Below are 144,179 nucleotides of genomic sequence, written 5' to 3'. Positions count from 1 at the left end.
ACAGGGTTGCTGTCAGGATTAATGAGATAACGTATGTTGCAAGGGGCCGTCGGGAAGAGGCAGCGAGAGCAGGACGCAGCTGGCTGGTCCTCGGCAGCCACCCCTGCCGTCTGTCGGCATTCCTCTGCTGCAGGGGCTCACCAGTAACGCTGCAGCCCCCAGACACCTCTGTTGCCAGAGTTCTGGATGCAAATTAAACTCCACCAATGTGATGCACTGTGAAATTCCGATGCCTGAGTGAGTCAGAGATGATCCTCCTGCTGCTGCCTGTGCTGGAGGCATGGAGTCCTTCCAAAGGCGGCGTGCCTGCGGAGAGGCGGTGTCCATGTCACACCGGGCAGATCCCGGATCTCGGCCCGCAGCTCTGACTGTGTGTCATGAACCGGTGTTCCAGTCCTGATCCTCCCCATCCTAGCTTTTTCCCCATTTCATGAGCACCTCATCTTGTGTTAGACTCCTTTCTGTCTGAAAAGCCTAGTGTGGTTCCTGGATCCTGTACTGAAATCTAATTGATATACGTTTAATCATAACCACAAAAAGGAATACTCACGGAGAGCGTCTATGTTCCATCTTTGGGTACACAAACTCGTTTAATTCTCTCACAACCCTGTGATCTGGATCCTATTATTATCCTGGTTTTTTTAAGTAAAGAAACTGAAGAACGAAGAGTTAAAAACAATTTTCCCCCAAATTGAATAGCTACTAAGTGGCAGAGGAGCAGTCAAACACAGGCAAGTTTGGTTCCAATGGCAACGCTCTTAACCATTTCTCACAATTTATAATCCAACTATTAACTACAGAAAAATAAAATCACATAGAGGTGACTCTGCAAAGAACCCTGGACACCATTTAGTCCAATCTCCTCGCTGTGGATGTGGAGAAAGTGAGGCTCTGGGCAGTTACGAGCCCCACCTCGGCTTACATCGCTGGAAAGTAAAACCCAGGGAGCGAGTACGAGTACTTTAACAAACGACACAGGATATCACAATGCCAATACTTTTTTTTCTGATTTTTAACAACTCTAGGTATCCAAAAAATTTGATTATTGCTGATATGTACCTGGAGAGGTATGAGGCTTCAGAAGTCAGCACGACTCTGGGAAATTACTATTGAGCCCTTTTTTTTTCAAATACAATTAATAAAGGGAAAGAGGGACTGTCTACAGAACAAAAATGAAAAAAGATTCTAATTAGAATTTTAAAACTCAATGTTTACCAGTATTTTAAACTGCATAAAGAAAGTCTGACCTGGAGCTATTACAAGTAACACGTAACTTTCATAAGTAGATCATTTCCACTTCAATTTTCTGCCATTCCATATGGCAAAAATTATGTGAAATCTCAGAAGAGTTAATAAAGGGTTATATTTTTAAAGAGATGTAGTGCATGGTCTTTTCAACAAATGTGGTGTGCATTTTTACCTCTCTGATAATTAGCAAGATGTGAAAAATCTGAACACCCTTGGGTAAAAGCACTACTGGGCATTTTGTTCCCAAATTTTTCTGGTTTCAATGATAATTAGAACGCAAAAACAGATTAACTTTTTCATCTTAATAACCTTAGAATTTTAAAAAGGGGAGAAATTACATCAAGTGCATAGATTTTTCCACAATGTGATAAAGTATTATCATTGCTGTACTATAGGAATGACCTTGAAGTGATTTGGATTTTGAAAACTCTTTTAAAAATAAAACAAGGAACTGACCAGGGCGGGGGTGGGGGTATCTTATTAGTGTTATGGAATTTTTTTTTTTTTTTGCAATTTATTTGCACAATTTTAATCTCTTGGATTGGAATTCCAAATCCCTGATAATTAAAAAGAGAATTTGCAAAGGAGGTAATATTTTCTCTCTCCGCCAGATTGCCCCAGTAGCAACCCAGCTGGGCCACAGCAATCATGGAAGAAGATGTGTAGAAGTCCCTGAATAGAAATAAAAATGCCAGCATGTGTTTGTTCCCCAGCGGTAAATAAAACCCCAGTTACTCACACTGTTAAAGTGCATCTCCCTCGGGAAACCAATCGTCCCCCTACCGTAGCTTCCGCGTGAGTTCACACATCGAGGCTGCAGGTACAGCCGGGAGGGGCAGCTTTCAAAAATGCCTGGAAAAGGCAGGCTTCCCACACCCCATCATGTGTCTACAAAATACAGACAACCTGGCAACTTAGACCACTCTGTATATCAGGCTCTTTGGTTTATTGAGAAGTAAACTGACTAGGTTTTTATAGAAGCATTTGAATTCAGAAAGAGCACTAATTTCCAGGAGAGACAGAAAACTATGACACTCACAAAGGAACTGTGGCAATAGCTCCTAAATTTTTCATTAAGTAAAATTTGTTAACTCTTTATAAATCTCAAGTTTTAAAATATTTCCTCATAAATTCATTTATTAAGTAAACATTTGTATTTTAATACTCCAAGTTTAACCACCAGAGTTCTGATTAACAAGGGATTACAAGACAAAAGTAGAAATCAGAAAACAGAAAACAACGAAACAGTATCATTTTACCGAGACGCACAGCATCATCCAGTGGAAACGTCCAATTTCCATTAGGCTGACGGACACTGAGAAGACTCTGAGAAAGCCCTGATATGCCTTAGAGCCCCCTAAGCACCTGAAAAACCTAGATTTTTAGAACAACCAGCGCTTTCTTTTATAAAACAACAATTAAGGAAGAAAATACTCAAACTATCCTCAAAAACTGTATCAAACCAAAACCACCCTCAACCTGAAGAATCACCTGGTCCCTGCCTTTTACTGCCATTGCCTCAAAAAATAAGAGGTGCTTCTAGACGGCAGTAGCCCTATTTCTGAGTTGTAAACATTCAGCACAGCATGAAATTCTATTCAAGAAGAGTCCTCGCCTGTCACTGGACAAACAGTAGATAATTCCACCACTCAGCTGTCTAGAGATGCTTTCTGACCCCACCGGCTCAGACTCTGGGGCGGTCCTTCCTTTGTAAGTAACAACATGAGCCATTAGAGATGGTGTGTCCTCATGGAGAGTTCCTATCATCCTCTCAGTGGGTTCAAATACTCCTCCCAAAATCTTTCTCAGTACCGCACAGGGACTCAAACGTAATCCCAGTTCTTACTACTTAGTAACTTGTTCTGTTTATTGTTGATTGACTGAAGACCCAGTTACTCACTGCCCTGATGCTATCAAACAGGTAGCAATTTCTAAGAAATCAGGCATCAACAGTAGTTAGAGACTTGCCTGAAGGTCGCATCCAAAGTCAAAGGCCAACAGGCCCCACTTAGCCTCTCACATTAACAGTATCAACAACCACTTCCGCCAGTGAAAACTCTAATGAGCTGTGTGGGCAAGTAAGCTGCCAGCAAACATAGTTAAGTAATTGCAGGAAGTTCAAGGGCTTGGTTTCGCTCTTCAAAAACTTTACAAGATCATTAAGTTCAAATTGACTACTAACTAAAAAAAAAGTCTTCACTTGGGCCTTTTACCTTTTCAACTATTGGTCTATTTCACTCCTCTTTTCTTAGGTTCAACTCTTCTCAGCATTAGATCCACCTTTGCTGCATCCGTTCTCTCACTGCACTAACCCCTGCCTTTCAAGTCTTCACTCTTCCCTTCCGCAAGGACGCTCTCTGACTAACGTCGTGGCCACTCTTTTAAAACTCAACACAATTCACTGCACCCTTCTACAAACATTTACCTTTAATGTACATGACACTATGTATTTCTCCAATTTTTCTATTATTCCTCTGAATCTTTGCTGGTAACTCTCCTTTATCCCACACATTTACTAAGGAAAGCTCCTAAGACTCAATTCCTACCGTCCTCTTCTTCACCACGTTATCTTTGAGGATCTTGGCTCCTGTGAACCATATGATTCTCTTCATCTTCCTTCTCTGGACCTTAAAATAGATGTTGTTCTGCCCTTCTGCTGTCAATCCCCGAAGGACAGAGTTTTGTCAACCTGACAACAGCGGACACGTTGAGTCCGCTGACCTGGAATCAGATGAGCTCTGACAACCTGAAGGCATCCTCAGCTACAGGGATCTCCTTCCTTAGCTGATCTCAATTCCTATCTGCACAAAATGACTCATTCTGCCTTCAAACCACTCTCCTAGTTCTTAAATTCTGTCATCCAGGAATGTGGAGCCAATGGATTCCACTACCCAGGTAAGAAGCTAACAATGGCACCAGATGGCACGAAGGGAAGAGTCCACGTGCTGCTCTGATTCAGAAGACAAGGCTCTTCGTAGTCTAGAACTTACTTTCTCAACCCACTCTCTTTTTCTGAAAGTGAGGAATATGAGAATAGTACTGGAAAATTAAGAACATAAAAGGTTTTGAATGACTGGGATAGATGCCATTAAAAGATGAACAAGAATTAAAGAAATGTATGCAGAATTCCAGGTTTACATGACGCTGTGCCATTAATACTTGACCTTCTTTCCAGATAATAATATTTCAGATGAGACCCATCCTCTTGCCCTCACAGAGGTCCTGTCCTGGGGTTGTGGGGGGAGGGGGGCTTGCATTTACATTCTCATTAATATCCCGGGGGGGATGCTCTTAAAGGACACTTGCTAAACTAAACAAATCCAAGTTTAGGGGAGAGTTTAAACCTGGGTGCAACTCTTTATGCCAACTCAGAGGCTGGGAACTTCTAGAGAAAAGTTGGGTGCTTTGACCCTGGGGATGAAAGTAGAGGCTGCGGACAGTGACAGTGAGTCCTCCAAGCATTCAAATTAGATGCACCAAAGCTTAAAACCAGAGGCTGGGGGGAAAGGGGGCGGATGTCACATGCACCCAAGAAAAATGTTAAGCCAGGATGCGAGCCCACTAAAGGGGTACGATGTGCTCTCCAACGCTGAAACTAAAATGCCCCCATCTGTTGTTGCCTATCTGGGGCCTTTTTAAGATGAAAAGAATTCTTGCCAACACTACTGTTACTTTTCATTTACGCTGTATAACAGCCATAATATAGCAGCGCCCCCACGGCTGAATATTTGGCCAAGGATCTAGCACCATGCTAACCCTTTAAATGCATTTTTATTTAATCCTGGCAACAAGCTTCTGAAGAAGTAGATTCTGTTCGTTAATGAATGACTATACTGCTCAACAAATCCTTATTGATCACCTCGTCCGGCCCAGGTCCCTGCAGCATCAGAGAGCTGGACTGTGCACATAGTGCAGCAGGACCTCTCACTCCAGCGCTGTAGGGGTCACAAGGGAATTAATATGGTGTGCCTCCTGCCTTTACAAGGAGGTAGGTAAGATAGTTCTGTTAACCCATTTTAGTACCAAAAAACAAAAAAACTGATATACACACAAGAAGTGTAAGTGGGCTCAGTGAAATTCCAGCTCTAGCTTTCTGAATACAAGTCAGTGTCCTCATTTCATTTATACAGCCATATAAGGCAGGCACTATTACTCTCCCCATTTTACAGGCAGAGAAAAAGCAGCTTAGAGACACCAGTACCACTTATTAGGTCATACAGATGTTAAGTAGCAGAGCTGGGACTGCAAACATGTGTCCCTCTGCCTCCAAGCCCATCCTCTTCATTGCTGCCACTGGGAGTGAGCTGTGCAAACGCTTACATGAAGGCTCTATGTTCAATATCCAATGTTGAAGGTTGAAAAAGTTTATGAGTAGATAAATAAGCAAAATCTACCTTAATTCCCAATGTTATGCCAAACATGAATGTTCCCCAGTAGTAAGGAGATCTTCAAGAGTTAAAAGAGCCCAACACAAAATGTATCTTAAGAGTTATAAATCTGCCAGTTTTCCTTGTAAGAAGAACCCAGTATCTTTCAAAGGTTTCTAATAAAATTAGAAATGTTAAATGTTAAAGTTTATATCAGCAAACCTGCTTTTATGATGTAATATTTCTAGTGCATCTATAAATATTCGACATTTTTCTCTTGGAATTATATAAAAAAGACACATATTTGCTACCCAACTTTGGATCATGTAAATCACTCTAGATTTTCCCAAATTCTTATAGGCAGTCCATTCTGTTTTTATCCTTGTTCACTGAAAGCCAGGATTTTGAAAATCTCTAGTTCTGAAGTGTGAAGTTTAAGCTCTACTTGCGAAAATCTAACTTTAAAAAATCAAAAGGAAAAGGTAAACTCTTCTTCTAATTGAGTTATAGGTTTATTGCCCGTGTTCACCTTAAATTTTTGGTCCTTATAACTTCTCCCTTTTCAGTTTGATCAATTCAGACAAATGTGATCGAACAAACAGAAACACACGTGATAGAACAGCAATTAGGCAGTCATTTTTAAGTCTTCTTAAGAAACCAAATAAGATGACACGCCAAAGAAAGTGGTAAGCCCTAACTGTTTTAAGTTAGTTTTGAAACACAGACTAAATTCCTCTTTCAAAATAATTCATTAATACTCATTCTTCTTCAAGTGTTATTAACTGGAATCCTCTTAGGTCCTCTGTTTTGTGAAGTACTGCTATTGACTTGGCCATTACAGGTTTATTACAATGTTTGAAGTTTAACGTTCTGACTGCTACTCACCTTCCAGTGTTAAACCTGCAAAGAATGTAGTTAACTGTATGCAATTTGAAATTCTCCAGAACCCATTTCAAAAGCTCTGAGAAGATGGTTTTATGCATCTAGGCTATTAACATAGAAATCAAGGAGTGTTTTCCTTTCTATCAACCTTGGAAACTATTAAAAATTCTGTAAATGGCAGGACAATTTCATTTCAGGGGTAGACCAACTAGGGAAAATTTAAGATTCCAAAGGAGGCTTTTTTTTTTTTTAAATAGAGGAGGAGGGGGCAGAAAGGTAACAAAGCACAAAGATCTAAAGGACAAGGTGGGTTGTTGATCTTTATTTACTAAGTATTTCATTAAATAATAACATACAACCTCATATTTGTCTTTTTTCCTGATGAGTTTTACAAACATCACTTCCTTTGAGTCTTACCACCACCCCACAACTTAAGGTCAAATAGGAAGTACTGTCATCTCACTAATTTATGCTTCCATTCTCTTTGCAAAACAATAAAAACTGAGATAAAACAGAAAACCACCTCTATTTTGACCTGTGTCCTTATCAATGTTTCTCGTTCCTGAAAAACCTTTTCCCTGCTACACTATTTGTCAAGTTCCTAGTCATCCTTAAACGAAGCTGAAGGGCTGTCTCCTGGCTTCTCTTCCACCCGCAGAGTGAATCACCACTTCTCTTCCCACCACTGCTCCTTAAGCACATTTCTACGACGGTGCCTGTAATACCACACTGTACTTACCTGCCCGTGTGTATGTCTTGTACGTCTTGCTATCTACCTGGGAGTTCCTTGAGGGAAAGAGTTAATTCTAACTTCCTTAGCACCTAGCAGGTGCAAATATACTGGGTGTTATGAAGAAGAGAAAGACAGTTTCTGCCATCAAGCGATTAAATCTAACAGAAAAAACAATTCAAAGATGCCTGTTTATATCTGTATCATTAGATGGTTTTTAAAATCATTTAACGGGGGAAGGAGGATAAAAATTAACAAGTGAAGAACAGGAGACTTTGGGTGGTGAAACTATTCTGTATGAAACTGTAATGGTGGATACATGTCTTTAGGCACTTGTCAGCACCCACAGAACAGAACACCTCACAGACTGAGCCTTAACGTCGACCGCACACTTCAGTTTACAACCATGTATCAATACTGGTACATCAGTTGTAACAAATGCACCACACTAATGCAAAATATTAATTAAAAAATTAGTTAATTCTAATAATGATTCAAGTTCTTTATCCAATTTAAGAAGCCAAGGTAAAGCTTTCAGAGATTCATTCTATAAAAGATAAAACAACTTTTGAAATTATGATGAATACTCTTGATATTCAGCTAAGTCAATACATTTAAAAGTATTTGTTATACTCATGTGAATATAAATTTTAGTGGACATAGCATTATAGTTAAACACCATTCTTACCAAATTAAGAAACTTAAGAGCAGAATGGAATTGGCTGCACTGCCTACGTGATTTCTAACTGCATCTAATAAACTAAAATATTCTACCAATCAAGATAAAATCTGTAGTAGCAAAAATTCACTAATGTTTTAATACAGTTAAAGCTCATTTAGAGCAGGGCCAATTAGAGCCCACAGGCCGCAACTGTCCTCCACGTTACTGTAAGCAAAATTATATTGGAATACACTGTCGTGAATAGAATTGTGTCCCCAAAAGAGGTATGTTCAGGTCCTAACTCCAAGTATCTGTGAATGTGACCTTATTTGGAAATGAGATCTTTGCAGATATGGTCAAGTTTAGATGAGGTCATGCTCGATGGGGAGGGCTTTAATCTAATGCCTGGTGCTCTTCTAAGAAGGAAATTTGACAAAGACCCAGAGACGCAGAGACAGACACACAGGGAAACACCCTATGACACCAGAGGCAGAGATGGAGCAGAGATGCCGCCACAAGTCAAGGAATGTCCAATACTGCCAACAGCCGCCAGTTAGTTTAATATTTAGGTTTTAAATACAAAGTCTCTTGGCATTTTGATGTACACAAATATACATTTCTAGAAAGAATCTTGCTTTTGGAATGGTTTTTGAACAGAACTATATTTTAGGTCCACCTATACAATTTTTAATCAATAGAGTAAAATGTTTAGATCACATGAGTTTAATTACTTTAGGGCCCCATTTCCCTCTCAAAATACCTCAGTTTGGTTAATAATTGTATAGAGAGTGGGTGTTCCCTCATCTGGACAATGAAGAAGCTAAATTAGAAGGCTTTTCAGCTTTCTTTCAGGTCTCACTTTTTTTATTTTCTTTGATGTTGACATAACCACTTCACTGGATGAGGGAATGGAAGCCCAGATCAGAAAGAATCCTCCTAAAGCCAAGTAATATGGAAGGAACTAAAGCTCAAGCAGCACCCGGACCTTCAGACTCAGCAGACAATTTTTGCTTTGATAGATTGTAAATACAAAACCTCTAAGGAGCTGGCCACCCAAAGCCAACTATAATTATAATAACTAAGCCAGACTTGAATCCAGGGCCAACTTTCTGAGTATGTCCATCTCATTCTATGTCTCAGAATTATCATAGGAAGTCTGCTTTTTTTTTTCTTAATGTTTCAGCTAATCTATTTTAGCTGAAGATTTTAAAGAAATAGACACTGTTTATTTCCTCAGGCTTCAAAATCCATCATGCATGACATCTTTTCTTGGGCACTCCATATTTTAAGGGAAATGTCTGAATAATGTACTCAGATAAATCGTCTGACAGAGAAGTCAACACACCCTGCCTAGGACTCTAAACACTTAATTAGAAATGTTTCCCTCGACAAGCCCAGCCTTATTGGATCTTACAAATGAACTAATTTACATCATCTCTAACATGAGAAGTCATTATCAGACTTATGTCTTCTTTCAGCTCAGTCTAACCTTGCATTTCAGGAAATGAACACTGAGTGAGTTTAATCAAGGAACACATTAAAATCTAGGTGGAAGCCTTTTTCGGGGAAAACATTTGAATAAAAACACACTCTGTCATTCTGGGGGAATTATTTTAAGTCTGCCACAGTGATACAATAAAATTTAGTCCAGCTGAGTAAAACTGTATTTAAAAAAAATAGTATAGGAATCCACAAAGACGTAACTAAGGAGAGAGAAAAGGCTAAATAAAATTTAAAGAGAAAGTATCCAGGTATCTCTTTATTCAGAAGCTGTACTTTTGCAATTACTATTTGTGACACCTATATTCTGGTTATCCCGTGTTGTGAAATAAATTACAAAACTTAGCCACTTCATCTTTGAGTTACAGCTCATTGTCCTGGGGGTCAGGGATTTCTGCAGAGCTCAGTCCCGCAGTTCCACCCCATGTGCAACTGACAGAGGCTACCGAGGAGGAGTCAGCGAGGTGAAGGGCTGAGCAGGTGGGCTGCCTCACACGTCTGGCACCTTGACACCAATAGTTAGAAGACTGGGCTCAGTTTGAACTGTTCACCTGAGCACCTGCACGTATCCTCTCCAGTCCTGAAGGTCTCAAGGACCTTCTCATGTTGTGGCTAAGGGCTCCCAGAGACCCAAGTGGAAATCTAAGATTTTTTTTTATGATTTAACCTCGGAAGTCTCACCCCATCACTTCTGCCACATTCTGGTCAAGCAAGTCACTAATGCCAGCACAGATCTCAGAGAGAGGAATTTGACTCGGAGTCAAATTAAAGATTCTGTAGCCGTCTTTAGTTTCCCACACCTGCCTTGTTCCTCTAAGGGATTTAAGATAACTTACTGTTTTCAAAAAATTGATAGAAATATTTTAAACATTTTTAAACAGCAGGTCCTTGGAAAATATGTTCTGGCCCCTACCTACCCTTTTTGACTTCTCTTGTCTGTGTCACTGATTAGGACTTCCCACACAGGGATGCACACAGGTGGTGATGCCAAGCGTTCTGGTCTCACACTTCATTTCTGAGAAAATGTATTCAACATCGTACTTCCAGGCATCATGGCTTCTGCAGGATTTTTCTCAATTCTCTTTTATCGGATTAAGGAAGTTGACTTCTGTTACTAAGTTTGGAAACTTTATCCTCTGAATGGATATTGAACTATGACAAATGCCACGGCTGCATCTATTAAGTTATATGATTTTTCTCATTTGTTCTTTGAACACGACGCATCATATTGATACCATTTTTCCTATCAAGTTAATATTGAATTCCTGAAATAAATCCAACTTGGTCCTGGGCTACTTCCGTGTCCGAATTGAAAAAGTGTTTTGATTCAAGTTCTAATAGTTCACCTAGGATTTTTGCATCTATGTTTATGAGGGATTGGACTGTAGTTTTCTTGTTTCCTAGTATCTTTGTCAGGTTTTGATAAGATCTTATTTAGCCCGCGGGGTGTTGGGGGGGGCAGGGGTGAGGAGTCGGGTTTTCTCCTTTGCCTTTTCTGTCCCTTACCCTTCTAAACAATTCCGTTTAGGTGGGGCCGAGCAAGGAAAGCATCCCTCGGCAGCTCAAAGAAGGATGTCAGAGCCCCGACAGGGTGTGACGAGCACCCACATAGTTGGGATTCCAGCACAAGGTGTCAAACCGAGCAGAGGCAATCCGAGTAGGAGAGTTTACTACTCAATTTCAGCCTTTCAGACAAGCACTTCAGACTAGAAACTTCCACCTAAATACTGCTCCAGTGGCATCCCACACACACACGGAGGTTTGTTTTTTCCTTACTTTGCATTTCCATTTGTCATCCTGTATCCATTACCATTCCTTCAGTTTGTGAATTATTTTAAACCGTGTGCTTTTTATTTTCTACGTATGTGGATACTTGAATGAATCATGATGCAAGCCAAGCAGCTATAACCTAAAAATAAAATGACTCAAGAGGAGGATGGAGTTTACCCCCTTCCAGAGGCAGGCGGGCAGGGCAGTGGGTGAGGACTGCTCCCATCCACCAGCCTGCCCTTTTCGCTGCTCTCCCAGCCCTGGGGCGTGGCCCTCCTTTGCAGGGGAAGCTGCCTCCCAGTCCACGGGCAAAGCGGAGAGAAAAATGACTTCACAGCTATCTCCTTCTTAAAACATGTCCCCAGGAAGTTGTAGCAAGTACTTCCACCGAGGGAGTTTTTAGTTATCTTTATGTTAACCACTTTAACTTAATTACATCGTGGTAAGAGTGTGGTCTGTAGAATCTCAATCATGTGAAAGACACTGACGGCACATGGCCTCCTAAATGGTCAGTTTATGTAAATGTTTCCTGTGTGCCTGTGTACGCAATCGTTCTGCGCAGTGTCCTCCGCGTACGCCTGCTAGACCAATGCTGTTAACTGCCTTGTTCATGTCTTTTATGTCCTGATAGACGGTCTGCTTTATTTAGCAATTTCAGGGACAGTTGTGTTAATTACAGTCTCCCACTATCACAGTGAAAGTCATTACTGAGGGGGCTTCGGTCAGATTTTGCTTTCCGCATTTTGAAGATGATTAGGTGTATGTCCGGTTAGAGTTGTTCTACATTCTAAGGATTTGAATCTTTTATCAATACAGAGTATGATCCTCTAATGACTTTTTGTTTTAAAGATTGCATTTTGTTGTATTTCAATAGCTGCATCCCCATGTTTTAGTTGTGTCTTCTGTAAACAAGAGCAATTTTGGCTTTTGTGAAATCCAGTCTGCTCATTTCTGTCCCTTAAATGAGTTATTAACACTTATGTTTATCACTACTATACAAAATCATTCCTAACATTATGCTATTTGCTCTGCTTCTGCAGTGTATTTTTTTTTCACCTGTCATCTTTTAGTTTGCATTCTACCCTTCATTTTCTTCTATTAATTTTTATTCTATTTTTATTCTCTCAGAGCTGCCCTAAAATATTTCAATAAGCATATGTAACTTTCACAAGTTTAGAATCAATTTTTATCCCTCTTCTTCACGGTATGACAGCGTTTAAATGTTTTAACCTTTAGCTCTAATCTACCTCTTCCCCAATATGTTTCTGTCCGTGTTATGGTTCTGTCTTGCTTTTAAAACTCACAGATGAGGCATTTTTGTTGTATATAATCAGTGTTTCCTGTTTGTGTACAGGTTTCTTTCCTAGCCATTCCTGATTTGCACTTCTAATCCTTGTTTCTGGAATAGTATTTCTTCCTGAAGAACATGTTTTAGATATGCTAAAAGTTGGTACAGACACCTCATTTTGTTTTTCCAAAAAGTATGTTTTGCCCTTTTTCTTGAAAAATAGTTTTACTTACTGGTATGTCCTTTTTCCCCTCTTCTCTTCCCCTCTTCCCTGTGAAGATAATCTTATCTTCTGCTGTGATCTGTATCGCTTTTACAAAGTCTGTAAGCAGTCTACCATCTTTTGTTTCTCCCTTTGGCTGCTCTGTAGCTTTTCTACATAACATCTAGGTTTAATTATCTACTTATTTATTCTTCCCAGGGTAGATTTCCTCCATTTGAGAAATGGTATCTCCCAGCAATTCTAGAAAATTCCTAGGCATTATCTCATATTTTGTTTCTTCTCCTCACTCCTTCTGAAATTCTAATAATAAACTTCATTTAACCTTTTTAAAAAATTGTATTTCTCATTACTCTTAATTCTTTTTGTAGTTAACTGTTTTTCAGCTGTGTCTAAAGTCCTGTTTAAACTAGCCAGTAAATTTTTCATTTCAATTATTGACATTTTTTCTCTGTAAAGCTCTATATGGCTATTTTATGGTCTGACTGGTCATTTTTTTTTTTAATAGCTCTTATTCTTTGATCTTAGATATATCTTTTTTTTTAAACATATTAGATGTTTACAGTGAATTCTATTATGTCTGCAAACTTTGTGGTTCTCATTCATAGTTTACTGTTTTGGTTCATTCATGATAGTTTGTAGCTTCCTTAGCTTCCTAATTAATTATAAGATCACATGATTCGGAAAGTTATCACTGAGTATTCTTGAGGTCTGGGTTTAAAATGCATCCCTCAGGAAGTGTTTCATGTTAGCTTCCCGTAGGTATTTGGGAGACGATTCTCCATGAATGTCCTTGCTTTTCTGCACAGTCCAGGCTTTCTAAAATAAGAACACTGGTAACTCTAGTGAAGAATAATAGTGAATTCTTTGGAAGATACAGATAGTGTATTGCTCCAGAGAGATCTAAAGACTTGTCTCCTCCACAGTCATCTGCTTACAACTGAAATAAAGATTTCCCCTGACCCCGAGGGAAGGGTGGGCCAACTTACCAGCCATCCTGTATAAACACCAAGTCCCCTAAATTTGAGGTTTCTCTCCAGTAGTGCAACCACATTCCATGGGCCACCCTTTGCGGATCTTGGCTTAAGGACCATTGCTAAGATGCTTCATTTATAAAAATCTACTCTTTGGTTCAGAGTCCTATTTCCTACCAGAAAACCTATAAAATCCTGTGGTCACCTAACTTACCCACTTATAAGTAGAGGAGAATCTCAGGTCCTTCACAATTTCACATTTAATATAGCCCAGAACCACTTAAAGCTGAATTTCCAGGTTCAGAGTTTTTTGAACAACAGAGATTGGAGTCAAAATTCACCCTGACTCTTGGAAGGGCTAGTTCATGGTTAGGAATCTGCAGAAGAGTTTGTCCCCACCTGCAACCCAGAACCAAGGCTGAAGAGAAAAAAAAAAATCCTTTACTGTCTCCCTCTGTGGATCAGATTTTTTTAATTCCTGCTTAACAAAGAATGTCACTTTTTGTGGAGTCCACCTTGATCCTAACGGACTTCTCACCTGCAGGAACAGCAAATATGCTCTTGTCTCCTGTATGTCACACATTAAAATGCAATTTCTGAACGATCGAGAAATCAGCAGATACCCTTGGAACAATCATCTTCTGTAGCTTCCTCCCCTCTCTGGTTCTTGCTTTCTCATAACTTACGGCCTTTAAGGATTTTCTTTACTTTTCTAGCAGTGTATAAACTTCTTTCTCTGTTTCGCCTTTCAGATTCTATAATGTCATTCTGTTTAATGTTTTTAACCATAAATTTTATATTTACAACTATTAACATATGAATCCCAATTTCTTTTGGTTTGAAAACACCTGGCATTATTTTCCTCTACTGTTAAACTTTAATAGTTTTGTGTTTTTTTGTAAACAGCACAGATTTGAGTTATATCTTACAATTGAAACTCACACTGGAAAATTTAATCCATTCACATGTGAAATACTTGTTTTATGCCTTTTATTTTTATATTGATTTTTTAAATTATAATTTCATCTTTTTCCTTCCCTTCATTTTTTTTTCCTGGTTTGATCAAACTGCTCACTGTTCAATCCCTTCCTTTTTCTCTGGAAATCCTGACAAACCTTACTTTACTAATTGTTGACTGCCTGCGTGCATGACCAGAAACATGTAACTCCACAGTTACTGGAAATAAGATACCAACTCCCTTCTCCACCATGATGCAGTGTATCCAAAACCGTGTCCCACAATGTCTACTTTTCCTCTCCTTCCTTCCCCACTTTCATAAATCCTTCTCTCCTCTACCTTTCCCTTCTCCTAAATAAGTATTCTGAAGTTCTTTTATTTCATTCTTGCACAGTAGGCTTTGTAGAGATAGTTTATACTTTTCAAAATTTCCCTTCGAGTATCTTTTGTTTCAGTATTATTCCTTAGCTCTTAACTTTTTCCTCATTCGTTTGTATTTACTATATAAACACAACTACACACACATGCATGCAGACACACACACGAAATATGACACATTGTTTACTATTCTTTCCTTATCTTTCCTCAACTTAAGGTCTTTGAGTACATCCATTGTTTGATAAAAGTCTTAATTATTTTCCTGGTGATGTATTATGGAAGTCATTAAGGCTCCCCCATAAATATCCAGGTTCTCTTCCTCCCAGACACATCCTAGAATTACACTACTCTGCTCCCTTTGAAATGAGTCATGGCCACATAACTTGCTTTGGCCAATGAAATGTAAATGGTGGTGACATGTTACTTCCAGGCTTATTTCCTTTCACTACTCCGGCAATCATGAAAGCACGAAGATAGATCTTCCGTTAACCCGAATCCCTGAGCAGAGGCTCATGCTCACCCTTGTAAAGTGTGTACCAAGGATATGAAATAAACTTTCCTTGTGTTAGGTTGAGAGATTTGGAGATTGTTGGCACAGCACAGTCTGTCCTGATGGGCATATGTACTCTGAAATCTTTCACAGTCTCCAATAGCCCTTTTTCCTTAACAGGTGAGTGATTCTTAGGCTGAGTGTAAGTCTGTTGATACAGTCTTCCGTCATTTGTGAATGTTATTCCATTCTTTTTTGAATTCTGCTATTAAACATGAGACATTTTATCTGTGTGCTTCTTCTTAAGATATCTGTTCTAAATATCTGAGAAAGTTTTGTTTTCAGTTTTAATGATTGCCTCTTCTCTATACGTTCTATTTTTATCTTCTAGAATTCCTAATCCATGTTACAACTCCTTTATCTCTTTTTTACATCATTTATCCTTTCCCTCATGGTCCTCACTCTCTGTGTTGATACTGTGCTTTGATGTGTTCCTTGAAATTTATCTTCCAGGTCATTAATTGCAGTCTCTACAGTAAAAGTCTTCTAATTACACAGATGGAAAACCCACAGCTTTAGATCCGAAAAGTTTTTGTCTCCACTGTATTTAAACCTCCTTGAAGGTTATTAACTCAATTTTTAATCATCTCCAATTACTCTATTACACTGGCCATGTGCTTGCTGTGCTTTATTTCTCTGGCTTCTGAATCTCCCTGAGATGCATGATTATGTTTCTTCAGTGGCTCACTGACAACATTTCCTTCAAGTATCCTACAAAGCGGGAAACTTGCAAGCAGAAGAAAATGAAAGAATCTCCAACTGCCGAACCTGTAATAAAAAAGCAGGCTCTGTCCTCTGTTGAAGAATCTCTCTTGCGCTCTGGTCCCCTGTACTCAAGTCTCAGAGGTAGGAGAGCCTCAGTCCATCCATAATCCTCCTTGGCCTCTCAATCGTCAGGAAAACCATGGGGTTCCAGAATTCTCCCTGCACAATGGCTTTGCAGCTCCAGGAATAAGCCTAGTCCACTGGAAGGAGAACTCAGCACAAGCATTTTCTAAGAGTCCAACTCATGCCTGAACCCAGCTGCCCTCGGGTCACAGCAGCCATCAGGCTTAAGGTAGGTACCAAGTTTAGAGTTGGCAGGTAAGGGGATCAGAACCAAAGGAGGATCATCCTTTTTTCAGTGTTTTCAGCTTTCCTCCTCGTGATTCAGGTCTCAGATGAGAAGTCACTGCCTTTAAAGAGGCATTCTCTGAGCATACATTCTCGGGTAGCTACCCCCACTTCTCAACTGCTATTATAATTAGCCTATTTTATCTTCTTTTATCTTACTTACCTGTGAATGTGCCTATTGTCTGTTTTCTCTTGGAAAGATTGTAACCATTTTCTTGGAATTCAGAAATTTCCCTTAGAACAAGTGGACTCTTTTGTTAAATACAAACCCACGGGTGAGAGCAGAACTGCAAACACTGGTACGCACTGTGCAAGCCACTGGAGTTTATCATCTGAAGGCACCAAACAGTGTGATCGTGAAGGATGGAGACCCTGGCAAGGCCAGAGGACCAGGTAAGAAGAGTCTGGTTAGGAAGTACCCATTCTAACAATTACTCAGATTCACTGAGATGGTGAGAGCTGGAATAAGCACTATCCTCAGGAAGTTCTTTCTATCTGATATTCACAAATAGAAGTGCATGACAATGCACACTGGAAGGAACAACTCAACTCTAATTCAGCTTATGGTTCTGAATTGGCTGCATCAGCTCCAGGTAAAGACGTGTTCGCAACGTACAAGAGCAATTCAAGGATAAGTGAAATTTCAATTATATTAAGAATGGAATTTTTAAAATAGTTTTTAAAATTATACTGAAAATATCTAAAGCCTTTTCCTGACTGGTGCCTTTCAGTTTTGAGTACCTCAGATCATAAAAGACATGACAAATAAAGCTTTTCCAAACAGGCAGTAAAATCTATGTAAGTATTTTTGTGTTTAGCATTATTAAATTCATAGAAAATAGTGAATAGTTAAGAACAAAGAAAACTAATTTCTTCCAGTTAACAAGAAAGGGTTCTCTATCAGTGAACTTAAATCATAGAATAGTATATTTGAAAACAAAAATTTTTATATAAATAATTTTTTATATACACTGCAGAACACAATTAAAAGCCAGTAATTATACCATATAGTGTTTTTCAAGAGCAATAGTTGCTACAGCAACAGGTTTTTCAAAGTGCTTCACCAACATATAACTCAGAATATATCATCACTTTTCTGATGGTCATGAAGCATCAGCTGTAACCCCAATTTTGTGTTCCCCAATTTTCATTGACAGATACACATTTTAATTACAGCCTACCTTCGGATTACCTTGATTCATAGACAAATTCCCTTAGAGTTCACCAAAATAATTAAAAGTGTATTATTCATTTACATTGTCTCCGTGTTCCCAGTCGAAGTCACTCAACACTTTCTAAAGTCAAAGAACACTACACATTATTTGGTTTTTGCCACTTGTACTAAAAGTGGGAACATTCTGACTCTACTCAAGTATTAATAGGTTTTACCCTCCTCCTATTTCTCAAGGATTTTAGTGGCTTGTTTTGACATTCCTACCAAAAAAAGGTACTTTGAAAAAACATATTATCTGAGACTCAACCACAGTGACTTCCTTATTAAAGCCATTACCAAACCAATACTACAGTGAGCAAGAAGGAAAAATGCTTAAAATGCAACTCTTAGCAGGACTGTCCTTGGCTTTAAGGTATGCTAAATATGAAAAGAAACCAAGTTATGCTCATTAATGGAGATAATTTAAGGTAGCATCAAAAAAAAAAATCATCTAGCTGATTCATTTGCTGCCTCTCATCCCCATCCCTGAAATTTCCTTCAGTGACATCCAGGTTTGCCTTTTTTTTTTTTTTTTCTGACAGATTTAGACACAGGGAAGTCCCAGTAAGTCAGGTGAGAACTCACACACCAAAAGAGAGAGAAAAGAAAGGCTGAGAGGTTCGACAAGAGGTACAACTCCTGTCTCTACTCCAGACGCTCTCGTGTTGAGAAGATGAAAAGAAACTGCTAGAAGCTGGAAGAACCACCCACCAGACTATCATGATACAAGTGTGTAAACAGGGCCTGTTTCAATAGCCATTCGCTCAAGTGCAGCAGAGCTGCCAAGTTCTTCCCTCCCAGGAAATGCTGTATGAATAGCAGATAATGAACTGTTTGGAGAAACACAGTCTAACGAGCCCATGATGTAAGTCTCAGGTACTAGGGGTCTCTCTTCCCGGGTAAGAGGCTGCCTGAGAAATTCTGATGTTAGAACTTCAGGCTCCCGAGGGCCAGTGAGAAAGTCTGAAGTGATGAATCCTGTGTCTTAAAGGGGGAAGAAGACTCTTTCAAAGCAACTGTGAAAGGCTCCTTAGGACTTCCATTTCCAGCATCGTAACAGACTGCTGATAACACCCTGAAAAACCCACCTCACTAAAACAGCTGAAACGCTGCACAGAATACATAGAACATGCTTTGTAAACCCTGTTGCTGAGCTGGCAGAAAGGGAGAAAACCTTGAAAAGTAAACGCAACTTGGTGGTAAATATCAAAGCAACTTTCAACCATAAAAACTCCGCCAAGCTGTGCACCAAGAGCGTCCCTCCAATGACTGCACAGGCTCCGTGAGGGACATGCAAGCCTGGGGCTCGCGCAAAGTGGCAGCTTCACAGAAGACTGCCGAGTTTCTCTGGGAAAGCTGAAATCTCAGAGCTCACTCATCCCTCACTGTAAGGTCACAAAACATATATAAAGAGAGGTGCAGTAACAGTTTCCTGCAGCTGCTGTCACAAGTTAGCACAAACTTAGTTGCATGCCACACAAAATTATTATTTTCCGACCCTGGAGGTCAGAAATCTAAAATTAAGGTGTTGCCAGGGCTGAAATCCACCTGAAGTTTTCAAGAAAGAACTTGTTTCCTTGCCTTTTCCAACCTCTGGAGCCCCACTGTGTTTGTTGGCTGCTGGTCCCTTCTTCCCATCACTCTGACCTCCTGCTTCCATCTCCACATCTCCTGCTTCCTAGCTCTGACTTCTCCATCTCCCTCTTATAAAGACCCGTGTGTTTACATCGTACTACCATAATAATCTAGGATGATCTCACACCTCAATATCCTTAACAAGATCACATCTACAAAGTCCCATCTGCTGTATAAGCTAACATTCATAGTTCCCAGGGATGAAGGCATGGACACCTGAGGGGTATTACCCAGCTGATCACAGAAATCTGCTTTTTCATTGAGTAAAAGGAACATCAATCTCCTTGAGTTTACAGGTCTTCACAAGGGTTTGCAGCTTGAAGTCACTCAGTGTATTTAGTCCAAAATACTTCAGAGAGATTAGTTGAAAGTGGCCACAGGAAGTGGTGGCTACAACTGATGAAGTTGCAAACGTGCAACCTCCGGAACACAGAACCTCACCCCATTCCTCAAAGCATTTCTAGGGATCATCTGGAAAAATAAGCAACCCACAGACAAGGCACAATAGAACATAAATGAAGAACCAGAGGTGAAAATTGACACAAACAACATTCAGCAAAAATCAGACCAGAAAAAAAAACCTCAGAATATAAAGCCACATTTAACATGTTAAAAAAAAAAAAAAAAAGAAAGAAACATCTTTTAGGAAAGCAAAGGAATAAAAGATCAGAAAGAACACCCAATTAAATTTCTAAAGAAGCGAAACAGAACTCTAGAAGTAAAAAATGTAATTAAAACTTAAAATGCAATCAATGATTAAACAGCAAATTAGACAAAATTGAAAAAACAAAAATAGTGAACTAGAAAATAAATCTGAAGATACAAAACAGAAAACAGCTCAAAGACAAGATACAGAAAATACAAAAGTGATTAAAAGGCAAGGTGAATAAACTACTAAGTTCTAAAATTCATTTAACTGGAGTTTAAGAATAAATAGAATGGAAAAGAGTACACACAGATGCTGGCTGATAATTCTCCAGGACTCGTGATAAATACAAATCCTCATGTTAATTATAAATGCCAAAAGAATACATTAAGAAGAAATCTATTCCTAGGTACACAATAGTGAAATTGGGGAGCATTACCCAAGAAAAGATCCTTAAAGTAGTCACAGAGAAAAAAAAAATCTTCCAAATAATGGCCATTAGACCAATGGCTGACTTCTCCAAAATAATAATAGAAGACATTAAGCAGTAAAATTTTATCCTAATGTGCTAAGGTAAGTGCCAACCTGGAATTCCGTAAGCAATGAAATTAATCTTCAAAAATAAGAGCCACAATAAAGACATTTTCAGATAAAGAACAATGTATCACCAACAGATCATTACTGAAAGAACTTCTAAAGGATATGTCATGAAGAAGGGAGATAAGCCCAGTTAGAACATTCAAAGTACAGGGAGGGACAGCAAGTCAAGAAAGTGATCAATATATGAGTAAGGAAGCTAAACTACCATTGGCTATGTATAGCAATATGATGTCTAATCTGAGGGAGGTGGGTAAAGACAGAACTAAAATACTGGGGGAAATAGTGTAATGTTGGGAGGGGATGACCTGAGTTAGAGTCCTTGATGTGGGAGAAGGGTAAACATATTAACTTAGACTTTCTTAAATATGCAAGTTAAAATAATGAAGAAAACTCTTTAAAATAAACATAAAACTTACTTTTCTAACAAGCAGCAGCAAAAACATTCAAAGAGATTAAAGGAAAACATCATTTCGGCAAAAATAAAGGGGAAAAAAGCAGAAAACTGTGAGATAAACAGAAACCATATAAATAAGACAGCAGAAAGAAATTAAATTATATTAATCACCACAAGTAAGTGAACTTAGCTCTCTAGTTGAACAACATAGATGGTCATATTACATTAAAAGTAAAATCCAGCAAGGGATAATATTCCAAATATTTAATTGATACAGCATGCTCCATCAACAGATTAATGGATAAAGAAGATGTGGTGTATATATTCAATGGAATACTACTCAGCCATAAAAAAACAATGAACATTTGCCATTTGCATCAACATAGATGGAATTGGAGGGCATTATGTTAAGTGAAATAAGTCAGGCAGAGAAAGACAAATACTGTATGGTATCACTTAGATGTGAAACCTAAAAAATACAACAAGCTACTGAATATAACAAAAGAAGAAGCAGACTCACAGATACAGAGAACAAATGAGCGGTTACCAGTAGGGAGAGTCAAGGGTGAAGGGATAATATAGGGGTTTTAAGAGATAAAAACCATTATGTATAAAGTAAGCTACAGAATATATTGTAAACATGGGGAACAGAGTGAATATTTTAGAATAACAATAAATCATGTATAACCTTTAAAAATTATGAATCACTATTTATACATATGAAACTTACATAATACGGTCTATCAGCTATACTTTAACAACAAGGACCCATTTAGCACAGCAAACTATGCTCACTATCTGGTAGTAACGTATAATATTTATACTTATAACTAAGCTACTCTGCTGTACACCTGGGAACACTGTAAAACAACTATAGCTCAGTAAAAAGTAAGTAAATAATTGGGGTGCTATATGTTGGGGAAAATAACTATACTCCAATTTTTAAAAAATAAAAATAAATAATTGTTATCATATAGGTACTGGCCGGTCAGAATGGATCTGCCAACCCATCAGAACCGTGCTAGTCATAACCAGTGTGTCCACTGAACCCTGAGTCCAGCTAGATGCTCTTCCCATCGGTCACATCTAAAACATACAGCGACATCAGTGTTGAAAATTAAGAAGTGGGAGAAGATGCATCCAAAAAATACCAAACAAAAGAAAGTTGTCAGGTGTTATTAATATCCAACAAAACAGACTTTAGGAGAAAAAGGCACTACCAAGCTAGGTAGTCACCGAGTATTATAAAAAGCACAGGAGCGTGTCGCCCCTTCTGGCTTCTCACGTTGGGTCTTCACAGCAGCGAAGCATTTCATCGTGTGCAGGTCCCACGGTCGTGGGCAATTTAGCCACACATGTACTAGGGATTTGGGAGAAACTCCCTACCAGTTTTTTTTCGACACAGGCACAGGTTTTTCATGTCTTATCCTTATTTATCTCTGGTTTATGAGAGGAGTTTGGGGAAAGTTTTAAAATTAAGCTGTCATCATATTCGTGTTGACATTATATTCATTTTTCAATTACTTGTTTCCTTCTTCACTGTCAGATCGTCTTTCCCAGGCATTTGTAGTGTTTTATTGGCTCCCCACCCAGTGCCTGTCTCATAGCACGTCCGTCTCCAGGAGCTGTGTGCCCGATCAGCACGTACTGCCTGGGCTGAGAGTTGAGGTGGACCACCTGGTCGCCATCGGTCCTATGCAATCAGGCCTCTCGACTCCATGGTGCACGTGCCTTCCAAACAGACACAGGTTGGTCTGCTCTTCATCAGGCAGTTAGCTGAAAAGGAACTGAAATCCGAGCAGTAGAAGGGAAAGAGCAATTTACTCTGTTTATAGTTTCAATAAAGAGGAAAAATGCTTTGCGGAGATGCCAGCAATTATCCTGTGTATTTTATTGTAACTCAAGCTGCCAAGCCTGGGTAGTGAATGCCATCAAGGGAAATGAATAAATCCCTGCCCTGTTACTATCTTTCAGATCCCATGGATCTGTAAGAGTTGTATGGGGGAAGAGGAATGGTAGTCAAATAACTTTAGGGGGAAATGTTAATTTCCCGGAAGTGCTGGGCAGCTCTGGAGCTACTGAATTTCTCTGGCGCTTGCTGTATCAATCACACATCACCTGGTCAACAGAAGGCTCGATGTGTTTTTCACCTGTGACTAAGTGGAAATTTTTATTTTAGCTTGTAGAATTATTACACTGATGACAAACAGCTTTTCCAACATTATTTCTATTGGTAAACAACTCTGCTTTCACTTCACGAGGATGAGTCTTACAGAAAACCAGAAAAGGTACAAATTAATCTGTTCTGACAAAAAAGTAGATCAGTAGCAGTCTGGGAATGGGGGCAGGAGAAAGAGGCAGTGGGAAGATGACAGAAAGTCACAAGGAGACTTAAAAGTGATACCCAGTGTTCACAGCAGCACTGTTTACAACAGCCAAGACATGGAAGCAACCTAAGTGTCCATCGACGGATGACAGGATAAAGAAGATGTGGTACGTATATACAATGGAATATTACTCAGCCATAAAGAAGAATGAAATAATGTCATTTGCAGCAACATGGATGGACCTGGAGACTGTCACAGTAAGTGAAGTAAGCAAGACAGAGAAAGAGAAGTACCACATGATATCATCTATATGTGGAGTCTAAAAAAATGGCACAAATGAACTTATTTACAAAACAGACAAACTCACAGACATAGAAAACAAATTTATGGTTACCAAAAGGGAACATAAGTGGGGAGGGATAAATTGGGAGTTCAGGATTTGCAGTGACTAACTCCTATGTATAAAATAAACAGCAAGTTTCCACTGTAGAGCACAGGGAACTATATTCAATATCTTGTAGTAACCTACAATGAAAAAGAATATGAAAAGGAAAAAATTAATAAGTTCATCAAAACTTTATTGTGAGAGTGTTATTTTCCACGAGTTTCATGAGTTTGACAAAGGCATGGCACAGAAATGGTTAGAAACTCCTGTTCTGGTGAATAAAATATTTATAAAAATAAAAAAATAAGAAACCTAAGGGTGGTGAATATGTTCATTTTCTTGGTCGTGGTGATGGTTTCACAGAGGTATCTACATTAAAACTTTCTAAATTATACACTAAATGTGTTCAGTGTATCGCATGTCAACTACACCTCAATAAAGCTGTTAAGAAGAAAGGGAATGGTAGTTAGAAATGCACCACACTTTGAGATCCCCCAGTGCAGTGACGTCAGACAAGCACCATCCATGGAAGGCTGTCAGCACCTGGAGCTACTTCACTTCAGCGTCATCAGAGTAGGACAACCAGACAGTGTGGCCTCGCTGTGGGACATCCAGCAACACCTTTGAGTATTCTCGACCAAAAATTTGAACCTAAGTATAATCAAGTCTCTAGTCGAGACCTAACTTCCAGTTCTAAGAAAGAGAAGCAGAGGAACAAGTTAAATGAAACAAGGAGGCAAAGAGACAAATCCAGACTGTGGAACATTCTGTAACCCAAGTGAGCCAGTTTCTGCACAAATCTATAGCAGGAAAAAAGGGGGCTTAAGGAGGGAAAGGGTCCAATCTAGATTAAAAAATGAAAAGGCTTATGGGACTTAACTAAATGCAACCTGGGGAGTTTGCATTGAGGCAAGATTTCCTCAGTCTTTGGGACCCCTGGAACAATCTGATTATGGACTGGGTGTTAGATAACACTAAGGCGTTATTGCTAGCGTTGTTAGGTATACTGCAATGTCACCATGGTATCTAAGAGAATGGCCTTAGATTCACTTTAAAGTCATAGGCACGAGTAAGATGATGTCTGAGATGTTTCTTGACACACTTTCAAAGACTTAAAAAAAAAAAGTAGATAAAATAAATGGGGCAAAATCTTGATGATCAAATAAATCTGGCTGATGAGTATGTGTTGTTCTTTAGACTCAAGTTTCTTTTGTGTCTGTCTGAAATGTTCAAAAAGAATTTAATGAAACGAATTTCTTCATGAAACTGAGAATTCACCAATGTTGTGAAATGATCTTAATTCTTATAGAATATAAATACATACAGCTACCTCAGTTGTTAGACTGAGGTTTTGGTGGACTTAACCATATGAGTAAAGAATAACTGATTTGTTATTACCATGTCCAATCTACGTGTTTATCTGAGAAGATTCACAGTGTGATCACGGGAATGGATACAGACCTGCAGAAGCTTAACAATCGCTGAATAAGCATAAAAGCCTGTTGTTCAACAACATATTCTCATGCATGTCAATAGTTACACCTGCTCCCAATTTTTAACTCCTACTGTACTAGACACCTTGTGCAGATTACTTCTAACTCATCCTATAATCAAAAAAGGTTGCCATTATTCTCTCCATGTAACAGAAGAGAGAAGTTTTAGCAAATCACCTGCCCAAGTCTCTCTAAATACAAAAACCAGAGTCCTTCCAGCGTCCGCAGCATATGCATAAGAATTCTGCCCAACTTCATTGCATACACATGTTGGTGTACCGATGATGCATATTCTAATATGATTCTTGCCAAAGAAATAAACCAAGATGATCCACATGCTGAAGGTTGCAAAAAGTTCAGTGGATTTTGATACACTTTCAAATTTGTCCAAATGGACAGTGTAGTACCATGTGGTGTCCTGTCTCCAGTCCTGCCTGGATCCAAACTCCAGCTCTGCCACTTAAAAGCTAAATGACCTTTGGCAACTTGCCTCCTCTGAGTCTCAGTTTTCACATGACTTCAATGTGATAGTAACACCAAAAAGGGCCAATGATGAGATGCTCCAAATTTAGTGCCTGGGACATAGTTGGATTCTGCATGTGACCACCCTTCTCTCATCCACCTTTTAGGATTTGTGCATAAGAGAAAAATTCCAAGAATAACTGTTCCTTGAACACTGATCCTCACTGCCATCAGCAAAAAGGACTCTCTGTTGCCCGATACATTGCTTTTCCTGGCCTAAGGCAGAGTTGCCCTGAATCTTTCCATATAAAATTATGTTTTAACTTAAACATGATATGTAAGTCAGGGTTGTACCGCAATTCTCAAGAGTGCCTGGTAGTTGGCAGCAGAATTTATCTTCAATACAAAGTCACTTAAAAACCTGCTTTAGGGGAAACTGCTCCATGTGCAGCGTTTGCGTCCAGCCTTGTACCCGTCCCCATCAGCAAATGCTCCGGCTAAGTCAGAAAAACTCTACTGCATACCAGCTTTATTCACTAAGGCAAGATCAGGAGACTTGCCAGGTCAAAACCAAACCAAACCAAACCAAATCCCTAAAAACAAAAAACACCTAACAATCATTTGGAGGAAGACTTATTTTTAATTAAATACTTTTTATTAGGCTATAACCTATGTAGCAGTGAGTTCTGGTACCTAAGATTTTAACCTATATATACCCTTCCAAAGACCTCTAGATGTTTTGTAGTTAATATTTAGATCAATATCCATCCAGGGCAAAAAACACCCTGAGGATAAAAAAAGAATACTTTGATTGACAGATCTGGAAATAAAACTAATATAGATCTTTACAGAAAAATATCTGTGAGCTTTATTTACTAGTAACCCAAGATGGTGCTCAATTTGGCCAAAGAGTTAAAAGTAAATTACCTGAAAATAAATCTAGGACATCTAACTCTCTCATCTCTGAAGAAGTACTCACATTCAAAAGATACCAAATTTTCTGCTTTTAATTAGTTGGCATTTTGATGTCAACCTCCAGACAGCGTGCAAGGGATCAGCTGACAGGTGAGTGAGTGTGACAAAAATCAAGGCATCTCAAACACAAAATGCCACCTTCTTTACTTGTGAAATTCCCAGTTCTTGCTGTCATGTTTGGAACAGTAGGCTGGAGGAGATGAAAGACAGTCACGAACTCCCCTTCCACTCTCAGCACAGGTTCTCCATTTTCACAGCCCCAGAAAGCTGGCCACCAGAGGTTTACTGAGGAGAGTTAAGACCTGCTACCTGCACTGAGTAAATCTTACAAGTTCTCTGAGGGGTGCTTGAGGGACCTGCATATGTTATGTACCTCTAACAGCTGCCAATATTTATATGTCAAGTCATCACTCACCAGGGATTGAGGTAAATCAAGACAGTAGGAAAACTTTTTGAACTGCAGACCATGGGTAGGATAAAAAGTTTGCATGTGTTGTGGACTGATACCCCCAGAGTAAATCAAAGCCCCTGTGGATTTTTTATAGACTTGGAAAATAATGAAGAAAATAATTACATGGGCCTTAGTTTTATAAAGCCGAGAGCAATATGAAAGCAATACTGTTGAAATTACATTATGAAATGAATTAGGGGAAACTTTGCAAACCATATTAGGCAGAGAAAGGGAATCATTCATTCGTTCATCACTGAAATAGTGGTTGTCAACCTCTATGTACATAAAAATCATAATGAGCCACAGGTGGTTATTAAAGATTTTGAATCTAAGAAGCCAGCCTCAGAGGCTCTGACTTCCCACACCTTGGGAAGGACCCTGGGAATCTCAGTTTTTAATGAGCGCTCCAAGTAATTACAATGCACACAGTCTGAGAACTGTATGTTGGGAAACACTTCAATAAAGGAGCAAAAGAAAACACACAAGCTTGACCTCAGAGAAACTAGAAAACCAGATAAAACCCACACTTTCAAATGCACGTGGTGCACAAGCAGTGAAGATCAAAGCAGTAAGTCTGAGGGAGTGAAACGTGGCGCAGAGGTGGAGCTCAGAGCCAGGCATCACAGCCTGGTTCTTAGAGCTGAGGGACACACCCTGAAGTGCAATGTCAAAGACCCCTCTTTAAAAGGAAGAGCAGGATGTCCGCGTAAGTGCCAGGAGCTTCCCTGGACTGGACATGGCTCTGAGAAAAGAGGCTAGCACCCCTTAGGTGAGCTAGATCTGCAAGAAGTCATGTCAGGAGGAAAAGGGAACTTTGGAAACCGGGGAGAAGTTCACTAACCACCTATTAACTGTGACTTGCAAACCGTCAAGTTTAAATAAATACACGCCAAAAAGAAAAAAAAAAGCTAGATGAAAAAAAAATCCATCTCATCTCCAAGAGGGTCTTGACCCCTCCCTAACTTAAACATCCTGCAACATCTGATCCAGGAAATACTCACCTCTCTCAAAGATGAGTAACCAGGATGAAAACAGATCAGGATCTATCGAAAGGTATCAGGAAGAAAAAAGGAACAAGAAAAACAAGGAACTGCTCTCACTAGAAACCTTCGGCCATGAAGCAGATGAGAATTGCCACCAAACCTTTTACCAAGAATTTTCGAACTTAGAAAAATCAACCACCTCTGTGAAACAAGAGCACAGTGCAGAGATGAGAGAGCTCAGGGTAGAGATGGAAAAAAAAATTCGGACGAGATGAGACCTGACTAGCAGGGTCAGAGAATGAGGGGGAGGGTCTGAAGGGGGTAATACAGCCATAAGAGAAGTAAAAGCAAGATGAAAAGAAGCACAAGGAGGAGACACAGATGAAAATACAGAAAGAGATACAAAGAGTACAAATGAGAAAGTGAATAAAATGAAATGCACGTAAGTGTTTTAAAAGAACTGGAAATAAAATGACAGTTAATAGGGACAGTATACACATAATTTGCTAAACTAAGTGGTAGGGGGCAGGGAATGTTACAACAGGACATTTAGAGACATCACTTAAGAAAAAATACTTGAACGAAAAACAGGAAGGTATACTCAGAAGATACGTCATGTTCCAAGGAAAACGAACCCAGAAGAGCAAACATCAGGAAGTCTCGTCAAGTTTGTATGCTTTAGAGATAGTGAATCATTTGTGCAGCCAAGCAAGAAAAATGATCAAATTACCTAAAAGGATAATAAAAATCAGGCTGGCTTCAGGCTTCTCCACAGATATATTCAATTTCAGAAGACAGTGGGGAAGCAGGTAGACCTGCCCAAGACCCGATACAAGACAAGAGGGAGATTTAATCAAGACAATTAGAAAATGATATACAAGATCTTGTGGTGGCTCACAGCGAAAAAAAATGTGACAATGAATATATGCATGTTCACGTATAACTGAAAAATTGTGCTCTACACTGGAATTTGACACAACATTGTAAAATGACTATAACTCAATTTAAAAAATGTCAAAAAAAAAAAAAGACAATTAGAGAATGAGAATCAAGAATAAAAATTCATCCTGAACAGAGACTGCAGATCAAGTCATGTCTCAGCGTAGATGGCAAACGGACAAAATGGGCTTTACCAACCCCTCCCTGCTCTTGTTGTCCCGACAGTCATAGACCAATTTTGGAGCTCCCCACCTCAGTGATAAACCTCCTGGTCACAACCAGCCTCTGTGGTGCCAAATGTCTGCCTGAACCTCTACCTGCAGCCTCTTCTCCGGTCCCTTCCTGCTCTGGACTTACTCCTAACTCAGTGTGTCTCCTAAGTCCTGTCACCATTCTCTGGGGCCCCACTCTCTCCTTGCTTTGTCTAATTTTAATACCCTTCCTCCCCACTACACTTCCCCACCTTATCACCTCAAGTTCTCAAGTTTATCATTTTCTGTCTCCAATTTCCTTTCCAACTCTGAGAATTCTGGATTTACCGTCCATCAGTGTACACCATAAAAACACTACAGAGACAGAGGTATGACAGACCTGGAGTTGAGAAGAGATGACGTGACCCAGATTCAGCAGGATTTGTGAGCAGTAAGAGCCCGAAGACCTCGCCCCAGACCCAGGACGTGAAGCAACTCCCTACGCCTCATTTTTATAATTTTGTCAGAAGCCAATTTCCCTTGAATACTGGGTACACCTTAGAGCACATCTCTAGCACAGAGAGACCCAGCCCCTCAGAACCTGTAAGTTGTATTTACACAGAAAATATAAAAAAGAGCATCTCCAACTCAGACATGCATGCATGCAGACACGTGCAGAGCGTTTACTTTTTTTAGTTAAAATATGTGCAATTCTGGGACAACTCTAGGAATTACAGCTTGTTTACTACTTCTTGAAACAGAGAAAAGCTCATCAGGTCTTCTTAGAAAGAGACAGCCCTGAGATACTACGGAAATTGGCTTCTGTTTCAAAACCAGTCTTACAAGATGCTCAGAATCCAAACTCCTCCCCACCTCCACGATATCATTTGTTACAACTCACACCGGAAATCTGTATGTGGGTCCTAACTCAGGACAGGCTTGGGGTGTGTGGATTTGCATAATCACGTCAGGAAATCCTTCCTGTGAAGACATGGACTGGCCTTGTGGCATATTTCCACTAATGCATCACGAAAGATGCTTTCCTGCAGTGCAGATTCAGCTCTGATCATCACAAAGTGGGTCACTTGGCTGCCCTACTGAGCTCCCCCACCATCACTCAGGGAGAAGGCAGAAATGACTCAGCATTCAACATCGTCTAAAATGGTCCAGAAATCTGTTTTCCAAGGCAAATGCCAGTACCCTCAAAGCTATACCTGACTTCTTATAATACCTACAGATGAAGTGCCGTCCAACCTCAGTATGGAGCTATCAGCTGAAGCCAAGTACTTAAAATGTGTTATCCATCAGGCACACAGTATCTCACTTTCCAAATAGTAAGTTATATATGCTTCATCATAAATAAGGTAGATATTAAAGTAAACAAATCCGCAGCATCACCTTAATGTAGCACACAGAGTAAATACTGAGCATCACCTCCCACAGCTCTCTGACAAATTACTGTTGCCAATTTAGCAGAGAATTTCAGCTTTGCAATTTTGCTACATAACTACCATCTCTAAGGCTCTAAGGGGAAAAACAGTAGACCCTACTATGGCTGTCAGAATGAGTCTGTGATAAAGATCGTTTGCCTTTATATGTGCACAGCAGGTCCCGAACTGCTGAAACTCTAAGGAAAATTCTTGAATGCACTGGCTGTCTCCATGTGATTTTTAAGACATGCAGTGCACTGTTCCGTCTATCATAAGCTGTCCAAGCCACAGATCCCATCTGATAAGAGTCTTGCCGGTAGGACCTAAATCAGTTTATGACCTAAAGGACACATAAATAATTCTAAAATCCATATAAAGGGAGCTGTTATAAACATCTTTATATTTTAAGTGATTTTCACAAACATTAATCTACATCCTAGAATATCCCTGAAAATTGTCATTTTTTTTTCCTGAAAATAAACAACGTATGCCAGTCAAGAAGAAAGGAATATTTCATTACAGAAAAAAGAATGAGATCAAAATCTTATAATAGAGTTATTTTACTGGTGTCAGGTAATTACACAATATATATGAAGGAAGAGTAACTTATTTGAGTACAGTCCCATTAACATTACAAAGTAATCAACAGAATAATTTAGCATTCAAAGTCGTCTGTTTAGATAAAGTGAAGGTAGCCATGCCTTAGAAAAAAGAAAGCCTATTAAATACATTGTTAGGATCCCTTTCAAGTTACCATCATGTAACCTTATCTACTTGTTTCATCCTTAACTACTTTGTAATTTGATGATCTAAATAGGTAAGGAGCCTTTGGAAGCATGTCGGCTTACATGCCAAAGGAGTGCTCACTTGGCTAGCCTCCCTCCCTAGGTGGTCTCCCACCGCAAGACCAGGACAGAGAAAGCTGCTTCAGCTCCCAGCAGCTCTTAGAGGTCACCTTAAAAGAACAGGCATCTGGAGACTCCTGATCCATCTGTTTTACAAACAGGGGTTCCATGTAAGCCTACATAAGAAAATTTCCAAAAACAAAGTGGGTTCAGAAGCTCTGGGTGGTGAACTCAACTGTTCAGTAAGCACTGCCACGTGCATCTTCTCATTCACCCTTGTCTCCTCCTCCCCTCCCCTTATTTACCACAAGAGGCTGGATCAAGGTAGTTACACTTTGAGATAAATCAAATACCTGACCCCAAAAACCTTCGCTCCAGGAGTCTTCCCTTTAACCTGGATGGCTTACTATGACCATCTTACTACTTTACCAGGATGGCTTGATTCACATTTCTGAAGTTAGAGAAAATTCAAAGATAAGCCAATGGTACAATCAGACATAAAACATTTATCACCAAACCTATGTTAAATGTTCAAAGGACAAAGATGTTTTAAATGTTTCCTATTTCCCTTTGTATTACCAAAGAAGATGCTGCACTGCTGATACATATTGTTAAGGTACTGGACTCGTATTTGACATTAAAGCATTGTTTTGAAACAATGTTCTCTGTCAAGAAAAATTTTTAGATCTCCTAAATATCCTTTCAAAGGATTAATACACCTGTGTTAATATGAGTATAGTGCTGTATAAGAATATGAGGTATATACACTAAGAGCTCGAAAAAATACTCTTTCTCACGATAGTTTGTATACAGCAAGGTAAGATAAATGATTTTAAAAGTGTGACTAGAAATTTTAAGTTTATTATATAATTTTATTATAATAAACTTCATATGCCTTTCACCAATAGAACTCACTGTTCAAACCTAAATGTCCATCAACAGATGACTGGATAAAGAAGCTTTGGTATATTTATATGATGGAATACTACTCAGCCATAAAAAGAATAAAATAATGTCATTTGCAGCAACATGGATGGACCTGGAGATCGTCATTCTAAGTGAAGTAAACCAGAAAGAGAAGGAAAAATACTATATGATATCACTCATATGTTGAATCTTCAAAAAAGAACAAAGACACAATTGAACTCATCTACAAAATAGAAACAGATTCACAGACATGGTAAACAATCTTATGGTTATGGGGATAGGGGAAAAGGATAAATTTGAGAGCTGAATATTTGCAAATATTAACTACCGTATATAAAAACAGATTTAAAAAACAAATTTCTGCATAGCATCAGGAAGTATATTCACTATCTTGTAATAAACTTTAACGAAAAAGAATGCAAAAACAAATATATGTATGTGTATGTATGACTAGGACATTATGCTGTACAGAGATTGACACAGTGTAATTGACTACACTTCAAAAAAATAAACTCACTGTTTAGATGGAATTCTAGTGCGTGGTGATTTTTGAACAAAATTGCCATTTCTTAGTAGGAAGTACAGAACACAGATTCACAACTACTTCGTATATAAACTTTTGAAAAAACTGAACACTGTGTTAGAAATGTTACCTAAATTTCAGACATGAGAGCTAGGATTTAAGATCATGACTATCGCCTACAGGGCATCAAAGTAAAAATTTATAGGATAAGAGAGCTTAATTTCCACTGTATACTTTTAAAGGAAGAGTTCTAAAAATGGAGAAATAAATCTCAAGTGACAGAAAGCCTATCCCTAAAAACATTACTGTTTTAAAAGGAACTTGTTAATTATGAACTTAGCGAGCCCAGGAGTGGTTGGGTCCAGGGGTCTGTATGCTGAGCGACACTTTCTCTCCTGTCTGTCAGTGTACTTGCCAAGTGGGCTTTCTCAACAAGTTCAGAAGGATGTTAACAACATCTAAGCGTGCAGTCCAGCCCCTCATGCCTTTCTCTCTCCCCCACCACCATTTCAGACATTGTTCAAATGCACACTCCAATTTTCCAGTCAACTATTACTGCTCTGAGGATAATGTGCAACGCATGTCCATCTGACGTGCTGTCTCCTGGCCCACTGTCGGACACTAGGGGCTGTGAAGTGGGTCCCTTGGTCATGTAAGTCGGTGGCCCAAATTGGTATCATATTTTCTGCTCCAATTCTTTAATGGTATTTCTGAGTATTTGCATCAACCACCAGATATGCCAAGCCCAGTACAGAGTATCTATTCCTTTTAGGACCCGTTTACAGGACCCTCCCAGGGCTGCTGGCACTGGGCCCGTGTAATCCACTTGCCAGCCCAGTGCTGAGCCATTCACTGGAGTATCTTCCCCAGAGCCATCTGCAGCCTCTGTCTCTGCTGACTAAATAATTTTGCTGGCATTTTGTGCCTTGCAGGGTGTGCAAAGAACACTGTCTTGATTCAGCCCATCTCTGCATTGTTGCAGACCCAGTGTCCACTCATTTCATAAACCCAGGTGGCCACTGGAAGGGAACACACCAAAAAGTTCACTTGGACCTGGAAGGGGACTCTTCTGAAGGGCATTTCAGAAGGGACATGTCCCACTTTAACGAGCCCCTTCAATTCCCAGAGTGGTTTCCATAGGGCTGTGCCCCCTGTGAGCATCTCTTTAATAGTCCAGTTTTCCACTGTCCATTTGGCCAGAACACTGGCTATGGCTAAGAGTGAGTAAAAACAAATATAGAAGCTTTCAGCATTGTTCATTCCATCTCCGCCAGGAAAACAGCACGCAATTTAGGCCACTGAGCCCATTTATTCTTGCTTTCTTCAGTCCTGCCATCTGCTGGTCTCCACGGGGCAGCTTTCCAAATGGGATATCAACCGTTCACCTTGGAACTGCCCTCCGCAAACCAAGAAGTCCTTCATTTTTCAGTTGAGAGCTCCTCCTGGGATGCTCCCCAAATGGCAACTGGTTCCAGCAGATCCTCAAGGGGCTTCAAAGTTGATTCCAGAGGAAAAGAGGCCACCTGCTTATGGACGCGGTGGGTGCCTCCTCTCCCCGGCAGCATGCTCCTGTGTAAACCATTTCCATTTCACTACGGGGCTCTTCTGGGCGCTGCCTTCCTTCTTAGCATGTTTCTCCAACATCACTCAAGAAATTATGGGTGTCCTCAGGTTCCATGCCTTGATGTCCCTCAATGGTGAAGGCAGTCTCAGTTAACATCCAATAGCAGGCTGATAAGTGGTTGTACCAGGTGGCAACACTGGAATTTTCTGGGCCAGCATCCCATCAGTCTGCAGCGTGCAAAAATCCCCCAAGTTGGCTACTCTCACAATTCGCTTTTCCAAAGGTTCTTCAGGAAGCTGATGAGACAGATCCACAAAGTGAGAGTTCAAATTATGTCCCCCGGTCTCCGTTGTGTCTTGGTTCGACTGTCCCCTACATTAACTGCTTTCTTGGTGACCGGAGGTACCTCCTGTTGCCCCTGGGCAATTTTTCCCTTTCCAGGTGGCTTTGAGGCTCATGGCCAAAGCTCTGATCAAACCACATCTAAGCCTGGGGCAGCATCAAGGCCCAACCCAGCACTTTCTCTCACTTTCATTGTGGCTCTTACAGGGGACAGTAACCCGAGGATTGTACATTTAGCTTGATTATTTTGTTTTCTTATACACTTAATGAGCTAACTACTTGGCAGTCAGGCCTACCACCATTTCTACACTTCACTGGCCGCATTTTACCCTTAAGGACTGGTCACAGCACAGCTGTTTCACACCGTAGGTGACCAGGTAGCCATCCCGAGGTCGAAAGTTCCTCATGCTCAACCCTTTTATCCTTTCTCTCCAAAAACCTCACGTTTCCTTGAGCCTGGCTGTTCCTAGCAAATCCCACTCCTCTGACACCCACTGAAAAGGGTCCCCAGGCCCTATTCACGGGTAGAGGTGTCCCCACACCAACAAGCAATTCTCAGATGCCACCGGCGTGTCAGCTCAATTCTGACCCTACCTCCCCAGAAACAGAAACAGTCCACACGACCACCCGCCGCTTCAGATGCCAATAGCAAGCCTGCCTTGTCAGCTGTGCTTCCCACCAATCAGCTGCAAACTGGAGGTTCCCACAGCCCCATCCTCTGGGTTCAGTTCGTTTGCTAGACTGGCTAACAGAATTCGGAAAAATCCACTTGCTCACTAGATTACAGATTTTTATTATCAAAGGATATTAAAAGACATGAAGAGATAAGGCGAGGTCCCCCAAAAATCAAATTTGACCTCACAGAGCCTGGGGCAAGGCAGGGTGTCACATAGAAGCATTCTGGTTCCCTGATGTGGAATTTCTCCAAAAAGGCCAAAAGCTGTCCTTTGGGGATTTTATGGAAGCCACATTACACGGTGATGATTGACTTAGTCATTTGCCAGTGGCAACTGATCAACCTCGAGCCCCTCCACCTCCCCAGAAATCAGGGGCTGGGACTGAAACCTCCCACCCTCTCATCCCATGGCTGGTTCTCCTCCACCAGCCTCCATCCTCACGTGCTTCCAAAAGTCACTTTATTTGCGTAACAAGAGACATCTTTCTCATTCTCCACATTTAGTGAAATGTCCAGGGTTTGGGGAGCTGTGAGCAAGGAACTGTGAACGAAGATCAAGTCAATATGAGAAACCAACTGTAGCCCTCTGAATGATGACCCCAGATGCTCAGCTATGAGGCCCCGACAGCAGGGGCCTGAGCTATTCCTGAAGCCCACCCCGTCTCCTCTCACTCACTGTCCATGGCCAGGGCGCCCTGGGCTGCCGCCTGTGTACCTGGGAGGGAGCCTGGCTGCTCCCGGCCCTGGAGACCCCCTGCCCATACTGGTGGGCTGCTCCCTGCCCCCACATGGATGGCAGACCCAGGACAAGCCAGTGCCAGAAGGAGGTGCCAGGGCCCTGCTGATCCTGCCCAAGGGCCCAGGGTGTCAAGAAAAGTGCTGTCCAGAGTTTTAAAAATTCCAGGAATCCCTACAATCCCTGCACTACAAAAAAAAAAAAAAAAAAAAAATGAAAAGCCCTTAACAATTGAAATCAACCTCCTACATCTATCAAGACAAGGAACAGACATTTCTTTCAGCCACACGGCAGACTATAGAGTTGACTGCTTTACAGGAAAATAAAAACCTTAGCTTCTAGTACCCGACATGAGGCAAGGATTTAGGAAGGTTCTCACATCCAGAAATGCAAATCTGAATGGCCCACTCTCAAGAATTAAGTCTGATAAATTATCTGGAGAATTCAGTTGGTTATTAATTATTAGCTTCAGTTGCCGGAAGACATTATTTCCCTGGTACCTTGAGCTACACGCTGTATTATCTAACTTGTGTTATTCACTTCTGCACCTGTTTTAGGACAAGCACCGTGCTTGATCTATCATTTTTCTCTCATGTAAAGCTGTCTCGTACAGTATCTTTTAGCCATTTATTATTTAATATATTTACTGATCTGCCTTGATATTTAATCTTCTAAGAAAAAAAATCTGGTTCTTCTTTCTCAGGTTCTCATCATTAGGCCCCATGAATAAGGGACATTACTCAGGGAAAGGAGCAGGGCTCGTAAGCACGGTCATATCTTTGTTTTTAAGAATCATTTCAATTTTTTCCAGAATAAAATTACTCCTTTTTCTTACATTTGTACACTTGTTGCTTGCAACTTTGGCAGCTGCTTACAACACAAACACAAAAAAGTGAATTTTTAGGAAAAACGGTGCATTCTTACTTTTTGGTAAGTCATTTTATTGCATTGGGATCAAAATGCAAATTGTAGTTATTTGCTCTAAGTGGTTTCCATTAAGATAACATAACCGTGAAACATTTTCTTTTTCATTTTTTTTGGTCAAATCGTTTTACAATATATACCTAGCACTGTAAGACACAGAGCTACTACTCAGCAAATGACTGGTACCCCTAAGTGTTTTGTGGATGCTACATTATACCTTTATTAGACTCATCAGTACCATTTTCTCACTTTGAATCACCAGAACCCAACTTTCTCTCCTCAGAAGACTGAGTTTAGATCAATGAGGCTAGGTATAACCTAACTCACCTGAGGTAACTGAGGCTATGACGAACAATAAAATACATCGCAAATTCTTTTTTCTCAATCATCAGAAAACTTTATTACAAAAAAAAAAAAAAAAAAAAAAAAAAAAGCCTGTGAATCTATGCTCTCAGTATAGGCTGGCCTGTTCATACTGGTCTACACATGAGAACACACTCCTGCCTGGTATGATGAGCAATATTAACAAGGACTCAAGTGACCACATTGATTTAGAGCCCGAGAAAAAGGCACCTTCCCCGAGCTGGCTCCTGCACCAGCTGGAAGTCTCACCACTGGGGATTTAGTTCTTCAATTCAGGGCCTTGGATAATGGAGGGAAGAAACCAGAACCCCTGGACCAGCTGGAGGAAGAAGGAACTAAAAGGGAAGTTGAGGCCACACCAGGGACTTGACACATTCCCTGAGGGCAGCCTGGACTGCCCCTCCAGTTACGTCCCTGGAAAGAACAGCCGGCACGCAACAACCGGGCAGTCATCAGTAACACACATCTCTCCATCGCCGACCAGCCGCAGTTCTTGGGCCTCAGCCCAGGGTGGAAGAGGGGGCTGCGGGCAGCCAGGCCTTGGGACGGGTGACAGGGGGCTCTTTTCCTGTATCTGTGTTTGTATGCTTTCAAAGATTCCCACTAAAGCAGTGTATTGTACACACACACACACACAAAAACCACAAAAACAAAATCATCACTAAAACAGCACATGAAAAAATGGAATCCCCTTTAAATTAAATCTCACTGCATATTCTAACTTTTTTCCCAATAAAATATTATATAGCATAATGGGAACTGATATAGACAGACAGAATAGAATCTTTAAAAGCAATACTTTTTGGATATGTCCTAGGAAACCTTTTCCTTTGAGTTTGTTTTCTTCTACCTCTTACCAAACAGTGACACTTACTACAGTCCCGTGCGTTTTTCTGCACCAGTAAGTTGATCAGCAGACAAATACAACTGGATTAAAAAAAAACTTATTTTCCCTTGATTGTATCACAGCCTCCAACCAATGACCACATAGGGTATTTAAATAAGTGTGATTAGAATTCTAAGCGTCATATCCTGTGAATCACATTCTTGTTTCCAAAACTTTAGGAATGCTAGTGAGAGTTACACACTCAAATGTACTTTCTAAACATCACCAGCAAATGCCCCCAGTGAACATCTTGATACCGTGACAAACCATAACCAATCCCACTATCCAATATTGTTCTATGTTATAAAAACGAAACACTACAACTCCTCCTGACTTGGCGCTCCATGTAAAGTAACATCGCGTAGTCCAGAGGTGCATTCTGAGAAGTAAGAAAAATAAGGAATCAAGTCACTTGTTCAAAAAATTATTTGAAGCACGTTCTATTTCATATGGCTTTTCCAAGGAAACCCTAAATTTGAAGAGAGCAGCTCATTTGTTTCGATGGCTTCTAACACATTTAAGAAGTCGGTGTGTCAAGAAATGCCCTAAAGAAGCTTTTAAAGTTTTTAAACCAAGTCCTCTGCCTTTATCTTTATTTGCTACCGCTGGAATACTAATTAGATAAAATCTGCAATTGACTAAGTCCCAAGAACTGTATAATGTGTGTTTACCGAAGTGGTTGCAACAGAGACTGTGCTTTATACAAAGCCGTAAGTGTTCACTCTCTGGCCTTCCTAGGTCTGATAAAAGTGTGTTAACCCCTGTCCCAGACTAAGCTAAAGATGTTTTAAGATTCTCCCTTCTTTGGTTAAATGCTGGCTTACCCTGTTACTGGATGGACAAAGCCTCAGCATTTAAATTCAGCAGCTCATCTCTACTTACTAAGAATTCACCATCTCCTGTCAGCTTTCATAAACTTACACGTTGCTGAGAAGAAAGTGTGTTTCTACACAGGCCCTTTGCTTCTGCAGCGGAAACGTACCTTCCAGGTCCTCCTGTGATGTAGTTCTCCTATGACTTTTCTAAGGTGGGTCCACGGCTGCCTTGGAGATATCCCAACTGTTTCCAATTATCTAACTGAGCCAGCGATTAGGCAATCACACATTTTCAAGTCTATTTTTCATCTATGCAGCTAGTAAAGAAAGCTCTAAATTTTAATCACTAATCTCACTTGAAGGGAAGAGACCAATCCCTGCTTGTTCCAGGAAAGTAGCAGTTTTCTGGGCCAGAAGCCCTTAGAAGACAGGAGGCCAGCACTGCAACAGTGAGGAAGAAACCTCGAAGGGACGGAGGTGGCACATTGAGAAAGAAACTGTGAAATGGCTGTGGATAATCTTTCCATGTACCCCCTTCATCGGAGCAGTTAAAAAAAAACTCCTGCAGCTGCCTGCCCTTCCTTTTTTCTTCTTAATTTCCCCTCTTTTTTTTCCTTTTCCTTATTTTCTCTTTCCTTGTCTCTTGGAAGAAAAGAGCAGAACCAGGTAGCAGACAGGAAAGAAATAGAAAGCCACAGAGAATGAATTAGTTTTCTTCCTTCTCTGCTCAAACCCTGGCCCCATCCTGTCCCAAAGGCTGACACTGCCATAGATTCTGCTGTGAAATAAATTACAAATTCCAATGTGAAATATCACAAAGAGCAGCAGGATTGTCCTAAAGAGAGATTGCAGCCACATGCATGATGTACGCTCACTAATTAAGACAAAGCCTCAAGACTAACACAGAGAAGCAATTAGGTCCAAACCAAAAGTAAATCATACTGTTTTCAATGTTAATAAACACGGAAATCCTGACCTATTCCTCAAGGGTGTTGTCGATATTCAGATTACAGTTTGGGTCAGGGCCGGAAGAAACAAGGTACAAGAGGGTACCATACACAGATTAAGAGGACTCTAGAAGTATCAGATGATCTTCAGGAGAAATGACCTTTACCTCTGGCAATAAAGAAGCCTTCGGGGACCTTAGATGAGATCCTTTCCACAGAGCAAAGGGAGAAGCTGGACAGTCACACCCATGGGAAACGTTAAGTAGCAACAACCTTCAGATCCAAAGGACAAGGATTAAAGAAGAAAGCTTCAAAGCAGAAAAACCGGAGGCTCCTTCTCATCCACGTCTCATTACACTTTTCTATCACTCTGCATGCAGTCGTCCTAATTAGAAGCAGTAATTGAAAGATAATCAGAGAGGCAGAGAGGGAGGGTGGAAGGCGGAGAGAGGGGAGGAGGACAGGGAGAAGCTAGGATCTATGAGCAAGAGTGAGCTGGAGACTCGAAGAGACGAAGACAAAATTGTCAGCGGGAAAACAGAAATGCAGTAGGAAAAAATCAAAGTGCAGAGAGAAGGAAAAACAACGTAAGGGGAGGTAGGAGATCAGGAACCAGAGGACAAAGGGAGAGGTGATACTGAATGAAAAAAAGAGAACCGAGGAGAGAATTAATGAAGGGGTCACCCCCAGAAGAAGTGGTAGAAGCAATGATGCAAGAAAGATTAACCCCAAAGCAGGGTTTTCCAGATACCACCAGAAATTTGAAACCACCATGAAACTGTCTGTAGGGATGTAATTTTTTTTTTAATCATTTCACTCAAAAGAGGGAAGAGAGACAAATTTTCAGAATCTAGATTCAGAATGAAAGGAGACATTTAGGCTGGGATTTGAGGTTGCAGGTTGGGAAAACTCTGGAGAGTTCAGGGGAAAAAAGAACTCTTTCAATGCAAGTAGCTTTTCGAGGACAGTGACAAGGCAAACAATCATCACATGTTGAGAACGGTGTCCTCTTCACAACCTCTAGGGTAGAAAGCGTATTTACTAGTCATTCCACTTCCAGCAGAGAGGGGGGATGAGAAACTGCATCGTCTGTGTCACCGTGTGCCCAGCACCAAGCAGGGGCTCATTCAGTACTGATCGGATGAACTCATCTCTTTTATTAATGCTGTGAAATAAATATCCTGGGTTAAAAGGACATTTGACATCCCAACCCAAGAGCTGTGAGAAGCAACTAAATCTTTCAGAAGCTGTAACCAAAGAACTCAGGAGCTAAGATCTCTCTGAAAAACAACCATCACTTGAACTCCTACCAAGTGCAGGACAACATCACGTGCACTTTATATATAACCTTACTTGTCACAGCACATCTGCAAGATGCATATTATTCTCTCCAATCAATGTTTAAGAAACTAAGGCTCTAAGAATGTCAGTGTATTACCCCATGGTCAGTGAGGACCTCTGAGGAATGCACAACGGCTAGCAGGATATAAACCCCACAAGGACAAAGGTTTTTTGTTCTATTTTGGTCTCTGCCATTTCCGTAGAAAAATGCCTGATGCAAAGAAGAAACTAAGCAAGTATTTATTGATTGAAACTAAATGAATGAGTGCGTATTTATGATTAGACAATGAATATGGCTAAAAAAAAAAAAAGCATAACCTTGGCAGCTTATCTTATTTTATTTATTTATTTTTTTAGCTCGTCTTATTTTAGTATCATGATGGTTAACTTCCAGTGTGGGTTCCTAGCCTTGACATAGCAATCCAAATTCTTTCAGTCCATTTTATTTATATATTAGATTTAAAACCACAAGTCAGAAGGACATCACTTCAAAATGAGTGTAGAGAAAAGATCTAATGTTTACAAGCCAGGGAGCTAAGGAGAAATGAGAAAACTCTAAGAGGAGCTAGTGTGGCAAGGAACCTAAGAGGAGGTGTCCCAGAAGCAAAGAGAAAGGAGCGTTTCAAAAAGGAGGGGATAATTAGTCAGTTTCCCTAAGAAACGGACTTTGAGATCCAGATGCACGTGCAGAAGTTTCCCTAGGATAGTGCTCTTAGGGTTAGGACGCGTAAGAATGAGCAAACACGGGAGAGTGCAGAGGGCCTGGCCAGTCTTCCAGGGGGCTCAGAGGCTGGGTCAGCCTGATAGACATTCCCCAACCCCCTGGAAGCAACAGGCCTGCATCCACCTGTCACTGGATGCGGCTGGTGTCCAGGCTGCACCTCGTACTCATCCTCACTCACCCTCCTCTTTCACTAGAGGCACTTCACCTCTGGCATTGATGCCAAGCTCCTCTCCTAGTCACCAGACCAATAAGTGAAGTCAAGTCACGAGATAATTCTGGCCAGAAAAGTGCTGGGCCTGCTAAGACAGGAAAGGGACCTGATGCCGGCAGAGCTGCAGGACCGACGCGCGTGCCCTTCCAGGCACTGGGTGCCACCAGGCCTCGAAGTTTCCCTCTAACGTTCACTTGTGTGAGGTCCAGAGCATCGACACGCCGCTTCCCCACCACCCGCACCCTCGCCTTAAGAGCTTATGCCACCAGGTAAGTGCCACTTCTGCCGCCTCCTGTGGGGATTACCCATCGAGTCTCTTGTTGAAGCCCCTCCAACCTTGAGGACCAGCTCCGGGGCTCAGTACTATCCTCTCCAACACTACTTTGGTCCTAATTCTGAGTGAGTTCAATATGCACAAAGATGATGCCTGCAAGACCGGGCCATTTCCGTTCTTTAGCCTCCCCTCTTCCCAGGAGCCTGCTGTTTGCTCCTCCACACCTGCTCATGTCCTCTGACCCAGAGCAAAGACAGGCACCCCCCTCCATCCACCAGAGGAGCCGAACAACTCAAGATGGAGAAGTGACAGAACAGAAACGGGAGCTGGGTACTCACTCTCTGTAAGGCTCTCTCGTCTTTAAGTCACATGCTGGAGCTTGAGGTCCTCGGGGCAGGCAGCTGGAAACAAAATCGGGAAAAGCAAAGACAAGTTAGAACCCAGGAGGACAGACTGGAAACCCGGTCAGTCTGACAGCCTCCAGCCTTGATGAAGTGGGCATCCTGCCGGAGACGCCACCGCTCTTAACGGGGGAGCTAAAAACCTACCTGGCCCAGGGGTTGGAGAAGCTGGAGGAGGAGGCGGGCTGGTGTGGTGGCAGGCCCGGCTGCGACCTCACAGCAGGGAGACAGCCAGCAAGTTGGTGACAACGTGTCCAAGCTCCCAAAGCGCCTGCCCTGGCCTCTCGAGCATGAAAACAAGACGGCTGAGGCCCCACCCCTGCCCCCACCCTCCCTAAACAGAAGCCCACCTGAGGGCCATCCAGGGAAGATGCATCACCTGGGCCAGACTGGCTCTGTGCAGAACCGTCTTCACTGTCATTTTAATTTCAAGAAGAGCGTTCTCTGGCAGCCAGCTCCTCTCTCTCCAGCCCATTCCCTCTAGAACTCTGTTCCAAGAGTTCTTTGGTCCCACTCAAAAGCGTCCAACAATCCACCGATCCTGTCGAGGTCTCCCACAGTCACTATATCCTCAGTTTCCTCTGAACCCAGTTTATCATCACATAAACCCGCCCGCACTTTCCTCTCCCTCCCTCCATCAGGTTTACCTGTTAAAACGCCACCCTCTGTGGTTAAATCCAACTCTCCATTGCCTGCACCTGCACCGCTGGAACGTTACTGCAAAAAACACAGCCTTCCGACTGGCCTTCCTTTAAACTGCTCCAAATTCATGCACTGCAAGCAAATCCTTAGCGCTCTCCAGCCGCCGCCTGCACTTCCCGGGACACCCAGAAGTCCCACGTCTCGCCCCTCGTCCATACTTCTCTTCCCACTTCAGACACACCCTTCTCCTGTTCACGCCCCGCTCAGGATTTCACTCCTACTGGTATTCCTCAGCTACGGCTGTACAACAAAACACACCAGCAGGCAGTGGCTTACACCAAAAACCACTAACTCACTCACTCGTCTGCAGCTCAGCCATCTGGGCTGAGCTTACTGTTCTCAAGTAGGCTCACTCACAGGTGTGGGCCTCAACCGAGAGGTCAGGGAAAGCAGAGGCAGAGGACCATATGGGTGTTCATTCTCCATCCAGATTCCCGGCCTGAGAAAGGAAGCATCAAGGCCTCTCAGGGTCTCAGCTAGAACCCATACGGCATCGCTTCTGCTGCCTTCTGTTGGACACAGCAAATCACAAGGCTCTGGAAGCAGACATCACCTCTTGATGAGAGGACAATTTGGGGCGGTACAATCTGCCACACCGTTTTATGACTGGTGAAAATGCCAGTGTTTCACAAATAGGGATGGAAAGCTAAAGAAACACCACTGCCGTATTTTTTAACTTCACCTAGTTTATCCATGTTCCTCATACACATACAGATTATGAATATTTACTCAGTATTTGTACCATTGTGTTTTGCTTTAAATATTGATTGAATCACACACTAAATGGTCTATGGTAGGGGTCAGCACACGATGGCCAACAACCAAACACAGACTGTAAGTAAAGTTTAATAAATGGAGCTTTTGAGGAGCACAGCCACGCTCATTCCTTTAAGTAGGTATGGCTGTGTTCACATCACAACAGTGGAATTGAGTAGTTGCAACAAAAACTGTACGGCCTGCAAAGACTGAAACATTTACTATCTGGCCTTTTTACAGAAAAAAACTGCTGGCTCCTTCCTGCTCCACTGCACTATTTTCCATCTCTGAAATACGCCTATTGATTCTGCAGAATTACAACAGAAGTAATGTCCACCACTCAAATCCCACGACAGCCTCAGCAGAGCCTCCCCTATACACTCACCCTTTTATGTTCTGGGAAATGTCTCTGGTAGGGTTTTCAGATTCTGCCACCGACAATGAGATATTTATTTTCCATAATAACAGAATTAAAAATCATCTGCAAAGAACACTTAGAACAGCCACCTCTTCACATACCATTAACCCTAAAGTAAAGCATAAGACCTTCTTTTGCTTTATCTACAATATTGAACCATTAATCAAACACAGAAGAGGAACACTGAACTATGGTGCAGGAGCGTTACTGGACTTCAGAATCCCACGGGGAAGTTAGCCAGGAGCTGACTCCAGGCTGCACTCCTCACAGACTGGGATTCGGTCATTGTGGAGGATGGCCCAGAAACCTGCATTTTTTAACCAGCACTCCATTGACTTTGAGGTCTACAGATCTCACTTTGAGAAACTCTGAACTACATGGGGTGAAGAATTAGGAATAAGTAGAAATTAGTTAACTGTTACTATTACTCCTTTATTTTCTAAGAAAAAAAAAAAAAGGACAGTATCCCCAGAAGTTACCAGGTCATTTTCTTAGAAGTCTCAGGAGGATTCAATAGAAGGCTATGGCTGGGCATTTGGGAGTCTATTTCAAAAGACTGCTTTGCCAACTTCCCTTATGCTCTTTCCGACAATCTTGATTGTCTTTATTTTACCAGCATTTTTAAATTATCAAAACGATTGGCCCTTACTTGGCATTCTGGAAGGTCCTCTATTTTGCCCTCCATCCTCAGAACCCTATTTCAGTAACATTTGTGAGATGTTTCTTAAGAAAAACAGTAATGAAATGGAAAGAGAATTAAAATTAAAAGACCTAGATATGACACATCTAATGCGTACACAATTACAAAGCAAAATTCTCACTTGTAACATGAGCGAATTGTACTAACCGCTCCTTGCTATACCTTACAAATTTGACGATCTGTGATTTTTCTGTTCTTTACCTTTATGTCAAGGCTTTGAAGATCAGTTTTAAGTGTTAACATGTAATACTTATTTGGGAAATAAAAGCGGATAAAAACATTCTCCAATCACCACAAACATTGTACCTATCTTTAGTAGGTGCCGCTACAAAAATAGGAAACTATTCTTTAAATTGACACCTATGGGAGGAAATGGTGTTCATTTTTTCCTTTCAAATCAATGAATATATGTGAAGTTACATTTCATTATAATTTCAATTTTATATTCCATATCATTGGAATATTGCTAGTGAAACCTGATGACAGTTTAGGCCATCAGCTCACCTATGAATAACTGAGATATCTGAGCCAGATGAATTCTCATTCCATGTTGACTATTTTGCTTCTACCATAAATAATTTTCAGGCAGAGCTACATGGAGGGAAATGAAGAATTCTGAGCAGTCCCTTCGATAGCACAGATCTGGAAAAGCCCAAAATTGTTCTCCTTTTTCATTATTTTGCATTTATATAGCACCTTAAATGCAAGTTAAATCCCGTAAAAATTGGAGGCATTGGACAGATGCCTGAGAGACCCCAATGGAACAGGTCTCAGAATGAGACATGCATGCTCCTACGATTATGATTTTATAAACAAAGTCAATTGCTTTTTGTTGTTGGTTTTTTCCTATCTGTGTGCCCATATGCACATATGCAACAATAAACCCAGTGATTCCCAGCAAAGGCATCCAATACATGTGAACAACACAAAGCAACGATAGACTGGCAGAAGCGGGGAAGATGTCACCAACTCAGAGGCCATGGCTTTCAGATCAGGTTGTCCCCAACGTGGTAGGAGCAGCAGCCTCAATTTATTACTGCTTTCTAGGTACGAGGCACTATCCTAGGCAGTGATATGTGTTATTTCATCTAATGTTTACAAAACACAAAAGCCCTGTCCCATCCCAGTTTTAGTGATTGAGAAACTCAGTGCTGGAGGTTAAGACATCTGGTCACGATTACGTCGTTAGAAAGATGCAGAGCCCAGGAGCCAAGAACGGATCTGGGTGTGACCTCAGGTCTGTCTCCTCCACTCAGGTGAAGAGCCACCTTCTTCTCCGCTTAGAGGATTCACTCCTCCCTCCCCCACTCTCCCAACATCACACCTTCTCCTGCGGCCCAGTGCCTTATTCTGAACCATTTCTACTAAGAGCACATCAAACTCCCTAGCACACAGTAGGTGTTTAACAAATGGTTGTTCTTTTCCTTCCCTCCCCGCTGTGAATCATTACTGTCCGTTGTGGGTCTGCTCTCCGCTGTCTGCAGTAGAAGCTACCTGGCTGGATAAACCCTCTCCTGGTAAAGAGTGAATGATGGAAATCGATATTAATGTTATCTTGGTATGTTTACATCTTAAATGGGACCCCTGAAACCACAATATTCAGTCTAAAGGATTCATTCCAGATTCTGTGAAGGACCAGTGGTAGAAACGTTTGACAGTAAGAACCTCTTAGAAGGACCAACCATCCCATCTGGCCAGACGGAGGGGTTTCCCAGAACATGGAACTTTTAGTGTCAAAACTGGACCATCCCAGGAAAATCAGGGACACCCTATCCTAACTTCTCTGAAACACTCCATGGATATTCTCCAGGTTTGTTCCATTAGTATGGAAATGCCATACGTTGTTTTGTCCACCTAAAAGATATATATATAAACGTAGCTAAGGAAACACTTCTAGAAGAACAGATGGTAAGTGTGTAAGCAAAACCAAAAGTACGTAACTCAAAAACATGCTTTTAATATCACTAATCAAATTGCGTCTTGAATACTCAAGGGGATTCTGGCTATAATCATGGGACATCAGTGTAATCACATTACACAGTTTACATTTTCTCCCCTCCCCTCCCCCACCTTGGGTGGATTTCTATGGAACCTGACTTATTCAAATATTTAAAATTTGTTTCATGTATGTAAACTTACTCAGAACTCAGAGTACCACATCTGTCCCTAGGCACTGCCTTCTCACAATCTGAGGGGCTAATGAGACCAAGGTGGTTATTTATTTACTTTGAAATTTTCAGTGAATTGCATTTCAAGATAAACTGTCATACTGAGGCATTGTTTGTTAATTTAGAAGTGAGAAATGTTCTATGCCTTCTAGAAATTCTTATTTTCACATATCATATACCAATGAAAGTGGGAAATATGAAGAATTTTTTAGACAAAGAAAACAGGTTAACAGCAGTGCAATTTTTATCTGAACTTCCTTGAACTACTTTCTCAGGAAAACACAGCACCTGATGGCATTTAGAATACAATTTCCTTTTTACAGACTTAAATTGCCAGGAATAACAAAACATAAGCAATATACTGAGGAAATTTAATGTCCAATTTAAATAATAAAATATCTATAAACACCCTAATACCTTTCTTATGAAAAGAATGGCAGTCTTCATAAACACTATTTCAAGCCCGTGAGACTCTCTTCCCCGAGTCTGATGCCAGTTACGGAGATATCAAGAGAGAGGGAAGAAAGGGAGAAATTGATAATCTTGTATTTATTCAGACACATTTTTGTAGCTAAATGATACTGCGCTATTGTTCCCAGCTCATCCTGCCCTGGACGTGCGCATGCGGGAGGGGGAAGGTGTCAGGAAGTGAGGGGAAGGCGGGAAACTGCTCAGTCCTAGACCAGTCGGGCTGTGGTTCCACCTCTTCCTCACCACCACCACCGTCATAAAAAGCTTCAAGTCATAAATACTGCAAAGGCGGTGCTATGCTATCAATACACACAGTGACGAGGCGGGCAGAGAAGGAGATTACGGCATAAAAGCCTGGAGTTTCTTACAGCTATTTCTCGGTACCATTTTATGAATTTTGCTTTTTGTCACAAATTATGTTTCTATCACTACATACTAAATGCTATTATTTATTAGAGTAACTAGGGTTTTTCACTAAAGCATGAACCACTGAAAATTAAACGGAAGTACTTAAGTCTAAAGCTGGTGCAGTGGGAGCAAAGGGCAGACAATACCAAGAACCTTTCATGTCTGTCAGAGACCCGTCGTTTCCACTTTTGATCAGTTAGCACGCACTATCCCCCAGTTCTGTGCTCAGCGGTTGAAGCCACACAAAAAGAAGAAAATCAAATGAGAGTTGGAGAACGTGTAACAACGGACACTTATGTAGAGTTGTCTAAATACCAGGCCCTCTTCTAGCTGCTTTTCATGCATCAGCGCAAGTTAATACCTACCTCTTTAAGGACATACCCCGGGAGGAGAATGACATCGTCACGATTTAACAGACCAGGATAGTATGGCAGCGAAAGCTTGAGGAACTCACCCAAGGTGATACAGCTAAGAAGTGGAAAAAGTGCGGATCCAGCACAGACATCCTGGTTCCAGCTCCTGAGCTCCTAACCACTCCCATCTCTCTAAGACAGGAACACGGCTACTCACACTCAGACAGTTACAAGGCGGTGGGTGAATGAGTGACCTCACACCGCGTGGATAAACCTCTCACGCATGCTGAGTGAAGCAGGCCTGTCCCACTGCACTGCCCCACTCACACTGAACAGCAAAAGGCCAGCAAAGCCCATCTGAGCTGTCAGCGGCTAGGACGGTGGTCACCCTGGTGCTGGAGGGAACCTCAAGGAGAGCTTCTAGGTGCTGTCAGGCCCGGTTTGGTCTTGGGTGTTGATTACGTGGTGTGGTAACTTGTGAGAATGCATCCAGCTGTGGACTTAGGATGTGTGCCCTTTCCATGGGTATATTATATTTCAGTAAGAGGTTTGTGAAAGGAGGGAATAAGAACGCTTAGGTTACCTCAAATAAGGCAGGGAGCGCCCCTCCTCGCTCCTGTGAACGCTCTGCTGGGGCCCCTCTCTCGGGGTGGGGGGGTTTCTGAAGTGTCCTAGCTCCTATTATATCTTCTCAATCTCTTTTTTCTCTTTTTTTAATTCTCTCATGTCAAAAAAACTAAGGGAAGGGAAAGCTGTTTCTAGTTTCCTCCACTAAGTAGCAATTTGAACATCCAGCCTCAATAAGCTGCGAGAAAAGGTTACAAGTGAAAGTTAAGAATGCTAGTTTCCGAACCATCGATAATGAAAGGAGTTGTCAGTGACCAAACATCAGGACATAAATCTGCTTCAACCTCTTCCCACCTGCAGGACTGGCTTCCCTTCCTTGGACATCTCCGTCCAGCACCAGAGGGGAGTGCTGGACACTGGGCTTTTTTTCAGAATTAGGAAGGAAAAGAGAAACCCAGAATCCACTTTCTGAAAGCTTAAAAAAAAAAAAAGTAAAAGCTATAATAGCTGATTTTCATGGTTTGAGAACTCTCAGAATATTGGTTTCAAGCAGGATATATATTTCTCCAAACTGCCATCTGGGCCTTTTGCACCTAATAATGAGGGAAATAAGGAAGAAAACACACCACATTCTCAGAGATTGTTTCTAATGGAAACCCAGTTTTCACAACCCTACCACCTGCTTTATATCATTAAACTGAAGGAGACTATGAATAGGAAGGGGTGGAGGACAGACACTGCTAATAAAATATTTAAGAACATCAGGAAGAGCCATGTCAGGCTTTTAGTTTACCCAGAAAAAGCATCGTCCTGAAGTATCAGTCAGCCAAGATTTACTGCACTCATAAAATCACCTTCAGATTATAAAGGGAGAAAAGACGCATAAAATGCAGGCAAACTATTTTTAAAATCTGGAAATGAAAGAGGACAAAGGGCTCCAGAAGAAAGGCAATGCCGAGCATCATGTTCTTTGTGGCTGCAGTTCTTACTCTGACCTCCTCACTCACAGGTGACTGGGACCGAACACCGGCATCTGAAAGCCATCTAGGAGCCCTGTTCTCACGGGCCCGGGACGTCCACGTGTTAGGTAAGACATATCCCTTGAAACAAATGAGCAAGCAGGGACAACCCCACGGTTAAAGTCTGAACTCCCACCTCCCCGACAATTATTATGGCTGTAGATGAACGACTGATTGCCCGGATGGAACCTACCATCTTTCAAATGTGCATTTTCCTCTTGAACACTGAAATAATTATGGTCCCAGAGAGCCACACAGATTGCCCAATCTATCAGCATTTTTCCTCTGTGTCTGACTTTCATTTCTCTGCATTTGATTGCTTCTGAAATAACGGCAGCAGAATTGGAAATACTCTTTGTGTTCCCCAGGTGCTTTCCGTTTGTGATAGATAAGCAAACGCAATTTTCCCTATTACACGAGCCAGGGAAAGACACCCCCGTACATTAGCAAGCCCAGTAAATACAGGGGCGGGGAGTCCACTGGGTAACCAGCCCCCTCAAAAGAGAGGGAAGTAGGGATTGAGGGCAGCTAAGCAAGCGAAGCCTGTTTGCATCCACGCATTCTTAGAAAGTGACTGGACATCCCATCTAAGCATTAAAGGTCTATCTCTGTCTAATTCTGGGGCCTAGTTTCTACGTAGTAAAATTGAGATGAAGCACAAATCCTGTGATTTTGTACTAATTTAAAGTGACGTGAGAAGCTGGAATTATCATCTCAGTACATCTGAGTTGTTACTTCGTCTTCCTTTAGCTTCCCTACGATAGAACTTCCCCCACCCTCCCCCACGCCTCACCCACGTACCAAACCAGACCCTTGTGAACAATGGGAAGGTGTTTTCTTTATGGCATTTACTATTTATCACTGACTGTGGAAGGGTCTGCAGAGGAAAATTCTTAAGAGTTTTGTAAGGAAATGCGAGCTGTCAGCCTCTCCGATCTGCATAAAATCCCTCCTCAATCCCAACTATCTTGCGTCTGTTTTGGGTTATTTTAAACGGGGAAATAACTCAGAAAATGTGTTAAAAGTCCAACCTGAGGCTTCTTTCACTTCATATTTTGTTCCTTCTTTCTTTGACAAGAAAAACTTAATTATGTAAAATAGTGACAGCTCACCCCAAGATCTTTCACTGATCCAAGCACAGACAAGCAATTTTAAGGGAGTTAAATATTCAGCGAAGATACTGCTAATCGCTACCCCAGGAACAGCCCAACAGAAAGATGATTCTTTTCACTGTGGACGTGCCTGTCATTTTCAGAGCTTCACAAATACTCCAAAAGGCAGAGGCTTGGGGGAAAATAGCTCTCAAAGGTGAAAATGGAAAATTTACACTCTTTCATCAATTACCCCAGGAAATTGAAGGTGGTGTAATATTCTTAGAAATTGAGGGAGAGGTGATTCTTATCATTTCAAAAGAAAACGTATAGGAAACAATCCTGCATGAGATGGAATCTCTACAGATTAAACTACTTTGCCGAAAAATACCTGAGTATAAATAAGAAGACATTCTTCACAAATAACAATTAATGCATCCAGGAGCATTTCTGAGACTGGAAATACTTTTCCCCCATTTTTTGATCCAACTTTCGACAAAAATATTCTCAGGTTGGTATCTGTAAGCATAATACCTGACTTCGTCACGTTATACTTGGACTATAAATTATTATTAGAAAAACTTCCTAACCTTGAAATTCAGTCTGTTCTGTTTGGGTAATTTTGTAGTTTTTAGAAAATGCATCCACACCTAAATTTAAAAGCCCAATGAAAGTATAAAGAAGAGTATAATCATGTCAACGATACGTGAACGAGTAAGAAGATATCCCGAAATGTAATCTGAGTGGTACCGCTGACAGTGTCATGGTTTTAGACGCCCTTTGTTCTGTCGGAGAACAATGAATCACGTATTTGCAGCGTTCATGCCAGGCTCTTCCTACACAAATCTCTGAGACTGTTAATGTCATGAAATCAACCAGTCCAGCCTCTGCCACACCTTCAGGGGCTTGGGTTTCCAGGAAGACCTCTGCCCCTGAGCCCTGCTTCCCCATGTCCTTCCTCCTCTCCCACTTCTTGCTCATATACCTGAGGCATCCTCTTGTCCCTGCTCTGAACTGAACAAGACGTGTATCTCATTTTCTTCTCACGGATTTCCACCAACAAAACGACTATGATTTTACTGAAACTTCAGGGAGACAAAGAAGATTTGCATCCAGAAATGCGAACATCTGAAAACTGAACAGTAGATACCCGTGTGCTAAAAAAGAGCTTTGACGGACTTCAGCCCTCTCTGCGTAACCCCTCCCTCAACTGTGGGTGTTTCCTCCCAATTCTTCCATCGTTTCTCATTCCTTTTCCTCTTCTTTCACACCTTGCACTGCAAGTCTCATTTTCCACCCTCAAGTAAATTGTCCAGATACTTTCCCGACAAAAGACAGCTCTTGCCCAAAGGGGAATTCAGATGTGGCTCTGAAGATAATTGTTTCGCCCCCATATTTATCTCAGTGATCTCAAGAGACTCTTGTTTTAAGCAGAACCTGTATTGTTATCATTCCCATTCCACATACAGGAAGCGAAGGTTCAGAGAGATGGAGTTGCTTGCAAGGGTCACACAGCTTAGCAGAGTCAAGACCAGAGCTTGGTCACCTGTGCTCTGGGAGCCCTCACTTCCTCTCCAGCCAAGTTTCCTGCTCCTCAGCCAACTGCCCTTCTCTTCTCTCCCTCAGATAAAGACTGGGAGTCCTCAAGAAGGATAATTCACATGGCATGTGATTCACCGTGTAGCAAAGACGCATTAGCTCTGAGGTTCCCAACGTGTTGTACCTGAATCAGCACCATCAGCATCCCCTGGGAACTTACTAGCAACGCACATTTGGGGGCCCACTCCAGACTTACCGGGTCGGAACCTCTGGAACTGGGGTCCAGCAGCCTGGGCTTTAAAAGTCCTTCCCAGTGATTCTGATGTCTTCTAAAATTTGAGAATCACTGGACTAGCTGCTCATCAGACGTCCCCTCTTCTTCCTAGTAAGGGAGCTAGACCACTTTTTCCAGCCAACAGGCTATGAACAAAAGTAATGTCTACTAATGTCAGGCTGGGCCTAGATAAGTTTCCACCAGGGACTCTCCTTGCTCTTTCCGCTGCTGCTGTCATGCTGCAGGCAGGGTGGTGGCCCTGAAAGGTGTGTATATAAGATGCTGGAGCCACGGGATGAAGGCAGCTGGATCCCTGAAGCACTGCTTGATGAAAAGGTACCCGTTGATCAAGACCATCCAATTCGTGTAAAGACACCTGAACACTTGATGTTCCTGTGTTACAGCTGCCAGCATGACCCCAACTCACATATGAGCGCTACTTTGGGTGGGCAGTTCCTAGGATTCTAAGATAGGAATTAAGATGTATAGTAGGTAAAGTTACCCACGCTAGCCCTATTTGTCTGCTTCCTGAAGAAAGTTATCAGAGAAAAGTCCTTAAGTGCTAGACCAGGAGCAAAACTGCCATGCAGGCTCTGACTTGTGCTGGCGGGAAGGAGGTGGGTTGTGAGAGAGGGCACTCAAGAAGAAGAGATGCTTCGGTGCCAGAAAAAAGGAAGGTGCAGAGGCTGTAAAAACAGCATGCATGCTCTGGCTTATACCATTTTGGATGTGGCTGTGGATTCCACAGGTGAACCCGCCCAGGACTGCAATGAAATTATGGGAATAAAATAAAGTCAAAAACTTTGGCACTGAAGGCTGCTCTGGGCACTGACAGAGATCAGGTTAAGGGCTCTCATTTTTGCAGAGATTTTATTAACTGTCCAAGAGTCTCGGTGGCAAAACTAAGCCAAGAACTCAGTTTGCCCCTTGAGCTTCGAGTCAGGAATCCCTTTCTACCGTCTAATATTTTTAACTCGTTTTTAAACATTAAGACACTTTCTTCTAAAAATCATTTCCTTTGCTTGTATTTCACACCCGGAACTCACTAGGGAGGTTAAGTACCCCAAACTTGGCTCTACTGTCAATACTTTAAGAATTCTGACAGCTTTATTGACCAGGTTTCTACAATAATAGAGGATTCATTTGTCCACGAGAAGCTACGGGTAGAGATGATAATCCCCAAACTCTCTTTTTTCATGAGACGATGTGCAAGCCCAGACAGGACCGAGAGATGGGAAGGCTCCTGGGCCTGATGGAACGCTCTCTGAGATCTGTTGATTCAGATGCAGCACATTGACTGGCTCTCTAACTCCACACTCTGTAATGTTTAGCCAAAAGAAAAAGTGCGGCAACACATAAAAGACGTCAGCAGTGTCACCAGCTGTGATCACGAGCTTCCAAAAGGGGCTGTGACAGTTAGTGAAGCATCTCTTTTACTTGAGTTTCCGGGAATACACTGTCAAGTGTTCATCGCAGTAAGATCTAGGGCAACGGCCCAGATATTTCCACTTCAGAGACACACGCCGTCTTAATAGCTAGGTTTGTCTGTTTTTATTTTAACATATTCACTTACTGCGTATTGCCAACTGAAGAAACAGAGACATCTTAGGAAGTTCTTTACTAGGATAAGGCTTTATTCTATCAGTCACCTCAGTTTCCAACTCCGTAAGGGTCTGGATGAATAAAATTAAATTAGAACAGCAGCAGGGCACACGGACTTGAGTCAGACTCTAGGTTCAATCCCCATGTCAGCACTTAATGACTGTGTCCTTGGAGAAATTATATAACTTATCTGCCCCTCAATTTCTTCAGCTATAGGATGGGGACAGTTAATAGTACCTATTTCATAGGATTAAATGAGTCTGTACTTTTAATGTGCTTAGAACACTGACTGGCACCTAATAAGTGATACAAAAAGGTTTGTTTTCAAAAGAAAAAAAAAGATAACTTATACCTGGGCAGCTGGGTCAACCTGGGGACATATCAGACTTCATAATTATCTAAACGCTTCCAGGCAGATAGCATCACAAAGCAGAGTGACTCTGACTGCCACCAGGTAAAAAGATAATAGGTCACTGGCTTGTCAAAACTGAAAAAGGTGCCTGAATATTATTAGACAAGTCTTTCCGTCCTTCTAATCTCCTCAAGTAAACCTGTGAAAACCGCACACAAAAGAAAATCTTTTTCTTTTTTTAATGTCTAAGAACACAAAATGCGAGAACAATCAATCTCCTTGATTAGCAGAGATATTTAACCTCAGGTTAGCCAGCCTGTGCCACTTGGCAGGCTCCCCCAGCCACCAATTATTGTGTATTCAGGGAGTGCAAACCAATTAACCCGAGCAAACATGGATAAAAAGGTAAGTCTCCAGAAGGTGAAAACCATACAGCGCTCTCCAAGATGATTACTCCCTGCATGAATTGCAGTCTTCATCAATTCTCCCTTCTCCTTCAGTCAGGGTAGCTAATCTAAAGTTGACCACATACAATTTTTATATAATGCTAAATGTTCCCGAAGGATGTGAGAAATAAACAGAGTTAAATATGGCTACGTTAAAACAGCAGTCAAAATGAGGTACCACAGGAAGTCAATAAGTGAAAAAATATGATGAAGAATGAGAAAGAATGAGAGCTGAACTAAAACAAAAACCTCTCACCCAACAAGAATGGAACAGAATGGCTACAATCCGGAGACGCTATGTAACTTGTGAAGCCCGGGGCAAAAAGAACAGGCAGAGAGCCTTGTTCAAAGCTAAATTAAAATTTTCAAGATGGCAACAGCAGAGCATTAAACCAAGGCTGAGGCCTCCCGAGTGTGAGGCCCATGTAAATGTGCAGACCGCACGCCCGGGAAGCCTGCCATGGTCAGGAAGGCACGAGCTTATGAGCAAAATGAGAAAAAACAAAGACAAGCATGTGGACTCAGGCGCAAGTCTAGGCATATTTAAGGCTATGGAAAGGGAAATATAGGAAGACCTCATAGAAGGTATTAGACTGAGGGAAGGCAGGGAATAGGAAGTAAAGATGAAAGAGTGAACAGGTGAAAAAAAAAAAAAAGACCATAGGAATATGGACCAAAAGAAGCAAGTCTATATTTGGGTTTTTGTATCAATCAACCAACAGGTACTGTGAGCCTTCACTCCAGTGAAATGATTGTTTCAGGTACCCAAGGAGCCTAATTAGAAGCTGGGGAAGGAGGGACTGTGAAAAGGGCAATGACTAAGTGTCATTGGAGAAGTTCTATCAAACTTTTGATAGAACAGGAAAACATCTAAATGTGGGTCAATCTATTTTTTAGAATAAAGAGGCCACCTGACCATGGCAACCGTACTGTCATAGCTGGCCTTTCAACTGATGGAGGAGATAAGGCACTTGAACATGAGCAGACAAAGCTATTCATTATGAACCATCACTTTATAGCACACAGAACGCAGGAGCTAAATAGCCATTATAGCAATGATCACTAAAACAGATCGCCACCACCACACATAGCCAGGTAGGACAAAGAACAAATTCACAAAGCGGAGTCAGTCCGTATTTCTTGATCAATAATCAAAATAATGAACTGCTGGTTGAAGTACAGGCTTTGATGTTTAAAAAAATTTCCAGTGTACATATGTGTATCCAACGAGTTGACCCACTGAAGTCTATTACCTTGAAAAATTTTATATATATATATATATATATTTGCAGCCTAATAAAGCTGCAGTTGCTCAGAAAATTTTAAATCATTTTTCTTTATGGATTTTTAATTCCCATGAGTTTTGAGTTTTCTTGTTTTTAATCAAAGTCTGGAGATTATGCTGTCAGTTCTGAAGGTAAGACAAAAAGAGAATTCACAAAAATGTTTAAAAGCGGTGACAGGACTATGGAGTAGCTATCTTGCTCCACATGCTCATAATACATAAAGCTATGGAATTAGGGAAATGCAGAACTGTGGACAACCTTAAAGACAATATAATCTACCCGATCGCTTCCTATTAAATGGATGAAGAAACTGAGGCCCCAGTACACTTGCCTGAGGCCCCACATTGCTTCATGAAGAGGCGTGATGACTGTAATTTATCTCATGTTTTTCCTTGTTTGGTGATCTTTCCACACCACTGGAAACCATTTGCCAAAACTGTATGACCTTCTAGAAAGTCACTGACAACCACAGGTATCATCTACACACACGCTGAATCGTTAGCATCTCTGGAAGGCAAGTCAGTCAGTCCCGGTTGTCATGGCAATAACTCTTCATACTCACAGCCTGGTGATTGCATATGTAAGAAGCAGCCAACCCAGACAAGAATAAGCCTTATTAAAACAACATTCTAAAAATGGCATGGCTTACCTGGTTTGCCCATCCTGAGCTCCAGAATCTTGACTGCAATTGTCAATCTAAGTTCAGTTCAGTCCAGATAGCTATATTTAATTGTATCAGGAGATACTCTTTGTCTTGGGAATTTAGGGGGGGGGGGAATGAAAGTAGTTGAGAATAACTGAATCTAATATTCTGAAAGTTGAAAGTAAGAGGTTACTATCTTAAAAAAAAAAAAACATAAATACAAAACAGAAACAGACTCATAGTCATAGAATACAAACTTGTGGTTGCCAAGGGGGCAGGGGCTGAGAAGGGACAGATTGGGATTTCAAAATGTAGAATAGATAAACAAGATTATACTGTATAGGACAGGGAAATATATACAAGATCTTGTGGTAGCTCACAGTGGAAAAAAAATGTGACAATGAATATATGTATGTTCATGTATAACTGAAAAATTGTGCTCTACACTGGAATTTGACACAACATTGTAAAATGGCTATAACTTAATAAAAAATGTTTAAAAAAGTAAGTAAGAGGTTACTATTTATGTACTAGCGTAACTACAGAAAATTGTAAATAAACGAGATTATAATATTGAATCCCCTCGCCAATAATTAACGAAGCCCCTAGTCTCTTCCCTTTGTGTTCTTTTATTGTGCATTTTTTTCCTGACCCAGTGCTGTTCTCTGTCCCATGCACATATATGTGTTGTGACAAAGTTCTCACACAAGAGCACTAAGACAAACACTGTGTCTACCGTTACTCAGAATTTAGATTCAGAACAACGGAGTTCTCTCTCACTATTTCCTTAGGAGATGTTTTGCCCTCTGTAATGCAATCTGAAAAAGAAAAAATGCCTATAACCAGCTACTAGAAATGTGTTTTCTATTCCAACGTGAAATTTCCATTGCCTAAATTACTACCCAACCCTCCTTTGCCAAGAGAGGAACTTCCCAGTCAAGCCTGATCTCAAACTCCGTTCTCTGTAGGAGCAGCAGGACTTTCATGCAACTCCTTAAGTAAATCCTGCAACCTCAGATTTTATCATTCAACTATTCCATGATACACATAAGCGATAGTTCAAACATTTCAAACACGTATGCAATTCTTATGTGTCACAGCATGGTTCTTAGAAAAATCAGTCCCTGGGTAGAAAGTTCTGAAAGGTATTTCATAGACCCCTCAGAAGATCCCTGCAGGATCAAGCATCAGGCAACCCACAGCAGCAGCCAACTTGATAGCTCATAGCTCATCCTTATTTGGCCTTCCCTTCTCCCTTATGTCACACCCCTAGCCTCCCCTTCTGGCCCCTGCGCCAAGTAAGCCTCTTGTGCACAAGGCTTGTCTTAGCCTCTGCTTTCGAAGGAAACCAGGCAAAGACAATTCTCTTTCCTGTAAAGATTTTTACACTGGAGGAAAAGGTGAAGTTATGCAACTGTTAAGTTATTTTAAACATAATTTTAAATTTATAATTAATTCCAAACATATGATGGGAAAAAATACACATTTCACATTTACTTGTTATCTTTTTTAAGCTTTCATAAGACTTTTTCAAGGTGTCACACTTGGAGTGGGCAACTTAGGAAAGGCATCTCAGAAGCCAGACAGTTACCATGGGGGATGTGGAGCAGGGCCCCGGCTGTGAAAACTGACACTGGTGCCCTCTGTGTCTGTGGGCCAGCTTTCACCTACCTGTATGAATTTCACTGCCTAGGGGCTTTTCCCTGAAACTATTGAGAGGCTGCTCTGCCCAAGCAAATAGTAGGCCAGAAGCTCCTGGAATTAACCCCCTGAGGCAGCCCTCAGTGATGACCAATGGGGGTGAGGAACTGATACTCAGCTCCCCAGAGAAAGGCAGAGAGAGGGAAAGAGAGAGAATGGAAAGAAGAGGTTGCAGATACACAGAGATGATAGACAGCTGGAGATATTATTATGGACTGAATGATGTCCCCGCCTCCCCCCCAAAAATTTCTTATGTTGAAGCTTAAACCATCAATGTGACAGTATTTGGCAATGAGGCCTTGGGGAACTAATTAGGTTCGATAATGTCATGAGGGTGGGGCCCTTGTGATGGGATCAGTGCCCTTGTAAGTAGAAACACCAGAGGGTTTGCTTCCCCACCACATTCTCTGTACCTCAGGACACAGGGAAAAAGAAGCCATCTGCAAGCCAGGAAGAAGGTCCTCACTGGACAACCAAATCACCCTGCACCTTAGTCTTGGACTTCCCAGCTTCCAGAATTGTAAGAAATAAATGCCTGTTGTTTAAGTCACCCATTCTGTGGTATTTTTCTATGGCAACCCAAGCTGAGTACTACAGATGTATTTCCGATATTATCCCCCATCCCTGAGCTGGGAGATCTCCAGGGTCTGCATTTTACACCCTTTCCCAGATGGCCCCCTGGGATTACGTGTCAGTGAACACCGGGAGTAACTGGCTTGATAATGAACCTTGTGTTGGCCGCCTTCCCTTCCCTGTCTCAAGTCCCATTTCCTTACTTGTGTTTCCTACGTTTCTCAAGTAAATAATTTTACACTAGGAACCCGTCTCAAAATCTGCTTCAGTGGGGACCCAAATGGAAACAGTTCTGTTGGTATAAAACTCTGTGAAGCACTGCCCTAGGTCACATACAATGAGAACACTATTACAAAGCTGGTTCAGGACTCTTACCCACTAGTGCTAAACCAGCTTAAATGAGATTCAAAGATGAGAAATCGGAGCTGAACTCACAAGAGGATCTGTGAGAAGAAATTCAGTATGCACGTCTATTCTTAAAACAGTTGGGCCTCAGTGCCTACCTGGCTGGGGGCTAAATGGGGGTGGTTTTTGTTAAGATTTTCTTTCTACAACTTAGTGGTAAATTTCATTCACACTCCTAACCAACGGCTTGTTTCAAAGTAGTTTTACCAAAGGAACATGAACTGTGTTTCCTTCACCACAGACAAATGAAGAAGAGTTAGGCTGATTTCAACCACCTTCTCAAGCTTTTCATCTTAGTCTCTTCAAATGTCAAACCACTTGCTCAAGCACGTATTTTTAACTTTCCAATATCATACTGTGTTGCTTACGACCTCAACCCTCACCTTCCCCCACAGACATACCATTTTTACAAAAGATAAAACTGAATCGAGGAATTTGCCTGAGGCAACGAAGTTGAGGGGCTACCAGACCCAGGTGCACGTACGCCTACCAAAAGCGAGGAGAAATATAAAGTTTCCTCTTTGGAATTTGTCGCATTAAATGTGGTTTTAAGGAGTTCCTCCTCATTGCCAATGTGTAGACAAGGTGATTCTTTGAAGGTTTTTTCATCCTTCATCTTAGCTCCATCTACAGCTTTCCTCAGACTTGACTCTAAGCAGAAAGAACCCATATGAGAACAATGTCAAAATTGTAGGCCTCCCAAAAGGTCTTCTCCACATCCAGTGATTTAAGATGGACTTAGAGGATGCAATGAGATGGGAAAATAAGAAGAAAAAGTTACCTTTGCTCCTTGGAAGGAAGGGACTATCGTATGGCTGCTCTTGGTAACTCTCCAAGAAAAATATTTCCAAATATTTACTCTGCACTTTCCATGTGCTCATAAGTACTGCACTAGTTCCCAAGAAATCAATATTAAAAATTTTATACTTATTTAATAATCCTCAAAAAGCTGGGAAGTTATTGTAAAAGCAGACAGAGTAAATCCCAGATTTCAGCCTAGTTTATCAATGTGATCACTGAGCTCTTCACGTGGTGCTCCAAGAACTCTGGAAGTGACCTCTCAAGGAGCCTGGGGACTCAAGTATATGAGATATAATTTTTCCTCACCACAACTCAGTGGAAGAATCCACTCCTCCACCCCAAAAACCCTTCAAAATTCATAGCAATCTGAAAAGATACTTTTTTCATTCTCTATCAACATAGTTGATAATTAGAATCTATACAATGGGGTTGAAACAGAACATTTGATGAAAGAAAAAGTATCAGTATTAGGTAACATAACCAGTATGAAATAATAACAGTATCAAATAATATAACCTCCTAAAATAGTCTTACCTTGAAGTATGAAGTTTGATTCATCTATCTTAGCAACCACCATTTTTTCCCACAGACTTTGCTACACAAGTATTTAGGAAATATTAGTGAAGACAGCGTTCTCTTAGGTTCAGCTACTCGTTTATTGTCAGTTCACTAAAAAACTGTTTCACTTCCTTCTTTCCTTTTCCCTCCAGCTCAGGCAGAGCCTCCTCTCTTGAATTCCCTCAGCTCTCTGACGGTACAAAGGCTAAGCCATGACTTCTGACAGGCTCCCCATTGGGCACTGTGTGACCAGTTTAGCACCGCTGAATCACATCACTGACTGTACCAGACATGGTACCAGGCACCAGAGGTAAAGGAATGAAGGAAAATTCTACCTCCAGACCTAGAGAAAGAGACAACAAAGACGTGTTCCTCCACAGCATGAGGACTGCGCAGTGACGGAGGCATGTGAAAGATGCCATGGGGGGAATGCAGCCCAGCGGAAGAGGGGAGTGATGAGGATGAAGGAGGTGGGATGTGAGCTGAGTCCCTAAAAAGGAGCTGAAGTCAGCTGTGCATAGAATGGGTGAAGGAATTCCCAATGCGCTGCACTGCTCCCCATCTGTAAAGGCTCTTCAGGAATCTCAGGTGAAAGATGACAGGAAAGTGGAAAGCAACTAAAGCCAGGAAGGCGAGGACTCATGTCCAACGCCATTAGCCGAAGAGCTCGCACAAACATTACAGAGGGCAGAGGTGCAAAGAGAAGACCTGGACCAGCTAGGATGGACATTCTCAGAACAAATAAATCTCTCTACTCAGTTCTACTTGGGCTCACCACTTGCAGGGAGACAAAAAAAAAAAAAAAGAGTCCTGATAGGTTTATAAAATGCCTTGAAAATGTGAAGTTCCAGCTATCAACATAACACACTAATTCCACAAAGGCTAGCAAGAGAAGCGTTCCAAACGTACTCAGAATGTTACCTTATTGAAAACTGGGGAAAGAGCCAGTTTTGCCTATTTTTCTTGACCCGCAAGTAAGGGAGGAACTTAACAGATGTGTACACATGTTTGCCAGGACACTGAAGCACTTGTAATTTTTTAAATGGCAAACAATACCATGTATATAAATATCTCGTGCTTTATGCACTTTTGCAAGTTAGTTATAAAACCAGTCTTTTTCATCATTGTCCAGCCTTGAGAATATATAAAGATGGCAGACCTTTGCCTCCTGAGTAAAAATAAGACACAGAAGAACCAACCATGTTATAGAAATGGTGGCATGCTTGCACCTCATCAAGCAATAATTATATTGTAATCAACATATATATAATATCATATTGAAAAATATTCATATCCTTTACTGTTTCGGTAATTGGAGAAAGAAAAACACTCTAATATGAAATCTTGTCATGTGTTTCTCTAATGTGTGGGCTTCAGCCCTGAGCTGCTCTACACTTAGTCATTATATATATATATAAAATTTAAATTTAAAAATAACAAAATCAAAATGATCTGGCCCATTATAGGAGAACATTCATCCTTGACTGCCATTAACAATGTCAACGACTACAGAAGAGCCTCTATTCTGTGAAAGAGAGAGAGACTATGGCAGGGAGAGACTTGGTGGAAAGCAGCCACAGACAGACAAAGCAACATTTTTAGGATGTTGCCAAAATAAAATTAGAACTCAATCGCCTTGACCTGGAACTTTTGAAAGCTATCAATGGTAATAAAGTTAATTTGGTGGTTAATGGCAAAAGATAAAAGGCTATTTATATTTAATGCCAAATCAAGTGAACACACTGGCATCCAGGAAGTAGTATATGACAGCCTCATCAAGCTATCAAGACAGTTCCAAGTCCACAGTCTGAGCCAAGAGGCATAAAAACCAGAAATTTCCCCAAAGTGACTGGAGTTCTATTGGCACCTTCACCCAGCGGCTTTAGAAACTTGCTAGCTGTTTTCAAGTGAATCCACGTTTGGGTCCCTGTTTCACAATCTGCTCGGTTTTCCTGTAACTTTACACAGGGTGATTGGTGTAAGCGACACCTTGGACCAGCCTTGAGCCCAGGTGAAAGATAAGACAGGTCAATGGACTTTAATGTGAAAGGGCACAGGAAGTTCAGGGCTACAGTTTCAGATCCCACGCCGCAGCTGACCTTTAAGAAACCTCCACTTAAGGAAAGTGTACTGTTAAAGAAGAAAATGCAAAATTATCTGAAAATGAAATGACAATATTCCCCCTTTCCAGCTGCATATCTCTGGGAGGCTGGGTTTTCTTCATGTACTTCCCCCGACTCACACAGCAACAGATTGAATGCGGAAGCAGGTATGAGAATCCAGCCATCTTCCATTCAGCCAGACACTCAGAAGAGTTATAAAATGCTACTTTTCTCACTACAGTTACGGTTTTGGAATTAGTTATTTCTCATAACAATATTTATGTCAATGCATAATGGGTTTATTATATTTAAATGAACTAATAACTATTCTTATTTTTTCTTTTTATTCCTTTATTGTGATAAACATCAATAGCTGTAACTATCCCTAGGCTTGTTACTAATTTTTAAAAGTAAAATGGGTCCTGAGACCCTGATGTGTGGTGATGAGCACGTATTGGAATCCGACCTCTGACACATCCTTGCCTGACCATGAGTAAGAACTGAACCTCTCCAACACTGATTTCCTCATAAGGAAATAGCCACTGAATGAACTGTTGTAAGTTTTAAATAAAATAATATGCATAATAGCAAAGAATGATATATTAATTATAAATATGATATAAAATTATATTTATTTAATACTTTAGAAAATAAAAATATAAATATATTAAAATATATTTGAATGTATAAATGAATATATATAAATATATGTTATTGGACATATATAGATAAAGTCCCTGGGATGTAAGTAGTGCCCAGTAAATGAAAGGTCTTACGTTACATTCCTAAAGCTCAGAGTGAGTACGTGAGAGACATGGAATGAACAGCACAGTGCTGTGACATCTAAAAGAAAAAGAAGTTTTGAGAAAGGAGATTTATCTATAGTGTTGAAATCTGGAGAGATGGTGGATTGTGTGACTCCTTGGTGAGCTCGAGAGGCCAGTCTGAGAAACATGGCCATGCCAAGTGCCAGACAGTGAGCTCCTAGACGAGGGGCAGCTGGGAAGTTAAAGTGGGGAGAAGACATCCCCTTTCAGAGCTGCCTGGGCAGCTAAGTCCTTGGAACACACTTAGCAATAGCCTGACTGTGGAACCCACGTCGAGCAGTATGTGAGAGTCCCTGCAGACAGAAGTTCCCTTCCAGCAATAGCTCCAAGAGGAACCCAAGCCAGTGTAGAGGGGGCTCCTTTCTTATCATAAATATTTTACTCTGTCTCATATTACCATTTTATGTGGGCCAATATTTTACCTCCACCCTCTCCCTCTTGCTATTTATGACACCAGTAACATCTATTAAAATGCCTTTCCCGGGTTAGATACAAAGTAAAAAGTAGAATTGAATTGGATAAGTGATTTCTACAGTGTAAACACACACGGTGACCAGACAAGCGAAGGGCATAGAGCGGCCAGGTGCGATGCTATGAAGTTTTGTCAGACGCCCTGAACCACCTCTATGTGATCTCCGGGTCCCCATGAGGAGTTCTCCTTGCGGACCTGAGATCTCTTAAGAGCAAGGACAAAGATTCTATTCTTCTGGGAGTACCTGTGCAACAAATTCACCTTCTGTTATTAACGCCCAGCCACTCTTTGCCTTTCTGGCTTACGAATGGCCTTAGTAACATGTCGCATTTATAATTTTTGATGAGGTTTCAACCCACATGGCCTGTGCAGAACATACAATTAAACTTTATTAATCTGGATAGTATTCATTCAGATTTTGCCCTTATTCAGGGGTACAATTAAGCATGTTCTTTTGCTAGTTAGAAGAAAAAATTTTATAAATAGCTCAAACTCTGACCTATGTCACAATGGTGGTTTTCTTTATAAATTAGTTAAAAGAATAGACAACTCCTCAAGTTGCCCATCTCCCATAAAATAAACAAAATGGTTGGGTTTCAAACAGTGAGATCATTAAAACCATCTGGGAGAGTTTTAAAATACAGACTTCTGCATTCTGCCCCAAACCTACTGAAGTAAAATAAGAATTTTAAATCTTTAAGTGTAAAATGCTCCCTAGCAAATCTTGTGATTAACCAAGAACCAAGTGGTTTCTTGGGAACCACTGGGCTAAATTGTCTTTGAGGATCCTTTAGTCAATTTAACTTAAATTATGCTATGGCCACACACTTCTCCAAGGTCTCAGTGATTTACAAGAAACAAGTCTATTTCTTACTCATTGTACATACTCACTGTTGTTCACCTGAGGCTGTACCCACGTCTACTGTCTTCACTCCTGGGCTCAGGCTGATGGACTAGCTTTGTCAGGGACTCTGCTTGCCTTATGGCTGAGGGAAGAGAAAGAGAGAAAAACAGGCACTAGCTCATAAAGCCTTTGTTAGAAAGTGATATGTGTCACTTCCACCCACATTTCGTTGGCCAAAGCCTGTTACTTGGCCACTCTTGAGTCCCACAGAATAGGGCTGTGCACTCTTCCCACAGGGAGAATATAAATGAATAACAGTGAACAAAAATACAATCCACCCCAGGTCCTTCCAACTCTAAAAAATTGTGTGATAAAATCAATGACTCCCCTGTAGACATTAAAAGTGACATTGATTGTAAAAATTATCTGTATAGTTTGTTAGCCTAGCATCTTAACTTGGGCTCCTACAAAAGCAAACTCTCAGACCAGGACTTGGAGGCAGACAGATTATTGGGAAGGGAAACCCAGGAGACGTGTTTGGAAGGTAGGAAAGTGGGACTAAGAAGGAAGAGCCGATAAAAAGCAAGAGGGGCTCAGTCTGGCTGGAGATCCTCAGGGAGAACTTGTGAGACAGAATCAGGACCCTCCCACCAGAGGACAGGGAGGTGGGGGCATCTGCCCGCTACTCCCATCCCCAGTGACTGAAGGCTGCCTCCTGGGGGCTCAGCTCTCTCTAACTTTCTGATTTAGCATTTACAACTGAGCAAGTTCCAGTAACACTGGAGGAAACACTCAGGCAGAGAAAGGGGAACATGCCGGGACCTAAGGTGGGAACATATCAGAAGCCATGGGTTTTGAGGGTTGTCCATGGGTGCAAGACATCTCCGGTAGCCAAGGGGATACTGGTGGGCCATCCACAGCAGCTGTGACACCTAGTTCAGAGCTGGCCTCTACTTGTTATGTGACATTTTATTTTCAGACATTTCAGTTCTTTAAGTCAATCGGACCTCACCATTAGCCCCAATTGACAGCATCTTCTCTACGCACTATTAGAACTTGACAATGCAGTAGTTTTTACAAGTATTAACTCATATTAGATTTGAGCGACTACGGGAACCACATGTTTGACAAATCCCAGGTCAGGTGCAATGTGCAGTGACCAACAAAGGATGCCGTCCATGGACAGCGAGGAGACGCAGCAAACTTGCCACACAACTGTTTTACTTTCACTTAGCGCAACAGTGACACAGAAACACAATGTTAAGTAAACACTGATGAGCTCAAAGCTTTGTAATATTTACTTGGATTTCTCAGAATGGGAAGAACTTTAGGTAATAATCATCTATCATTTGATTCTGCAAACTTAAGCAACATAAGAGGAAGTAGGAAGTAAGTAAACATATAAATCACGGGTTTGAGAAAATCCTAGTGTCAAGAAGAGATGCTCTCAAATCCTTAAGGATGGAATTGGTACTACACCTCTCCACAGAAAGAGACATCTAAGAAGAAACCTCAGAATGAGTCTGAGTTTCGCCTTGCTTCTTTCTTACTTCCAAACTCCTTGTGACAACTTGGCTGTCCTGGGGTCTGTGAATTGTAAGCAGACCTTTAGCAGAGCAAAGAGCCACCTCCCACCATCAACCATTAAGCAAGCCTTGGAGAAGAGGGGGTGCACACTGGACACCTTCACTTTTCTTCTAAAAGGTGACTTTTGCAGCTTCCCCAGCTGAAACTTTTCATCTCCAATTAGGACTTCAGCTTCATTAACCAAATTTTGACCCGACCTGCTGTATGGAATCTGAGTCTCGCTTTAACTGATTTAGGATAGTTAACTCCGTGACCCTTCCTGGGCAGGTGTTCTATTTATGGTCCCCACCCGATGCCGGCCTTTCTTCTTCCTGTCCAGCGTTCTGTTCCCTCTTGCTCTCCTGGCATTCCCTGACCCTTAGTCAGCTTATCACAAAAATTAGACCAAATGGCCAACCCCTCAGGGAAAAACAAATGAAAGTGTCCTGCCCTTTTTCACAGAGAAAGGCATCTTTTACTCCCTGGTCAAAATTCAGCAGCAGAGTGCAACTAAGAACATTTTCTTCTTTCTACAGGAAATGAAATCCTTAAGCATTTGCAGCCCCTGAGTGCTTTCATAAGATGATAAGGTTTCTGATCCAGCCATCATTCAGCCAAAAGCAACTTTTAAAAAGGCTCAGGCTATTTGGTAGAGTGTGATTATAAATGTATTTTGGCGCTCACCAATGACGTTTAGATTATGTAAACTTCCCTGGGTTCGCTGAGAGGTTCTCCCGTGAACATGAACGTGCCACTGATTAAGAATCATGGCAGGTTCCTGCTCTGGAGTCAGAACCTCCCCAGCTGTGTGACTCTGGCCAAGCTACTCAACCCCCCACACATCAGTGTCTTCACTTGCTAAACGGCACTGACAGCATCCACGTGGTAAAGCAGTTGTGAGCATGGTACGTGTAGGTAGCAAGCAGAGATTTCGCTTTTGGCTCTGTTTGCCTCCACCAGGAAAGCAGAGAACTGCTCTGATTTATAAATTACAGAGATCAAACAAAGGGCTAAGAAAGGATTTTAGAAATTAGATGACTAGAAGAACTTCTTAATGTTATGGTACTTTTAAAACATGGCCCCCAGATTCTTCGGTACTCTTCCCCTTAAAAGGTGGGGTCTATGTCCCCCCACTGCCACCTTGACTAGGGGCAGACTGGTCACCCTACAGTTGGGCAGCAGCGACACTGTCTTCTGAGGCTCAGTCATAAGGCAGCTTCTCTTGAAGCACGCCTCTTGGACACCCCCTTGCAGATGCTCCCCTCAGAACCCAGTCTCCCAGGGCACAAGCCACAGGAGAGCCTCGACCCTGGTCAGCATTCTCAGCTGCGCCCAGGCCCCTGGCTTTCCCGGCTCACACATGGTGAAGGAGGCCCTGCGGACCCCAGCCCCAGCCATTTCTGAGCCTTTCTAGCTGAGGCCTGAGTCGTAGTGCAAAGAAAAGCCATCCCACTGCACTGTGTCGAGATCCCTGCCCTCAGAACCTATGAGCATAAAAAGATGGCTGTGCACTCCATTTGGGGTGATTTATGACACAATAACGTACAACCAGAGCAGCAACACCAGCACCATGATGCAAACAGTCCAAAAGGAAAGAGGGATTAGTCTCGTTCGTACTGAATACTTTGAACTTGAGAACAGGCAACGCCAAACATCAAGATTCAATTATTCACATTCTACAAAGTGGTCCTGCCCAGATTTGTGAAGAATTTTCTCTGAAGCTACAGAAATCATTACAAAGGTGCCATGAGGGACTCTGCTTGTCAAGGCTAGTCATTATTCATTGTCATAATTCTCTTTTCATAAAAATAAATGTTGGTATTTGTCATAGGATTAACATTCACTCAATTAAACAAAGATTTTTAAGTGTCTAAATTACTTGGCACCCTCTGAGGCAGTGGGTTTCAAATTTTAGACTAGGAAGAATCAGAATTTAGACTGCTCAGAGTTTAATTCCAAGGATTTTTCATAGAGATTCTGACTCAGTAGATGTGCACTTTCGACAGGAGATCCTGATACTGGTGGGATGGGGGAAAAAAACTCCAAAATCTTCCCGGAGGGGTGATAAGGCACACAAGAGAAGTGTGCAACACAGCTTCTGCCTCGAATGACTTAATGTGAACTAACAGAAAAGATACTTGTGTGAAACAGCATGAAGACGAGTTGCGTTTTGAGTTCTAATCCACTAAAGCCAACATTTTTCTTCTTTACCTTGAACGGTCAGGTAGGAGGAAGACTAGGTCCAAGAGGGTAAGGTTTTCAGCAAGAGCTTAAGCAGTTTATTCAGTGATGGATCTGATTAACCCAGTTTGTTTCCAACTCACACAAGTGATACATTCAGTCAATTAAGTAAAGAATTTAATACCCTAAAAGTTTAATATTACTTTCCACAAAGATTAATAGAAATGCTTTTTCATGTGGAATGAGCAGCCCAAGAACTGGGGACTAAATAGACAAAACAGATCTTGCTTGACGTACGATGAGGTTACGTCCTGATAAACCCATCATTAAGTTGAAAATCTCATGAAGTCAAAAGTGGACTTAATACACCTAACCTACTGAGCATCATAGCTTAGCCTCGCTGACCTTAAATGTGTTCAGAACACTCACGTTAGCCTATGTGTGGACAAACCCATCTAACACAAAGTCTATTTTATAATGAAGTGTTGAATGTCTCATGTAATTGAATGCTGTACTGAAATTGAAGAAGAGAACGGCTCTAAGTGTGTTGGTTGTTCACCCTCGTGGTCGTGCGGCTGCTGGGGAGCTGTGGTCACTGCCACTGCCCAGCACCATGAGAGAGTATCACACGACATACCCCTAGCCCAGAGAAAGATCAAAATTCTAGCATTTCCTCTGAATGTGTATCACTTGTGCACTCCCTTAAAGTCAAAAGTCGTAAGTCGGGGACCATCTGTATGTGTTTCCGAATCGTGTATACAATGTCTCAAACACACAGAAGTTTACATCTCACTCACCCAGGAGGTCAGGGCGGGTGAGGAGGTCTCTTCCAGGTGATGATCCAGGCATCCCTGGTCATTCCATTTGGCGGCCCTGCCATCCCCTAGTTCACCACTGCCTCCGCATCCAGCCGATGGAAAAGGAAAGAAGTATCGAAGGGAAAAACCACACCTGCTTCATAAAAGCTTTAGCCCCCAAACAGCACACATCACTTCTGCTAACAATATACTGATGAGAATTAGTCATATGGCCCCACTCAGTTTCACCAAGAATTAGAAAAGTCAAGTTTCTCATCTATCAGCCCCTTTCCAGGTTCAACTCTATACACAGAAGGGAAGAATGGATTTTGGCAGATAGCTAGCCACACATATTTCAGATGAGCTGAGACAAAGAGCAGATTCGAAAAGCTTCCAGAGAGAGAAAAACAAGTCACTTACAAAGAACTAGTAATCAGAATGCCATTCAAATTTGTCAAGAGGAATACAGAAAGAAGATGGAGAAAAGCCTGCATAATTCTAGAGGGGAATATGGTCAACCTGGGAGTCCACACCTAGCCAGATGATCACCATATAAAGGTGCATAGACTTTGCAGATGTGTGCAATCTCAAAAGATTTACCTCCCAGACACTGTCTCAGGAAGTTACTAGAAACGTGCTCTACAAAAGCAAGAGAAGAATCCAAGAAAGATGACATAAATTTGAAAAAAGAGATCTAAAAAATAAGAGTTAAATGAATTCCAATAATGATGGTGAGAAGATACTCCAGTCTGACAGCTGAGCAGCAAATCTAAAGAGCAAGTTCTGATTGAGGCAAGAGGATACAAGGGTTTCCAGAAAAGATCCACCTAAACACACACACACACACACACACACACACACACACACACACACACTAAGCTTTGTGTGTTTGAGTCTATTGAAAGAAGTTTTAATGTCCTAGCAAAGAATGTGGGGTTTGATTAGTTACAGGTACATAAAAATTAAGTAACTGGAAAGAAAAGAAATATATTCTAGTGTACTATATCACTCATCTGTGAATTAGATTATGGTATAACAGTATATAAACACTGAATACTCATACAGAACTTACAGAGGGGACAGTGCGTGAAAATGTACTGGGTGGGAAGCAGAAAAGTAAGAACACTAAATCTTCATCTTTCATGAAAAAGTCAACTGCTTATGTCTTAAGTTGAAAAATCAAGCAGTAAGAGTCTATTCATGCTATTCAGAAATATGGAGAGTCTTAACCTGGGTTCCCCAGAAAGTGGAAGCCAAAGGGACAGAGGAGAAGTGGGAGAGAAGTGAGGGGAGGGAGGGGGCGTTAACCAAGTCGTAAACCGTGTCAGCCCCTCCTGCACGTAAGCACGACTCATGGCTCATCCTCACAAGACCATCCATCCTGTGAGAGGCCACATAAGGGACCGCGACTTGAGACAGTGAGGATAAAGGGAAGAGGACTTAACCACCAGCTTCCACATCTTGTTGGTTGAAGGTTCACGTCATATTTTTGAGGTAAGCAAACACAGTCGCCCAGCGCACCCGCTGATCCCTCAGTGCCAATGGGGAAACCCTGCACAGGAGGCGGGGGGCGGAGGAGGTGGGCAGGACGTCACAGCCTGTTTGCACACGAGTCAGTGAAGTTACTCAGAGCCCACGCAGGGCTGGGCCCTGTGGGGATGATGGAAACTAGCAGCCAAACTCTCCAGAGACAAGTGAGGTGGTATGACTCTGAAGTTGTACATAAGGGGTGTTTGATAAAGACGGTAAATATTTTTTAAAAAACCAACTAAAAGAATCAAATGGAATTTGATTTCCCATGGAAAAAGGAAAAAAAAATTCCCCATGAAAAAAGAGAATCAGTGAGCAGTAAAGACTAGGATAGGACTCTTAAAATATAGTTTTAATTTTTTTTTATTTATGTGTATGTATTATTAAATTAGAAACACAAACTTAAAAATAATTGAAAGTGTCTTACATAACAGAATTCTTTATTCTAAACACTTATCATTGTAACCAAAAATCACTTTTAATTTTAGCAAAGGCTAAATCCAAGTGAATTTTTTTTTAGGTTAGGACATTGTATTTCCATGTTACTAACATTCAGTGTAATTAATTACCAAAATTTCATAGAATTGGCCAGCAATTCTCAAATTTTTTTTATCTAAATACCTCATTATACTCTTCTTAGCTATAAAAAAAGAATGAAGTAAAACCAATTTGCAGTCACATAGGTGGACCTAGAGATTATCATACTAAGTCTGACAAATTTTATATGCTATCACTTATATGTGGAATCTAAAAAAGATGATACAAATGAACTTACTTACAAACCAGAAATAGACTCACAGACAGAAAACAAACTATGGTTACCATAGTGGGAAGGGGTAGGGGAGAAATAAATTAAGAGTTTGGGATTAGCATATACATAGTCCTGTGTAAAAAACAACCAAGACCTACTGTACAGCACAGGGAACTCTATTCAATATCCTGTAATAATCTATAATGGAAAAGAATATGAAAAAGAATATGTGTATATATGCATATGTATAACTGAATCACTTTGCTGTACACCTGAAACGAATACAACATTGTAAATCAACTATACTTCAATAAAAATAAATAATTTTTAAAGTTAAAAAAAGACATCATTGTACTCTTCAGTTTATAGGTTTTAGTTATTAATGTTTAACAAATTAAAAAATAAAATTAAGACTTAAAATATTTGTTTACTGTCTGAAAAATAACAATAATAAACCCATTGTTTGTGATAAATAACACATTTTTATTTTAAAATAATCATATTTTCCAAAACAAAATACATCAATGAGAAGAGTGTCATTGTTCATTGTTGGATGCTGTTCAACTCCCTTTAACTTCTGGCTTTAATAGAAGACAATTCACTTCTTATGTCTGCAGTTTGCTGTGATGTGTTGTTTGGAAGTGTAAGGATTAAAAACGTGGCCTCGCACAGATACGCTGTTAGAAAAGGAAAGAGTATTTTAATAGCCTTTGCAGATAATTGTGGTTATTCTTCTTTGACACAGCACCAAAATGTGCAATTGGAAATCATATCCATGAACTCTGTGTATTCTGTTACACTAGAAGTCACTGGTCTGTCTTGTACTTTGAATGGACCTTTCTGTGACCATGCACGATTTTGTAACATGATACATTAGTCACTTGAAAAATACTGGTTCACTGAGCTATTCAGATCTTCCAAATGCTGACTCATTTCATTATACAATAGCAAAAAATCACACTCATTAGTATCACTGGTAGTCTCCTTAGAAAGGCTTCAGGTACTGGGAGACTATCTCGCTTACAGGGATGAATGTAAGTTTTCTAAATGTCTAATTTTTGTGTGAAATCTCAGATTTTTTCATCATCAACAATGTCACTTGCTTTCTTAAAGTAACAGACTTATTTCATTTATTTTCAAGAAAATGCCTGCCAAATATATCAGAATAGCCCTAGCTTGACTGACAGTTGTTCCTGCAAAGGAAAAAGGCACTTCATGAAAAAAACCAGCTAGTTCATCTTGTAACTCAAACACACATAAATGCTTGTCTTCAAGACAACAATCACATTTCAGTATACAACTAAAGTAACCTTATGTTTTTCCATCTTTACTGAAATATAATTGATGTATAACATTGTATAAGTTTAAGGTGTACAATGCAATGATTACCACAGTAAGGTTAGGTAACACATCACCTCTCATGCTTACAGATCATGTGCGTGTGTGTGTGTGTGTGTGATGAGAACTTTAAAGATTTACTCTTGCAGCAACTTTCAAGTACATAATACAGCCTTGTTAACTACAATCACCACACTGTACCTTACATCCTCAGAACTTATTCATCGTATAACTGGAAGTTTGTACCTTTGGAGCATTGTTATAGACCATGCAACATAAAGGATTAAAAACTGTAAACAGTATGAATTTACATTATAATGATAATAAATAGAATAAAAAATGAAACCTTCCAGTTGAAGATCTGCATGGTGGTACTTATTTGAGTAGTTAGTTTTAGGAGTTTTCCCCCAGCAAATTATTAAACATACTTTATTCATATTTGTATCACCCAGTAGGCTAGCACTGGTCTTACTGTGGGTATCAAACATACATGTGCGACAAAGAAATGAATTGAAAATACAAAGCCAAGAAATAGTCTGGAGTAAGGGAAACAGCAGGCAGTCTGTGTGGAGAAGCCGTGGGACGTGGTTAAGGATGGGGTGACATGTCTAAACTTTATAAAACAGGCTACGGGCACCATTACAGATTCTCGAATAGTAAAGGGATGTAATGAAAGGCACGTTTTAGGAAACTGGCTTGGCAGTCATGGTACCAAATGAACTGGAAGGAAAAAGACATGACGGCAAGGAGTATTTCAGCACGGTCATACCTTTTTTCCTCCCCATAGAAAAAGTCCTCCACCACATTTCGACAAGATCCGCACTGCCATAGGCATCCATTGGTAGAACGAAAACTAAGTTGAAGAAACTCTAAGGATGATTATATTACATGTTTGTGTTAACCCCAAACAGCATTTCACCTTCCCTTCTGTTCCAAGTGCTCTGGTTGACTCACTGCTCTCAAGCTCTCCCTCTCAATGGCCTCCCAACGTGCCCGCCTCTTCCCTGCAGCCCAAGTTCTTCCACTACCAATAAAGAGTGTCTTTGATTTGCTTCCTGTCCTGTAACTATCTATGCCAACTAAAAGTTCTCATTGATAAGAAACTATTCTGCAAAAATTTCTGTGAAGGAGAGGAGTAATGGGAAAGCCTCATGTCCTGGTCAGGGTCTGCCTCTCTTTGCTGATATATAGGTAGTTATCGATAGCTTTTTGAAGACAATGCTTCGATTTTAGTGTTTAAAAAAAGAGAGAGAGAAAATTGGGGGTTAAGAAGAGAATATAAAATGAAAACCAGGACAGAAGCAGTGTCTCTGCAATGCAGCCTTGGAAAAGATTAATAAGTCAAAAACCCAAGGACCGTGGAGCTGAAGTTGAATTTATCTGTTTGTGTGTTCTGGGGACAGAACCAGGTCAGAACGTCCTGCCGGAATTTATCTGTCCTGGAATGGAACCACCCTGGGTAAGACTAAAAGCATTTAATGCAGGGTAGAGAAGAGTGATGGTTGGAGAGGCCCCTTAGGTTTGACCCTTAATTAAACCAAGCTAATTACATTAATAAAAGATTATCCAAAGCTATTCCTGTCAAAAAGCATTCAAATTACCATGCACTTCTGGCTGCAGTTACACTGGGAAGTGGAAGCTAAGACGACTTAGGAGAGTGACCCAAATCATGTGACCTTAAAGCTGGGAAGGAAGGCAGAACTTCAAAGTCACTGAGTGGAGACAAGCAGATTTGAGAGTAAGGGGATTTTAGCATCCTTCCTAGTGCATAAAGGCGTACACTTTTACTTAATTTAAATTGAATGCAAGCACTCAGATTCAGTTAAGTGGGGTGTTATGATGAAATCCAAAGCTTTTTAAATGTTACCTAAAACTTTTGGATGAAAATTCAGTGAAAAGGCAATTTATTTATAGCAGTATCATATATATGAAAAGTGAAACTTTCAAAATGTGCTTGAGACTACCATCTTTCTTTTAACCATTTGAATTTAAAACAAGACCTACTTGTTGGAGTGAAAGCATGGTAATAACATAAACTCTAATTAATGTGGGTCCATTGTTACTGATTCATAGATAACATCTAGCACAGTTGTAGGAAACAAAGATACCACTGTGTGAACAGCGCACAGATAGGGTTCTCATCTTTATGGGGCTGATATTCTAGTGAGGGAGATGGAGAAAAAGAGAAGTGCATGACTATAAACACACAAGTATAGAAAGTACATTCTAAGCACCAAATAGAAACAACAAGTAATTAAGAGAGAGAAGAGTTCAGAGGATGAGTTTAAATAAAGTGGTTAGAGGAGACATCTCTAGGAAATGGTATTAAGGCTGAGACCTAAGAATGACAAATTACCATGCAGACAGAGAAGAGACAGGACAAAGGCAGCGCAAAGGCTCTGAGGAGGGAGAGAGCTAGACCTATTGAAAGATCTAAGAGAAGACACGTGTGGCTGGAGCCTGGCGAGCAAAGAGGAGAACAAAGGATGAGCTGGAAAAAGATGCAGGGCTCAGACCATGAGGACCTTACGGGCCATGCTGCTGGAAGAGCAGAGGGAAATGAGGGTGGAAGATGTCCGGTGGGCTTGGCAACCTCGATGCAATAGGTGTTGTTTGTTAAAGTGAGGTTAGGGAAGTAGTTCAGAAGATCCAGCAGCAAGACTGCCACTAGGATGAGTAGGAGAGAAAGCCCGTGGGAAACAGAGACTCACATCTCTCTCTCTCTCAAATCCAGTGAAGAAGGGGAGACTTTCTATTACTACATTAAGAAAAAAATAATAAGAGATGTAACATAAAGCATATGCTGTGCTTGTCCAAATGGATAGACAGATCATTTTCAAATATAGTAGCAAATTCTAGGAGGAATCCTAGAGGTCTGGGGATTTTTTTCCCCAAAGAGAGGAAAGACCAGAGCATGTTTGTCTGCTGACAGGATTGGGAATGGCCCGGGGAGAGAGAGATATTGATGAGAAGCATGGATGGGGTCCAGAACACAAGTGACAGCTTGGATCTGAGAGACAAGCTAGGAAAAAAGGCTGTGCGGATGCAGGTCAAGGTGTAGAATTACTGGTGGAAGCTTTGAAAACACTGTCCTCTACTACCCGCACCTTCTCTTAACCTCAGAATCTCTGAGCGGCACCTCCACACTCGTGTTCACTTTACCTCCTGAAACTCTTTCTGGATTCAAACCATTGACACATTCCATCTGCTTTAAAGTCCTTAAGAATTCCATGTAAATGTTGTTTATTTTCCTGAATACACAAGTGTTTTAAAAGATTGCACAGCCAATTCAATACAGGGTCTCAGGGTTTTTTGTTTTTTGTTTTTAAACAGAGTAGTCCTACAGTTTTGTTCATACAATACAGGGTGATAAGCAAAACATTTTAGGACAAAAGACAAATTAAAGGTGGCCTCCTGAAAGTGCCAATATCCGGAATCACAACATAGAGTTCTCCATGCATTCTTCCTCAGCACCTTTTTATTGTATTACCAGGGTCTTGGGACTCATTCTTCCATTATGCCACTTCCACTTTTCATATCAGTGTTGCATTCAAATTGCTTCTTGGACATAATATCCCCAATGATTCACAGAATGTGTCCCTTCTTTGAAAATGTGTCTATTTATATATCCCTATACCTCCTCATTCACTTTCTATTACTAAATTAAGAAAAAAATAATAAAAGATGTAACATAAAGCATATGCTATGCTTGTCCAAATGGATAGACAGATCATTTTCAAATATAGTAGCAAATACTGTTTTAGTATAAAAGAGTTTTAACTTTTCAAATCCAAATGCACTGAGTTATTTTAAGCTCTGCTACCATCAGTCAGTTGCCTTGCATGGAGGAACATATAACTTAGATAAAACGAGAGCGGCCAGAGCAATCACCATAAATCACCAGTGAAAGGGCTCCCTGCAGCAGTGATACAGGCGGAAAAGTCCTCTCTCCCCCCACAAAAAAGCCATGAAGAAGTTGATGTGGTGTTAGAGCTAATAGTTCACTACTGTTCATGCCATCTGTCATCCTACTGGACCACACAAGTAGGAGACAAGAATAAATTAGTCTTTTATGTTGACATCACACAATGTTTCTTTTATGGGCATTGGTAAATTTCGTTTGATATCAAAATCCGGAAGTTTCTAAGTAAAAGAGGTGGTGAAAAAGTTTCAAATAAAGTTTCAAATATCACTAAATGAACAAAAATTATCTAAGCTTAAAGAGCATTTCTAATCTTATGTAGAATGAAGCATTTTTCCTATAGGATGAGTTTTAGATAATTTTATTTGTTCAGTAGTTCTTTTCTTCACTGAGAAACATCCACCCGCAAAAGTTGTGTCTGGGTTCACAAATCCAGATATCAGGAGAATTTAAATAACTGAAAACTTTTCCAAATGCCATTAAACTCAAAATGACATTCCACTACATACTCACCAGGATGGCGAAAATTAAAATCAAGATAATAAATGGTGAGAATGCAGAGCAATATGAACTCATATATTATTGATGGGAGTATAAATTCGTAAATTGGTTTAAAAAAACAAATTTGGAAGATGATAAGAAAATAATAACTATGGAATCACCAAAGACCCTGAATAGCCAAAACAATCTTGAGAAAGAACACAGATAAGGGAATCACACTCCCTGATTTCAGACCATAGCACAAAGATACACTCATCAAAACAGTAATGGTACTGGCACAAAAACAGACACATAGATCAACGGAACAGGATTAAAAAGTCCAGAAATAAACCCACATACTTAGAGTCAATTAATCTACGGCAAAGGCGGCAGGAATATACAGTGGAGAAAAGACAAGTCCCTTCAGTAAATAGTGCTGGGAAAACTTGACAGCTACTTGTCAAAGAAAGAAACTGGAGCACTCTCTAAAACCATATACAAAAATAAACTCAAAATTGATTAAAGATCTAAATGTAAGACCAGATACTCTAAAACACCTAGAGGAAAACATGGGCAGAACACTCTTTGACAAAAATTGCAGCAATATTTTTGGGGATCTGTCTCCTAGAGTAATATAAATAAAAGCAAAAATAAATGGGACCTAATTAAACTTAAAAGCTCTTACACAGCAAAGGCAACCATAAACAAAATGAAAAGACAACCTACAGAATGGGAGAAAAGATTTGCAAATGATGCACCTGACAAGGGATTATTTTCCAAAATATACGAACAGCTCATACAGCTTAATATAAAAAAAATTAAAAAACCCACAAAAACCCAATCAAAAAATGAGCAGAAGACATAAATAGCCATTTCTCAAAAAAATACAAATGGCCAATAGACACGTGAAAAGATGCTTAATATCACTAATTATCAGAGAAATGCAAATCAAAACTACAATGAGATATCACCTCATACCAGGCAGAATTGCCATCATTAAAAAATCTACAAACAATAAATGCTGGAGAGGGTGCGGAGAAAAGGGAACATTCCTACACTGCTGGTGGGAATGTAATTTGGTGCAGCCACTATGGAGAACAGTATGGAGATTCCGTAAAAAACTAAAAATAGAGTTAGCATATGATCCAGCAATCCCACTCCTGGGCATATATCTGGAGGAAACTCTAATTCAAAAAGATACAAGCACTCCAACGTTCATAGCAGCACTATTTACAATAGCCAAGAGATGGAAGCAACCTAAATGTCCAATGACAGATGAATGGATAAAGAAGATGTGAGATACACACACTGGAATATTACTCAGCCATAAAAAAGAATAAAACAATACCATTTGCAGCAGCGGACAAACCTAGAGATTATCATATTAAGTGAAGTAAATCAGACAGACAGATATCATGATACCATTTATATACAGAATCTTAAAAAAAGATACAAATGATGAACTTACTTACACATCAGAAATAGACTCACAGACATAGAAAACAAACTATAGTTATCAAAGGGGAAAGTTGGGGGGATGGGTAAATTGGGAGTTTGGGATTAACATATACACACTATCATATCTAAAATAGATAAATAACAAAGATCTACTGTATAATACAGGGACCCTTATTCAATATCTTGTAGTAACTTATAATGGGAAAGAATCTGAAGAAGTTACATATATATGTATGTAACTGCATCATTTTGCTGTACACTTGAAACTAGTGCAACATTGTAAATCAACTATACCTCAATTTAAAAAAATCAAAAAATGAAAATAACTACTAAAGCTAAATGCCGAACATCTGATTCTCAGGGAAGCTTTGGGTGGGGAGGGATGGGGGGCTGGTTTACAATATTGCCTATGATATAAATACTCCCGATAGCCAGCTTCAAGCTACAATGTGACATCACTGACTAGGAACTTGGAAAGTGAGGTACAAAATCGTCTCTTCTGAACTGATACAATCCCTCTTCTTACCTTTGACTAGAGCTGAACATACATCTTCCCCACAATCCTGAACATTTCTTCCTAATTATCATTACAAAAGGGATGCATATATATGTTCACCGAAAGCTACAGACAATAATTCTTATAGCAACAACATTTATAATTGTCAGAAACTGGCCAAGCCAATTGTCTTTCTCCCATCAAGCAGTCACTCAACTCAACTAAGCCAAAAGAAGGCAGAGGTCTCGTCCATCATTCACTAACACATCTTCCAGCACTAGAAGAACACCAGCTGGAGAGCAGGTGCTCACTAGATAGCTGCTGATTGAAAGAATAGATTAACTGACGATCAACAACAGATACCTTCCTCCCTTCCCAGACAAAGGACCAGTGCTTCCTTCCAGGATGTTCTCTGCAATCTGGACTGGAGATGAAGAGAGGGCCCTTTGGAATATCTTCATGCCTCAAGAGAGTTTTTGAATTGGGAAATATTTTAGGGAGAAATGTACTGACTACATTTGCTTCTTGAACTGTTCACTCTCTATGTGACAATTCTCGTTTCCCACCTGTTTTTGACCTTAACTATCAAGACACATTCAGGAAGGACGCAAAAGAAAAATGCGGCGCACCACCTCACCATGGTAAAACACATTCACCTGAATAAACCGCTTGAAATTATCATCACGAAAGGCACTGACTCCCACGCATGGGAGGCTGTGTTCAACTAAGATACGATTCTTGTAACTGCCTTATACCTTTTAGAAGACTCTGTCTAGGGTCCTTTTTCCCCTGAGATTTCAACGGAGAAATCCTAAAATCATTGCCTTCAGTGGGGCTCTTTTAAAAGCAATTCTTCTTGCCATTCCTGGGAAAACAGATCTTTAAAGTCCTTAGTCACTGTCCCAGGTGTGAAGTGGGCAGCCCTTTCAGGGCATCAAAAATATTGCTCGTCTGCACAGTCTCCTGTCTCCTTCAATCTGTGTTCTCTTTCTTACTGTCTGGTCTGGGGCTGAAATTATTCATTAAAATTAAAACCAACCACCAATATATACACCAAATCATCAGAGGGAGTTTTCACCAACAAAACAGAAACACAGAAAATGACTCACAATCTTATGGTTACTGAGGAAAGGGGGTGGGAAGGGATAAATTTGGGAGTTTGAGATTTATGAATGTTGGCCACTATGCATATTAATAGGTTTTAAAATTTTTCTCCTGTGTAGCACAGGGAACTATGTTCAATATCTTGTAATAACCTTTAATGGAAAAAATGTGAAAACGAATATATGTATGTGTATGCATGACTGGGACACTGTGCTGTACACCAGAAATTGATACATTGTAATTGGCTTTACATCAATAAAAAAAGTAATTAATTAATTAAAATTAGAGGGCGTTTTCATCATTTCTCTAAGCTGAATGCTTAGGTCTGCCCTATTCAAAATCACTTATACTTGAAATTGTTTAAAATCATGGTTGATTTAACAATCCCCAGAAGTAGAATATGAAAATGAATATATGTCTGTTCATGTATGACTAAAGCATTGTGCTGTACACCAGAAATTGACACAGCATTGTAAACTAACATATATACACACACACACACACACACACACACACATATAAGTCCCCAGAAATATACAAATGATATATAATTATTCTACCAAGTTATGGAGATTGATATATAAAATTTTATGTTACCTAATTAACCCGGGGTGGGGAGCATTTTGAGAATTATTGTTTAAAACAACAAATTGTACTTCAAACTGCAATTTTTTTAAAAACCTACATTATAAAATGGGGTTTTCACTTTAACAAAGAGTATGTTTCCTCATGGCAAATATAAATGGAGCTGGTCTGGGAGTAGGGAGGCAAAGGGTGCAGAATTGAGAAGTGGAAACACACAGCAAATGATCTGGAAGCCTTACAGACTCGGCCCGGTAGGGGTCTGTCTGTGTTAGACAGAATTAGTAGAGGAGGAAGAAAGATGTTGATGCCTTTGATCAATGAGAAACCCTGGAGAGGTGAGACTTAAAAAGTTCAAGGTTAAAGAGAGATTAAGAACAAAATGCTTTGAGGAGATGGGGTGGCAATGAAAGCCAGAAATTCCTTAAGCAATGGGCGCCAGCAAACACGGGAAGCATGATCAATCTCTCACTTCTCACCCTTTGTTCAGAGCTTTCTTCAAACTTCGTAGCATTTGGACCAACTTTAACTATGAAGTATTTTTTTTAAACTGTCTCTCAAAGAATGAAATTTCCCTTCGATAGCATAATGAAATAAATGTTGTTAAGCGGAAACTCTTATAATGAGCTTAGAAACTAGCTCATTTCTTTCCTCAGCAGGTAGTTCCCTTTCCTAGTCCAGATGGCAATGTTGACCCTTCTTCACACAAGTTAAACTGCACATACCACCTAAATTGTGCCACAGAGTTTCATCCAAGAAAAACAATGAATGCTAGCAGTCCAGCTTTATACAGGAATTTCTCCTCTGATAAAAGAAAGAAAACTCATCAGAAAAGATTAATCTAAGCCTCCTAACACTGGGATCTGAATTAGCCATGTACTTGCTATGAAAATGTAAAAACAGAACTTTGGTATCAAATATATGTTGGAGAAAACCGAACTAAACCTATTACCCTAATTTCAGCTGCTTTGGAGAATGGTGTCACTGATACCATGGGGTGGTCCAGTACAGTCAAAAATTAAGATGAATGAAGAGAAAACATGTTTGAGATATTTTATTCCTGAAATCCAACAAATGAAAATGAGTTCTTTATGTAAAGTAGTAAAATCATAAAGTTCTCTTTATTTAAAAAAATTTTTAATGGTAATCGTTTCATGATATGTATATCAAATCATTACACTATACACCTTAAACTTATGCAGTGCTGTATGTCAATTATATCTTGATTAAAATGGAAAGAATAAAATTTTAAAAAGTAAAAAAAAAAAATAATAATACATTCTAGGTGGATAATAATGATGCTGAAAAATACTCCTTACACAATCGAAGATGAGACACTTTATCTAAAGAACACTTGAGACATCTACACAATCAGTAACATGAAATTCGGGCAAAGTCAAACCAGACGCAAAGAAAAGCAGTTATCACGAAAGTTAATATAGCGCCCTCCATGAGTACACAAAGTAGAGACTGATGTAAGTTTTAATCAGTTTTTTCCATAATGTAAAATGCACTCAGAAAATGACCAGAATCAAACTCGAGATTCAAATTCCATAATTTGGAGTGTAACAGACAGAATACGACCTGGAGAGACTGTGTAGGGGACCAGTTGGGGATGCAGGCGCTGCAGGTGGACTGCAGATTCGCATCCCACCTCTGCTGCCCTGGCCCTGCTCACGTGGCTTTACCCCCATCAGTCTCGGTGTCTTCACACAAACACAGGGGTGACACTGGTAGCAGCAGAACTCACGTTATAGGCAGATGCCCCAATGTCACCCAGCAATTCAACTGTTCTCTGAATTCACCGCAATACAGAGTCAGGTTCTCCACTTTGCAGAATCAGAAATGGATCTTTATCAATGAATCCAGAGTAAACCGGGTTCTCAGTAACAATGAAAACCACTAAAGAGTGTAGGTAACTTACAATGCCAGTCCTTAAAAACCACCACAGGAAGTAAATATTACTATATTCATTTTTCACATGAGGAAAAGGAGGTTTAGAAGTTAATTCTCCCACGATAACAGAGCAACTTGAAGGGCAGAGATGCTCCTCAAACCCTAGTCTGTAACCCTCCAAGACCACCTGCAATAACGGTTCCCGTAAATGTTCTTCTTTCACAGTAAAGATGTAAGGAGACCCATATTTTTATTATCTAGTACAGTGCTTCACAAAGTGGGATCTGGGAACTCCCAGGAGTGCTCAAGACCTTTTCAGGGAGACCATGAGGTCAAAACCATTTTCACAATAATACAAGACATTATTTGCCTCTTTACCCTCTTTCTCTCGCGAGCACACGATTTGAAGATTTCCAGAGGCTACGTGACCGGTGATGTCACAGCAGATTCAGTGCAGAGGCTGAAAGAATCCAGCTGCCTTCTATTAAGCCAGACATCAAAGAAACTTGCAAACACACAAAAATGCCACTCTTCTTGCTGCAGTTATTTTTTTTTTAGTTTTAGAAAATAAGATTATCTTTATTAAAATGTTATTTATGTTAACATGTAATGGGTTTTATTGTTTTTAAATACATTATCCATACGTATTTTTTAAATTTCTCAGTTCTAAGTTTGAACACACTAAATCTCTCTGGATATAATATACACATAAACGAAAGCTTTTGAGGGGGCCTCAATAATTTTCAAGAGTCTAAAGGGATTCTTCACAACAAAAAAGTCTGAGAACCTTGAAGAACATTTGTAGTATTATGCCATTGTCAGTACAAGAGCACAGGTGAGAAAACAAGATTATACAAGGAGTGGTTTTCAATGAGCACCCAGTTCTCTGGGCATCCTGAAATTCAGTGTCATTTTTACCCCTGCATCCACCCAAACTGAAGCCACTTTTCCATGAAGAAGGACTCTCCAAGGGATTATTGCCAAGTTATACTACATGACTTTTAAAATTACATGGGAATAGCGTGAGGTACAAATTAGAAAGTGAGATGTCAAATGCTTTTATTACATTTTATTCCATGTGGTTTTTAAATTTTTTTATTTTGTATTGAATTATTTTAAAATTCTATAGTGCCTTACAGTTTTCAAAATTTTCACACCCATGATTTTACATAATCTCATATAATTCCCTAATAACCCCCTTTTCCCCCAACCCCTATCTTTCCTCTCCCTCCTTTACTCTCCCCACTGGTAACCATAGTTTGCTCTTTTTATTTGTGAGTCTGCTTCTTTTTTGTTTTATTCACTAGTTTGTTGTATTTTTTTTTTAGATTCCACATATAAATGATATCATACAGAATTCATCTTTCTCTGGCAGACCTATTTCACTTAGTATGATGCCCTCCAAGTCCATCCATGTTGCTGCATATAGCAGAATTTCACTCTTTTTATGGCTGAATAGTATTCCATTGTGTCTATATACCACATCTGTTTTATCCATTCATCTGTTGATGGACACTTAGCTTGCTTCCATACCTTGGCAATTGTAACTAATGCTGCTGTGAATATTGGCGTATTGCGTGCATTTTAATAGGAGTCCACATTGTAAAAGATTGTCAAAGAATCCCTTCAACAGAGTACATTGAAAGAGGGTGAAGAACTTAGCTTACCACAAACTGTAACAGCCTTTGACTAAAAAAAAAAATTGTATCTGTATGTGTGTTATAAAAATGTTACCATAATGAAATCTTATGTAATTTATATTTATATCAGGGTATGTTATATACTATGAGATAGGTATATATATATAGATACATAGATAAATCAAGTAAACAAGTCAGACAGAAGATTTAGGAGGTTCGCTTGATCAGTGTGATGATTTTGCTGATATATAAGTAGCTACCTAAATGTTCCTAATATCCTGATATATAATGTGTCTATTTCAGAGGAGTTTGCCATCTCTAGCTTACTTTCAAAGTAATCATAGAGGATAATCAGAGCAACATCTTTTCAATTTTTTATTATTTGTATGCTAAATGGTTAAAAACCCATAATTGTCACAGCCTGAAGAGTGAAAATGAGGATGACATATCCATCAAGATGAAAATATACTAAAACACCACCAGTTGCTGAGCAAACTCAGGTACCTCCACACAGAATCTACATCACGACAGAGCATACGAAGACAGGAGTACCAAAAACACCTGCCACCTTAACAAAACAGGACCAAAGCACTTAACAGCAGGCGTTTTGATTCCAAGACCTCTCAGATTCACCATCTGACTTAAACTAATCGAAATAAGTATGAAAGGGCAAAATAGTGAAAGCAACAGGGAAGACTGTGAAAAAGAAACACGAGCCAAGTGTAAGGCCACAACCCGGCTTGCGACCGCGGCGAAAACACAGTCAGACGCTGCCGAGCCTTCCACAAACATAAAGTCATTTTTTTTAAGCAGGTGGTGGCGCAGGGAAAGAAAGAGATTTGACTTTAACATTCAACGTTATTCAAGTCAGCAAGCATTAACTCAAGACTGCTTTTCTCTTTGATTTACATAAAGGTCAACCTCTGACTTTAAAGTGTGAGTCGCAGGTGGGATGTTTAATTTCCTGGATGACCCCTAGTGGTCATCCAAGACACACGTTGGCACAAGAAGCAAGAGCTGTTTACATTACAACGCACAACGTGCTCAAATAACAAGCAGGATCCTGAAAATGCCCTTTAAGGCAAAAGATGTTTTCGTTGGATAAAATAAATTTAGAGTTTATCAATACACTTAAAACCCTGAAATTAACAAATTAATCCTGAAATTCTGATTTTAGGTATGCATCCTAAAGGGAGGATTCGGCAAGGGCTCGAAAACGTTGGGAATAGGAAAGTTTATTTCAAGACTGCTCAACAACAGAGTATAATGGCCAACAATGTCAAATGATTAAATAAATTAAACAAATTACAGTACGTCCATAGGGCGAAATGCTAATGCAGCCATCAAGGATAATAATGATGACATATTTACCAAAAAGAAATGTATTACCAAAATACTACTGAATTAAAAAGCAAGTTAAAATCAGGGTAAAACAGCATAACTCTTGATCCTATGTTGGCGAAAAAATTATGTAGAAGGGATGTAATAAATAATTAATGTAATAAATAAATAATTAAAGGGTTAGAGATTAACTTTTGGGTGGTGGAATTATAGATTTCTTAGACAAATTAATTTTCTACTTTGTTCTATAATAAATATGTATTGCTTTATAATTAATACACTTTTATAAAAAATTAACATACATAAAGGGATATTAATCCATGAGATTATAGCCAATTTTTCACTGAAGTTATTTAAAAAATTTTTTCCTGATCCGACCAGTTTTACCTATAACAGCCTATGCAAATACCTCAGGACAACCCTTCTGACTCACTTTTTCTTTCCCTCTGTCAAGGTGGAAGAACGCAGTATCCTGTACACACTTTTTCCTTAGGGCTTTATTTTTCAACTGTACTTTAATTTACCAAAACAAAAAAGCATGTCATAGATTTATTTTTTATTCCTGAAAGAATGAAGGTTTTTATCTAGGTGATTTTATAATAGCTTTTATAATATTAAGTCTAAATTAAAATTCATGAAAATAATTGACCATTTTCTTCCACCACTGTCAAATTACTTAGAATGTGTGTTTCATCTTTTATGTAATGTTGGCAAGAATGATTTCGTGAAGGTATCTGAAGGTAACAACCAGTAAAAGCCTTTGTGGGAAAAGGAGACTTTGTCAGGATTACATGTGTCTGGATGCAGAAAATTCTGCTACACCTGACTGATTACAAGTACTCTCAGCAAATAACAGATGATCAGGATCAGTTTTTCTCTGAACAGACCAGCAGACACCCAGAGCACAAGTTAGCAATAATATTAAAAGCATTTATAATGTTCACCAGTAGAACTATAAACCAGTTATTATGAGGATCAATTCTGGCCCCAGTGAATTATTTTTACTATTGTATCTTGACCAGGTGTATTGATCCAGCAGGAGCAGAAATTTAAAACCAATCACCACTTGATTTCTTTGTTAATAGGACCCAGACTAATGCAGATCATTGACATTAGCAGATGTGTTCTCTTAAACTGAACTTCCTCCTCCCCGGACCCTCTTAATGGGAACAGCCAATAAGCCAAACCCTCCTGCAGCTGGTTGAAATGCTTAATTAGTGTGCCCTAAATAAAGAAACAGAAGAAAAGAAGTTGTTCCATCCAAAACCTGCCCTTAAGCTCACGGTTAAATTATTTAGAATCTGCTATATTCATCAGAAGATGAAAACCATAACACTTTCAGAATAACTTCAAACCAGAACTATCCAACGTGCAAAAAAACAATTATTAGTCTTGGAAGAAACTGAGGTCAGAAACACCACTAAATTTCATTTCCTTTCTCTGACAACGTGAGTTAACTCAATAAACTTCAGTCTTAACTTTTCCTTACACACTTTTTCACCTGGATGCATGAGTCCAAAGTTGTAGCAAGAAGATACGGCAAACTCCTAATCATGCACATATAACTAATGCAACATCACAGTCTCTAGAATCCTACCTGTCCACAGCATGCTTTCTGAATTATAAATTAGTTAGGGTGAGGAGAAGCCATGAAAAACTTACATCATGTAAGTTCAAAGACAATTTTCTTTGACAATTTCCATCTGGCACATTGCATGTGACAGTGGCGGTCATCAATCTCTTGTATGATGTCAGGCATCATGACTGGTGTAATCCAGGCAGATCATCTCAAAGGCATGCTCTGCCTAGAACACCCCCTGGGAAGAAACTTTTGTCAGGGGTAATGAAATTATTATAAATATATGCTCTGTTTCATGTTCCTTGACATGACGTAGCCTAGAGGTATGCTATGCAAAGCATTTCTGTCAAATGTTATTTTTGTCATTTGGCTAAGTGAGTAATTACCTATAAAGAAATATTCTAGTATCATAGCTCTATCACTATGTGCAAAGTAAGTAGATTAGGGAGCTCAGCCTGGGTGGTGTAGAGTTGGGGGTGGGAGAATTATTAGAAAATTTGTGTCTGTTCAAAATATTGTATAATTCTGTTTAACTCTTCAGAGACATTTTATATAATACCCCAGATAACTGGAGTCAAATTGACCACATTTTATGTTCCCACAAACCAAGTTCATCAAGCAAATATTTGGCTCTTCAATTTTCTATTGTTTTAGTTACCTGTTGCTGTGTAACAAATTACTCCAAAATGTTGGCTTAAAATGACCTTTATTATCTCAGTTTGTCTGGGTCAGGAACCCAGGACCTGCTTAGCTGAGTACTCCGGCTTTGAGTACCAGGAGAGGCTCAGTCAGCTCGAGGTCCACTCGGGAAGGATTCACTTCCAAGCTCACTTAGATGCGTGTTGGCAGGACTCAGATCTCAGCAGGCTGTTGGACTCAGGCCTCAGTTCCTCACGAGCAGTTGGCTGGAGGTCTTGCTCAGTTCCTTGCCAGGGGGGCCTCTCTACAGAGTATCTTACCATGGGGCAGTAAGCAAGAGAGAGTGCAAGAAAGAGAAAGCTAGCGACACGAACACAGAAGTGACTCATGCTCCAGGACAGGGTTTACACAAAAGCGTGAATACCAGGAGGTGGGGTCCCCGGTAGTTCCCGCAGAAGCTGTTCCACTGTTATAAAAATAAACAGGCCAAATAATATTTTCTAACCCCATAATTAACACATTAAATCAGTCACACTCAAAAAAGAAAACTATGTTTTACAACAAGGCCAACTGATGTAATCGCAGAGTCCAAACAGATGTTAAAGGAGAAAGTAAAGTTGGTAGTAAAAATAGATACCACTTTCTTAGGATCATTCTTTTTGGTTCTTTTACTTCAATTATTTATGTCACGTTCCTTCCTTCCCCTGGCAAGATGATGTCCAAATTAGCATTCAGTGCTGAGAGTCGGTGACCTTTCAGCGTTGGTGGATATCATTCACACACTCACTGCTGATGTGAGGGGTACCAGTCAAACGTTCAGACTGACAAGCAGCTACTTCCATGTATAACTAATAGACCTAGATTTCCCTCTACCTATAAAATAAATGTACAGTTAAATCATACACAGATAAAACACTAACATGTCCACCATTTTATAACCAAGTGAGTCATTCCTACAAGCCAAACACTGTTTCAAAGAACTTAACTACTTAATAGATGTATTTACATACACACTTACAAATGCGTGGATATCTACACATAAACTCAAGAAACCTCTGTTAATTGATGGCTATTAACATTACTGATATATGTACATTGGGTTTATAGTGCAATTCATTGAAAATTACTCAACTTTTTCAAAGCCTCCAATTTCTGCTGTTCCTCTTCCAGCAGCACTGAGACCCACTAAAAATAAAAGATGCCCCCAAAATTATAGTTAAGTATGAAGTGACTCTGCCTACCTTGTACTCAACTAAACTTGTTTATATACATTTTGAATTTGCTTCTTTGAAGAGAAAAAAAAAAAGCACCAGCATGCCTGGAGAGTTTTTTTTTTTTTTTTTTTTCTGCTACAGGAAACTACTTTCAAATTCCCAGAATTGTTTTTTTTTAAACCCTAAGTTTATTTGTTTTTGTCCTGCTATCAATACATAGACACATTCTGGTAGAATGTATGAATGATTTTTTTCATTTACTTTTTCTGGTACAAAATTTATATGGATGTTGTAAAACATACACACTGATGTGTATTATAATACTTTTTAAAAAACTAAAGAAAAGTAAAATAAATGCTACAGCCATCAGCTCTAAATGTTAATTGAAGACCTACTACATTTAAGGTGCTCTATCAATGCTAAAATGTGCTTTAAATTTTTCTATTTTTCAAATGTATGCACTTTGTTGAAAACTTCAATATTACTAAGTTTATGTATTGGTTTTTTTTAAATAGCAGCAATATAAGGGAAACACAGGCTAGCCTCTGGTAGACTACTGAGTCTTCCAACAGGGGAGCTCAGAAGACACACGTTACCACTAGCCTTCCAGATCAGATGGCTAGTGACTCGTTACACAGTCATTGCATTACTCTTCCTCCTGCCGTTCAGAATCGTTGCATCGTGCGTATAGTCTGTCCTTTGTAAAAGGAACCATTTTACTCTGAACACCATCTATGTTTATACAGAAGACAATTTCTACCACTGCTTTCTTTCGCAAAAATGAAAAATATCTGTATTACAGTACTCAACATTTCCAGTGGTTTTCAGATTACAGAAAAAATAAATTCCTGTCTAGGAGGGGGATAATCCTAGAGTCTTTCTGCTGCCCTCAGTGAAACACCTGGGGATACCCCGTAACAGATGTGACCACTTGATGTCTTTGAAGACATCCTTCCACGGTGAAGGACAAAAACAGAAAACATTTCAGAGAATGAAGAGAAATGATTCTCTAGAGAAGCCAAAGATGTCAGTAGACAGTGTAGAATTAAGAGAAAAGAAGGAACTTTCCAAGATCCTGCAGTGAATTTTACTGCAGAAATATTTCACTTAAATATGGTCTCTGCTAAAGTGAGTTACAGATCAAAGAGGCCCTGGCAGCCCGCACCACTGGGCGCCCGAGTCTTCCCCGTGCCTGAGCTGCGTGGGGGTCAACGGCAAGTTAGCCAAGCTGGCTCTAACATTCATATGGAAATGCAAAGGACCTAGAATAGTAAAAAAAAAAACAAAAAAACAATTCTGAAAAAGAAAAATATTGGATGACTTGTACTGCCTGACTTCAAAACTTACTATAAATTGTAGATACTGACAGGCATGTGTAGAATAGATAAACAAGATTATGCTGTATGGCACAGGGAAATATATACAAGATCTTGTGGTAGGTCACAGCGGAAAAAAAATGTGACAATGAATATATGTATGTTCATGTAAAACTGAAAAATTGTGCTCTACACTGGAATTTGACACAACATTGTAAAATGACTATAACTCAATAAAAAAAAAATTTTAAAGCTTACTATAAAAGCTACAGTAATCAAGACAGTGTGATATTGATCAACGAAACAGAATAGAAAATCCAGAAATAAACCCTCACATTTATGGTCAATTGATTTTTGACAAAGGTATCAAGGCGATTCAATGGAAGAAAGGATAGTCTTTTCAACAAGTGGTGCTGGGACAACTGGAGAGTTATATGCAAAAAAATCAAACAAACCTAGACCTTGATCTCACCTCATCCTCACAAAAAAATCAACCCACAATGGATCATAGACTTAAAGTATAAGAGCTAAAACTATAAACCTCAAGAAGAAAAATATAAGAGAAAAACCTCTGTGACCCTGAGTTAGGCAAAGTTGTCTTAGAAATGACACCAAAAGCATAACCTGTTAAAGGAAATGTTGATAAATCAAACTTCATCCAAATGTAAAACTCTTGTACTTCAGAAGATACAATTAAGAAGAAAATGAAATAGAAACAGAGAGTGGGAGAACACTTCCAGTGAGTGAATTACAGTGTAAGTAAATTGTAATTCAATAAAGTGGCTGAAAAATTTAAAAGATTCTGTGATCCTTGAGTCAGTGCTTCTCAAATCAGGGCTTGCAAACACCTTGCAGCACAGAGCTAAACACAGCACCGTCTGAAGCAGTTAGTTTACTGACTGGTAATTTAATACATTAATGTTAAACATGACTGTTTCATGAAAACAAACATATGTGCTACAGAAGGTGGAAGTAAATGAAAACACCCCAAATAGGAACAGAAGCTGTTTATTCAGAGCTGGATATAACAAGGGGACCAGCACCCACTGCTGAGTCTGGCAGAGACTGAGAGGCAGGCAGAGAAGTGGGAAAGGGAAGCTTCGTCACACAAGAAAGGGGACAGGGGACAGCACCAGGGATGCTCTGAAGGAGGCTGTTGCCATGGGAAAGTAGGAGGCGCACTACCTGGAAATGGGGCATCTTCTGTAACTGGTCTGGAGAGCATTATTTGGTTTTCTCCGGTCAGTCCCAAGAGGGATGTTGGGGCTAAAAGAGGGAACTTGTCCATCACGGACCAAATCCTCACCATCCCAGGCTGTGGTTTGGCTTCTGGGACTAGTTGCTAGAGAAACTGTGGTTTTACATCCAGGCCTCTTACATGGGCCAGAGTTTTATGGTCATATTTGCTTTGGTCATTGTTTCCATACTCAGCCTTTAAAGAGTAAAATGCAAAATCTGACAAGCAAAAAACAAATACACATTGCTATGAGGCCAAAAGGGACATGTTGCTGCTTCTCTCCTTCTCGTTCAGAAGCCCCTCTCGCCCTCTGCAAACAGACCTCCAGCAGTGGGCTGCGTTAGTTCTCCAGATCACCTGAAATTGTCTGAGGCTCAAGCTACTGTTACCACTTCTCCCAAATGTGACAAGTACCTTTGAAGATGGGGACAACTGATTATCTTTAATGAGGAAAGATAATGAGTCAGGGGCTTGAGGAAAGCCCTCCTCATGCCCCTGACCTCTGACATTTCCTCCTCCACCCAGCATGCGGAGAACAACGTTTGGGGTCACATTCATGTTTTGTGACTTCCCGTATTTCAGAAGCTTCATATGATCCTGCACCTCATTTTGGCTACTAATCATAATAATGCGAATAAGAAAAGTTACCAGCAATTTCGCAAGCATTCATTTATTTAATCCCATCTTATGAGAAGAGTGTCACCATTATGCCATTTTAGAAATAAGAAAAGTGAGACCTGGCAAGGTTAAATAATTTAGGCAGGGTCACCAGGTGCGTGACCAAACAGGAATTCAGCCCTAGGGCTGTGTGATGGCAGAGCCAGATCGGTAACCCTAATATTGGTTTCCTGAAGGAGAAAGCAATGATGTATGTAACTGAAGGTATTTTCTACTTGATTCAAATATAGTAAATATCCTCTCACCTCATTTGACCCATTTGGCATGGTTCATGAACGCTCTGAAGTTCTGTTGTCAGCTTTTTTTCTGCCCTTCAAGGCACACTCTGCACTTGGTCAGCCGTGTTTTAGGCAATTTTCCTCACACTTTGAAGCAAAAATCCTGCAAAGATCTTGTGGTCCCTGTTAGCAACATCAGTGGCTGGCAGTTTCTCAACCCTTAATCATCCCTCTAGAACAAGTATTGATTTATACAGATACAGACAAGACTGTTACCGTGTCTAACTTTATTGGATTGGTTATTTGGATTTCTGCACGTGCCACTGAAAGTAGCAACCCAGGAAGGTTTCAGAAGTCCTGGTTGTGAAAAAGGAAAATCCGGCAAGGAGTTTCTCTCCTGAACATTTTCACCCCTTAACGGCTTCCCTTAGGGGTCCCTCCACACCCACCCGCTACTGGAATAAAGGGAGGTGGGCCAGCCTACTGCCAGTATCCCACACACACCACTGTCCCGGGAATTACACCCCACGCTCAGCCCACACTCGCTGCTGACACAGCTCGCTGGTATCGTTAGTCTGTGACAGTTTTAGCATGAGTCACTCACGACTCCATGAGTTATTGTTCCTTGAAGACAGTGCGAACCAGCTTGGCCTGAGTTCTAGCAATAGTACAAGTTCTCATCTTCTTGATTTTATTTCTATCATAAATCCCACTTTTCTGCAGATCTAAATCTCCCACAGAACTCTACTTTGAGGGTGAGGTTACTACAAACAAGGTGTTCGGTTTCATTTCCATCAATTTATTAACAGACCTCGCTCCCTCCCTCCTGGCCAGACCGGTTCTCTGGGCTGTGCCTCCTCCCTTCACGCAGCCTCCTCGTTGGACCCTCACCCCAATTCCGTGAGGCAGAATCACGAGTCATCCTCCAAGGATGTTTTCTCTCTTGTTATGGAAACTGTCTTCTGTTGGGATTATGATTGAAAAAATAAACACAGAATAAGGGCCGTTACACCTCAAAAATCTAAGGTATCCTCAACAGAATGTATCCCTCGCCATCCAAAAATTGCATTATTTTAATGTCAGCACGGTGACTTCTTGCTCTCAGCTCCACATGCCAGAACACCCTCAACCAGTGTGATGTCATTAGCAATGAGAGGGGTTGAAATAAATTTAATAGGAATAATTAGAATGTCAATCACACAAATGATTTACTTTCTCTTCTAAATTAGAATAGATTCAAGGTTACCCCCTGAGTAGTACCACTCTCTCACTCACGTGCTTTCCTACTTGCTTTCTAAAACTGGAAGAAACAGTTGAAGTTGCAGGTGGAGAGAATTAGACATACCCTGCGATTTATTTCTCCTCCGCCACACCCCTCAGTGAGGCATCCTTAGTGGTATGTCGTTAATAACTATAGTAATTGTGAACCATTGGAGTGCTTCTGGTGCTGATTTTGTATTTGCTTTCATTTCAGTTTTACCCATGGGTGGATTTTTATTAAGAAAGGAGAGAAGAAGACAGCATGGCAATGCTTCTATACATGAGTTTTCAAGTATCTTCTTTGTAAAGGAAAAACTTTTTTCAAAGGAAGACTGTTGTCGAATCCCAATATATAAAACAGGTAAGTGTGGAACTGCTCTAATTCAAACATGGGCAGGGGACCAGGCTGCCCACTTACCCTGCTCCCCTCTGGTGACATCCAAGGTACATCACAGAAACCCAGGGTTCCACTGACCATCATCTGAAAACCAGTGATCGCCACTGACCTGATACATGAGCCACAATGATACTTTTGACCTTGTCAGACAGTCCAAATGACCAAATCAAATGAAGACCAAGAATAATACTAGTGATATTAGCCAGATGCTCTCCATGTAGTGGGTTAAAAAAATCCATAAATATTATTAATTAGCAAGAAGATTTATATAATAATAGCATCTTCTTAAAGAGGTATCTGTACTCCCATGTTTATTGCAGCATTGTTCACAGTAGCCTGGGTATGGAAAGCACTTCAATGTCCATCAGCAGATGAATGAATAAAGAAAACGTTACATATACATACAATTTTATATACAGATACACAAAGCGATACACACACATACATACGTATACACATTCAATGAAAAAGCCTTACAAAAGAAGGAAATCCTGCATATGCAATCACATGGATGAACCTGGAGGACATTGTACTAAGTGAAATAAGCCAGACACAGAAAAACAAATACTGCGTGATCTCATGGGGATCTAAAAAAGTCAGACTCATAAAAGCAGAGAGTTGCAGGGTGGCGGCAGCGGCAGGGGCTGGAGGAGGAAGTGGGGAGATGCTGGTCAGAGTCACAGCGATGTAACTGAGTGTAACACTTGCTGCTTTATTCCTCTGTAACTCTTTCAGAGGGTCAGCATCTGGATATGCCCATCTGGGTGTGCTGAGGTAGGAAGAGAACACGGAGAAATAACCCATTTCTATTGATTGAGGTCTTTCTTCTAAATCACCCTATCTTTATTATCCTTTTATTCAGGGCCTTGATTCAATTGTTATGAAATTGATTCAATGAGTTACCGAAATAGAAGGAGGTTATATTTTAAGCAATTTATAAAATTAACCGCATACCAAAGTGTATCAGGAGAGACAATCTGTCACAGAAGGATTTGTTCTAAAATAGAATCTTTTGCATTTAGAAGTCAGCAGATTAGAAAAACAGTATTGAGTTCAGTATTCTTCATCATTTTTCTGAGATTATTTTTTTTCTCCAAACTATAATGGTCAAAAATTTGGGAACAGTATCAACACATGTTTTTTTCTTCTGCAGAACATCTTTCCTACTGCCTACTTCACAGCGCTCCCTGGGATGTATAAAGAGTCCCCAGAGAAAATAAATATCCAGCTATGAGCTGTGCTTTTCAATTTGATAATATAACTGTTTCAATCCACAAATGATAAGAGAAAAGAGGAAGAAAATATTTCTCTCTTAGTTTAAAGCCTGCTTGGAAAATGGGCAGGGGTAGCAATCATAAATATTATAAAATTTTAAATGCAGATAGTAATTCTGTCAAGGTCCATCAAATATTCCTAAAGCTTCTCTTTGTCAAACTAAGGGCCTGCTAACCTTTTTCTACATTCACTTTTTGAATGGGCAAAGCAAGAATTATTCATAGTGTGAAAGAAAATCTCTGAGAACTACCTTATAGTTTAATTTCCAATTTATCCTTCTTGGAGTTTATCTTCTCAACTCCAAAGAAAAACTCCAATTCAGAGGAAACAGACTATGGCTAGCTAACTAAAAATCTGAAAAGTGGACCCTGAATTTCACTAGCACAGTGGTAGTTGAATAATAAGTGCTCAATATACACATTTGTTCAAGTAACTAATTAATACATTGGACACTTAAGGAAAATCCTCTCGTTGGCTTCATGACAATACACTGGAAGGGAAAGAAGACATTGAACAGTCAAGCTTAAGTTTTTTTCCTTTTCCTTCTGAGAATCAGAAGATTCCTCTTCCATGTTACTCACCCACAGTCATCCTGCTGGTCACATGCACATGACTAAACTCTCCACATTTACAGAGATAAATTTTAGATTAAGACTCAGACTGTCTGTCTTGCTGTAATATTGGTCTGTTAGCCTTTTTAATATTGTTGTTTAAAGTTATGTATTTACTTATAGCTCAATTCGTCCAAAAAGAGTTTGAAATTTCTTACTCTCCTAAGTCCTTTGTCCACCTGATTTAATTAACCATATCCAGTCCTGACCCAGGCACTGTGGGGTCTAAGAACATGAATAATAGGGTGTCCCTGTCCCCCAGGAAGTAAAACTCCAGTAGAATTAAGACATATGAACCTAAATCACTCTGAAGAGACAGACTGATAACTGATATAACAGGTCTACGGGAGTTCCGCAAAGAAAAGAGTCATTCTACCAGGAAGTCAGCTAACACACACGGGCGTCCTAACGGTAGAACCTGAGGGCACTTGCCAGCACTGATTCATCTCAACATCTTACATATTCTACATCAGAATATAAGCATTTGTGTTAATAAGGATGATTCCGAACCATCAAGATGTGGTTAAGTTACTGAATTTTATTCTTTAGACTACAGCTGGAAAGTATATAAAACAATTTTCAGGATTTCAAAACAATTCAGCAGAGAGCATATCATTTTTTAGCTCAACTTTTACCTTCCAGATGTCCAGAAATGTCATTTATCTGGAACACCTAATACCCCCGGACTCTATTCTTTCACTTTATGCTTTAATTCTTTCCAACATTTTTACCTTTAAGAATTTTCAATAAGATTGTATACATCGCCTAATAAAATTCTGGCCACATAATAAGCATTCAATTTTGCTGATATGTATACAATTTTAAGTATCTCAGTAAGTATTCACTGTTTGTGCAAAATTCAGTCAGATGATATTAACAAGGACAATCATTACAACTCATTTCTAAAGAAGAATATGAAACAACCTAAATACCCTCCTTTAGGAAAACAGTTGAATAAATTATGGCAGATGGATACAAACTACAGTGCTGCTTTTAACAAAAACTGAGATACATCCACACATAGTTATATGGAAAGTATCTGCAAGTTTTAGCTTCCCGCCAAGATGGAGTAACAGAAGTTAGATTTATGTTGCCCTCCCCCCAACAAAAGAAGGAACTCAAAAAACAGACAAAATATATGACACAATGGTTTTCAAGACAGTGAACATCAGGCAGTGAATGATAGGGCAATGGTCCCTGAGGGACAAGTAACAAGTCCTGTGACCTTACTGCAGAACACTTCCAGGCCATGGTATAGGGTGGGAGAACCCAGATGGAGCCCATTTGTTCCTCTGAAATAAGAAGACAGATCTGGGAGACTGGGAGGCCAATGAGGCTGCAGTTTGTAGGGTAGGGTACCATAAAGTAGAGAGATGTGTAGAAAGAGAGCTCTAACAATTGCTGAGGGTCCCCCTCAAATTTTCAGTTGCAGACTCACTAGTACTGACATTGTTATCGACATAGAAAATCCAACGGATTCTACAAAAAGTTACTAGAACTTATAGATCAGTTTAGTAAAGGGTACAGGATCAATATATAAGATCAACATATAAGAATCAAATGTATTTCTAGCAACAAGCAATTAGAAACTGATATTTATAACCAAAAAAAAAAATCATCATACCCCATGACCAAATGAGATTTATGCCAGGCATGTAAAGCCAGGTCAACATTCAAAAATCAATTAATGTATATGACACCAAAATACACAATAAAAGCGAAATTCAAGAAATGGGACTACATCAAACTAAAGAGCTTCTGCATAGCAAAGAAACAGTCAACAAATTAAATAGGCAACCTACATAACAGGAGAAAATATTTGAAAACCATACACCTGATAAGGGTTTAATATCTAAAATATATAAGGAATTCATACGACTCCATAGAAATCAATTAATAACCTGATTTAAAAATGGGCAAATGCCCCGAACAGACATTTTTTGCAAAGAATACAGAGAGACAGCCAATGGGTGCATGAAAAGTTGCTCAACATCACTAGTTACTAGGGAAAAGCAAATCAAAACCACAATGAGACATCACTTTACACCTGTGAGGTGGTCTGTTATCAAAAAAGACAAGAGACAACTAGGATTGGCAAGGGTGTGAAGAAAAGAGACCACTTGCATAGTCTTAATAGGAATGCAAATTTGTACAAGCATTATGGAAAAAAGTTTGGATATTTCTCAAAAAATTTAAAATAAAACTATATGATCCAGTAATACTACCTCTGGGTACCTATATAAAGGAATTGAAATCAAGACTTCAAAGAAATATCTGCATTCCTATATTTACTGCAACGTTATTCACAATAGCCAAGATATGGAAGCAAGCCAAATGTCTATCAACAGACTCACAGAACCTCAAAGAAACACGAATGCAATAGTGGCTGCCAGGGGCTGGCAGGGGGAGGAAACAGGGACTTGTTATTCAATGGGTATAAAGTTTCAGTCATGCTTGGTGAAGAAGTTGTAGCAATCTGCTGTACAGCACAGTAACTGTACTTAACAATACAGTATCGTATGCTTCAAAATTTGTAAAGAAGGTAGATTTCATGTTAAGCAAACAAACAAAACAAAACAAAACAAAGGGGCACAAGGAAACTCCAGAAGGGACTGGATATGCCTATTACCTTGATTGTGGTGATGGTACCACAGATGTTTGCATACGTTCAAATTCATCAAATTGTACAAATCCAGTATGTGCAACTCTTTGTGTATCAATTATACCACAATAAAGCTGTTTTAAAAAAAAGGACAAACTGTTAAGTTCAATTTGGCCAAAATTATAGACTGCTACTCTTTGAAAGTCACTGTTAAGACAATGAAAAGTCACAAACCAGGAAAAACTATTTTCAAATCATGTCTAATAGAAGAGTTATGTCCAGCGTATATAAAGACCTTTTAAAACTCACTAATAAGGAAACAAGCTATTTTTAATGGGCAGAAGATTTAAATTGGCATTTCAAAAAAAGATTAAAAATGACTATTATCACATTAAAAAAAGATGCTAAACATCATAAGTCATTAAGGAAATGCAAGATAGAACCACAATGAGATACCACTACAAATCCATTAGAATGGCTAAAATTTTTTAAAAGACTAACAATAATAAGTATTGGCAAGGATATGGAAGAGCTGAAACTCTCACACACTGCTGGTGGGGATGGAAAATGGTAACAACTACTTTGGAAAACAACTTGACAGTTTCTTTAAAAATTAAGCCTATGAGTACCACACGATCTTACCTATCCACTTCTAGGTATTTACCCAAGAGAAATAAAAGCATATGCCCTTATAAAATCTGATACAGGAATATTCACAACGACTTTAGTTTCAATAGTCAAAAACTGGAAACAACCTAAATGTTCAACAGGTAAATGGATAAACAAAGTATGGCATATCCATACAATAAAAAAAAGAAAGAGAAATATTGATACACAACATGGATGAATATCAAAATAATTATGACTGGAAGAAGCCAGTTGGAAAAATGATTGCATACTGCATGATTCCATTTATATGAAATTCTAAAAAATATAAACTAATCTGAAGTGACAGAAAGCAGATCTGTGGTTTACTTTGGAAAGGGAAGAAAAAGGGACAAAAGGGAAGGATTACTAAGGGACATGAGGAAATGTTTGAGATGGTGGGTTTGTTCATTATCTTAACTGTGGTGATGATTTGACAGGTACATAAATATGTCAAAATGTCTCTAGGTAACGTACAATTTATTATGTATCAATTTTACCCCCAATCAATTATTAAAAAAATTAATAAAGATGACAGCCCAAAAAAAATGACAGCCCAAAAGCAAAATTAAAAAGTCACCCTGATAATCTCTAGGACCTTCCATGTTGCTGCAAATAGCATTATTTCATTCTTTTTTATGACTGAGTAATACTCCATTGCATATATACACGTCTTCTTTATCCAGCCTTCTGTCAATGGACATTTAGGTTGTTTCCATGTCTTGGCTATTGTAAATAGTGCTGCTGTGAACACTGTAGTGTGTGTGTTTTTTCAAATTATAGTTTTCTCCTGATACATGACCAGGAGTGGGATTGCTGGATCATATGGTAAGTCTATTTTTAGTTTTTTAAGAGACCGCCATACTGTTTTCCACAGTGGCTTCACCAACAGTGTAGGAGGGCTCCTTTTTCTGTATACCTTCTGCAACAATTATTATTTGCAGACATTTTAATCATGGCCATTCTGACCAGTGTGAAGTGCTACCCTATTGCAGTTTTGATTTGCATTTCTCTGATAATTAAGGATATTGAGCATCTTCTCATGTGCCTATTGGCCATTAGCATGTCTTCTTTGGAGACATGGCTATTTAGGTCTTCTGCCCATTTTTTGATTGGGCTGTTTGGTTTTGTTGTTTGTTGTTGTTAGTGAGTTGTATGAGCTGTTTGTATATTCTGGAAATTAAGCCCTTGTCAGTCATTTGCAAATCATTTGCAAATATTTTCTCTTATTCTGTAGGTTGTCTTTTCATCTTGTTTATGGTTTCCTTCGCTGTGCAAAAGCTTATTATAAGTTTGATTACGTCTCATTTGTTTAGAAGTTTGCTTATGAATTTGTTTAGAGATTATCATACTGAGTGAAGTAAGTCAGGCAAAGAAAGACAAATAGCATATCACTTAAGTGTGGAATCTAAAAAAATGATACAAATGTACTTACTTACAAAACAGAAACAGAGTCACAGACATAGAAAACAAATTTATGGTTACCAAAGAGGTAAAAAGGGGAGGAGAGATAAATTAAGAGTTCAGGATTTGCAGATACAAACTATTATACATAAAATAAACAACAAGGTCCTATTGTATAGCATACGGAACTGTATCTTTCAATAACTTGTAATAACCTACAATGAAAAATAGTATTCTATTTATATATATATATATACATACATACATACATACATACATACATACACACACACACATTACATACACTATATACAATATATACACACACAAACACATATATATAACTGAATCACTATGTGGTACACCAGAAAATAACACAACTCTCTAAATCAACGATACTTCAATCAAAACATGAAAGTCATCTTGGTCATACTTCTCTGCTAAGCCTCCCACTCATATTGGTAGCAATAGGTACCAACTGGCCAAAACCTCCAATCTGTCAAGCAGTGCGATGCTGCTGTTTAATCCTCTCACTGGCCATCTTTGCTCCTGTACAAGGTTTCCCTGACACCCCTTTATGCACCACTAGATTTTATTCACAGCCCTGCCATTCGGTTCACCACCCTGAATTACATTATTTTCCTATGTGCCAAAGTTCATCGAGAACAATATAATGCCTTGTTCATCTTTATCTTCCCAGGACCAGCATGGTGCCTGGCTGAGGACTGAATCTCTAAATCAGAGAGCAAACAGATAGAATCTTTCCGGGGTTTTTCCTTCTTAAAGTGCTTACATTCTGGTTGGAGAATTTACAGTTTGTGGAGAATGCATTTTTTTTTTGTCTTGGCCCCACATAATACAAACTGTGCCAAAAATTAATTCTAAAGCTAAAGAATAAACTAAATCAGAATTTAAGGGGTTATATTTAAAGCTCAGACTCCAGAGATCTTTCACAGTCTCTTGACCCAAAATTCAAAAAATTTAACTTTTGACTCTGTTAATATCAGCGTTCAAAACACAACATGGTTTGGAAAGAAAAAGAAAAAGCCCTATTTGACACTAGGTTACTATGCAGTCTTTTTTCCTCCTTGTGTAAATGGGCCTTAAGTGGGTACCAATTTACCTTGGTGAAAACAAAGAGCAGGCAATTTTTTGAGTCAGAAAATTGCTGAGAGATACGGTTGAAGCATGTGAACTGAAGAGCACGGAACTGACAGGCCCCCCAGCAATTGGTGAGTAATGAAAACAAGAACCAGAGCACATGCCCAGAGCGGCCAGGAAGGCTCTTAGCTCACAAACGGAGGCCAGTGCTCTGCCTTGTCATCTAAAAGTGCATTTGCCATGTTCATGGCGTATCCATTCAATTCAGTTCAATAACTTCTCCCAGAGTCACACCCGCCCTCCGTTAACAGGCAGAGAACATTTTCACAGCACCAGCCCTAAAGGTAAGCGTTTTGGACATGGAGAGACCATCTTACTTCTGAAAAGGCTATTTTATATGTATTTTGCATAGTCTCCTCTATAGTTTTCCAGATGTTCTTGGAGGCTTTGTTTCAAGGGGTCTGCACCCCAAAGTCACGGAGAAGACAAAGCAGGGAGGAGCACCTCCGTGTTACTGGGACTTGGAAAGGCTGAGGACCGCGCCCAAGGTTACACTGCAAATTCACCATTAAGCCTGAACTTTAAACAGATCAGATTCTTGCATCTGTACTCTCTCCACTGTGTTCCTCTTCATTCTTACTGATCTTCAGGAGATGTAAGGATGTCATCCTCTCCTAGTCTGAAGAAAGGAAACATCCCTTGCCTAATATCCTCCATGCTTCTGCCATGTCTCCTCTTCTTCCTCTCCATCCAGGTTCTTAAAGGAACCCTGGAGATAACATCCCTGCAACCCAGCCTCCACCCTCACCATTCACGGAAATGCTCTCTTGAAAATCACCAGTAATTACTAAATCCATTTAACCCTTCTCAGACCTCATCCCCCACCATGCTTCAGGGCTTGCCCCTGTTAACCACAGTTGGCTTTTTCTAAAAATTTAAAACCTGTTGGATCATCCACAGATAAAACCTTAGGAAAATTAAGTGATTTGGGGACTTTTCAGACTTCAAATAACAATAGTAAATTGCTTTTAAAGAAACTTTATTATAGTCTTCTGCTTTCTAAGTGAGCGCTAGATGATTTCATGTCTGTGGTCTCATTTTATTTTCACAGTAATCCTGTGAAACAGACGTTGCCATCCCTATTTCACACCTGAGAAAAGTTAAGAGTCAAGAGAAATGGAAAAGCTGTATCCAACGTAACCAGGTCAGTAAGAGGCCCTGGTTTCCCGATCACAGTGGTTTTTCCTCCACATCATGGCCACATCTCTCTTCCATAACCTGGCACTGTTAGGGAATGAGATGCTTGGTGTAAATTAATTTTCCAGACAGCTGAAGTTTATCAGTAAAACAGAAATTCTAAACAAAGGATTTTTAAATCATTCTTTACAGACATCTTTCCAAAAATGTCTTTTTTGACAAAGATCATAAACATAATTTAACTTCTTCTTAATGCACATACTGTGAACATCTATTGGTATATTCTGTGCAAAACAAAGTTCTACATCCAATTTTTGTATTTCTGCTTTGTCATTCAGCATTAGACTTTTGTTAAGTCCTGCTGATATTTCGGCCTTTTATAACTGTTTCACACTATACCTATTGTACATTGGTCTTCCAAAAACTATTAACTAGGGACTAAAATAGACAAAGTGTTAAGAACAACTTGGAAAATATAAATCAAACCCTTTCTGCGCGAGACTGTCAAGAGCACTTTGTCTTTGGTTAGGGAATACTCTGAGACATGTTTTTGGGGTTTGGGGGAATTTTTTTGCCCTGTTTGACGTGCCTTGGGGGAATTAATGGGTATTCCACAAAGAAGGAATTGCATGGGCAAATATATCTGGGAAATGCTGTAGGATATTCCTTAGTCTCAAATATTCGTAAGACATTTTAGCTTCTTTTTAACTGTGAAAAATACCCCAGTATTTCCCAAGCACGCTTGACTGAAAGACCCTTTCCTGTCTCACAAGACCCATGTGAGCAATGTTCTTCTACAAGTACAACGTTGCTCCAAGTCCAATCTCTGGATATGAAGGACATAAGAAATTCAAATAATAAAGAATATTTTAATGTTATATTCTGAGGGAAAAAGTAAACTTCATTTATCAATACCATTAAAAACTTCTATGAGACCATAAAAATGTCTTCCATACTCAAGTAACAATTTTCATTATTATAATCAATGAGTTTTATAAGACTTTATCACACTTTCTTCATTCTGCTCAACCTTATATATAGTTGTTTATACCTATCTGGAGCTAAATAGATGACAGATTCAGATACACTTATACATACTAGGGTTTCTGTCTTGTTCTATCTTGGGCAATAGTCTTACATATAGCTTACAGTCAATAAATACTAGTACAAATTTATATTAAATCACCATTGAATAAAAACTATTTAGAGAAACAATTTTTTTAAAGTGAAAACAGGATAAAAACATTTTCTAGCCCTCAAATTCTATCAGCTCACAGAATATCCACCATCTCTTTCGATATTCACCATTATCATAACAATGTTGTGATACTATTACTGCAGGTCTCTGTGATCTGAATAATAATAATAATATGGATAATAACAGTAAATCAATCAGAACATTGACTCTCCCACAAGACAACTTTTTAGATCTGAATCTGATCTGAGTAATGTTTTTTTAATTAAAACTTAAAAAAAAAAAAAAAAACAGCAGACAGGAGGGAGAAGGCAATTTAAGACAGGGAAGAACTATATCCTTCATCCAAACAGGCTTCTAGTGCCGAATGATCCCTAAGCAGGAAGACCAATGCCAGACAAAGAAAACATGGAGGTTAGGAATTATTTAAAGTTAACCACCAATAAAAAACCAAGTCAGGGCTAGAACTCTGGCCCTTATTAGTAAGTTTTACTCTGCCTAATTTCCAAGATGGTTTATTACCATAAAATTATTGTTCATTCTCTTTTCTAGGTTTTAAAAAAAAAGGCCCTAAAAGAAACACAGCACAAAGAATACAGCAGAAGTCCTCCTGTCTGATCCTACTATACCCAATAATTACTCGTTTAAAAATATACCAATATTCAGTAGATATGCGAATTTCATTTTGGCATCTTCAAAGTGGAGTATGTATTCCTTATTTAGGCAAAATTAATAGTATTTCCCACATGTCAGCACTGTTCTAAGTGTTTTTCAGACATTAACTCATGTAGCCACTGAATAATGGAGAATTCAGCTGGCCTTTGTCCCTGGTTCCTGGGAGGCAGCCTCTAAATCCTAGGAATCTCCCAAGTGGGAGGAATGCCTTTATTATTTATGGTGGACCCCGATAGTTTATGCTAACAAGGTGACTCATGGTGGACCCCCAGGCAGTTTACACCAAGGAAATGCCTTGGGATGGGGCTGGGCAGGTCACAAAGACCAGCCATGTGACGAGGGGTTTGGGGCTTTTCCAGGTGCTATCAGTCCGTCCTCTAGGAAGCAGAGAGGGGCTGGAGACTGAGTTCCGCTGTGTGGCCAGTTACTCAAGCCTATGAAATGAAACCCTAGTTAAAACTCTGGGCATCATAGCAGCTCAGGTGAGCTTCCCCGGTTGGCAGTACTTTTGAGCGTTGTCACACATCGAAGTGCTCGGCAGAGGTAACAGCGTCCAGACTCCACAGGGAGAGGACGACCGGGAGCCTTGCAGCTCGGCTCCTCCCAGACCTCACCTTCAGCATCTCTCCCTTCAGCAGATCCTGATGTTCATCCTTTCATCATCATGAAACTGCAGTCCTAAGCCTGGCACTTTCCTGAGTTCTGTGAGTCATTCCCGTGAATTATCAAACTTGGGAAGAGAGTGAAAACCCTCAATTTGCAGCCAGCTGGGGACTTCAGACTCGAGTCTGGTGTCTGCAGTGAGAGGCGCTGTGCCGTTGGCCTGTGAAGTCTGGCCTAACTCTGGGTAGCTAGTGTCACTGCAGCCACACAACCACCTAATGAGGTTGGGGCTATTTATTATCCCCATTTGACAGTGAGGAAACCGAGGCACTGAGAGTCAGCCAGCTGCCCGGAGGGCACAGCAGCTTTCAACTCAGGCAGGCCTGGCTCCAGTGTCCACAGTATTACCCTCACCATGATACTGCACCAGGCAAACAAAAAAAAAAACCAAAAACCCACGTGCAGAATCTTTCAATTTTTTTTTTTTTTTCAGTTCTGCTTCTCTCACCCACATCTACTTGGAGAGCATTCTTTTTTAGCAATTAAATTTTATTGCATCTCTGCACATCATTTGACTTAAATTTTCATGGAACCAATATTCTTTTATTTTTGCATTTATATTTCATCCGTTTGTGTAATATTTAAATAAATTACATAATTTCAGGTGCAACTGGCACAACCAGATTTTGAAGGAGGCTGGGGAACGCAATACTGTCTGTAAGCAGACAGTTCAAATCAGGAAAGCAAAGGTGTCACGGTTTGCTAAGGAGGAGTCTGACCGTGAGTGTGTGGCATGTCCAGGCGCTGGATTTGTGCACAGTAAGAAGTATGGAGAGAATGAGAAGCATTTGTGAAACAGGAGGAGCCAGGTTAAGACAGGTCCTAATGCGTAAGGGGAAAATCTGAAATGACCACAACCTTGTATTGGTCCCTTCCATTTGCTCCCGTCCGTGAGCCCCGTTCCCACTCAGAATGGTACTTGGTCCTCTGGTCTTTATTTGTTATTCCACACTAGTGCCCCCTTCCAGAGTCTCCTTCACCCAACACTGATTGGGAGGCTGTAATTTATTTACTCACACACTGTTTCATCACTAAGCACCCACATCATGCTGGCGCTCTCACATGCATCACCCTCAACAGACTCCTTAGATGAGGTGCTGCAGAGAGGCCAAGGAGCTTCCGGAATCCATACCCTCTCATTTCCCATCCACCAAGACCACTTGCCTCCTGATAACTGTGGATGGCGATCATGTAGGGATGTTTTCACCAGCTCTCTGGAGTCTTTCAGCTCACTGGCCTTAGCCAACCCTGGGAACTACCCTGGGTTCAAGGGCAGGGATGTCGAAGCCTCACTAGTCTCCTGAACAAGCCCATCAGCAGTTTTTAGCTTCTGAGCATTGCTGGGGAAAGGGTCAGCCTGCCCAAGCTATCCAGTCATTCCCAGATTTCTCCAGGTGAAAAAAATTGTATTCTGGGGAATTATAACATTTTATCATTCTCTTTCAGCATATATAAGTATTTTTGCACATATCTGCATTTTTGGACAACAGTCTCCTTAAGGCTACTGTCTTAACCATTCATTAAACAAATTTAACTCATGCAATTTCTTGTTTATTAGTATTGTGTGATGTTGATTAAGTTGCCTGCAGGTACAGGTGCGAGGGCTCCTGATCGCCAATCTTCTACTCTATCAATAAGTTCTAAGAATCACCAAGGTAACAATTTTCTGAGAATGATATAAATATCCTACCCACAAAACGGGAAATAATTCTTCAAAGAGGGAGTCACGTTCCCATTCGGATTTAAGAGGCATATCTGCATTATTTTATCAGCAAAGGGATAAAAACAGGTATGAATTTCTGTGTCATAATTTGAAGTTACAGTGAATTTATTGCATCTCTACTTTCAGGAGTAAATACAACCAGTGTCACTGGAGTGTTCATGACTTCATGAAGCTCACTAACCCTTTTAGACAGCGCATTTTAAAATCCCCCCTCTTCTTGCATAATTCCTCAGGTAGTCAAGCCAAACTGTTCTCAAATATAACTAGCACTGAAATACTTTGAGGAGAACAAAAAAGCTACAAATAAGACCATAACAAAGATTTCTAAATTTCAAAAGAGCACTCCTTAATCTCCTGTATCGTGAAGGCTAGCAGTGACCTCCAGAAAACATCTCTGCTCCTACTCGCTCACGTTAACTTCTTTCTCTAGATCCGGAGGCATGGAACCCACCCCACTGAAAGGTCTCCGTACCTACACACAGTTCCTGACAGGACTCTCATGTTTAGAAAATGGAGTGACTCCCGTTCATGTGGCCCAAAAGAGCTGCAGAAAGTAGGTGCTACTAAAGTAGAAAGCAGAAAGAGACTGCAGAGTGAAGTCTAACCCTGACCTGCACCACATCCTGTTGTTTCCCATACGTACTTCATGTCTTTAGTAACTGCTAACGGGACATTTAAAAGGCATCTTGTTAAGTTCACAACCTACATTAATTCTAAGTTCACAATTTGGCACAAGTTGTCTTAGAATTCAGTCATATATGAATAAGAAATGGCATTTTTGGAGGCCCCCCAAAAAAGGAAAGGAAACAGGGAAGTCTTTTTAAAGGGTTATGAAACTCCTGGTACTTCTCACAGACTAGTCTTTTACAGGTTGTATGGATTAGGAAGAGATGGAGTAATTATTTTCCATGAAACAAAGGCTTAATCCTCCTGGGGAAAAATTCTTGACTAAAAGCAACTGATCGTTTGCCAAGTTCAATCTACTGAAAATATATCCATTAACTATTCTGCTGAACCCCAGCTTTACCTGGCCCTGCCATCCATTAAAGCTGACTCACAGTGAAATCTAAGGTTCCTGATTTAGAGGTCACTCCCTGGCTATGTTAAAAATGGAAAGGAAAACTCATAGGTGCTCACTCTCTTCACGGCTGAAGTGATGTTATAGACAGTAGCTTTATTTCAGGACCTCACTGCATGTCAGTCTTAATTAGTGATTGTGCAGACCTTTGACATACCTCTGAAGCAGCAAGCTTGGGTGATAGATGTTAACTAAACTCAGTGTAGGGATCATTTCACAATATATATATACATCAAATCATTATGCTGTACACCTTAAAATTATACAATGTTATATGTCAACTGTATCTCAATATACCTCAACTATTTCTCGAAACTGGAAAAAAAATCAGCATGGTTGGTGGTGGTAGAAGTGGTGATGATGGTTTTATTAAAATTTATAATCTCAGTACTCCAAGAGAACACTTTGTTTAAAAACAGGTTTCATTACTATGGTAGGCATTCTCTGCAAGGGCCCCTAGCTACCTCTGCCGCCTGGAATTCACATCCTTGTAGAGTCTTGTATAGTCTCCCTCACTTCGTGGAATAGACATTTGTAACCAATAAGATGCTGCAGAAATGACAGAGTGTGACTTCCAAGCTAGGTCATAAAAGACACCAAGCTTTCTTGGATCACTCAGTCTGGAGGAAGCCAGGTGCCATGCCGTAAGGACACACAAGTAACCTTATGAGTAAGTTCACATGCTGAGGAACCAAGGCCTCCTGCCAACAGCCACACAAATGTGTCCTCTTGGAATCAGATCCCCAGACCAGTGAAACCTTCAGATGACTGCAACCTCGCTAGAGATCCCAAGCTAAGAATCACCCAGCTAAGCCCCTCTCAAAATCCTGACCCATAGAAACCAAGAGGTAACTGCCTGTTTTAAATCACTTGGCTTGGGGATAATTTGTTATGCAGCATAGAAAACTAACACAGTTACCAACAGAAAGGTTACTGACGACGGTAGAACCATAATCTTTGGCCAATGAGTAAACACTCCAGTGAGAAAAGTATTGATGGCAGAGATCCCTGTGCCTTCTCTTTTTGGATTACAAGTAGCATCTTTTTTTTTTTTTTTAGCACGCTAACAAAGTCCCTGAGTTTCTTTCTGCCCTAAACCTATAAGGATGAGTAGCAAATTGAGTTGTGATGACAAAGTTAAAGTGTGGCAAGTGTTTAAAAAAAAAAAAAAAGACAGATACAAGATCAAGCTTGAATTGTTCTCAGTTCAACTGGTGTGAAAACCTTCCAAAACATAATGTATTTGCAAAGAACATGAATCAAAAATGAATATTCTATTTGCACTTCAAAAAGACATTTGATCCTTTATCTTAATTTCGCCAGGTGAAGCCAACGCTGGACTCTGCTTTCATCTTATTCCATACAGCCTGATGAGTAGGAAGCAATTAAAGTTCCATGGGCAAGAATTCTTTACACTAACAGGATTGTATTTGTTAATTTTCTTTACTGAAGGTGTAATTGGAAATTTTTAGGTTTCAGAAAATGTTAAAGAATAGTCTCTCCATAAATCCCAAGGCCTGACGTTCAACTGAGTGGTCCTCGGTCTTCTCCTAATTTGTTATTTCTACCCCCAAACCTCATCACTGTTTGTGGTCCCATCTTCCAGGTGCCAGGCCTTTCCTTCCCCAGAATCTACACCAGGAAGCAGGTGGCAGAATGAAGGGGCAGGTGGAGTTTCAGGGCCTGGCACACCCCATGAGGTTTCCCTTGTGTTGGCATTCCCTGGGTTTTTCTGTTCTGATCTTTTGATTATCTTTTTTCCAGACCTTCTTGTCAGAATCTCAGGTTCATCCTGGTCTCTCTGCACACTCTGTCCTTGTGGTTCTTCCACTTTTCAGGGTAAAAGGCCCCTTTGTGAATTTCACAAAACCTCAGAATCCCTGTCCCCAGAAAAATTCACATAAAAGTTAAATCTTTCACACAAACTGTGAAGATTCAGGACCCTCTGTAGCCCATGTGTGTGCCCTCCAGCTAAAAAGCTTCAGCAATATCTATTTTCCCTAGATGAGCGTAATAGTGTCATGACTTAAGTCACCACCCAGTCTCCATTCTCAGCCCAGGCATCTCTCCTAAGTCCAACAACTTTATCTCCAACAACCCAGTAGACATCAGAGCTGAGAGACACCATTCCCAAGTCAAACTGCAAAATCTCCCCATGTTCTCCATTCAATGAACAGGGTCAGCACCCATTCAGCCACCTGCACGAGGTAACTGGTACTCGTCCTTGGCTTTTCTCTTCCCTTTATTCCCCACATACAACCCACTACTAGCTGAGTCAGTCTCCCCAGACCCCACCCCTTCATTCAGACTCAATTTTCCTGCTTTATAGCAACAGCCTCTGACTGCTCTTCTTGCCTCCAGGCTTATCACCTGCAAATCAGTCTGAATTCGAAACGACCATTTAAAAACCAAATGTAATCATGTTTCCCCACACTCCTAGAATAACCTATAACCTATTCCTACTTGTTTTACAATAAAGTTAAAAGTGCCAGAGTGAGATTCCCTCACCCAGGCTCTCACAGCAACACTAAATGTTGCCTTAACATGTTACATGCTAACTGTTTCTCTTCCCTTCAATGTAAACTGCTCCTTAAAATAATATTTTTATATCAAATTACAAAAAAATCAACATGCTCATTGTAATGTGCAACAAGATGCAAACAAGAATAAAAAGAATCATTTCCTGCTCTCTTTCCACGCCACTCCCACGTACAGGAGCGTGCATCGCGAATGCACGGACACTGTACTTTCCCACATACACGTCTTCTGTACTGGGCACGGTGTCTATATACTGCCGATACGCGATAATTATTTTCTAACAAGTTGGTTGAGTTGTATAGCATTCTGGGATCAAGGCAGGTTCTGAATCAGAAGGATGCTCTGCATTCACTCCGAGCTTCTGCGATTCTAAGTGTGGTCTGTCTGTGCACCTGCAGCCCCCGTGCCGCCTGGGCGCGTCTACGTTGAGAATCACAGTGTCAGCCCCAGCTCAGACCTAGAGCCTCACAAGACCCCCAGGGGGCCGGAAGCACGTTCAAGCTTGAGGAGCACTGCACTAATGCACACTTCAGAGCTGCTGTCCTGACCCACCCACGCACGGTCGCCCTACCTAGGAGATGCTGATAGGAGCCGTCTCTTAATGGCAGAAGGCAGGTATCAAAAACAGTGCTGATCAGGTGAGTTTATCCCAGTGAGCACTAACTCTGATGCTTTTGGTCTGTGTGCTGAGTCAAAACACTGCTTTCTCTGGTAACTGTATTTCCATTCGGGTATTTTTGGTGAAGGAAGCTCTTAAATGTCAGTAGCCTGTGAAGCTCTATCAGGGAACAGAGCCACTAAAATCAGAGACAGTCAACTCTTGCTCTTATCAAGGAAATGGGTTTCTCTCCAGTAAAACAATTGAAATTTAATTATTAAATCATCAACACTTTTTAAGTAGGACACACTTCGGAGCAACTATTAATATAAGCATTTTCTAATACACAGGCAGCAAGGAAAACGGAAAATATGGCAGTCAAGAGTTTGTTTTTTGGTTGAGTCATTGCACTAACCTAGATAAACCTTCAAACCCTCACCTGCCTAATGGGGATAGGAATCTCTGCATCGTCAGCTTACTGTGAGGATTAACGCTGGGCTGCTTTTTTTTTTTTAACATGTTTTTCTCCTCTCTAAAGTGAAGCCCCATTTCTAACACAACTCTTGACACACACTGAGCAGTCAATGAGTGATTGAAAATATGTTACTGCATCGATATCAAACCCTCCAGAAACTTCCTCTAGTCCTGATCCATGACCCGCCAGGGGTCTGTCTTTGGTAGAATATCACTAGCAAATTCTGTTTTTCTCCTGGGACAACTGCTTTGTAAAGTCTCTGCTTTCTTCATCTACATCCATACCCCACCCCCTTTCCTCACGGGCACCCCACTCCCCACACAGACCTCACTCTTTAATCCTCTCCTGTTCTTTCCTTCCTGCAGAGTCTAAATTCTTCCACTGCAAGGGGGGAAGGGAGGCTGTCCTTGCTCAGGTGTGTGTATCATTCAGCGTACTCAAGTCAGAAATAAAGGAAACAGGAATCTCTCTGCATAAGGCTCTTTTTACCTGGTTTGCCCATCACTTAGTCTTTTATTAAATAAAGTTCAGATGTGGGAGATTTTTGTCTCTGTTCCCTTTCCTTCTGTCTCCCCAGCCCGCACCCCCCCCATTCACTTCTTCAACTGATCCTGAAATGAGTCTAATTACTTCTTCAATAGCCTGCATGATATTTGTGCTTAAAAACTCACAAGGGAGTAAAAAAGAAGGTGATTAGAAACGTTAAGAACACAACATTTAAGCAGAGGAAACCAGAGTTTTGCCCCTTGGGTGGTATTAGTTGCTCCTGAGGCGTGTGAAGGAAAAATGGGCTGGTAGAGACTCCACGCTCATCACGAGAAACACCTGCAGGCCTTGGGGGGAACACCATCCTTTAATGTGCTTTATCGAAAGCCGTTTTCAGTCTAATTTCTTTAATTCCTGTGTTTCAATTTACCTATTTTCAAGCTGAATCTAATAAATTGCCGGTAGGAGAAATAAGAAGCAGTCCCCAATTTGATCAACCGTAATTCACCAGAGATCTAAAAACACTGTCAGGGTCAGATGGAATTTAGTTCTCAGTTTTTACAGTCACAAGAAACAAAAGAGCCCCTTCTAAGATAGTTTTGGATCAGACTTAAAATGTGCAAAAAATCTTTTAAATTCCCAAGCATTTTGTTTAGTTATTTTTCTGGGCAAAATGTCAGGATTTTGTAGCATAGTTAAAACTCCCATGACACTAATTTCATTTTTAGTTCTCAATTGACTTTTTTTTTTTTAATTGATGCCAGTTCTTACTTGGCAGAATCTATCATTCTCAACCAATTCTTCATTTTCGAATATTATTGGAATTCGGGTAAGATGGCCAGATTTAGCAAAGGAAAATGCAGGCTGCCCAGTTAAATCAGAATGCCGGATACACAATAAACAATTTCCTTGGTATAAGTATGTTTCATGTAAAATTCGGAACATACTTCTACTAAACTATTATTGGGGTGACTTGAAACAACAGAAACGTATTTTCTCACAGTCCTTGAGGACAGTCTGAATCCAGGTGAGAGCAGAGCCACTCTCTTCAACGGCTTGAGGGGAGGCCCCCTCCGTGCCTCTTACAGCTTCTGGTGGCTCAAGCCTTTCTTGGCTTGTGTCTGCGCCACTCATTTCTGTCCCTGTCTTCACATAAAGCTCTCCCGTTTCTCAGATCTCCCGCTGCCTCAATGAGGATGTCCATCATTGGATTTAGCACCCACCTAGTTTTGGTTAATTTAAGATAATCTCATCTCAAGGTCCTTAAACTTCGTTTTATCTGCAAAGTCCCTTTTTCTAATAAGGTGCCATTTACGGGGTCCAGGTATTTGGACAGGAACGTAACTTTGGGGGATGAGGGGGGAGCGGGTCACCGTTCAACCACCCACAAAGGAGACTAGTAAAACTTTAAACACCAGTGGAGGCTGACGAGTTCCTGGCTCAGGTGTGACAAGCAGTTCACGGTCAGAAATGAAGCCACAGGAGGCAAATCTTCACAAGGTTCTCTTCACTTGGTTTTCCTATCACGGCCACCCGATTCGTATTTGGAAGAAGCATGTGAAGTCCACCCACTTCACTCCGCCGACCGCTCACCAGACATTTCCTGAGCTCTTTTATGTGCCAGAGTCTGAGAACCAGGGGTGAACCAAACACATTTCCCTCCGCAGGATTGCTTTTGTCAACGGCAAAGCCAATGAATGATTCCCAGGAAGTGAAAATAGAATCTGGATAATAAAATAAAGTCTAACCTTTTTGTTTGTTTGTTTTTCCTTTTCCTTTGTGCTCAGTCTGGTTTCATTCACACCGGGTCCTTCAGACCGAGTCCCTGGCGCGAAATGGCCGCGCGGCCCCATGTGCACAGGCGCCGGGTACGCGATTCACGCCTGCGTGGCGTGGCGGCCCGTGTGCAGAGACGCTGCGGGCCGCACTGCCACCTGGGGCCGAGAGCAGTGCGGCTGCGCCGGCTGGGGAGAACCCCGCCCCGCAGGAACCCCGCCCCCTCCCCGCTGCCGAGACCCCATAAAGCAGCCGTGTGTGTCCCCCCTACCCCCGGCTGGCGGGAGAGCCCATGCTCTAGAGCGAGCTGGCACCTCTCCATCCTCTGCTCAAAGAATAAAGTTTGCCTTTGTTTCTGAACCCAGTTCAGTCTCTTTTGTCTCCAGCAGGACCCTTGTTGGGAACCAACGGGTAACACTCTCTAATGAGAGGAGACAACCAATCAATAAGGGAACAATAGGATCATTACATAATTTAAAAAGCGCTGTGAAGGAAATAAACAAGGCCAGGTGACGAGGAGTAACTGGGCACAAGACATGGTGCTTTAGAAAAGGCAGTCGGGGTGGGGGTGGGTATAGCTCAGCAGTAGAGTGTGTGCTTAGCACGCACGGGGTCCTGGGTTCAATCCCCAGTACCTTCATTAAACATGGTAATAATTAAAATGTTAAAAAAAAAAAAAAAAAAAGGCAATCAGGAAAGGTTCTCAGAAGAGATGACACTGGGTAAGTGCCAAGAGGTGGGGGTGAGGCAGGTGTGCAGAGAACCCAGTGAAAAACATTCACAGAACGAGGAATAACGGGTTTAAAGGCCTGAGGTTTGGAAATCACTGTGCTCTAGAAAAGATGGAAACACAGTGGCCAGAACATAGCGAAAGCATGGTGCAAGAACGGGGCTGGGTAGGCTGGAGTCTGGAGATTGCCAGGTCTTGTGGCTCATGGTGGGCTGTGTGGACTTTATTATGTGGAAGAGAAAAGACGCCAAAGGGCTTAAAAAGAAGACTGATGAGCTTTGTTCTACATATTTGAAATTCAGTTGCTACTCTGTGAGGAATGACTTAGCTGGGTGAGAATGGAAGCAGACAGACCCACTGGAAGGTCACTGGAGTAGCCCAGGCACGGGATGTGGAGGGCTGTGGGAATGTGGAGAATAACAGAGATCATTCTGAAGTCAAATTGTCAGAACTCACTTACAAACTACAGCCTGATGTTGGGAGAGAGAAGAGTAAAGGGCGACACCACTAATTTTAGGGCATTAACCTTCCCGGATAGAAACCCAAACTTTTCTTGCAGTTAAGTGTGACCATGAAAGTTCTGGACAAGGGGAAGTGAAGAAAGTGGTAAAAGCAACCTCCGGGTCAGGGCCACAACAAGAAAGAGGCTGGCCTTTCATTTCCTCTTTCGCTCCTCTGATGGCTGGGAAAGGGGACACTTAAAGGAGCTGCCTTAGACCTTAGAGAAAGAAGTCACGTGTTGATGATGGCAAAGCTGTCTCACCAATCAGGGCACGCAACCTCCCCTGGACTCTTGTTACGTGAGAGAGAAATAAGATCTGACCCCATTGAAACTCCCACACTTTGGGTGTTTTTCTGTTGCAGCAGCTTAGCTTATAAACTAACACTCTTGGGAATGGCTGCAAGAGACCCAAACTCTCCTTTTCTCTAACCTGAATGCTCTGTGCATCTGTTCTCTTCCTCGCCTCCTGCCAAGACATGGGTTCTGCTGCTCCCTGGGACCATGAGGGCAAGAGCTCAGGGGATCAGTTAAAGTCACGTTGATGGGAAGAGGTCCTTCCTCCACAGAGTCCAAAGCAAAAGGACTCCCTTTCACAGTGACATGTCTTGTATGATTACATGATTAAATATCGCCTCAGGTGCAGAAAAGTGTGAGTGTTAATGGTTCAAACATTTTATACTAAATATTGTGTTGATTACACAGGGTCTTAATGCTCAAGATAAGATTTGTAAATTAAGGATAGATAGCCTAGGAATTCTATTAAGAGCCTGAATCTCAGAATTTAAAATATTCACTGTAAAAAATAAACATTTAGTGACAAAAAGGATATGAATTATACAACTGAATACTTATTTTTTCTTTATTCTTGGCTTAAACCCTAACATGAAGTGAATCCTTTTGGTTAACATTAGCCATATTCAGAGTATATACAAGTTATAGTTACTCTTCTATGTCTAGGATTTTTATTGTATTGAAAGTAAATTAAACCCACACACAAATCTACTCCATCTATGCTCCTAGGGGTGGAAACAATAAGAATGATAAGAATTATCTTTTTGAAAAGGAAAACCACAACATTTGAGATACATGAAGATGCATTTTAAATCTGTATTTTGGTTTACAATGGATTAAATAATAATGTTCTGTCCAATATTTATAATTATTAAATGTAATAAAATTAATAAACATAATTCAGATGTTTTCATGTAATTATGCCAGTGTCTAACTAAAAATGAACCCTTAAATATCTTTTTCAAGTAGAATGTCCCTCAAAGGATAGCACCACATCTAATTAGTATTTGTAAGATGTTACCTAATGTTTAAATTTATAGCTGAAAAGAGCCCTTGTACATTTCATCTTATCATAAAGTATTATTATCATTCACTTTTTATAATATAAAAGCTTAATGAGGCTATAGGAATTGCCCAAGTTTGTCTGGCTAGCAAACGCAAAAGCCTGGGCTCATACCAAGATCTTCTAATTCCAAGTTGAGTGCTCTTAGTACTCAGCACCCTGCTTGGCATCTAGAAAGACCCAGCACCTAAAGAAGTCTCCTGCCCCTCGATCATTTTTTGTAATTAAAGTAGGAAATGCTATGCCGTTATTGACTATATTTTCCATTTGTTAAAAGTGTTCTTAGATTATTTAATACAGAATTTAAAATATATATATATATAGCAAAAGAATGTATATTCTTTAATCCCAATCTGTATCTCCCCCCTACTTGGGCCACCCAAAACTAGTCTGAGAATTACAGAACATAGACAAACCCCTCCCTTTTCCCATCTCTCCACTTTGCTTCTCCCACTAAACATGCGCCCTGTCTTCATTCAGTCATTTAATCCCTTGGCTGGTCCAGTCCTCCAAGACCAACAATCCCAGTCTGACTCCTTGTACTTTTCTATGCAGCCTGGGCCTCACCATCAGTGGTTTTCACAGCACGCGCTTCATTCACTGCCGTACTAGCTGATCTCAGTCTCCTGACCCTGAGCAGTTCTCCTTGTGCGGATTCCCACGGCTCACTTTTCCTGATCCAACTTCCAGAGAACCAGCATCATTGCAAAAAGTTACAGAGCAGTAACAATTTATTCGCCTTGAGTTCACAGTATCTAATCTTAGCTGAATCCTTCAGAGTCCTTTTGTTTGGCATATGTGACAAACAGCAAACATTTGTTGAGCCCTTTCTTAATGTCAACTATTGTGCTGTGATTTGGGGATACAAAATGAGTCAGACAGGCTCCCCGTTCTGGAAGAATTCATAGTTCCATGTACCTCCCTAAAAATGCTTTGGAAACGTTTCCACTTTCAAGCCGACTCCTTACTTCCATTACATACCATAGTCTACCATTTACCAAAAGCAAACAGATTGATATCACTAACTTGAGCATCTTCAAAACTTTCCACTCCATCATGAATGTCTGTGCTAGTCAGAGTTCTCCAGAGAAACAGAGCCAACAGGATATGTACAGAGAGAGAGAAAGAGATTTATTTTAAAGAATTGGTTCACACAGTTGTGGGGTTGGTAAGTCCAGATTCTGCCAGGCAAGTTGACAGGCTGGAGAGCCAGGGAGTCCAAAAGCAGAGCAACCTGGAGGCAGAATCCCTTCTTTCTCAGGGAAACTGTCTTTGCTCTTAAGGCCTGAAGCTGACTAGAGGAAGCCCACCCACTTTATGGAGAGTAATCTGACTCCGAGTCTGCTGATTTAAATGTAATCACATTCATAGCAAAATCTATGCTGGTGTTTGACCAAGCAATGGAGCATCACAGCCCAGCCAAACTGACACCTACACTTAACCGTCACAGTCCCTAGGTCATAATTCTGTCTTACCTCGTTTTAGGCTCTCAGGTGGTTTTCTGCTTCTTTGCTCTTGCTAATCCCTCCACAAGAGCTCTCCATTTCCCTGCTTCTATCTCCTTTAAGAATTTTTAATAACTATCCCCTCTCCTTTTGCCATCCATCTCTCCAGTCTCACTGGCTTCTTCCTCTAGGTGAACATACTCAAGTCTGCTCAAGCTTTAAGTAAATTTTCCTCATTCTAATCCACTCCCTCACTGCTCTCCTTTGGTCACCTTAACTTCGTTATGAAATTTCTTGCAAAATTAATCAACCTGGCCTTGTTGCTTTTACTTAAAACCCATTCACTCCTCCTTATTTTGCTCTCTGGCTTCAGTTGCCTTGACTTTTGAACCTGCCACCTCTTCCTATTGAGCTGCCGTCAAGTCTTTCTTAAGGAAATGCTGTTCCTAGTGTGATCTTCCACCCCAACCCCAACCTCACTCACCACAAAGGTAGTCAATGGCAGAACCTACCGTCAAGGGATTTTGCATGGAAGGGGAAGGAGAAGAAAAGGATAAATGAGCCAGAACATGAAACCAAACAAAGCTTAATAATATTGTACTAAATAACACCATTTGCACTAAATGATACTTGCTTTCAGGAAGAGAAGCAATCTCCCAGCTACTGAGTTAATCTTTCTAGAAAACATACGTTTTCTAGAATTATTTCTAAATTGTGGCTCTGATCACAAATTAAGCATCTTTGCATATGAGGTTTTTCCAAAGCATAATTATAGATGATTAATTACCAGCTGAGCATCTGTGCCAAACAATGGAGCCACTTGGTCCAGACTAAGGGAAACCTACCCAGAAAACATCATGCTCATAAATGGTCCTAATTAACGTGTAGTCAAACTACCTGTAGCAAAAATGCATGAACAACAGTATCTCAGACAATAAGTGTGTTACTATAGAAATCTATGTAAGCAGAAAGACACAGAAAAAGGAAAGAGGTATTGCCTCTCTTGAAAGACATGAGGTCCCAGATGTTAAGGAAAAGGCTGGCTTGCACAGGAAGACTCAAGAATTGCTGAAATCCCTGGGGAAGCAGTTAATTTTTCTCTCAGTTTCGAAGTTACTGTGATAATCGGAATGAGAAAACACTCACGCCCAAATTGTTCTAGAAAGGGGAACTATTAGATGAGATAACCTGATAGCAGGAAATGTGTCCGTAAGCTAACAGACATCCAAATTAGTTGCGGAAGTAAGGCAAAGGGATATTTATGAATGCTTCGGCAAAATGAAACCATTTTACTCAACTCATTCTGTTTCAGGGGATGTGGCTTGAAATAGCTAGATCTTTGCAAATGAATAATTTATGAAAGCTCCAGTATCCTTTGAATAACATAATTTAAACTTAAGTCATTCCTGAATAAAAGGAAAAAGAATTCACTTCAAATTCTTCTAATTTCAGCATAAACTATCACATAGTTTTGATTTAAGGTAATCTAATAACCATGTTAGTTCACTGCACCAGCTTCAGAAAAATTCCTGCTTATGAGACAAACTACTGCAGGGAAGTTAGAGTTCAAAGGAGCTTAGCTTGAACAAGCTAATCTAAGCCAAGTCCAGTTTTAAGTTCATTTATAAAATGAGTTTTATCATGCATTGGTGCATTGCTTTTCTAAAACACATTATTATTCTAGATCAAAAGAGAAGACTTAAGTACAAACAAGAATTGAAGCTGACAAACCATGAAAAAAAAAACCCAACAGACTATCATGTTTATTTATTGTGCCAAAAAGAACCTCTTTTATGTCACTGACATTCTCATTTAAAAGCTTGTGTTCTAATTAATATATTGGAGTTACATAATTGCAACATTATCACTGATTTCAAACTTTGTCTAACAGGCCTATGTCTAAGAAATGAATAGAACAGGACAAGACTAAAATAGACTTTCTACCATCTGATAGAGAAAATCATGCCAACAATAACACAGCGATCAATCCACTCACATTCTTCATTCTAAATGCAATTAAACATCTCATCTTTAACACTTTATATACCTCACATGGGTTTAAGAATTATTTCATCAGTTCTAGCTCTATCCCTTGAACATCTGAATTATTATACTTAAAATACTGCATAAAGTTGAATTTGTTTACATGTATATTTACCTACTGAGATTAGGTAAATTCCTTGCATCATACACTATTTTATTCATCTCTATGCCCAGTACGTAGCAAACTGTATGCTGAAAATTATTTGTGAATTGAAGAGCAATTGTTATATTTGTAGAAAAGGAGGGAGGAGGCAATGAGCACTGGAATAGAGTTCCTGAAAAAGACAGAGGTAGCCAATGTGTATGTGAATAACAAAACTCATTTCTAGACCATCTACTAGTCGCTTATTAGAGGACAATTGTTTTAATTTGTACTGTTTCTATTTTTTTATTATGCGTTCCTTACACATTAATGTTGTTACTGCTGGGTTTTCTTTTGTTTTTCTTTTTTTTTTTTCAGCTTTATTGAGGTATAACTGTCAAATAAAAATTGTACATACTTAAAGTGTGCAACTTGATGTTTTGATATATGTGTATATTGTGAAATGATCGCCACTACAACCAAACTACTTAACACGTCCATCAACTCATGTCATTACCAGTTTTTTTAGGGTTTTTTGTGTGTGTGTGTGTGTGTGTGAGAATACTTAAGACCTACCCTCTTAGCAAGTTTTAAGTATATAATACAGTACTGTTAACTATAGTCACCATGCATCCATTAGATCTCCAGAATTTATTCATTCTTCATAACTAAAACTTTGTACCCTTTGATCAGCACTTCCTTATTTACCCCCAACCACCACCATCTGGCAATTACCATTCTACTCTGTGCTTTCATGAGTGAGGATATATATATATATACTTCCATATATAAGAGAGATCATGCAATATTTCTCTTTCTGTGTCTGAGTCATTTCATTGAGCATAATGTCCTCCAGGTTCATACATGTTGTCACAAATGGCAGGATTTCCTTCTTTTTCAAGGCCGAATAATATTCCACTATATATTACACCTTGTTTATCCATCTATCTGTTGATAGACATTTAGGTTGTTTCCATAGGTTGGCTATTGTGAATACTGCTGCAATGAACATGAGTGTGCAGACATCTCTCTGAGCTACTGATTTAATTTCCTTTGAATGTATACTCAGAAGTGGGAACAAAATACTATGACACTGGCCTACACACAAGCCTACAGAACACTGGAACAGAATAGAAAGCCCAGAAACAAGTTCACCTATTTATGGTCAACTGATCTTTGATGAGGGTGTCAAGAACAGCAATGGGGAAAGGATAGTCTGTTCAATAAGTGGTGTTAGGAAAACTGGGTAGCCAAATGCAGAAGAATGAAATTAGACCCTTCTCTCACACCATAGACAAAAATCAACTCAAAATGGATTATAGACTTAAATGTAAGACCCAACACCATTAAACTCTAGAAGTAAATAGGGGAAAGCTTCTTGACTTTGGTCTTGGCAATAATTTTTTGGATGTGACACCAAAAGCATGGGTAACAAAAGCAAAAATAGACAAGGGGAATTGGATCAAAATAAAACACTTCTGCTCATCAAAGGACACAATCAACAGAATGAAAAAGCAATCCATGAAACGAGAAACTATTTGTAAACCATGTATCTGATAAGGAGTTAATATCCAAAATACATAAGGAGCTCAAACAACTCAGCAGCAAAATCATCATCTTCATCATCAGATTTAACAATGGACAAAAGATCTGCATTGACATTTGTCATAAGAAGACATACAAATGACCAACAGGTACATGAGAAGGTGTTCAGCACCACCAGTTATCAGAAAAAATGCAAATCCAAACCACAACAAGATGTCATTGTTCAGGTAACTTTTATCAAAAACAGAAAAGATAACAAGTGTTGGCAAGAATGTGGAGAAGAGAGAATCCTTGTACACTGTTGGTGGCAATGTAAATTGGTACAGCTATTATGGAAAACAGTATGGAGGTTCCTCAAAAAATTAAAAATAAAACTACCATATGTTAGTGCCGGGTTTTTTAAGACTAGAGACCAATTTATCTCTCAGAACTTCTAAACTCAGTTTCAGTCTCTCCATCACTACTGGGAACGCAGCCAGGCTCTGCCCCAATCCCATTCCATCTGACTGGACCACTGCCCTGTCCATGGCAACGTGTCAATACTAATTGGCAATGAGCAATGTGTAACTTGTATCCAAGTTATTGTAGCAGATGTTACCCCCAAAGATTCCCCCCAAAATAACTGCAAGAGTGGCTCCTATGACCCTCCATGAGATTATCATCTCTTCATTATTCTGCTTTTTAAGTAACAAGCCAACTCAACAGAACAGAAAATAAATACCGGAAAAGAAGAAGAAGTAACCCTATTTCGAAGGGAGGCTTGTCCAGGCCTTTGCTACAAACCTCGGTGCAGACCCCTTGCAAACTTGGGACTTGCTCTTTTTTCAGCTGCAGGTAAGAACTACAAAGATGAAGCCCTTATAACAGAGGTGAGAAAAGCCTGAGACAGGCCTCTGTTCCTCTAGAATTCAGATATAGAAGCTCTTAAGTGAAAGGATCTGGAAATCAAAACCTTGGTCTATTATACACCCTAAGAATGTAATCTCACCAGCCCACACTGCCTCTCTGAGGGCTTGATTTAGTCGGCTTTTCACTTCCACACCTTCTAATTGTGGAGTTCCTTTTCATTTTAATTCTCCTCGGGGCCGAACTCTGATTAAACTAACACATATGGTTTCTAGGATTTTGAAACTGAGCTCTCTTGGCAAGAAGCTACTTCCAGAGCAAACCAGTCAGCCCTCTCCGGTTTTCCCTGCCTGAAGTAGACAGGGCTGTACCCGGGCAGGCAATTAATTGACCCAGACTCCCTTGCATTTTCTCTTCTGTGTGAAGACAAGACAAAAATCCTCCTGTAGCCACTGCAGGCTGGGTATCAATTTACCACGAGCTCAGCAAATTCCAAGTTAATGTACTCAGCTCCTTCGGAGACTCGAGCACAATGTTAACATATTACTTACGTCTCCGAGATAAACTTAACTTTCTAAAACCTAATGGAAACTTCCAGTTTTTTAAAGAAAAAGCGCTGATTGCTACTTAAGTAAGATTTAAGGAAAGATTTAAGTAAGAAAAGGAAAGTGGCCTTTTCAATTTGACACCCAAACGTCTCAGAGAGATGGCAGCTGGCAGGAAGGCACAGTAGTACGGAGACACACATGTTCGTACTAATAACAAAAGCACTCACTTCTTTCCTAGTCACTTGAACACACAGGCTTTTCCTTACTTCTGTCTTTCTCCCAATAAGCTTCGAGCTCAAAAAACTATTTGTCTTTTGCTTCCTACGTTATCTGTGTCAAGTGGTAGTTTCACCAAGTCTAAAACGTTTCCATATCCAAGGAAAGAGAGGTAAGGAAACTTCAGCTATCTTTTTCTTTTCCAACTTAAAAAGAGAATTTTTTTCAGTTTTATAGACATGTAATTGACATATAAAATTGTATTAAAGTACACAACATAATAATTTGATATATGTTGTATATATTATAGAATTGCAAAATGATTACCGCAGTGTTTAGTTAATATCCATCACTTCCCATAGTTACAATTTTTTCCCCTATGATGAGAACTTCTCAGATTTACTCTCTTAGCAACTTTCATGTACACAATACAGTATTGTTAACTACAGTCATTAGCTGTCTTTTCAACTTTTGTGAAACCGTGTCTCACATGTTCATCTGCATATCCATGCTTATTGTAATTTATCGAGCACCTGCTACCAGGCAGTGTTCTAGGGCCCTGGGAATATAGCAAGGAATAAGAAAGACAAAGTCCATATTCTCAGCTCTCACGGAGTGCTTGTTTCAAAAAAAAAGTTGATGTAAGCATTTTATATCATTTAGATTTTATAAGGAAAATAAATTAGGGAATGTGATGGAGCCTGACTGGAGGCCACTTTTGTAGATTGGAGCTGATGTCTGAATGACAGGATGAACTAGCAGTGACAAGGTTGGGAGGAGAATATTCTAGACAGAAGGTCTGGCGAGTTCAACAGGTCTGGGTTCAGGAGCATCTGTGGCCTGGGTGATAAACAGGAAGAAGGTCATTGTGGCTGGAGGTTAGTGAGAAAAGTAGAACAAGACTAGATAGGAGAGGAGGCAGAAATCAAAGTACTGAAGTCTTTCAAGCTGTGGAGAAGAGTTTGGGTTTTCTTGTAATGGTAGAGGGAAGGCATTCTAAAATGGTTTATGGTTTTTCAATAACATCGCTGCTGCTGTGTGGAGGATGGATGATGGTGGGCAAGAATGGAAACCGAGAAACCACTTAGAGATCATTGCAGAGTCCTCAGGAGAGACAGCAGTGGCTTGTCCAAGTGGAAAATGGAAAGAGGAAGAAGAGCAGACTGGTTGAGACCTTTTTTTGGAGGTAGAGCTGCCGAACTTATTGATGAGTAACATGCAAGGAGTGAAGGAAGAAAACAAGGAACCATTTTCTTAATATGACAAGACAGTTGGCAAAGAATGAATTTGGTTTGAGAAATTAGGAGGTATGTTGTGGACAACGTAATTGTGGGATTCCCATCAGACATTCAAGTGGAAAAGTCAAACAGGCAGACAGACAGACGGGTGTGGATCTCCAAACAATGGTTAGAAATTTGCAAAGTCAGGATAGGGCACTATTTCACTGTGGGGACTCATTTTCCATTTATTCAACGTTTACCACCTACTGTGTACCTGACACTGCTCTAGGTGACAGAAATATAGGTTTGTAACATTAACATTCCCTCTCATAAAAGTTACCACCTACCCAAATGTCAAATGATATTACTTGTATGTGGAATTTTAAAAAATGACACAAACGAACTTATTTACAAAACAGGGACTCATAGACATAGAAAGCAAACTTATGGTCACCAGGGGAAGAAGAAGGGAGAAAGGGATAAATTGAGAATTTGGGCTTGGCTGATACAAACTACTACATATAGAATAGATAAACAACAAGATCTCATTGTACAACACAGAGAACTATAGTCAATGGTCTGTAGTAACCTGTAATGAAAAAGAATACTATATATATGTATAACTGAATCACTATGCTGTACACCAGAAGCTAATAAACATTGTAAATCAAAAATAAATAAATACATAAATCTATTAGGGGGCTTTAAAAAAAAAGTTACCGTTTACCATTTGCAGCAACATGGATGGACCTGGAGGTCATCATAGTAAGTCAAGTAAGCCAGTAAGAGAAAGAAAAATACCATATGATATCTCTCATATGTGGAATCTTAAAAAAAAAATAAAATAAAAGGAAAAAATGAAGTTATTTACAAAACAGAGACAGACTCACAGACATAGAAAACAAACTTATGGTTACCCGGAGGGAAAGAGGGTGGGGAGGGATAAATTGGGAGTTTGGGATTTGCAGATACTACTATATATATAGATAAACAACAAAGCCCTACTGTATAGCACAGGAAATTATATTCAGTACCTTGTAATTGGCTTATAATGAAAAAAATACAAAAAGGAATATATATATATATATATATATATATAAACACAACATTGTAAATCGACTATACTTCAATTGAAGAGAATTAAAAAATAAAAATAATAAAGTTACCATCTAACGGGAGGACACAAACAATAAACAAATAAACATGAATATTCCAAACAGCAATAAATGTCACGATAAAAATAAATCATGGTCATCACACGCATGAGGATAACTTTATAAGCATGTTCCTTCTGTGCAAATATACCTTAATTTGGGCATATATATTGGGGAAGATGGGGGAGAAGGACTAATGTTTTAGCAATAAAAGAGTCTGCAATCTGCTCAGTTATCTGTTGTGGGCTCTCAGGTGAAACACAGATGCTCGAAATTCGGAAAGAACTTAGAAACGTATTTACAAGCACGAGACGTAAAAAGCAAAAGACATTCTGCAACAATCTAAATTCAGCCTAACAGATTATCAGAACTTTTTCAAGTAAGGCTTTACAGCTCTCCATCTCTTCGGTTCTTTTTACGCTTCTAGACAAAGAAACTAAAACAATAAAACATTTTTATATGCTTTTATAACCTGATGCTGTGTGAGAAGTACCCGGAGGGAGTTCCCATTCTCTTTCGCCTTAAAATTCACGGCTACTACCCATCTCGGGTTTACTTCTCTTGCTCCTTGATGTTCCGTTTCCTTCTCCGTGACGAGTAGTATCTCTACCCCTCAGAGAAGGACAAAGGTCAATGCTAAAAGACTTGAATTGGTGAGGGAGGAAAGTCATAAAACGTCCCTAACCAACCTTGGCAGCTGTTCCTCCAAAGTGACAGAAGAAAGTGAGAGGAAAACCAATAATATGGAAGCTGATACAGATCTGACCCTGACTTTCTATCCACCTCAGGAAGAACCATGCAGTCAAGTATCAGAACACTCAGACTCCGAAATCACATTTTCACTGTAAGTCTAAAATAGAGGAGTAATATTCTAAAGCATAGAACTAAGGAAGCCTTACTGTGAGATTCCTGTTGGATTTGTGACAATAATGTTGTGATGACAAGTTTTCACGTCAAAAAAAGCTAATAAATGACCAGCCTCCTCCAAAGTTCAGTTGCAAGCCCACCTTTTTTCTTAGCGCCATGTACTCTATGCAGTGAAGTCAAAACTAAAACTCCTATGACCTCACTAATCCTCTGCAAATCTCCTTCCTGGTAAAACACCAGCAACAAATCACAGGCCTACCTAAAATAGAAACTTCTGTTGAACTCTCAAACCAAAGTCACTGAAAATGATCTTTTGGTCAAAATTAGAGTATACTGAAACAGCCCCTATTCCAATTCCCAGCATTAAATCTTCCCTTGTACAACCATAACGTGACACACTGCCACTGGGGAACAGGTTTCCCACAGACAATCCAAGTTAGAGACATGAATTAAAAATATATATATAAGAATCAGATTTAGATCATTATAATAAAAACTGTTCTCATAACTTGATTGGAAATGGGGTGATAACAAAGGAGCACATAAAGAAATTAAACAAAACTCTAATGTTCCACTTAATATCTTCACAAAGTAAAATCTATACTTCAGAATGTATGTCAGTATTTTCATTTTAAAGTTTAGATTTACTTTAAGAGTCAGCAAGATACGTTCTCCGCAAGCTCTTTTGCAAATGTCTTCCATTTTCCTAATATCCCCAACACAGCCAGAAAATATGAAATTTTCTTTCTACTAAATATGTGTCCTTTGGCAAACATCTCTGTATTTCCCATTTTCCAACCGTACCTACTAAAACGACGATGTCCTTTTATTTACATCTGGGCTAAGTATACCACTCTTAAAATAACATGGAAGCATTGCTCTTAGAAGACACTTTATTGAGAAAATGTGGCTGTAGAAATGTGAAATAAAATACATTCCTAATCAATAACAAAGTAAGAAGTGACAGTAATTTTGAAGGACCGTTCATCAGTCACTTCATAATGTTAATATGCTTAAAAACCAGATGTTCAGTAATCGATGGACATTAAGTAGATTAAAAAATCATCATGTTGCTGCATCTACTTTCCTTTCATTTAAAAGGCGTGAAATCCTGCAATGTGAAGACAGGCTTTTAAATCCACCTCTGAGGTCTTCAAACAGAATCATCTGCCTATGAATGTCATTTCCAAGTTGCTGTGGGTTTTTTCACTCTAATTTTGTTTTGAATTATATTTCTCCAAAATTGAACCTAATTTTTCCTGAAAAGACTCATAGTTCAATGAGACAATTAGAAAAATATCTTCTAGGATCCTGTAGTTTGGAGCTAAGACTTAGAGACAATAAACAATCTGGCCACGTGGATATCTGCAGAAAGAGGATTCCAGGCAGTGAGAAGAGCTAGTCTGAGGTCCGCTGGTGTGAGCCCATCTAGGTACATACTAGAGCTGTGTGGCAAAGACTGACCAGTTCAGACTGACTTCCGGCAGGATCATTCTGCCTGCCCAGTAGAGGAGCAGAAGTGCTCATGAAAATCATCGTCCTTTCCATGAATACCTGCCCTATATTGTCTACTGAGACCACAACAAAAACCTAAATAATCTTAGGTGATGGGCATATATCTGGAGAAAATTCCAATTCAAAAAAATATATACACCCCAATGTTCATAGCAGCACTGTTTACAATAGCCAAGGCATGGAAGCACTTAAATGTCCATCAACAGATGACTGGATTAAGAAGTTGTGTTTTAGATAGACAGATAGATAGATAGATAGATAGATAGACAGACAGACAGATAGACAGATAGACAGGTAGATAGATAGATACATAGATATAGATATATACACTAGAATACTACTCAGACATAGAAAAGAATAAAATAATGCCACTTGCAGCCACATGGATGGACCTAGAAATTATCACTTTAAGTTAAGTAAGTCAGACAGAAAAAGACCAATAGCATATGATATCACTTATATGTGAAATCTAAAAAAAATGATACAAATGAGCTTATTTACAAATCAGAAATGGACTCACAAACATAGAAAACAAACTATAGTTACCAAAGGGGAGGTGGGGAGAGGGATAAACTAGGAGTTTGGGATATTAACAGATAGACGCTACTATATGTAAAATAGATAAACAACAAGGACCTACTGCATAGCACAGGGAACTATATTCAGTATCTTGTAATAACCTACAAAGTATACATCTATCAAAATTCATTAAATTGTACATCTGAAATATGTATAGTTTACTATACAAGAATCATATCACAATAAAGGTATTTAAAATTTTTTTAAATAATACATATGTGTGTGTATATATACATGTGTATATATTATATATATATAAAACTGAATCACTTTGCTGTACACCTGAAACTAACACGTTGTAAATCAACTATACTTTTACACCAAAAAACCTTGACAAAACAGAAAAAGAATAATGTTAGGTGACCATGATGAAACAACCTTTATTGTATTTTAAAATATATTACTATAAGCAAAAATAATTTATATTCATCAGTATAGCTCTAGTTAAATGTCAGTTACAACTTATTATGATCTAAAAGTTACCTAGCTAACACTGCTTTTACCAATGGTAGGGCCAATGTTTACCGGAGAGAAAAGTCAATATGTTGATATTGTGTTAACTCAACAAATGTTTATTGAAAACACCACTATGCGCCGTGCAGAGAACTAGGTGTGGGAGATACAAAAGTGAGCAAAAAGGACATCATCACTCCTTCCACAAAATGCCTCTTGGGAGTAGGTACGATGAAGCATCTTGGAGAGAGAAGAGGTTTTGCTCCCTTCTTTGTGAGAGAGGTTAAAGCTGGAAAACAAACGGTCAGAGGCGTTTCAGCTACTTACCAATATCATGCTGTTACTCACAACGTCATCCCTTCTTCAGCTGTGGATAGAAGAGAAAGATCTGAGGCAGCTAGCTTGAGTTATATTTCTTTAAATCCCGTTATTTATTTTCACACTCAGTTTTATTCCCTTCCCCGAAATTCTCATACCCACCATCATCAGCTATCTTATTGACCAGAGCTCACACCAAATCACTTTTGACTTTCTCAAAATCCAACCCACCCACAAATGATAAAAGAAAAAAATGCCACTACTGAGAATATGTTAAAAAAAAAAACTCACTAACAGCTCTGAAGGCAATTTCTCTAAGAAATCTCTAAAATAGTCTAAGTGAGGCAGCAACATAAGAATGTTTTAGTATATATAATATATATTTGAACACAAAATCATGTAATATTTACTAAAAAAAACACCTCATCTTGTCAGCAAAATCTTTTATGTGGTTTATTGGCCAAATTATTTCTAATGAGACACCTGGCAGGTAAGGACACTAACAAATACTACTGTTTATAAATTTTCAGTGTAAAGGTTTATTTATGTCAGTTCTTCCCTGCGTGTACACAGAAGCATGCACACATGCACACATACACACAATAACACATGAAAGATAGGGAGTCACGAGCAGCCTCTGCAGAAACGGTAGAGCCCAGCAGGTGCCAACAGCTTCCATGATGGCTGATGATGGTTATTTCATATGACCAATCTAGACTTTTGTGCCAGCAGACGGGCAGGATCACATTGGCTTACTGAGCTCTCAAAAATGGGCTACAGTTGTTACGACACAACACAGGCAACTCTGCTAGATGCTGGTCTTTCTCTTGACAAACATGGCCAAAAGCTGAACCTTCTGTTAGTCCATGAATCCTGGCTCTACAATAAGCCTGACATGAGTCCAGCCCTGTCCCTGGCCTGTGGATGAGTCTTAGAATGCTCCAAATGTGGGTGTGGCTGACCATCTAAACCTAAGAGGCTCCACCATTAATAGATGGAAGGGTCAATTATCTGGGCTGCAAATCTACGGATAAAGATTCTCTCATATGTCAGAACAGGAGGAGTGGCCCTAAGATTGTAAGAAAACAGACTTAATGATTTAAAAGGAAAAGTCTTTTCCAATAATCCAGATTCCAGCTGGAGGTGTCATTAAAGACGTTCTTGAGAGTCAGTGCAACAAAGCCATGGGTCCCCAGGAGGCACCGTGCTCAGGCAGAGACTAGGATGTCTGACAAGGATGTAGGTAAAAAGTGGAGCCAGGAGGATTGTCTGAGCCCTCAGAGTTACATGAGAATCAGAAACTGCTGAAAAATTTCAAACATGGCAGTGCTTAATATGTAAGAGAGTTCTTTTTTAATACTTCTCTGTGTCTCGGGTGTGCTAACAGAAGAAACACAGAGAACTTCCACCCAAAAAGGAGAACAGTTTTCTAGGGAAAGAAGGACAGTCCTGGGGCTGAGGTGGGTCATCAGAGCAGGACACAAAGTGACAGAAATGAAGAGGAAAGTCCAATTCTGTGAGAAAGCGCTGGGGACTGTTGGAATCACAAACACTGCCCCTCTGCAGTTTCTGTTCCAAGATCTCCCTCACTCAAGTCTTGGAGGGCTTTCTGTTCTGCTTCTATCAAGGAAAGTAGTTCCCTTGAAATAACTCCATGTTACTGTTGTTTTATTACTGCTGTTTTCCCTGTTACAAGCATCATACTGTGCAACAACTTCTTTGCCATCTTCAGTAACTGCATTCCCAAGGTCACTGCTGAGGCATGTGTCCGGACCGATTTCTAGGCTCTTGTAATCAAAACCCTCTGATTGGATAATTTAGACTAATGCCTAATAATCCATCCATTAAAACCAACACTGTTGATTATACAATCCAAAGTAACAGAATTTTCCCAGACTCAAACATTTTAACACAAAATAATGCAACTTCCAAAATCAACTGTAATCCAAATTATTCATTGGTACTGTATCTTATGTTGGAAATGTTTCTCAAATGATCATAAAACCAGCCCCTAGATAAGAGACTGCACACTGAAATAGCTTTAGAGGTCAGGAAGAAAGACTGAGTGTGTCAAGTACCACATGTAGGGTGATAATGAGACGTGGAAATTGTTGTAAACTGGTAGGCACATTCAAGCTCAAAAAGATTTTAAAGGGCTGTGCTGTCCAAGTAAAATATGTCCGCAGGCCAAATCCTTTAAGTGCGCTGTTGTATTGCAGTTGACCGCATAGCAGGTTGGTTAGCGTTAATCTTTAAACCGTTTATGATAATATGGAAGAGTTAGCTGCCGTACCTTGCACTGAAGCACTCGACTAAAAACCACCAAAGGACATTAATTTCATTTGCCAGCAGGTTGATTTATAACTGTCTTAGCCTTATCATCATTCTCTCTTCTAAGACATTAGTTCCTTGTTTCTCCTTCTACTGTTCTCTGAGCGGAAGGCCTTTCTCTCCTCCACTCCAGTTTCATCTTTACATCTCTAAATCACTACCTGATTTTTTAAAACATCTTTGACCTTGTTTTCGAGACCTAATTCATGAGTCACTTTTCCCCAGGTTCATTATCTATCTCTTTTCAAGCAAAGTTAAAGAATCTTTCCTTGGATTCTTGTAGCACTTCGTTCATATGCCAGTATTTAAATATTTCAAAGTATATTACAGTTTTTTTGTGAAGCCTTTGTAGGGAAGGACTATGTCTTTTTCATCTACATATATCCAAGGCCTAGCACCATGCTTGGCATGTTTATTAAAAATGACCGTGCATGATGAAATAGGCAAATGAGGGGATTAGTTTGTTTATCAGTTAATGTTACAGTAAAATTATTTAAGAACGCAAAATATTTTAATCCAAACCCTTTCAGTTTCTGGATGAGCAGTAGGTCGAGAACTGCCCTAACTTTTCACCATCTCAGCCACCTTTATTTCAAAAAGGAGAAACAGACCATTTATTAACATTAGCGTTTTATGTCATCTTACTGGAATTTCCTGTGTAAGCTATTTCAGGTTATCTTACTTGGCAAAATGGAACTTTCATTAATAGATTGAAATGCGACCTACGTGACATAAAGTGACAGAAAACCATGGTCCCTCACTCATCTGGAATGCGTTAATGTGTCAGTATTTTTCCAGAGTCCTGCCCTGAGTTATGGTTTAAGAGAAATTAGAGCAGATAAGCTCAGGATTTAATCTTTCCTCTCCCCATTGACCTGCCTCTGGCCTTCCAGACGGCCTTCATTACTCTGCTTTTCCAACTGTATAAAATTATATTTTTTTCAATGCAAACATTTAATTAATGTTGAAATGAGTGAACGCAAAATATTGGTAACAAAATTCAGTGTAGGAAAATCACCTTTTAAAGATCTCCCTAAAAATGGAAGTTTCACACAAATTAGTTTCAAACTTTTATTTCAAATATTTCCCTTTTGTTTAATTCTTCCATTCATGTATCAATACATTTATGCGTTAAGTGCTTACCATCTGCCAGATAATGAGCTAGACATAAGCCAGGGTAAAGTCCTCATGCCCCCATTTGGTCAAAAGGGGTTGTGAAAGGATTTCAATCTGAAATGGAGCCAGAGGACAGGAAATGGACACTCTCAACACAGGCACCCTCAGAAGAACGAAATTTGAGAACTGGGAGACAGATTTCCCATAAATGCCTGATTTACAGAAGACTGAGACTTGTCTCCTGACCAAGGAACATCCCCCAAGAATCCCTCCCCATCCTCAAGTCGCCGCCCTTAGAGCTCGGCTGAGCTCAGCCCCTGTGTATCCTTGCCCGTAAACACAGCCCACCCCAAGGCCTCAACAGACTTGCCAATGACTTGTACAGCCTGCGTTTCCCCAATTGCAATCCCTCTGCTGTTCCTGAAGAAGCTCAACTGCTGGTAACTCAAGCTTGCCTCAGTTTCCCTCTTTATTTAGGTCAACAGGTTATGTAAGTAAGTAAATTGATTATCACAATTTAATGTAAAGGGTACAACAATCAGGAAACATGCCAAGCAAAGGTTAGGAACACGGGAGGGAAAATGCTTCCAGCTCAAAAGGCTGAGACATGCAGAAAAACAAGTATTAAGCATAAATCTCCTGGGAAAGGGGTAATATGAGGCCAGAGAGAAAGCAAAACATATTTGTAAATATTTATTTGAGCGTTTCCCAAATTTTGTTCTTTGTTATGTGTACAGTACAAAACATTCATTTTGAAACTCATTTTGAAGTCAAGTTTTAGTATTGATGAAGCAGTTTATTTTGACTAAGCCACTGAAAGGTAACAATTATAACTCTCAACAAAATAAATTTTTAAAAAATAGAAGCACACAAATATACACACAAAACCACTGAAGGCACCAGAGAGCTAATGTAAGCAGATCAAAACTGCAGAAGATGAAATACTTATAAGCAACAAAACTACATTTATGACATGAGGTCCACATTTCCACAGCTTTGCTCCCGGGAGTACTTTTCAGTCCACATCTGACACAGGGTGGAGAGAACTCAAGCAGAAAGACATAGCATTACTGGAGTGAGAAGTCCATGGGTACAGTTCAGGGCTCCCAGAGTGGCGAGAATTTGGGGGGGGGAGGGGAATCCAAAAATAAAGTCTCCCAGATCTACATGTAAATTCTCTTAAAATTCTTGGCTAACCCCTGAATTGTGTGTAATCAAGAACAATTCCAAAGAGCTCAGAAGAAAGAAACAGCTGAAAGTCTAAAAGAGCTGAGCAAAGAATGTATTTCCTGCACACAACTGGAGACAAAGTCTGGAGTTCGAGTTCTACAAAATTACAGAGCTTAGGAGATGTTAAGTGTTGCTGGGGATATGTTAGAACAAACACAAGGCCAAACATACCGAAGATCAAGGTGACAAGCCAGCAACTGAACTGTCTACAAGACCAAATCATGAACACTCATAAGAGGAAGAAAACAGAGTCGAGTCTCTGTAATGCATTATGTAGAGTGCTGTGTATATAATCAAAAATTACTATACATTCATAAAAGTGGGTAAAGGTGACCCATAATCAAGGGGAAAAAAAGCCATTGATAGAAACAGTCCCTGAGATACTGGAATTAGCAAACTAAGATTTTAAAGAAGCTATGATAAATATGTTTATGGACTTAAAGTAAAAAAATAAGTCATAATAATCTCAACAGAGAACTAAAAGCTATGAAAAAAAAAGCCAAATGAAAATTCAAGGACTGAAAATTATAATGTCTGAAATTAAAATGTCACTGGATGAATGTAAGAGCAGATTGGAGAATACAGAGTTAATGAACTAGAAGACATGTCAACAGAAATCCACCCTGAGGAAAAGAGAAAGAAAAAAACGAATTGGAAAAAGTGAACAGAGCTTCAAAGACATGAAGGGCGATATCAAGTAGTCTAGTCACATGGAACTGGAGTCCCAGAGGGCAGGGAGAGCGAAAATGGGATTAAAAAAGAAAAACTTGAAGAAATAATAGCTGACATTTCCCACATTTGGTGAAAAAATTAACTCACAAGTCCACAAGCTCAGAAAATTACCGATACATGCAACAATACGGGTGAACCTCAACAACGTTAGGAGAAAAAAAGACAGACCTACAAGGGTCCACACTGCATGAGTTTATTTATATGAATTTCTAGAACAGGCAGAACTAATCTATGGTGACAAAAAGAACAATGCCTGTAGGGAGTTGGGGGAATAAAAGTAAATATGAGGGAGATTTCAGGGTTATGTCCTATAGTTTGATTGTAATGATGGTTACATAGGAATATACATTTATCAGACCTGATAAAATTTCACATATGCTTAAGATCTTTGCATTCACTCTATGAAAATTTCACCTCAATAAAAAAAGAACTCATTTTTCTCAAATTCGGTTGTATGCTAAAAGTGTGAATATAGCCCATTCTGAGTGTTAAAACCGGCATCTTAGATAACAGGAAGGAAATGTTGCTTGTGCTGTAAGTTATCTCTTGATGAAATGTTTATTTACATTGGATCTTGTATCTTTCATCAGAATATACAACAGTTTCCTTCTACCAAGCAAGTTCCAAAAATAATCAAGAGTATTATTCCAAACATCTAGGAAATAATTCACAATACTTTGAGAATTCCTTAGTAATATAAAAAAAATGAACTATGGGATGGCAGCTGCTGCCCAGCAGAATATGGGAACTTCTCAAGTTGAAACTGAGCTGCTTGCCTTTGAAAGGACTGCACTCAGGATGCTTTAGAATCACTGTATCTCCCTCTTCCAACTGAGCTTGCCCTGTAAGTAACCTCTGATGAATTGAGTGTCTCTCAGTAATGCTGACCAACTGGAAACTGAATAAAATGCCTTCTCAAAATAGAGACCTAAAGCCATATTCTAAAAATGACATACAGCTGGCAGAGCACATGCAGGATTCTTAATAACCACTTTTTCTAAATGGTCAGACTTGAATCATGCTGGAGTGGAGGCAGAACAGTCAAGCTTAAGAAGTTCATGGCGCCTCAAAGCAGTGGCTACACTTAACAGCTTCTCAGGACAATCCCTGGAATTCTTCATGTCTTTTGCTTGTCTCTTCACTTCAATAACATTTCAGTCTGAAGTTGTAGACTTACAGCATCTGTGTGTTATTAGAACCTACTAAGGTCCAAATGGGACATTGGCCACCTCACCAAATTGATAGATAAAGACTGAGAGTCAGTCGCACACCCAGGAGGACCCTAGTTCGGTATCCTAGGACCTTACCTCCTCCATCTAATTACTACAGATTTACCGCAATTTCAGGCTCAGTGGTTTCTCTCGGAACCCTATATTTGCAAAGGCAAGAGTACTGAGACATAAGGAAAGAGGGCACATCTATGTACAATGTCATAGAGGTACCCCTGCCCACTGTCAGCATCCGAAGCAGAGCTTCACTTAATGGATTAGATCCCTATCCTGCCTCCAAAGTTTCAGCTTGGGATCTCAGGCCAATTACATATTGAACATAGGCAGATACAGAAGGGAGAAAAATACACAAATCAGAGCCACAAACATGCATTTTGGGGAGATCTTTCATATTCTTCTCATTTCTAAATGAAGACATGAAATGTTTATCTCAAAGGGCAAGGTGACATGAGAAATCCTTATACTTCTGAGTCTTTCTATTCTCTCGTAACGTCTATTATAGCATTTCCCATTCTATACTTCCATATATCAGCACAAATTCATGCGAGAGAATGTCAAGTGAGATCATCTTATTCTGGAATTGAGGTTAATGCCCAAAGAAGAGAAAAAAAAGCACTATGTTTCTCACATTCTAAATAGACTCCAGTCCCGGAAGATGGGCTACTCACATCCCCACAGGGACTACTGAGAAACATCAAGTCAGAACTGCCCCAACCAAAAGGCACTCTGGCGTCCAACAAGGTAAAAGGAAGCCTGGTGAGAAAAAAGTCATCTGCCTCGTAGGGCGTGCGGTGCCTGCTGAGAAAGGCAATTTTCCTCCCTTCCCTATTGGAGAAGGAAAGGAAGTGCATTCACTCACCCTAAGCTAAGTAAAGAGAGTTTCAAGATAACCTACTTGGGGAAACTGTTAAGAAAAGAAAACTAGCATCTCCCTCCTCTGCTAGAAACCTGCTGAGCTGCAGCACCACCTCCCAGTCCCTTTGGTGTTTCATACTTAAATGTTCTTTCTTTTATGTAAAGAAAACATAATAAAATACACATAATATAGCACTTTCCATTCTAACTATTTTTAAGTACACTTCTGCAGCTGGTTCTGCAACCATTACTGTCTGCAATATCCAGTCATACTTAAATGTATGCCCTCTGATGGTGGGAATGTAGTTTGGTACAACCATTATGGAAAATAGTATGGAGATTCCTCAAAAGACTAAAAATAGACTTACCATATGACCCAGCAATCCCATGCCTGGGCATATATCCAGAGGGAACCTTAACTCAAAAAGATACAAGCACCCCAATGTTCACAGCAGCACTATTTACAGTAGCCAAGACATGGAAACAACTTAAATGTCCATTGGCAGATGACTGGATAAATAAGTTGTGGTATATTTATACAATGGAATACTACCCAGCCATAAAAAATAATAAAATAATGCCATTTGCAGCAACATGAATGGACATGGAGATCGTCATTCTAAGTGAAGTAAGCCAGAAAGAGAAAGAAAAATACCATATGATATCACTTATATGTGGAATCTAAAAAAAAAAAAGACAAACAAATTACTTACAAAATAGACTCACAGACATAAAACAAACTTATGGTTACCAAAGGGGAAAGGAGCAGGAAGGGATAAATTAGGAGTCTGAGATTAGCAGATACAAACTACTATATATAAAATAGATAAACAGCAAGGTCCTACTTCATAGCACAGAGTACTACACTCAATATCTTGTAATAACATATAATGAAAAAGAATATATATATAAAACTGAACCGCTATGCTGTACACCAGAAACTAATACAACATTGTAAATCAACTATACTTAAATATAAAAATTTTTCTAAATTAAAAAGAAAAGAAAAAGAAACACAAAGGCCTAGCTGACAGTTCTAAGACGCATCATTCACATAAGAAGACATGAACAGATGAAGAATTAAACACACACATTTGATAAAAAGTCACTGTTGAACCATTGTTTTAATTAATGAACTAAGACTAGAAGGTAACTGCCTGAATCAGTAAAAGAAAGCGTGCCTGTATCTGTTTTCTTTTGCTACTTCAACAGCATAAAATAACACAAATTTATTACATTATATTTGGAAGTCTGATATGGATCTCACTGGGCTAGAATCAAAATGTCAGCAGGCTGTTCCCCCTGGACGTTCTAGGAGAGAATCTGTTTCCTTGCCTTTCCCAGCTCCTAGAGGTCACCCACATTTCTTGCTGACAGCCCAGTCCTCCATCCTCAAAGCCAATAACAGAAGTTGAGTCTTTCCCATGCTGCCTTCTCTCCTTTTCTCTCTTCTCCTTCACTCTTTCACTTACAATGACCCTTGTGATTATGTTGAATCTATCCAGATATTCCAGGATAATCTCCCCATCTCAAGGTCATTTGATTAGCAACCTTAATTCCCCTTTGCCATTTAACCTAGCACATCCACAGGTTCCAAGGATTAGGATGTGGGCATCTTAGGGAAGAGGAGCAGGAAGGCAGGGTTGGGCATTTCTACCTACCACATTACCTTAAAAAGCCTACAGGAAATGTCAGAAGCTTTTGTTTTAAAATCAGGAAGAAAGTAAGCATGTCCAAGACAGCCACATGCAAAAGAATGAAGCTGGACTACTATCTTACACTACACACAAAAATGAACTCAAAATAGATCAAAATTTGAACGTAAGATGTGAAGCCATAAAACTCTTGGAAGAAAACATAAGCAGTAAGACATCAGTCTTGGCGATGATTTCTTGGATTTGACACCAAAGGCAACAAAAGAAAAAATGAACAAATGAGACCACAGTGAATTAAAAAATTTTCTTCACAGCAAAGGAAATCATCAACAAAATTAAAAGGCAACCTACCAACTGGGAAAAAATTTGCAAATTATATATCTGATAAGGGGTTAATATCCAAAATACATAACAAACGCATACAACTCAATAGCAAAAAAAAAAATCCAATTAAAAAATAGACAGAGGATCTGAATAGATATTTTCCCAAAGAAGACATACAGATGGACAACGGGTATATGAAAAGATGTTCAACACCACTAATGATTAGGGAAATGAAATCAAAACCACAGTGAGATATCATCTCACATCTGTCAGAATGACTATTATCAAAAAGAAAAAATAACACATGTTGGTGAGGTTGTGGAGAAAAGGGAGCTTGTGTGCACCCATGGTGAGAATGTAAATTGGTACAGCCACTATAAAAAACAGTATGGAGGTTTCCTGAAAAATTAAACACAGAACTACCACATAATCCAGATCCTACTTCTGGGTATTTATCTGAAGAAAGGAAAATACTAACTCAAAAGGATACATGCACCCTCATATTCATTGCAGCATTATTTACAATAGCTACGGTATGGATAAAACTTAAGTGTCCATTGATGAATAAATGTATAGAGAAAATGTGATATATACACACAATAAAACATAATTCATCCATAAAAAAGAAAGACTTTTGCCATTTGCAACAACATGAATGGACCTTGAGCGCATTATGCTAAGTGAAATAAGTCAGACAAAGACAAACACTATGTGATCTCACATACATGTGGAATTTTTTTTTCTTAACTGAGCTCTTAGATACAGAAAGCAGACTGGTGGATGCCAGATGCAGGGGGTAGGAGGTGGGTGAAACTGGGTGCAGGTAGTCAAAAGGTACAAACTTTCAGTTATAAACTAAGTAAGTCATGGGGATGTAATGTACAGCATGGGGAATATAGTTAATAATGCTACATTGCATACTTGGAAGTTGCTAAGAGAGTAATCTTAGTTCTCATCATAAGAAAAAAAGTTTTTAACGATGTGTTGATGGATGTTAACTAGACTTATTGTGGTGATTTCCCAATACTTATAAATATTGAATCATGTTGTACACCTGAGATTAATATAACCTTATATGTCAATTATACCTCAATTTAAAAAATTCAGCTTCAATTCATATTATTAATAGAGGCTCTTTTTACCAGAACACATTATAAATAAAAATCAGAATTTGTTACTATTACCTTCATTTAAGCACAGTGAGGCCTACGTTGGACTTCTGAACTGCAGATGATAATAATAATAATAATAATAATAATAATAATAATAATAATAATAATAATAATAATAATAAAAATAATAAAATTAGCGTTGTTTAGGCTGCTAAAAAAAATAGAATGCCCACTACCACTGCTTCAGTTCAACACTGGAAGGAAGGTTTCTCACTTCCAGTACAATGCTCCTTGGATAACATGACATTGCCATTTACTGGTTTTTAATAAAACGCAAGCAGAGGTCCTAATAACAATCTCCTCACAGGTCACAGGCTGAAAACACACACGTCTTCAGGAAGGTGTGAGTCAGGGCTGGAAAGCACATGGCAGCCTGCCTCTTGCCTGGCTCCTCAGGCATAGCAGGTATGGCTCACACACACTGCACTCCCTCCCTCAGACCAGCAACAAAGACGCAGACTCCTCCTCAACAGATCACCTGCACCCATCACAGCCTGGGGGCAGGGCTGGCGCATGAAATGCAATCTGCTTGCCAATCCTGATCTAGACCATCAGAACCTGACGTCTGAAGAGATGAGAACAGTTGGCAACTCTTGATTTAACAAAACACAGCAAAGTAGAGGTAGGAAGCTTTACCACCGAGAGGTTTAATTTCCTAAAGATGCCACAGACCTTTAAACTAGCATTTAATAAACCTCTCAGGCAACTGGAATAATTTTCACTAGACTCATTTTATTCTTGATACAAAAAGAGCAACCCCAAATTAGCAGCACGGTCTGCCTAAGCTGGCCATAGTACCCTTTTCTTAACGCCTAAGGATTAGACACTTACAGGACTAGTTTATTGAGGTAAATAGCTAACAGCTTAATTATGAATACTTGTTTTCACTTGTTAAAAAATGGAAAAATTCAGTCAAATATAAACTATTCTATGTCTCAAAATAATTGAAAAACCAAATTGGAAAACTAAATTTTTTTTATCCCTTCTGAAGTGTTCCAAAGCAGTGTAGTTCCCAGACGCCAGTTTTCCTTAAATCTGTGCACCTGCTTTCTGAGGAGCCTGAAGCTCACTAATGAGTCTATGAAAATAGAGGCTATTTTATTATCCCACTTTGTTTTTATGTAATAACTGCCTCCAATCAGACCTGCTTATTCACTTTAAGATGGTTGTTATTTACCAAATCTTAACTTTGTTCTCTTCAAGGGGAAAGAACACTGAAAGAGTGTCCTAGAAGGCACTCTACACACACTGGCTGTCACCTACAACTCAGGGAAAGAGGATTCCGTCTCTGAAATTACTCAGGCAGAGCCTGGCTTCTGCCACAAACCACCTAACCCCACTGTAAGAAAACCCCTAAATAAGGCTGATAAAACGGTACATTTCTCATAGTTTAATAGGCAGTGTTTTCAAAGAATGGTAAAGAGCTTCTCTGTTTCTTCCTTCCCTGGGGTGAAATCTGAAACGGTTCCCTGTACGTGGAGGGCAGGGAGAGACCGAAGAAAGAGGCTGACCACACCAGGTTGGTAGGTGGCAGGCTTAGTAAGCAGAGGAACTTACGAGACTTGACTCCGGCGCAGATACCAGCAGACCCAGATTTACCTTTCAGCAATTATTAACTGCCACTCCCTTCCTCCTGCTGATGGACTCTGGAGCCTCACAAGCCTTTAAACCACAACAAAAATTAAATAGCACTTGGATTATTATGTGAACTGAACTACAATAAACAGGAGCCAAGGAGTTCAACCAGAAAGCTGAGATCTCAGCCAAGGTCATCCTGCCTTTGAGTTCAAAGGAAGGAAACAGAACCCCCATTTCTCGTGTGGGGAAAGCAGCGACCATGCAGTCTCTCCAGGAAATGTTTGCTTTTCTCCTGGTCACACATGGCTCCAACTTTACGCCTTCCCTCCACTCACTCCGGGTTTGGAACACCTTGCCACACAGTACATTGAGTCCTCTGCATAGGGCGACACCTCGTGTGGGATCCACCCCCAATCTCTTCACTTCCCAAAAATGCCATCAACCAAGGTTGCATAGAGAGCAGATTTTGACTAAAAATTTCCAGTAATGGAAAGAGGTTACCTCACAACACTGCCAAGAATTTGAAATCAAAGAGTAAA

At 39.9% G+C, this 144,179-nt stretch overlaps 1 long non-coding RNA gene across 1 annotated transcript; it reads right to left on the bottom strand.

The window, feature by feature from the left end:
• Positions 1-73,790: 73,790 nt before the first annotated feature.
• On the bottom strand, positions 73,791-143,693 carry LOC135318763 (uncharacterized). The gene is made up of 3 exons (XR_010377083.1): positions 143,620-143,693; positions 131,428-131,467; positions 73,791-73,841 (listed from the first exon to the last, which is right to left on the bottom strand). It is a non-coding gene; the product is annotated as an uncharacterized LOC135318763 (long non-coding RNA).
• Between the last annotated feature and the right edge of the window lie 486 nt (positions 143,694-144,179).

This window comes from Camelus dromedarius, chromosome 21 (assembly GCF_036321535.1).
Source record: "Camelus dromedarius isolate mCamDro1 chromosome 21, mCamDro1.pat, whole genome shotgun sequence".
In the NCBI taxonomy this organism is placed as follows: domain Eukaryota; kingdom Metazoa; phylum Chordata; class Mammalia; order Artiodactyla; family Camelidae; genus Camelus; species Camelus dromedarius.
The sequence above is the reverse complement of the archived record's forward strand: the minus strand, read 5'-3'. Positions and strand labels throughout refer to the sequence as shown.